Source organism: Thermobia domestica, chromosome 18, assembly GCF_964235325.1.
Source record: "Thermobia domestica chromosome 18, izTheDome1.hap1.1, whole genome shotgun sequence".
Classification (NCBI taxonomy): domain Eukaryota; kingdom Metazoa; phylum Arthropoda; class Insecta; order Zygentoma; family Lepismatidae; genus Thermobia; species Thermobia domestica.
In genome coordinates this window covers 23,918,106-24,040,001 of record NC_137471.1, presented here as the reverse complement: position 1 = coordinate 24,040,001, position 121,896 = coordinate 23,918,106, and the positions used below count along the sequence as shown (strand labels likewise).

Sequence of the window (121,896 nt, the reverse complement as noted above, 5' to 3'; positions counted from 1 at the left end):
CTAAAGAAATAAATTAGAAATTCTCACAAAAATCTACAGTGACTGAAGTCAGGGTGTCGACTAAAATTCCAAAATGAAATTTCGTGACCTTTTCTTTACCAAATCATAAAATTTCCTAACATTTTCAAAAGCGAATTTGGGTGCGAGTTAGGTCGAATTTTCATCCATACGATAGACACGTACTTTGCTTGCGATTTGGTAGCTTCTAAAACCCGATCACAGACATTTTTGGTGGTGAATTTTGACGTTTTATAGGACAAAATTTTCCAATCTGTACTTACATTTGTACAGTTAAAAAAATAGTGACCCAAAAGCTAAATTTCGTGACTTTTATAACTGTTTTCTGATTTCGTGACCGATAGACACCCTGGAAGTGAACAGTACACGGGATAAAACTTAACAGCTATATATTATGCTGCCATCTAGGAGTGGATATTCTAAATGTTATGTCCAACCAACGGGAAGTTACTTTGTGCCCACCAACTTAAAATAGCAAATTTATGAGGCACACTAATGTTCAATTTGTACCTCCGTAAGATATACGCTTTAGCTAAACATGTTGATCTTTTTTTTTTTTTTTTTTTTTTAAATTTTGAAGAAACGATTAGAAAAGTAACTACAAAAAACATATTGTGGTAGCCACAAAGTAACACCCCCCCCCCCCCAATGTTGGTAGTGCGAGGGTTAATATGAAATTATTGTATGAATACAGTATACATCAATTCAATGTCATTATTGCTTCGACTATCAAAAAAAAAAAAAAAAAAAAAAAAAAAAAAAAAAAAAAAACTACAGTTGTTCATTTAAATTTAGTATTATACAAAAAGAAGTGCTACTTATCTCAGCAACACTTATCAGATAAATATAATTGCTTTAAAATATGCAGTGAAAGGTATAATTATTTTTAAAAATATATTCTATACCACGAGTGCAGAAATTCATTGAGGAAAGTGGAACGCCAAAATTCACGTTTATCAAACCAAATGCGTGAGCGTGGTGGGAAGAAAACTTGGTTTGGTTCTTTATCAGCTTATCTGGAATTAACCTTAGAAAGTGTCCAGAATGAAAAAATAGCGGAATGAAACACGTCGTTGTTGAACCCTTGTACACTCATGCCCAAAATTATTGTCGCATATCTATAACTATCTTCTTGTAAGAATAGAATCTGATGATTATATTGCAGGGTAATTTAATACTGATACCATGTGTATAATCGGGAAATGTATATTTGTTGTAAATTTCATAGGAAAAGAATTATAAATACAAAAATTAGAATGAGTAAAACAAAATGTTGCTAAATAGACAAGAAAATTTTATTTTTGTTTTATTGTTCTTATTTACTACTCTTTTGACATGAAATTTGCCACATACATGTCTTTGCTGGTTATACACATACTAACATTATAAGAAATACCGGGCGAATTCGTTATCAAATTATATTCCTACAACATATTTATAGACATGCGACAATAATTTTGGACATGAGTGTACATACCTAGACACGGCAGGGTGCTGGAATCGGGGGAATTCTGATGATGAACAATATTTCACACCATCATGGATCAATTCATACAAAAGGAAAAAATAAGGACGTTAATAAGTTACAACTAATTATTAACATAAATAATTTATTCAGATCACGACCTATTAAAAGAGTTCTTTCTTTTACAATTCAAAAACATTCGAAACAACAATTTCAAAAATTGCAAGCAATCTTCAAATTATATTTTATAATTACTTTTCTTTTCACAAAGAAAATAAACTTTACGAATCTTTTGACGATTAAAAAATCCACCAAATCTCATACCACTGAAATTTTTATCATCAACAAGCAAACAGAAAGGAAATAAGCGAATTACTTAATACTGTACTGTATAACCACTCCAATCGGTACGACAAAGTATGAAGAAAAAAAAAAAAAAAAAAAAAAAAAAAAAAAAAAAAAAAAAAAAAAAACACGAAATAAAAATTAACCATTTTGTTTTCTTTGAACATGAAGAATGAAATATTTATTTTTGTTTTCCTTCTTTTAATCGCTAATTATGCAATAAACAATAGTAAGTAATCACCAAACGCAAGAACTTGCTTTATACAGAGTCAAAAATTACGCCGCATTACAATACGTGTTTCTATACGCTTTTGTTTGTTTATGTTGCACTAAAAAAGATAATCTGCGAGAACAGTCTTTATACTAATAATAGAACTGATGTTTTATTAATGGTTTTATCACAATTTCTTTGTGGTTCACGCACTCAAAATTCTAAAACATACAATATTTATATACACAAAAAAAATCCATATGAGAAATTGTAATTTTATACATAGGTAATTTGAACGGTATTAGGAATTAAAGAACAAGAAAAGTATAAAGAAACAACATGTGATCAAATAAACGAAGTGAAATTTATACTTACATACACATATATATATATTAAAATTTCTTCTCGAGTGAGCAATATGACAAACTTTATCAAACTTCCTTTCTTTATCCCTCTTATTCTGTTGAAATTCGAACTATTTTCTGTTTTACACACACACACACACAAATATTACCAAACATGTTATTTTTGCAGGTGCATCAAATAATGGTAAAAGAGTTACTAGTGTTTCATTGTGAAAGATAACACAAAGCAGAATTTCACAATATAACACAAAGCATATGTACATAAAATAAAGTTTATTATTTAAATATGCTAAAGACAAATATTAATCAATAAAAAATAACGAAACATGACGGTTTAAACTCCAGGAATAAGGTACGATACAAAATAATGTATTACTTCAAGGTACTTCGAAAACAAATGTAAGCATTGTTACCCTTGTTTTCATGAATCATGCATTTATTCCTTCGACTTATGTATATAATTTCGGATCTTAAATTGTACGTATTAGCACATTTATTGTTCTTAAATGAAATTACAAAATAAAATTAAAACTAGAAATCTCTAAGCAAGCAAGGAAAAAAAAGGTCACATCTTTCAACTGCCTCAGTCATTTATTGAAATAAATTGAAGACGCAAATATTTTATTCAAACATATATATTAAATACTTTTTTTTACAAAGTACTAATTTATGGAATGTTGTTAGGGTAAATTTGGTAAGTATACACTCTAAGAAGGACGTATTAACAAAAGAAGTGACAAGTTTATGTAAGAAACAACGTTACCGCTAACTTCTTTTTAAAACAATTACGAATGCAACAATATTGGTTTACGGGAACACATTCTGATAACAAGCCGTTTCACTCTTTACAAACGTTCAAAATAGAAAAGAACCCCATAAAGAAGAATCAAGTTCAAGCAGTTTATATCGTACTGATGGATGTTAAAAAGTAGTTTTTTTTTTTTTTTTTTAAATATACTTTAAAAAAATTTGGTGTAATACGTCTTGAAGTTGTTTATATATGATTTCAAAATATTAATAGTGAAACTATTAAATTGGCGATTTTCCTGAATTGGCCATTTGCTTAACAAACATGCTGCCAACACTTGATCGACGGAGATTGTTTTTTAAGTATAATTTTCATTTAGTACAACGAATGTTGTATACGCGCAAGGACACTGTATGGAAAGATCGAAGAAAAAATAGAAAAAAATTCAAGTACATACACTCATCCTCTCGTTTTAACAGATAAAAGAATAAAATGGTAGAATGAAGAAAGTGGAAGAATACGGGAGAACACCGAGAAAACCCACGCACACGATATTTGTCCACCACAAAGTCCATTTGGCACAAGCTGGTATCGAACCAGGGACTCCATGCAGTAGAGATGAACGCTCCATCACTGAGTTGCCAGGACCCCATTTTTAACAGATAAAAAGAGAAAAAAACAGCGACGCGATCTTGCGGATTGTCCGTTAAGTTCCAACATTTGTAATGGCTAATAAGCACATTTCCATTACGAAACAAATAATATTAATATGGTATTGTACATTTAATCCTTTGAGTACCAAGACTGGGTCAATTTGACCCAGATGATCTTTTATAAAGAAATGCTATAATTTCAAAGAGCCGTAGTGGGCTAATATTTTAGGTATTCCTTCATTAACAACCATTTTTACTTTTGGAAACCATTTCAGTAGAATTCATATATAAAATAAACACAAAATACCCAAAAATATGGTAGAAAGTGTAATTGGGTCAATTTGACCCAGCCTTGGTACTCCGCGGCACGGCACTCAAAAATAACGTTTTATTATTATTATTTTGCTGATTGAAACGGTAATTTCTTCTTTTACCTGCAACAATCACTTCCCCGTTCTACTGAGCTTTGATTGGGGTGAGAGTAATAGAAAGTTTTGTTTTAGCAAACTTTTTCCCCACCCTTTCCCCCCTCCACACTTACCGCTGTACATTTCTTTCTCACCAATTGCTACATTGTTGTTCAATTCCCTACAATATCTGTTTTTATTGTTAGCAAGCCACGTGATTCTTCACCCCTCAAAATTGTGCAATGTGCCACAAGTTTGCTTGCAAAGTACACTGCACCAGCGAAGAGCTCTGCAAGGACTGTCAGATGTAATCAAAGTACCATATGTGACAGGAATTACTCCTAACAAAGACAGCACATTTCTATGTATAAATTTCTAATGTTACAGTACTATAATTCAAGAATTGTTTGAAAGCGTCACGAGCCGCCACTGACAATGTATACAGCGTATAAAATTTACTGTAATATAAAGAACGATCAGGCACATTGCCCATTTTATTGTACGTAGGAAAGTTTAACTACCTGAATCAATCTTGATATATTTAACAAAAAACACGCCTGAGTCAAAATGACCCAGGCTTAGTACTTTACGTAACATTTTATGCTTAGCATTCTAAACGTTAATTAAGTACACTATCCAATCTGGTAGTGTAAAATATCTGTACATTGTAAATATGCTCTATAATACACTAAAGTCAACATCTTTAGTTTCAAATTAGGAATTTCAAACCATATCCATTGCTTTCGATTTCTTGTTAAATGGAAATTCGTAAAACCGAGAGATGAGTGTATATAGCTTAAAACTGGAAATGAGTAGAACAATAATAAGAAAAATATTACATTTTATCCAGATTAGGTATGACAACACTACTATAATTTTTAAGCTTTGCAGCAAAGGATAAATTTTAATTTATCTGTAAAACTAACAGACAGCAGCCACTGTGTATGTACAATGTATTCTCAATTATGTATTACCAAACATTTTAGAACAAAAAACTATAGCAAATCTAGTAACCAGCACTTGATTAGAAAAACAAATCTCAATAGTGCAAGTACAGGATATGAACATTTCCTTTTTTGTAATTTTCCATTCACGATATCATTTCATGTCTCGAGCAGTGACTTCCAACTGGGCAATGACGTTAGAATACTTTTAAGCACGAAGAATAGAGAAGTAAAACCACAACGGTAATTACAGTCTATGAACAATCAACGGCTTCCACAATGGATGTGTGTCTACAAGACGACTAACACTGCATTTGATATTCTTGTCTCCCTGCCAACATTGCTTCCACAAGTTTACGTAACTGTTTCCTGTATAACGTCATAAATAGCCAAGTCCGGAATGACCGACCCACAGGCGAGTCGTAAGGGGAAGTTACATTGGTAGAAACTGAAATTTTTCGCTTGAAACTACAAGAAAACTTTCTTAATGTATTAATTGTTGTATACAACAATGAATGCATTAAATAACCTTTATTCCATTGGTTTTACGAGTGTGACTTCTCTCACGAGCCGCTTCCGAACTGATCTAAAGTTGACGAATTTTTCTAAAGTAATATTATCTCAAAAATGCTCATCACGCTACAAGAATGTAAACTTCATTTTAAAAAAAATCTGAAGTACAACCTTACACAATAAAACTTAAAGAGGCCCAATTCCGTAACTTGGCCACCTGCTTCAACCTCATCCACTTCCCCTTTCCTCATAGTGTTTCTCTTTTTCTCAATCTTAAAAGCGTCTTCTACATCATATCCTCCCCTTCTCATTGTGTTTCTGCTTTTTTTTTTTTTGAGATTATAAAAGCGGTCTCCTAGGTCATCCCCTCCCCCTTTCTCATTTTGTTTCTCTGCTTTTCTCAGATTGTAAAACCACTCTCCTACGCCATCCCTTCCTTCCTTCACTGTATTTCTCTGATTTTCTCAGGTTCTACAACCGCGCTTCTACGTCACATACCGGCCCGTTGGAAATGACTGGTGTAAATATTACTTTGACAGTTCAGCCACTAGTACTTACCATCCGTCTGTTCAAAAATCTAGTAAATTAAGTTCCAAATTGAATATCTTAAAAGTTTTTATTTTATTTTGTACTATACGCTCTTATGCATAAATAACAGCAAAATGATGTATGTATCTTTCGTTGCGTATACATACTTATTATATGCTATATATATATATATATATATATATATATATATATATATATATAATCCCCATAGCAGAACATGCCGCGATCTGCGATGTGATCGCAGAAAATTTCCCGCGCCTATGCAGAAAAATTGCCAGAGGAGAATGGACAGACTACTCGCATAAATATAGTTTGAACTGTTTTTTACGTAGCGTAATTTTAAGAATCACATGTGTTTCTTCTGCTGAAAATTTCTGCAGAAAACTTTTGACTTACAAAAACTCATCGCAGAAAGACAAAGTTCTGCTGTCAGGTATACTATATATTCCCTTCTAAGACTATACCTTCGGCATCTGCAAGGATTCCTGGTACCCTTTTCAAGTAATTTTACCTACTGTCACTTCAATTTAGCATTGCTTCCAGTTTTCTCCCTTACAGGAGATTTATAAAGGAAGTCCCGGCCTTCGAGCCCTGTGGGCTGCTTCACTAAATTTGTTTTAAATATAAATTGTTTGAAATAAGAATATGTACTAAAATGGCACGAGCCAAGATGGCCAAATTTGTCTGTTTTAAATATATAATTGTTCATCACACTATTAAAGTAATAAAGAAGGATAAGCGGCGCATGAACATATTGAAAATGAAAAATAGTATATGAAGATTGTAACAAATAACAAAATTGTCCAAAGTAATGAATTGTAAATAGTAAAAATTGAATAAAAAATGAACGCAAAGCTCCCCAATACTTAGTGTTTACAGCGTCATCTGTCTTATTTCCTTAGCATTGCTTTCCCACCTATCCTGAATTCTTCTGCACTAAGTTACACTGTAACAATGTCACACTGAATTATTGTTTGAATTTCACAGTTTTTAAAGGAATCAGCGCAAGAACCAGTATATAACCCACTAATAATTTAGTGTGACATTATTACAGTGAAAATTAGTTCAAGTTAATGGAGAATTATTCAGAATAAGTGGAAGAGCAACGCAAAATGTTGGCGACAACTAGGATCTTCCTCTTTGAGGTAAAGTGACTTGAAAAAATGCACCAGAAATTGTCACAGTTGCCGAAATATATATTCGCAAGACAAGATACGTACATCAATTTTACTGTAAAGTTCCAAATTCTTGCTGAACTTTTCTTCTGGTATGTTTAATAGTAAACACACACCCAGTTTTATGTATAAAAACTCACTGAAATGTAGTACAATACTTGCACATTCTTACATGAATAGCAAAAAGTAATAATATAATATTTGAAGGACAGTTCAAGAAGAACTTGATACGCAGAATTGGATTTTGAACAGATGGCTCGATTTTGAAAAGTTTAACATTCGTTTTCAGCTTGATGTTATGGGTTTAGCATCCATTTCAGCAATGAGGCTGCTGGATGTGGGATCCGAAAGGTGCTTAAGTATTCGGGTTTCTGTCCGAGAATAGAACTCGGGTACAGATGCGTTAGCCGTTTGCCCACGAAAAAGCATATGGTGATTTTTTTTTTTTTTTTTAATTGAGATTATAAAGTCATCCGTTCTAAATAATCTAAATGGTTCCATCGTATTTATCACATTTCACATATAGTGTCCAAATTAAGCACGTGCATTAAAATTAAAAAAAAAAAAAAAAAAAAGTCTTACTAAAACAACTTTTACTGTCGGAAAAGCTCGCAAATTCTCACTATCTTTAAAAAGAGAAAAAGTGCTTTACATTTAAATTTACTCAACACACACAGTGAGTTGTAATTCAAAACATGAATAATAACCTTTAGAAAGTTTTTGATTCTGAATTATGCATAATTAATACCAGCTTAAGTAACAAAAGCTTGCATATTTCCTATTACTGAACACACAGTCCATTATTTAAAACTGCATAATCCTTATTTTATTTCGAAGCGTTGTACAAATATCAGTGAAGCTGTTGGAACAGTTCGGATCTACAGTACGAATAAAACCACCGGCCGAAAACTGTTTTCACCTATTATTGTAATTTAAGACCAAACATATCCTTTACATGCTAAATTGCAGAGAAATATACGCTTGGCACGAAAAGAAACATAATCATTAAATCATTTGTATGATTGGCAGCATCATTTCCAGTTCGCTTAGTTTTCTTTCTAGTTGTAACATGCATTATTATGTTGTCACCACGAGACACGTCCACAAAATAAGTGTGCTAGGGCCCTCGCGAGCAGAGAGAAATTAATATTGCTATGTTGGTCACACTGCCGTGTAGCTTAGCTCCTACCCTTTCCAGCGAGTCCAATCACGCGTCAGTACGACCAAAACTGTGGCCATGGTAACCTGTTCCCTGAAAGATATCGATATCTCCCACCAATTGCGAGATTCGCAGCATTATTCCGTACCCTATTGTGAACGGAAAATCTTCATCTGAAGTTTTTAACGAGATCAAAACAATTGAAAAGGGCAAAATTCAGAACAAGAGGAGGGGACTGCTGACGAAGGGACTTTGCTTTCTGCACGACAATGTCAGACCGAATACGGCCAATACAACAAAGCAAATTTTTGGAGACATTCGGGTGGGATATTTTGAACCACCCCGCGCATTTCCCAGACCTGGCGCCTTCAGACTATCATCTGTTCAATCCCCCCTTTACCCCGTGAAAATACCATTGGGTGGGGAAAAAAATCAACTAACGAGAAAGTGAAAGTGGAGGTGAAGAATTGAGCAAAAGAGGTGGGGGCAAACTTCTTTGACCAAAGCACACACACACACACACACACACACACACAAAAAAAAAAAAAAAAAAAAAAAAAAAAAAATCCCTCGTCTCACTAAGCGCATCGAGAGGGATGGCGACTAAGTGGAAAAATAGTTTACATATGTACTGATATAACAATGTAAGAGTTTTGTTTTAAATATTTTTTTTAACTACAAAAATCTAGTACACTTATTTTCTGGACGTGGCTCGTACATTGCACATAAACATTATGATTGTAAACTACATGAACACAAAATGATTTATTAAAAGGAACTTTCTGAAATAGTTACACAACGCACGAGAAGCATTTCTGCATACTAAAATATCGTTGAGTAAACTTAGACGGAGGCAGAAGCCGAAAATTTAAACTGACAAAGTCAAGCAAGTGGACGCTTGAAACGTGAGATTTCTCAGGGTATCTTTTTGTAACATGTAACACAATGGTCCGCGTATATTTCAAGACATATTTAAACTGATATATTAAGCTGTTTACCAATACGTAAGACATTTTCATTACTTGCTCCCGCGGCTTAGGAAAGGTCAAAAACTAACCTTTCACATGTAATGGCTTCAATAATCCGTTTTTAAAATTAGTTTCATTATTACGTTATAATTTAAACAATCTTCACAATCAGAATGCTAGCGTTTGCAATGAAAAACACCATCATATATTTGAAATATTGGGTATACAGAACGAAAATTATATATGTTACATTTTCGGAATCATAGCAAACATATGATCGTGACTGAAATATTTAGATCAAAATTTTGCATTAGAATAATAAGTAAATCTCACTTCTTTCTCCCTTATACTGACTCAAAGAATTGGTATCTTTACTAGAAAAAAAAAGTCGCTACTGTTTTTCATCACAGGCACGTTTTGAGTACCATCAATTTCCCATCTTCACACAATGCAATTACCACCATTTACAGAACAGTTCACAAAAGAAACAACAAAGAAAAAGCTTTTATATACACACAGAATGCTATCCAGGCTGTACACAATTACTAAATATTATTATTTAAATTTATAGTGCAAAGAAAAAAAAAGTTTTGGTTCCGTAAAACAGGCACAGAAGGTGCGTATTAAAATTTTCTCCCCCATTTGCACAGTACAAAAAGATCATTCAAACCTTCAAGATTTCGATTCCCATTATCTAGAGAGAGAGAAAAAAAAGCAACAGCTAGAAACTAGAAAATACAACCATTATTCACACTGCTTGAACCCAGAGTAAAATCCTTTACCTGTTTCCGCCATCACTGCAACCTTATCATCAACAATGTGTAAAAAGATGGAATGCGAGTAAAAGCAATCACATTACCAAGACTCATTGACAAATATAATCATTATATCGTTATTATGATGATTTGTGTTTTTGCACATTTTAAGAATCCCAGCCACCACCAACAAAAAAAGATTTATTCAGTTTATCATTTTTTTTTTTACTTTCCTGCAACATTAAAAAAATCACACGTTGATTTTATCCCCCCTATTATTATTATTTGCAGGAAGTTATTTCCGCTCAGGAGTTCGCACAGCGAAGTGTACAGTGATGTCCACACACTATGAAAATCTTCAATCACTGACTCATATTTTCATTAAGTTTTGTACAAACTTTCTTTTTTTTTCTATATCGCTCTCCCCCTCTTTCATTAAAGCTTCACAAAAGAAATGTCTTATTCCAATTCAACTAAAACTTTTTTTTTTTTTTTTTACCTGCTCACAAAAAATCCGTCATTAGAGCTCATCTTTTAACAAGGTATATCTGTTTTTCGAAGGGGCTAGTTTTTTAAATGTCGATTCGGGAGGTGTTGTGGGCACCTTTCTCACCTCTTGCGTCGACGGCACTGTGTTGTCACCTGTTTGATGTTCAATTTGTTTCGGAGGATCTGTCACTGGATCGGGTCCATAATGGAATTCCCTATGTAATTTCCCCGAATACAAATCCTGTAGGAACTGTTTAAGCTTGCCGGGAACTTCCATTTCCTTAATATCCGGGAAAAGGTACATATGTCTGAAACTATCAATTGCAATGACTGGTAAATCCTTCTGCGTCTTGCCCAGGTGATGGAGAGGATGAGCAAATTTTTCACCGTCCGCCGTCAGGAAATTTACATTCTCTGGAATCAGAAAATATGGTTAATAGTTTCAAGAGCATCACAACTGAACTCGTGCCATTATAAACTCTACTCTCCTAGTGATGTCCCTCGACTTAATCCAATTAATAGGTAAGAAGAAAGTAAAACTGTACAGTATTTTTTTGTACTAAGCAATACACAGTGTATATTCATACAATGTGAGAATTTTATTTCCTGTTTTGATGTCGCAAATATGTAAAAATAAAATCGAACTACACAATTTTGTGCTATTTTCTTTTATTTTAAATATTACGACTTCAAACTATATGGAATGGAAACCAACGTCGAAAAGTCGAATATCCCGTAGAAACGCGCCCTTATGGATCCGAGTAGAATAAAGAGAACTCGAAGAGATCGATAATTTCAAGTATCTGGGAAGTATTTTGACAAGAGCCAAAGAGATCAGGTCAAGAATTACCATAGCCAAAGAAGCATTCAAGAAAAGATCACTCTTAACTAGCAGGCTCAATATTGGACTTAGGAACAAGTTGGTCAAATGCTGTATATGGAGCATGGAGCATTAGACTGTATGGTTCAGAAAATTGAACATTATGGAAGTAAGAGGAGAAATAATCAGAGAGCTTCGAAATATGGTGTTGGAGGAAAATGGAGAAGATTAAATGGACAGAGAGAGTATCAAACGAAGATGTTTAAAAACGGATAGGAGAGAAGAGGACAATTCTAGCCACCATCCTTCGTAGGAAGGCCAATTGGGTTGGACACATCTTCCGAAGAAAATGTCTTCTTCATACCTCAATAGAAGCAAAGATAGAAGGAAAGAGAGGAAAAGGAAGAAGAAGAATCCAACTGATCGATTATTTGAAAACAATAGAAGAAAATATTGGGAGTTAAGAGAGATAACCGAAGATCGAGAAATCTGGAAGAAACATTTTCAGGCCGAAACCTAAAATTCAAAGTAACTCATTAGCCCCAGGACCCGCCAAAAGGCAAAATACTTAATAAAAATAATAATTAAATATTAACAAATCAAAATCTGTAAAAACGCAAAACGCTTTATGAATAATTTGGAATGTGTAATTAACAGTTGAATTTGGAATCGATTGCAACACGTTTCGTAACATTCAATCAGAGATTTCACCAGGATTTCAATTTTGAGTGGCTGTAGACAGGTATTGAGTGAATGTAAAGGGAGGGCAAGGTAACTTTTTTTCCGTTGTTCTCATAAACTTTATTTCCTCATCATGGGGGGTTTTGATAAAAATCAAAACTGGAGTTGTGCAAGGGGAATGTACGGGAGAATCGGGAGTACTGGCACAATTTCTGCATTCATATTTCCTTAGCAACATGTGGAGACTGCGCCATAACCGAAAGCAGAAAAAAAAAATAGCTATTATTTTTTTATAAATTATCAAAAAATATTAAGTCTGCTTTAAGTAAATTCAATAAGATGTTTCATTGTGTCATAAGATTTGTCTAATCATAAGCAGGCATAAAGTAAGCGAACTCAAACATTACATTATATTTCAGTTATGGACTTCGCAAGTAACTTTAACAAGTTCTGCAATCCCTCGGTGAAGCGAAATTTTACAACTAACTAACTAACTCTATGGCCTATGGAACCCGGAGGTTCAATGCCGCGTTCACAAAAGCTCTCCACTGACTTCTATCCTTAGCTAACTGCATCCAGTTTCTACTTTGTATTCCAATCTCTGCGAGATCCATCTTAATATTGTCCTCCCATCTGAGCCTAGGTCTTCCTAATGGTCGTTTTCCGATGGGTCTTCCAGTCAAGACTTTGAAAGCGTTTCTACTTTCTTCCATTCTAGCTACATGACCCGCCCACCTAAGCCTCCTAGACTTGACGACCCTAACAATGTTGGGTGAACCATATAAATTATGTTCCTCGTTATGAAGTTTCCGCCATTCCCCATTCCAGTTCCTCTTGGGTCCGAATATTCGTCTCAGGATCTTGTTCTCAAATACTTTCAGTCTATGTTCTTCCCTCAGAGTAAGTGACCATGTTTCGCAGCCATACAGAACAACAGGCATGATTATCGTTTTGTATATTTTAAGCTTCAAATTCCTCGACAGAATTTAAATCCAAGTATCCTCAACACTAGTGAACTCCGAATCTTCTAGAGCCGAGAATCTATTCGAAACTTCAATCTGGTATTCCTTTCTTACATGGCTCTCTTCTAATTTCTTTAAATTAAATCTCTCCGTTTTCGGACAATGAATATTACCTTTATTCAACGATAACCTCTCTCGTATTATCGCTGCTACCAGGTAGTGGTCAGTGTCACAATCAGCCCCTCTAAACGATCGGACATCAATTATGCTAGATTGCCTTCTTCTATCTACTAAAACGTGATCAATTTGATTATGTGTTTTCCCGTCTGGTGATGTCCAAGTGTATTTATGAATGTCGCGATGTGGGAATTTTGTACTCTTTACGATTAGGTTTTTGGATGTTGCAAAGTTCACGAGTCTAACACCGTTGTCATTACTTTCCTTATGGAGACTTTCGTTCCCTATAATCGGTTTGAAAATATCCTCTCGTCCTACCTTCGCATTGAAATCCCCTAATAGAATTTTCATATGGTATCGCGGGAGTTGGTCAAATATCCGTTCCACTTCTTCGTAAATCTGTCTTTTATATTATCATCCTTATCTTCAGTTGGGCCATATGTACATTTAAAACAATAATATCACACCACCGTCCTTTAAGAGTAATAAAAGAAAGTCTGTCAGTAACAAATTCAACCCGTTTAATTGCTGGTAATATACGTTTATGAACGAAAAACCCTGTTCCTAACTGGTGATTTTTATTTCCTTCCCCGTAAAAGAACGTAAAATTTCCGGAATTCACAGATCGATTTCCTTCCCACCTAACTTCCTGAACTCCTACTACATCCATCCTGCATTTCTCTAATTCACTCGTTACGGATTTTAACGCGCCTTCTCTATAAAGACTCCTAATATTCCATGTTCCAAATCTCATATCCATTTTCTTTTGCTGAGGTCGTGCCAAGTTATCAGTCCTTGTCCGAGGCTTTTGTGAACACTTCTGAACAGTTTTTATTATTATTATTATTATTATTATTATTATTATTATTATTATTATTATTATTATTATTATTACAGGATGAGGTTGTTAGCCCTACCCAAACCCCCAAGCGGGAGGACCACTCCTAGTCGGCTGTCCTCGACTGCTTATTCAGTATATTCGCAGCTAACCTCTATATCTAGAGGCCTTCTACTCGATCCGCAACCTGAGGACGCGCCACGCCGTGGTGACAGCTACAAATATTTATAGCGAAATGTAGAATAGTATCAACTAATAACCAATCAAACGACGGAAGTTCACAAAATTTTTAAATAATGTGAAGACATTTCACTAAATGATACATCTGCATCTAAGGATGTGAACGTGTGTCATTCGTCATGCAGTAACTATTATAGAACGTGATTAGGATTAGAAATTAAGATTTCTGGGTTTTCGGCATCTATGGCCCTGTTAGCCTGTCATGTATCAGGGATGAGGTCCGTCGGTGATTGCAATGTCCGGCAAATTGGGAAGGAACAAAAGGATGGGAAAGGAAGGAAGCGACCTAGGACAATTATGTTAGGTACCATTCCGACATTTGCCTAGTGTGAATGAGAAAACCCAGCAAAACCTCACTCAGAATCGTCAGCCTGTACAAGCTTTTTACACTTTTCCAACCAAGTGCCCCACCGGAAATCTAACTCGGGACCGCTCGCACCGAAGGCGAGAGCGCTAGCGATTACGCTATGCGAGGTCATTATACGACGTGATATTTAGAGCTGCTGCTACGCACTTTTCAGTCAACAATAAATAAACAGACATTTGTTTATGATTGAAGAAGTGTGCAGGAGGGACTATAAAACTTTTCAAATTGTTAAATATTACAGTATATTATGCTTACTTGTTCTATTAACAAAAAATATGTCAAGACACTTTCTTTACCACATTTAAATTGTTTCATTATCTTTTTTCTGAGTCAAATAAGGACATTTCAAGGCTTCTTCTACATTATCTGGTAAGTTTATTTTTTTCAAATTACCTCGGCTTTCATTGATGATAGAACTAAAACCTCCCTCTAAAAATGAAATTAAATCTTTCAGTGTAACGTCCCACGATTATGCCCTTTAAGCTAAGGAAAACGACGATTAAAGCAAGTGAATGATGATGGAAGAATTGGTGGAGTCATAAAGTGGAGTACTCCGAAACAATCCACCGACACGACGTTGTCTACCCAAACTTATTTCCTCGGGGATTGAAGAAGTGACTCCACGCACCAGAGGTAAGCACTCTACCACTGAACGGATCCCCTAAACCGCAAAAAAAGCTATAGTTAGCAATAATAATAATAATAATAATAATAATAATAATAACAATAATAATAATAAAGTCCAGTAAAAACTTACGTTTCTCCGAGACAAGTTCTCTGTTCACCAAATCATTAAATTTTTTGACAATCTCGTTATCGTTTGGATGATGAAACAGAATAAGAAACGGCAGTCCTTCCTCTGTGAGTTCTTCGGCGTTTTCAAACGTTATTTCTCGTACTAAGGGCACACACTTCTCAGACGCCCAAATATTGAGGGCGTCGTAATTACTAAGATCTCCCGTGAATGTTTCATCTTGTTCGTTGGACCTCGCTTTGTCTGGTCGGAATACAATGATGGGTTGTCCAGGTGGATGCATCTGTGCAGTCACAGTCCTGGAAAGAATAAGAAATGATTTTATTAATTCACGCATTCATCTACATACGAGGGATGATCCGAAAGTAAGGTTACAAAGCCTGCAGTGAAACGTGTATGTATATTATTTCACACAACCAATACAGGCAACAGATAGTACATACATAAGGTTATTTTTCGACATGGTCTCCATATCAGTTGACGCTCTTGTCGCATCGTGGGATGAGTTTGAAGATTCCCTCCTGGTAAAAATCCTGTGCTTGTATGTTCAGCCACGTTGTCACGAATAGGGATGGCCACAAAGTTTCGGTTCCGCAAGGAACCGGTTCTTGGAAAGCCGGTTTTCAAATCGGTTTCGGAGCCGGTTCCAGACCTGGATCCGAAAACCCAGTTCCAGAACCGGATCTTAGGAACCGGTTCCAAACCTTATCCGAAAACCTGGTTCCAGAACCGGATCTTAGGAACTCGTTCCAAACCTGGATCCGAAAACCCGGTTCCGGAACCGGATCCGTTCAGAGCCGAAAACCGGTTCTGGCCATCCCTAGTCACAAAGTTTTTAACTTTGTCTGAAGCGAAGCAACGGCCTCCTATGTGCTTCCGAACGACATTCCCAATTCTGTCATCAGATGCCGTAACGTGATCCTTCTGTTGTCCTGAACCAGCTGTTTTTTTACATGAGCTGTGTTCAAACCTGTTGATGCCGTGTTGGATCGGCCATTGCGCTCCTCGTCGGTGACGTTTGCCCTACCAGTCGTAAACTTTCGACATCATTCTGTGACATGCTGATCGAGACATTACAGTCTCTCCGTAAACGTCTACCAGTTGCCGGTGAATTTCAGCCGCGATTACACGTTTCACACATAGAAATCGAATAACTGAGCGGATTTCTTTGCGAGACCAGTTTTCCAAACGAGCTGCCATTTGTGAAATGAAATCTTTCAGTTTTACGTCCCACGTTTATGCCAGTTAGGCTAAAGGAGACGGTGATGATGAGTAGTGAATGAAATGGTGGAATAAAGAAAGTGGTAGGAAATTGGAGACCCCCGAGGAAACACACGCACACGGTGTTTGTCCACCACAAAATTCACTTGGCGAGGGCTGGGATCGAACCCGCGACCCCAAGCACCAGAGGTGAACGCTCTACCACTGAGCCACCGCAACCCCCGAGCTGCCATTTGTGTTTACCTACAACTAGAGCAGTAGTGGCGGGTGGCTGAAACTTTGCACAGTTGCCAACTCCATATATTACGGTTACCGCACACACTTCATTCCTCTATAACAAACGAAACTTAAGAAATATCGGTTTTGTAACCTTAGTTTTTGATCCTCCCCCGTACATCAAAACTCTCAACGAGTAAATTTATACAAAGTGTAACCAAAAAGTTATATCTAGACTTCCAAACTACGCACAGAATAAGAATGGACTACCATCTTCTCTCTTAACATCTATCCAAATCAAGAGTAACAGAAATTAACCACTTTCGGTTTTAACGGTAATCACTATAGAGTTAAAAAAAAAAAAAAAAAAAAAAAAAAAAAAAAAAAAAAAAGATAGCGAAATTTTTTTTTTCTCAGATCAATTAAGCATCCTGAAAACATATCCCATCTTCACTTTAATCTCTCTACTAAAGCCGGAAGTGATAGAAACCTACTGCAAGTTTCAATTTCAATATTTTTCTATGAATTTTTTAGTGATAGAAGTAAAAGTTGCTTTCTTAAACGATTACTCATAGTACAAATACAGTTTGCCTATGTACACTCATGTCCAAAATTATTGTCGCATGTCTATAAATATGTTGTTCTAGGAATATAATTTGATAACGAATTCGCTCGGTATTTCTTATAATGTTAGTATATGCATAATCGGCAAAGACATGTATGTGGCAAATTTCATATCAAAAGAGCAATAAATAAAAACAATAAAACGAAAATAAAACTTTCTTGTCCATTTACCAACATTTTGTTTTGCTCATTCTAATTTTCATATTTATAATTCTTTTTCCATGAAATTTACTACAAATATACATTTCCCGATTATACACATAGTATCAGTATTAAAAGAACCCTGCAAAATCATTATCAAATGATATTCTTACAAGAACACAGTTATAGATATGCGACAATCATTTTGGACATGAGTGTACATGTTATATAAACACAACAGTTCGGGTACAAAACCTTGCAGGTCGCAATCTCACCTGACTAGAACAATGTGGAACAAAAATTTTGGCTACGGGTTCGATTCCCGGCGGGAGCTCATGTGGTTCGGATTCCACGTTAATCAGTAGGTCCACGTCTCATATAGCCTCGCTGCTAAACGGGACGTTAAACTCAACAGCAACAAAATTTCTCTAGAACACAACCTCGCCATGAAGACGATTTCTGTGCAGAATGTTCAGAGTATTCTGTATGTAGACACATTAAAAATAACATAGTTAAATTAAATGATAGTAAAAGATAATTTCCAACAAATGATTGGACAATGATAATTATTATAATAAAGGGCCACACACACAAAATATAATAAGCAATTTCATTAGACAAAAAAAGATTAGCAGTTACTTAGCGTAAATTAATATATAACACTTTGCTCGAGAGAGAGAGAAAAAAAAAAACCTTCGCAGTTCACGCTCATCATATAATTTAGCTGAAATAGATTCGACGAATAAAATTTTCTTCAATTTGCGTTTATTTTACAATTATATGTCCATTTATTTTCAACCCGTCAAATGTGTACGCTCCTAGTGTCTAAAATAAGCATTTCTGGTACCATGTTCATTAGGTCTCCCTAAACCAGTGGTGGCCAAACTTATGAAGCTTCACAGTTACCGAACCGTACCGTTTTTAAATCCAACTGTGAGCTACCAACCAAAACAAAAAACAACTTTTTTTTTAAAAAAAAAAAAAATCTTACATTTCTTTATTGCCTATACAGTTATACTAGTAGTAAATATGAAATAAACTATCCAAGTGAGCAAATGTCTAATATACACAAGAAAAACAAGACGTTTAGTAAATGTCTAATATCACACGAAAAACATAACGTTTAGCAAATGTCTAATATACACACGAAAACATAACGTTTAGCAAATGTCTAATATACACATGAAAACATAACGTTTAGCAAATGTCTAATATACACACGAAAAACATAACGTTTAGCAAATGTCTAATATACACATAGCAAATGTCTAATATACACACGAAAAACAACGTTTAGCAAATGTCTAATATACACACGAAAAACATAATATGCACAACCCCACGCGTATACAATCAACTGAGACATGAGGCTGACAATGGTAGTTGCGCGAGGAAAATAAGTTGTTGTCGTCAGCGCCCCCTGTCGTTAGCGTCAGCTCAGTGGAGGAATCAAGGTTAGCCAACCGGAGCGTTAAATCGATCTATCGAAAATGTTTCCACGAGCTACTAGTAGCTCGCGAACGACGGTTTAGCGATCACTGGTCTAAACATTCAGTAATGAATAAATTGTTATGGTGAGGTTTTGTCCTGCCGTGATTTTGTGGCCGTGGGAATTTGTCCGTATACTAAAATCAACTTTGCTACGTTAGGTGTTTTCCAGTGGTACACGTATCCGTAATTTCGTTCTGGAATGAATTTCTCTGTGCAAGTGTGACCACATGTTCGTGTATTGTATTAATTAAAGACAAAATTAATATGTCTTTAATTAACACAAACATTTTCATTTTAAGGACTGAACAAGGTAAATACTTTCGTCTGTATATATATATATTTCTCCATCATCTAGTAGTTGAAGGTAACTATGCAACGTGACTGAATAGGCAGCTCTCGTTTTTCAGTCACTCTGAAAAGAAAGTCGACAGTAGTCCGACGACATTTTGGGTTTCTACATTTCTTTTAAGGATGATTACAGGTAAATTTTCAGTTTCCTTGAGAGAAGGTCACGTGTCGTGTAAATTCATCGATATATATTTCTAACTTTGACCTCTGACTGAGGAAGGGAGTTGCAGACTCCTGAAATGCCTCTAGAATAGATTTTAAAAGTACATCATCGTTAACTACGTTATTTATATTTAAAGGTCAACAGAAAGTGAAAAAAGTATTTTCTAAGGGACATTACTTTGAACCTATTTAAGTCATATAGTGCGATATCACCAAACTAACACAAAAATGAAGGGCATTCAGCACGTTAACTAAAGTCTTTCCAGCCTTAGAACAAAGTAGATGTAAACAAAGCGAAATGTATTTCTCCGCGGCTCACACGTGTTTCGGCAGTGAGAGACGTGAACAGCAAAATCGTCTGCTAGCTTAATGTTGTCGCATAATTTCCAAAGTGAAAGGCTCCGTTGGTTGTTAAATAATAAACGCACTGACACTGACTACTGCTATGTTGGAAACAGCATTTTCTTAAAACGTTATATAAACGAGATTGTCTCTGTCCCTGTTGTCCTCTTTTGTGGTTTACAGCATAACACGAAGATGAATTATTGTCACTCATCGTCACCAAGAAACTTTATATTCTACAATTTCAAATGAACGGAGTCGGCGCGCGAACGTATATGCATGCGCAGTAAATACTATATGTCCAAGTTGGTTGAGCTTGAAATAAAGCTACATTTGTTGTTAAATATTACATTTACTGCGTTTCTTATCACAAAATAAAGGATAAAGTCAGATATTTTTATTCAAATTAATATTTTAGTAGGGATTATATTGCGGTAGGATACTAGTGCAGTGAGATCAACAACCAATCACTGGTCATCGATCCATTGGTAGTCAGGTGGATTTGTTTACATCTACTTTTTTCTAAGGCTGGAAAGAGAATACATAAGTATGACTGTACTGACTGACACAAACGAGGAACACTCAGCAAGTTAACTACATCAGACTTCACTGCCTGACACAGAAACAAGCACTCAGTAAGTTAACTGTATCAGTATGACTAAACTGACTGACACAGAAACGAGGAGTACTCAGTAAATTAACATCAGTATGACAACATTGACTGATATGCAATAATTTTTTTCACGCTTGTGTGGATAAATCTTGTCTTGTAGCACATCCTGTTTACAGATCGGTTTGTTGAAGGAAAAAAAAAAAAAACTGAAAAATGAAAAGGAAGAATTTGTAGCACGACAATAAAGAAGAAAAAAATGGTCGCAATATATGGTAATAATACGTCTCTATTATCAACTAAATTTCAATAAATTTTAAATGGGAAAGGGAAGTCTTTCAAACTTATTCTTGCTAGGCAATCAACTGCAAACATTCACACAGGAAACGAGTCAAATAGTGGAGGACCTGATTAGGAAGGTCGTCATGCAAACATATATGCTAAAGCCTATGAACCTGACATATAAGTTGGTACATTTCTCTTGATCATTCATGAACGTTTGGTAGTGTCGACAAGAAGTACCTAGTAAGTGTTTCGAGTGTTGAGAGCAGATCAGAAGCTTTTTAACTGCAATATCAGTAAGAAGAAACAATCTGTTTCCAGAAAATCCACACGGATTTTTCTTAAGAACAATGACGGGAGATGAGATGAATCCATTACTCTGACTTAAACGTTAAATAGGAATATATGTATTGGAAACAATGAATCTTCTGACCCCAAGATGTCGAACGGAAAGATCACAACAACAATTTTTGCCATCATCAAGAAATAATGTCGTTAAAATTGTCGGCAGGTTGTTGCTTCATGATAAACACCTATGCACATGAAGCGCAAGATGGATTCTACTAATCCAGCCTCTAACAAACTATCTATCCTAAAGTCCAACCTTACACCCGCGACTTCATGCTGCTTTGAAACCTGAATTAGTAAGTTCCCTATAGCGGAAAAAAAAAATTCTCTCTCATTGATTTCACGTGATTGATGAAACTCATGCAATCTTCATTAAACTTGACACGGTGAAAGACCTGTACGCTTAGTATATGGATGAAATAGTATAGTGTGCTTATCGTGGACTCCGTTAATTTTATATATATATATATATATATATATATACAGGGTGGTCCGGAAGTGGCCGTACCCCCTCCTCCCTTTAGTTTCAACACTATAGTGTTAGTTATAGTAGAATGTCTGTACACAGTTACCTTGAAGTCTTAAGAGTCTTAAGAGTCATAAACATCGGTATGATCACTACCCATGTTGTAACAGCTGAATTCTGCGCCAAGTTCTCGCTGATATTTTGCGGAGATACTCGGAGTCACGAGGATGAAAGCGTGTTACCCAGCTGCTCATAATTCCTGCTTGTGTGATACTGAGTGTTTCTTATTTGTTGCTTTATGAAACACCAGAGAGCATTGTCTGGTGTCTTCACATCGGGATTTCTTGGAGGCCAGGCAAAGGGAGCTGGTGGAGATGCACAACCTCTTCCAATCCAGCGGCCAGGAAACGCCTGTTTCAGGTAATTGTGCACGTGAATCGCGAAGTGCGCTGGTGCACCATCCTGCTGTATCACAACCGTGTCTTTGATACAATTTTCGTTACCATACAATGCCAAGCAATGTTAGCAAACAAATGTGGTTAAAACCTAAAACCGTTAGAAAATACCAATTAGGGGTGCGCCCACTTCCGGGCCACGCTGTATATAAATGTAGATTGGGTGTTCTAAAAATGGCACCCACGGACAACAGAGTGTTATTCCGCAGGTCAAAAAAAAAAAACCGAAAAATATATGTAATTCTATATTTTTCAGGTACTCCCCTGGGGATGAGAATTGCATTATGTGGCAACGTCGCAGCTAAAGAACCACAGAATAGATCTACTGATCCATCAATTAGATACGTCGATTTTTTTCCCGATGACAGTTAAGCCGATAGGCGTTAACACTAGCATCACTTATTAAAGTAACAATCACTGTAACTGCTTGATGGATTCGTGGAGCAATGCTAATGGCTTCAAGTTATCTGCAACGTTGCCATATTGTGAAATTCTCATGCCCCATAGCGACTGAAGGAAGCACCGGATATATATGAGTTGGACAAAAAAAAATCTAAAACGTTTGTAAAAGTGTGAAAATCATACCTAGTATAGTGTGGGGCCTCCTTTTGCGTCTAAAACAGCTTGTAGCCGACGTGGAATGGGAATATACCACCCTGAATCGTGGTGTGTGGAATTTTGTACCATTGTTCCTCCAAAACATGCTCCAGTTCCTTAAGGGACGCTGGTGGAGAGAAATGAGACCGAACACGCCTTTCTAACTCAGAACACAATGGATCAATGATGTTCAGATCTGGTGATTGTGGGACCCAGGGGAGGTGTGATAGCTCCTGGTCATGGTCCTCAAACCATGATTTCACAGTTTTTGCAGCGTGACAGGATGTCAAATCATCTTGGTAGATGCCATCACAATCAGGGAACAATATTTGGGCCATGGGTAGAACCTGGTCCCCCAAAATGGCCTCATACACCTTAGCATTCATCATTCCATGCAGGACTATGGTGGGACCTGCGGAAAACCACAATATCACTGCCCATATTGTAACAGAATCATCCCCATGCTTTGCAGTTGGGAGCAGACAGTCTGTATCCTAGGCCTGCGACGGTGTTCTCCATACGTAAACACGACCGGTTGTTGGAAACAAGGTGAAGGTCGATTCATCGGACCACATTACGTGTTTCCACTGCTCATGAGTCCACGCCTTGTGGTCCTTGCACTACTGGATACGCCTCTTCGCATTTACTGCTGTAACCAGGGGTTTGGCCATACCGACCCTGCCATGAATTTTCATTTTACAAAGTTCCCGTCGCACTGTTTTCGATGAAACCGGGTTCTTAGGCCGGAATTGAGTTCAGACGTAATTTTCATTGCAGTGGTTTTCTTTTTAGCTGCTACAATCCGCTTTAATGCCCCCCGGTCCCTATCTGACAGGACTGTCTTTCGACCACTGTTGTGCTTTGCAGACGTCGTTTGTCCATGAATTGTGTATGCCCTCGTGACATTGGACACAGTGCCTTTCGATACCCCCACAATGTTCGCCACTATTGCCACTGAAGCTCCAACCAGACGGACACCAACGATCATGCCTCTTCGGAAGTCTGTCAAGTCACTCATTTTACCGCACCACTTTCGCACCACGACACTCACAGGTGAACGGGTTACTGCTGACGGAAGAGAAAGCTCAACATGACACATTGAAAAAACAATTTGCAACCGCAACACGCGTTGTACAGTGGAGGGCCAAACTTGTGTGTCCTGTATGAAGTGTTTTTACATTTTTTTGTCGACACCTATATATATATATATATATATATATACAAAGCCTAACTGAGAACCAAAGGCCTGTATGTATACCATGATCTTTCATATGCTTACCAATACAAAATTTGGTTAAAGGCAAATCTTTAGTTCAGTTATTGGCCAGTAAACTTGGGCTTTTGGACTTAGTCAATAGGTCCAAGCTTAAATTTTATGGACAATATCCCGAGAACCAAAGGTGAGTTCACCATAGTATTTCAGACTAAGCTCTCCATGGTCTACCAACACGTTAAGCTTGGTCAACACCGAATGAATTGCATCGATCGCATACGACATGTACCCTTTATTTTTTAGTAAAAAGCCTATGTATTTACACTGTTGAACATCTCAAGCCAATGATGATCAACTAACTTAAACACACAAAAACGGTGCATTCCATTATTTTGAGGGGATCTGAACCCTCTAATCAAATGAAAGTAATACGATGAGGTCGATAGACGTTGTAACGAAAAGAAATAGTCAAAGTTTCGTTGTTGGATTTGATTTCCTTGTTTAGTTAGAAAACTCACTGAACGTCCCTCACAGTTCGATACTTGACTTACCCAAACCCAACATAGAACTGACAGTCATCTTTCAAATTCGTTGCTACTCGACGGAAATTATTGTACTCTGGAACGTCCTTCGTTTCAAAGTAACCAATGATTGTTCTCTTCTTGTCCTAGAGAAAATAAAAGAAAAATGTATTGACTATTTGCTATCACAATTAGAAGGAATAACAAAATGACATTGCTTTGTTTTGATTATACAATAGGGTAATCGGGTTTAGAAATTAAGAAAATAGGAAACTCAGTAAACTGACATGATTTGACAACCCACCTAGGTACAATCACGGCATAATTTAACAATCTACCTAGGTACAATCATGGCATAATTTAATAATTCACCTAGGTACAATTACGGCGTAATTCGACAATCTACCTAGGCACAAACATTATTATGTCTCTACCTTTTTCAACATAACCAGTTTTTATTTATCCAACCTTGTTCCAATTTTAATTTTTACATTACGTTCTAACATTTACTAGAAGTCAGGATTAATGACCGATTGTCTTTTGAACGTTTTTTAAAGACTGAATTTGTTGGAAAAAGGTTATTTTTTTCCTTCAAACAATGTAGAAATTCATGCAAGGATACTAGTATGTTACGTAACTATCAGCCAAAAAGGGACGCTTTACTTGTTTACGATTTTCTGGAGAGACCGGAGGATTTTCTATTATTTATAAAGTCAATTTCGTTAAAAAATGGGACACCCATCACCCTACTGTACAATCACAGCCAACACGAATGCATAATTTTAGAAGAAAATCTAAGGTTTAGTATCTTACTAATTGAGAATAGTAATCACCATCAGAGGTATTCTGCCATTATTGGTAGGTCGTTTGCTGCAATTGAAAAGCTTCCATGCTCCACTGTCTTCAAATAACCTCTTCAAGTACAATTTTGCTATTTATTCTTATTATTGTATTGGCTTGATTACTAATTATTAATGCAAATAAAACATGTGCCTTAAATTTTCATAATGTTAAACGTAATCAGGCCAATACAATAATAAAGAATAAATAATAAAACAGTTAAATATGTAGAAACTGTTACCTTTCTCAAAGTTAAAATATCTTATAATTTCACCTGGGAACCACATATAGAACATGTAAGAAGTAAGTTAAGTAAATTATGTTATGTGATTAGATATAAAAGACGTAAGATTAATGTAAAAACAGCTAAGTGTAAAATATTACTCAAATTTTCATTCTGTAATAATATATGGATTGATCTTCTGGGGATATACACCTAAAAGTCTTGTCATCTTAGGCTACAGAAGAAAGTGGTAAGGATACTAGCAAAAGTAGAATGGAACTCCCCTTCCATAAATGTTTTAAGGAACTTGAAATAATGATTCTTCCCTCAATGTATTTGTTCGAAATATTAATATATATATAAAAAAAAATAGTAGTGAATTTATTGTGAACAAAGACATTCAGTGATACAGCACAAGAAGTAAAGAAGACATTCACTTGCATACACATAGAACAAACATATACAATAAATCAGTTACTCACAAAGGTACTCTATTATAACAATCTACTTCCATCATGTTAAAAAAAAAAAAAAAAAAATCAGATCTCCGTTAACAGCTTTAGAATCTTACTTAAAAGGTACTTGATAGAACAATGCTTTTACTCTGTTGAAGAATATGTGCATCCTTGTAGTTCGCATTCCACGTTAATTACTAGGTCCCGTCTCACGTAGCCTGGTTGCTGAAAGGGACGTTGAACTTAAACTCAACTCAACTCAACTCAACTCGATTCGTATGCGTAAAATTAAATGTATATTAAGTAAATTAGTGAATCTATGAGAATCCACATGTAACAGTAGTATATATGTTTATGTACACCAGTATATATATATATATATATATATATCTGACATGTCTAATTTCGTTGTATGATGATGAAAGGATCAATAAATTGTGATTATGATTACTGTTTTGATACCGTCTATCAACTGTAGTCTTCACCCCCTCCCTCTCTTCCCTGCCACAATACCCTCTAAAACGTCCCTCCTGATACAGTTCCATTTTCGCCGATCTCCCAACCAGTTTCTCTTCCTCTTTTCAGTAATATCTACAAATTGTTCTTTTCTTTACCACCATTTCTAACACCATCTCATTCGTTTTCCGCTTGACCCACTAATTTTCTTCATTCTTGTTCACACCTACATTTCGAAAGCATCCAGCCATTTCTCATCACTTTAGCGTAATGTCCATATTTCTGCCACATACAGTACTATATTTTAGAGTTCAGAATAGGGTTGTGTTAAAAATTTATTAAGTTTCTGAAGATTTTAATACACATAATGAGAAAAACACGGTTGTTAATAGTAATAGAACTGAAAATGTATTAAATAAACGTTTAAATTCAGTGCTTCCGGAAAAGAACTGAAATACATTTTGATATCATTTGCGCACATAGTTAACCAAATATCGTTACAAGATGCAAATGACGTTAAGCAATTGTAAAATGATAACTTAAAGGTACTAAGCTGCAAACGATGTTAAGTAACTGTGTAAAGATAACTTAACGGTACTAAGTTGAAACGATGTTAACTGTGAAATGGTAACTTGTCGGTACTAAGTTGCAAACGATGTTAATTGTGAAATGGTAACTTGACGGTACTAAGTTGAAACGATGTTAACTGTGAAATAGAAACTTGACGGTACTAAGCTGAAACGATGTTAACTGTGAAATGATAACGGTACTAAGTTGAAACGATGTTAACTGTTAAATGATAACTTAACGGTACTAAGTTGAAACGATGTTAACTGTGAAATGGGAACTTGACGGTACTAAGTTGAAACGATGTTAACTGTGAAATGGGAACTTGACGGTACTTGACGGGAACTTTACGGTAGAGGAATCGAGTTGCGGGTAGAGACAGTGTGCTTGATAGAGGATGTGAAAATATGTGTATATGAAAAGTTATAGCGACTGAGCGCCATAAGAAACGGACGGGGAACAAAGTTGATGGGAGAAGGGCTATGCCATGTTATAGAAATACATCAAACTGTTGAATCGTAAAAATAGTGAAAGACAGACAATGCAAACAGTGTTAGTTTCACATATTAGCAAAAGAAGAATGGGACAGTAGATCACGAACCTCCGCCGCCATCTTGAAATCTGTGATATTTTTTGAAATGGAAAGATATTGTCATGTGATGTATCAGTTAGGGCCAGAATGTTCTTAAAAGGTCAATTATGAACTTTACTGATCGTTATCTGTACGTATTTGGAACATTTAGGATTATCTTTATAGTTGTTTTCGAAACTGATAACTCGGCTGTTGAAAGTTTGTAGACGAAACTAGCACGAAAACACATGTAGACCTAAGCTAGACATATTTACAAGCCAAGAAAACTAACAGTGAAATTTGATATCCAAGTTGTAAATTATTACATAATTATTTATGACTTTCAATTATCTTCATATAGTGCCGAAGAGAGCTGTTCCGGTCTGGAAAAAAAAACAGTTTTTTCCCCCTCCACAGGGCAGTCATTTCGAGCATGTGTTGCAATGGTATCCACAGGGATAAAACAGGCTATAATTCATCAGTAATTAGTGATATGACAAAACAGACAGCAGTATTGTATTACTGATCAAAACACAGTCTTAACACATGTGCCGCATGACTATCTTTCCATTTCAAAAATTATAACAGATTTCAAAATGGCGGATTTCCAGATGGCGGCGGCAGTTCATGATCTACTCTCCCATTCTTCTTTTGCCAATATGTGAAACTACCACCATTTGCATTGTCGGTCTTTCAGTATTTTTATAATTGAACAGTTTATTTGATGTACTTCTACAACATGGCATAACCCTTCTCTCACCAACTATGACCCGCTCCGTTTCTTATGGCGCTCAGCCGCTAAAACTTTGCACATACACATATTTTTACATCCTCTATCAGGTGCACTATGTCTCATCCCGCAACTCTATTCATCCATTTGGACCCTTCCCTTGTGAGATTCTGAACACTAACGCCATTTCATACGCACGAAAGTTACTACTTTTCAGACTACCTAATTATTATTATTAAATAGATTCTCTCATACTTCACCCTGAAGACAAGAACAATGCTGTCGGTTCTAGAAACGTTGAACGACGCAGAATTCACTTGGATAATTGCCTGAGAACAACTATATTCAGAAATGTACCCAGCTGGAATCTCATTTTTTCGTTGAAGCTTCATCCCTAGACAAAAGTTACAGTCAAGAGTTGCTGAAATATTACGTAAATAAATAAATAAAAAGAGTACAAAGGTAAACATTTTACTTCATTATAAATATATTATTTATTTATGTATTTCCAGCCTGAACCCATAGCATATTTAAAATAAGGCTGTATGGTCTTTCAAAATAAAACAGCATGCGACACTTTAGAAGCTTCTATCAGAACTTACATCAAGCTCTTCCAGTTCCTTCAGAGCAGAAAATTCTTTGATGGGATCCACCATCTGCTTCCTAATGAACTGTACAAAGGCTTCTGTTGATCTTTGTCCCCTGTACTCTCTTTTCGCTGGCTGGCCATTCCGAATTACTTTCAGAGTTGGATACTTCGTTATGTGAAATCTTGTCGCCACAGAACCTGAAAACAAATTTCAGCGTTTATACATCGTACTGTAACAAATCAGCAAAAAATCAGAAAACAAGGACAGTTTAAAAAAAAAAAAAAAAAGTATACACAAGCTAACAAATGGTATCTGTGTATTGCTGTCTCCGATAAACTGAATTATCATCACCGCGTGTCTACACCGCGGTGCCTATATAAATTAGTTATCCAAAGTACGCACTGATTGTGAAGAAACTCTATTTGTAACAGTACCGTTTTATACCTCCATAAATACAGGATATCTTCAAATTTATTGCTGCACATCATTTATTTCCAGCTGTTAATTTCAGATCCTGGTACTAGTGGTGCCACTGTTTCTTTATTTTCCCTAGTATTGTACCAGTCATTATGGAGTCATATACGGGTGCAGGGCGTGCACAGTGTTGCTTATGGTTTCAGGAATCCCAATCGCTTATAACCGTGCAACGTAACTTCAGGAGACGTTACTACAAAGAGCCATCACAATCAAGGACTGTCATTGCATGGTACAGTCCACAGCAAAAAGCTTGCAACATAAGCATTACGCCTAACAGCGCAGGGAATCAACATAGCGTCTAAGTAGCACGAATCACGCCAGGAGAAACCTCGACGTCCTCCACTGCACATTTATTTTGGAGCAAAAGACTTCGTCGTTTCACAATAAACTTACACGCTCATGCTGCAGGTTTTTTGCTGCGGACTGTACAATCGTCCTATTGATACCAGCTGTGTAGTAAACAGGACGGTGGGTCAAGATAGGCCGCCACTTTCTGAAGAGACGGTCGAACAAGCGAGGCAGAGGCAGACATTTTTGTGTAGTCCACATAAATCAACTAGGAGTGTCAGCTTAGAATTGGGTGTTCCTAGATCTATAATATGGAAAGTACTGTGTAAGCGACCATACAAATCACAACTTTTGCAAACTTTAACCGATAGTAACAAAGTTCAAGCGAAATTTTATGAAGATATGTTGTACAGGTGTGAAACTCAGGATACTTTTATGAACATGATTGTGTTTAGTGACGAGGTCATATTCCACATCAGCGGTTAAGGTCCATAGACATAACGTTCGGATATAAGGTGAGAAAAATCTTAATGAAGTGATCGAACATGCACGGGACTCGAAGGTAAATGTGTTTTGTGTTGAAAGCGCGAGGAAATTGTACGACCTTTTCATTTTCGCTGAACCCACCGTCACAGGCATATCATTCCTGGATATGTTTGAGAACTACCTAATGCCATAGCTGGGGTAAAGAAGGGTGCTTTCATTTTCCAGCTAGAAGGAGCAACCCCCAAACATCCGATTTATCATGAAGTTACCACCTATCTTAATCGTGAAGTACCGACTTGGATTGGTCGTAGTGGAACGATTCCGTGGCCTTCTCGTTTGATAATTTGACCTCTGGATTTCTCTATCTAGGGTTACATTAAAGAACGTGTGTTTGTTGCCTCTCTTCCAAGCAACGTTGAATTACATTTATGAACATATTAACTTCCGTAACTTGGATTTGATTTCAATACCCCTTTGCTGATAGATTAAGTGCTTAATACCGTGGTCCAGTTCGACGATGGGTGTCGTGGGTGCAAGGGGGAGCTAACCCCCTTACCATATAGTCGTGGCAATGATCATGGAGCTAGAAAGATGGAGCAAAGGCCACTCACAAGCTTTTGCATAACTGAACACAAACAAATGCGGACCTAATTGCTGCACCATGCATAGTTTTTGAGATCTAGCATGAAACCTATCCAAATATTTAAATTTTTGCGAGCTACGACCATCGTCACGCAGGTGCTTTTTTTTTTTTTTTTTTGGCGTTTTTTACCATGTCCTCTCTTGTCACTCCATGTAATATCAGTTATGATTTTTTTTTTTGCAATAGTTTATTAACATACAGAATTACTTTGTGGCATAAGCAGCAATTTTTAGCACTTTGCCCTCCTGAGATATTACGCCCCAAAAATGACATCAAAATCATAAACTTTAACTTTCGGACCTCCATAAATCTACGGTGCCAGTAGTATCATAGCTGTGGATATTCCTACAGAATCTTTACATGCAATAGTATTCAGCACAAAACTTATGAACTGCCCACTTTATGCCATTCCAAAATACAGCCCCTTTAAAAGTGTAATTTTCTGTACTTTTTCTAGTGATTTCATTTATTGGTTTGCAACCCTGCATATTTATTCAGACGCAAAAGTTCCATGATCATATTCACCGTGTACCTTAGTCTCTATTGTAAAGATTCGTTTTTGTTTGGTGTTCGTCTGATTCGTATGTCCTGAGCAACTGTAGTTTTTGTAAACGCTTGCAAATGCAAAAATTGGCACTCCACCGACAACAAAGATGGCCGCCATTCAGGAACACTCGTACATACAACAACGTGAATCATGTTACTGACCTTCTCATACACAAGATTCGTCACACTCAAATTTTTAGAATTTTCGAAGATGGTCGAGCAACCATTTTCAGAATTTCTGGACCACTTCAGATGAATTGACCCTATGGCAATTCTCGACCTGATCTCTTTGGTGCAGTACGCGTCTTGCGTCAAAATACTTCCAAAATATTTGAAATGGTCAACCTCTTCAAGCATTCCTGTACCCTGTTCTACTGTACCCTGTAAGGGCGCATTTCCACGGGATATTCTCATGACTCGATTTTTCGATGTTGATTTCCATTCCAAATAGTTTCCAATGTCAACAATTTTGTCAATCATCTCCTGTAGCCCTTCTTCGATTCTAACTATAATAATCGTATCATCTGTATACCTGGTCTTGTTAATGATCTGTCCTCTAATCTTGAAATCTACCATTCCCATTTATGCTTCCTTCATTAACCATTCACTGTATATGTTGAATAATTGTGGTGACATAGTACATTCTTGTCTGGCTCCTCTTCCACCTCCACACTATTGGTTTCTCTTTCATTCAAGTGTATATTGACTCGCTGTCCTATGTACAGGTTGCGAATGAACTGTCGGTCTCTCCAGTTGACCCCAATTTCTTGAAGTATTTGCAAAAATTTCGTCCAATTGACCCTGTTGAAAGCTTTTTGCCAGCTCATGAAGCACAAACACAACTCTTCCTTTACGCCCAGAACTCGTTCTGAGGTAATTCTTATCAAGCCAATGGTATCTTTGATGCCTTTTCCTTGCCGGTAATTGATCTTCGTCCAACATTTCTTCTATCTTGTTTTCCAGCCGTCTGTTCAGTATGCGCGCAATTATCTTTCCAGTGTGGGAGAATTAATCCTAGAAGCGACAGTCCTATTAGCGATAGGAACTGTTATCTGTCCTATGAGCGACCGATTCATTTACATTGCGATGATGGAAGACGATATGATTCCATCTCGAAATATGTTTGCCTCTGGCGTTGTTAGCGTCTGAACAACCTTGGTATGAAATATGTACGTGCCAGTGATACTGTTCGTCAAATATATTTTTCCTCTAATGTGAGTGCAAATGAAATATTTTAATTTTGAGTTAGATTTGACATAAAACATATGAAATAACTTAACGAGACAACAGGGATATTTTCATGAAAAGTATATTCCTATGTAATTATTGAAAATCCAGTTGTAACATCCCCTTTCTTCAAAAGCTCTGCTTTTTGTACTTAATTTGATTCAAATCTAATTACTCACTAATCACAGTAATATGCCAGACGTGATACAGTAACCATGGAGATGCCCCTCCCCAAAATGTTTTCTTCTGGCGTCCCTACCTCTTTCTGATTTCTCTCTTATGCCATAAACATATTCAAGCTAAACTTCTGCTCCGTATCATTTTAACATGAAATGTTTAATTATATTAGAATCATAGACAAAAGCGGAACTACTCTAAATATTTAGTTAGTTTTCCCCTTGATATAGTCAGTGTATTCATAGAAATTAATTCAAAAATATATTAGGCAAAACGTATAAAAGATTGTTAATGTAATGAGAAAATTCTCACATATTAAATTCAGGTAGAGTGAAATTTTTCATAGTACATTTTGTTAGGTTCTAAATCACATTAAACATGCAACAAGTTAAAGAGAGAGAACTTTATCTTCTTCCATTATCTTAGTATGAACGAATCGGTGACTCATAGGGCAGTTAACAGATCGAATTAGTCGCTCATAGGACAGTTAACAGTTCCTGTAGCTAATACAGGGTGTCTACTAAAATTTCAAAATGAAATTTCGTGACTTTTTCGTGACCTTTTCTTTACTAAACCATAAAATTTTGTAACATTCTCAATAGCGAATTTGGGTGCGAAGTAGACTGAATTTTCATGCATGTGATAGAAAAGTGCTTGGCTTGTGATTAGGTAGGATTTAAAGCTGACCATCGACATTTTTGATGATGAATTTTGACGTTTTATACAACAAAATTTTCTAGTCTGTACTTATATTTGGACAGATTAAGAAAAAATCGTGACCCAAAAGCTAACTTTCGTGACTTTATCTTGACTTTCGTGACCGTTTTCTGATTTCGTGACTTTTTCATGACTTTCGTGACCGATAGACACTCTGTAATAGGACTGTCGCAAGTGGGACGACACCGTGTGGGAAATAGGGCTAATGGTTCTGTGATCGCTGCACTTCTTTGTTTCCTTTTTCTTGGGTAATGCTATCATTGTAACATCAAGAAAATACTTTGACCATTCGCCACTCAGACCAATCCATCAAATAGTAACATAGATTCTTTCCATATAGCAGTAGTTAAAAGTCGATCGACGTTGACACTTGCACCATTTATTACCGTAACAATCAATGTAACTCTCTGATGGATTGGTAGACCAATGCTAAAGGTTCTAAGTTAATATACGACGTTGCAACATAGTGAAACTTTTGATTCCCTATAGTCCCTATAGCTGCTGAAAGAGCCCCCCCCCCCCCGGAGGCTGAAGGATTTCATTATATATATTTTCGCTTTATTTTGACCTAAAGAATAGAGCTCTGTTGACCGTGGGCGCAATTTTTAGAAGACCCAATATTCCTATTTATAGGTGATGATGTCTAGATGTCATTAGGTCTAACCACTAAGCCTAATACATATTATGAAGTGATACCGGTTTTCGATTAGATATTTCCGTAACGAAGATTTACGAACGTTTTATTTATTTAAGATGTTGATACAGTGAAACCTGTCAACTTGGCCACCTCTCTAAGTTGGCCACCTGCTTATCTTGGCCTGGTTAGTCTTGAACCTGCATTTTCCCATAAGACATTCGTTACTTTATACTCTATAAGTTGGCCACCTGTCTATCTTAGAAGTTGGCCACACTGAAGCAATGTTTACCCTATGATGATAATGATAAATTTACCTGCGTATCTTGGCCACGAAAAATATAGTTTTGTTATTTTTCTTAGCTCTTTCGAATTCCCATATGAGAGGCAGATGTTCTGTATTTGTGACTGGACATAAAGAAGCATAGATTCGCAAGATTTGTTTTTAGAGGTCAATGGCCAGAACACTACCCCCATAAAAGGGTGGTGAAGGAAGGTGTGAATAAGAAAAAGCACGTACAGGAATTCAGGAAATGGTTGTACGTATTTGATTATCCTGTCTGTTTTGGTAAAACCATTAGCTATATCAGTGGGAAGCTTTAGTAATTCCGGAAAATTCTCAAGGTTAAAGCTCAATTGTCATTTATTGGCACCTGACTGCATGTCAAAAGGTAGCGGAGGTTTTGAGACATGAATTCCCTCAAGATTTTCTCAAAACATCTTTTGCTCCGAGGGAAACACTTCTAGCTTATTAACAGAAGGTAGTTAACTACAATATTAGAATGTGCATATCTGCCAAAAAGAATAAAACAAATACGTCTAGAATGAACCACCATTCAGTAACAACTGAAAAGAAGTCATGTAAATTGCATACGAATTTCTCAATTTTTAACTTAGCTTTTTGTTTTCAATCTGAATAACTCAGTGTGCTATAATATCAATTTCAATAAACTGCGTACATACGCTTCTATTTCATGGTTGTTTGTGTTATTGTGTTTTCAATCCGAATAATCCAATATACCAAACTAGTTTTCAGGAAGAGAAAAGTATGCATATATATTAAACATACTATCAAGAGTGCCGATCCTGGGGGGACCGAGGGGGCCCGGGCCCCCAAAGCTCATGTGGCCCCTATTTTATTTATGAATATACAATATTTGGTATAATTTGAGTGCAATTTGTCTTAAAATCTTCATATATATATACCTTTTGCATCTGAATGCCCCCCCCCCCAAATTTACAGAGAAATAGGCGCTCTTGCATACTATAGTAATATTTTCTAGTACTGTATATTTTTATGATTACTCTATATACATTATTTATAAGTAGCTGTCGTGCCACTGCTTACTAAAATTTTACAATCGAGTAATACTAGAAATCCTATTCTAAAAATACACAAATCACACTTATTTTCTGTAAGTTGGCCACCTGTCTAAGTTGGCCACTTTTCGATGGAACCGATGGTGGCCAACATAGACAGGTTTCACTGTACTATACTCAACAGAATATACATAAAGAAATATACCTACACAATCCACGTGAAATTTATAGATGTAGCAAAATATATTTATTTTGTATTGGGAATTGGTAGTTATTCACTTTCGAATAGAACTGATGGTGGCCAAATGTTTCACTGTATTTTCAGTAGTTTTCGTAAATTTCCAGTACATTCTCAAAAGTCTAAATTTCCAATACTTTTCCAAGCCTGTGAACTTCTCTTTCAGAGCGCTGTAAAATGAGAAACTCAACAACAACAACAAAAAAGTGTGACAGTTTCCTACCTTCTTTATCACAATCCACTTTACCCATGACTACTTGTCCTGCGGTGGGGAATTCCGAGGAGATTTTATCAGCAGCTTCGTCGAAGATTGGAGCAAGCATATTACTAAACCGACACCACTCAGCATAAAAATTTATAAATACAAGTTCATTGGAAGCTGAAATGAAACAAACAAATATATTAGTCTATATTTTACAAAATAATAATAATAATAATAATTCATGCATAACTAACTCACTCACTCTATGGCCTATGGAGTCCGGAGGTTCAATGTCGCGTTCACAGAAGCCCTCCACTGACTTCTGTCCTTAGTCAACTGAATCCAGTTTCTACTTTGTATTCCTATTTCTACGAGATTCACCTTAATATTGTCCACCCATCTGTGCTTAAGTCTTCCTAACGCTCTTTTCCTGATTGGATTTCCAGTTAAAACTTTGAAAGCGTTTCTACTTAATTCCATTTTGGCTACACGACCTGCCCACCTGAGCCTCCTAGACTTGATGGCCCTAACAATGTTTGGTAAACGATACATATTGTGAAGTTTCTCGTTACCAAAGTTTCTGCTATTCCTCATTCCAATCCCTCTTGGGTCCGAATATTCATGCAAACATACGTATTATACAAAGATGCTCACCCTCAAGCTTCATTACGCATCTCCCCACATATACTTCCGACATATGTCCTAGCAAAAGTGGTATCTACTTTTGTACTTAAATTACACACTTTCTATACATAAATTTTTAATCGTTCATTAATACAAATGTCTAATTCTCCTTAAACTGTCAACAACGCATTTTGAGGCACGAAAATTAAATGAAATAAAATCTTTAACATTCCAAGGTTATGCCCTTTAGGCTAAGGGAGACGGATGATTAAGGCAAGAAAATAATGATGGAAGAATTGGTGGAATGAGAAAGTGGAAGGAAACGGGAGTACCCCCGAGAAAACCCACGGACACGATGTACTCCACCACAAATTGACTTGGCCAGGGATCAAATCTGGGACCCCACGCACCAGAGGTAAGCGCTATACCACTGAGCCTCCATGCTTTTTTTTTTTTTTTTTTTTTTTTTTTTTTTGGCATGTCTAAGGCTACAATACCGTCTCGATTTGGTCGGAACAGTCCTTGTTTTTAGTCTTAGTCCCTACTTTTTTTTTTTTTTTTTTTTTTTTAATTCTCAACTGAAGTTGGGATGTGAAAATTCACCCTTTTTTCCTTAAATAATAATCATCAGTTATTTTATCTTACAAAGCCTTTGTTATTTTCTTTTCTTACAAAATTTGTAAGGCTGATTGCCAACACGTTTAATTTAATAGATAAATTACCAATAATTAGGTTCTTAATTTAATATCATTCAGTTGAAAAGTTTCGGAAAAATGTCCCGATTTTACGCTCTGGAAATATGGTAGCCTTATATTATACAAGGTGTTTTAAAACAACACCGACAACATTTGGGAGGCGATTCCTGACAACAAGATAAGACAACAAGTATAGACCAACTTGGGTGCACAAGTGCTTCCTTTCGGAGTTTTAGGATGCCGAAAACAAAAAAAAATGAACTTGGATGGTCCATAGCTCCAAAACTATATAGGGTCTACCGTAGTCGGGTCAAGACTAGAATGGGCACTATCAAAACCTGCAGGTTTCAGAATTCTGTGGTACTTCTGCAACAATTTTTACAGAGGTAGTTGGTAAGTACTTCAAATTATATACACGTAGCCAGACTCCCTCTATAAAAATTATTGCGTGAGTACTTTTGAAATCTGAAACACGTATTTTTGGATAGAGCATATACTTGTTCCCAAGTGAAGTCTTGACCCGAGTACGGTAGGTCCCATAGTTTTGGAGCTATAGACCTTTAAAGTTCAATTTTTCATGTTTTCGGCAGCCTATATCTCCGAAAGGATGCATTTGTGTACCCAGATTGGTCTATACATTTTGTTTTATGTTGGTGTCAGGAATCACCTCCCAAATACTGTCGGTGTTGTTTTGAAACACCCTGTATAATCATTAATGCTCCATAGTCATTTTCAATTGACTGATTTATGTGTAGGGGTACGCTTTTACGATTGGTGAACGGTTGTACTTTGTCGAACTTATCACCGAATATCAAGAAACTTGTGAAGGAAAAGCAATGTCAACAATCACGCTTCTTCCTCTGCCTTTGCTTGGTAAGTTTTTGACTTTACCTTATACACTGAAATAACATTTTGTACTCATTTTTTGTAGTTTTGTAAAGAAAGTAATTTACATAATTATTTAGTTTTTAATAACGTAGAAATTTTGAATAGAAATACAAAAGACAAAATGTCAAACAGGCAGCGTTTTGAAGTTTGCTACAGCTACAGTGTAAACGGTGTCATTCTCACCTAGGGTGTCATCTTCCTTCACGACAACGCGTGCCCCCATACAGCCCAGAAGACCACTACGCTGTTGAAGCAGTTTCGCTGGGATATCATTGCCCATCCTCCTTACAGTCCGAACCTCGTTCGAAGCGACTTTCACCTGTTTCCGCATTTGAAGGAGCACTAGGAGTCCGTCGCTTCACTTCAGACGTGGAGATGAAACACACTGTTACAACGTGGCTGAACACGCACGGACAGGATTTTTTTTTTTTTTTTTTTTTTTACCTAGAGGGAATCTTCAAACTCATCCCACGATGCGACAAGAACCCCAACCGATATGAAGACTATATCGAAAAATAACTAATGTATGTAGTATCTGTTGGCTGTATTGGTTGTATGAAATAATATATATATACACGTTTCACTGCAGGGTTTGTAACCTTACTTTCTGGTCACCCCTCGTAGGTCTGTCAGAGGAACTGGAATGATTGACGAAGTTCGAGATATCATTTTCAATGACTAAAATATAAGTCTCAGAATAATAAACTGGGGTATGAATAAGGAGACTGTTCAGCAAATAATAACAGAGGATTTATGAACCAAAAGCTGTGCTCACACTTCATGCTGCATTCTTTGCATGGGGAGCCAAATTTCATCCCGAACTTCACTGCAGACAACAAAGCATAGGTTCTCCGATCCGGAAACTAGCAGTAAAGGGCTTTCTGACGATGTTTTTATTATCCAGAAAGCAATGACAAGGATCTTGAACGCCACTGCAGCCCAGGACTTTTAGGACTTACTAGATCACGCAAAATTATGTTGGACAAGGAGGTTCCTACTTTGAATAAACCGAAGAAAGTTGATCCCACTTCTTATTCATTTTTTTTTACCGAGCTAGTCTCATTTATTAATTGCCACACTATACATATAACTAAAATAGGGTAATAATTTGTCTTTGAAAATTTAATGAGTTAAAAAATCTTATGAGAAAAGTAATCATTAAAGTGAAAGACATTTGAGAAGAAAATCATTTACTTTATTAGTCACACTAATAATAATCAGCTCTTGATTATTCTTACAGTTAGAAATGAAAAGCAACCGTGAAAAAGGAAACAAAAGAAATAATACATAGTGTATATATATTATATGAAATTAGATACAGTAGATCATAATGGCATTTTATTTTATGTTCTTACGATGTGACCAAATACATAAAAGCAACAATACACTGCTTAACAAGTAACTTAAAATCATATAATGTACAAGAGACTTTCAGAAATTAAAACTCATTTTAAAACTTAAAAAAAAAAAAAAAAAAATGCCTTTTATCAAAGCTTTTTAATTTGAATCTTAAATAGTTTAGGCTATTTTCTCATAAAGCCATCCTGAATATATAGGGAAATATGCATTTTATGACAGATTTCTGATTTCTAGAAATTCCTGTTCCAACTAGTATTATCTGGTTCCATCATTCTTCGTCAATTATATCGCCAAGCCTAACCTGTATAAGGTATGCTTAAGAGTCTTTATCCCGACGAAATTAAAATACCGCTAATTTTACAGTAATTATGTGATATCTTCAAATAGATCAAAGATAACCGAAATGTGGAACAAGAGCGCCCTAGACAATATTATTTTACATAAGAAACCGTTATCACGACTCACTTATCTGCTTTCGATTTTGAGCCATTTTGAAAATCGGCACTTACTTTCGCGTTTCTAAACGGCTGAAAACGAAAAGCCACTAGGTGACTTGTGATAACGGTTTCCACGCAAAATAATATGGTCTAGGGCGCTCTTGTTCCATATTTTGATTATCTTTGATCTATTTGAAGATATCTCATAATTACTGTAAAATTAGCGGTATTTTAATTTCGTCGGGATGAAGACTCTTAATTACAGAACAAAGACCTTACACAGAGTCAGTGATATATATATATATATATATAAGGTCATTTGGCCTGCAATATCAGTTCATAAGCCTATATCTAAATAGAAAAAGATCTTCAGGCAATTGTGGATATTGATATTTGTAAATGTTATAATAGCAATAAGTCTTACTATTTGACTTTCGAGAGACAGTCGAATTTTATACTTTTTTTTTTTTTTTTTTTTTTTTTTTTTTTTTTTTTTTATCTTTACGTTGACCTACTTTGCTTTGATTTGGGAATAAAATTTTATCCTATTTTTCCACTGAAAAGTATCTGTAATTCAACAAGAAAATAATGATTGAAATTCATTGTAATTTGGCCAATGACAAAAACTTTACCATTTCATATCGTAAAGGTCAGATCATTTGTATTATAACAGCGGTGCTTGAGCGATTGACCGTAGAAATTCAAATTCCGATTAGTGATAATTTCATAGCTAGAGTGGCCAGATGTCCTGCTTTTGGCCGGACAGTCCGGCTTTTGGAAGTCCTGTCCTGAGTCCGGCTTACAAGTCGAGCCGGACGCTCATTTGTCCTGCTTTTCAGTTGTTTCATTATAAATGTTTGACTTTTCGTTATTCTAATGGGTCGATGGTTTCCGTCTCAGGCAGTTCAGAATTTGCAAATTATCATCAGTACATTTTTGTAAGTTACGAATTTACTCGCGAAAGTGATACTTGTACTATTACAACACTATTCAGTGTTGAAAGATCAAGGTAAAAAGCTTACAGATAGAATAACAGACATTTTCTTTAAATATGTTGTTAATTCTAAGATAAAATTATTAGTTCCTTGTGATAAAATGCAAATTTGATTTTTTGAACTTTTATAAATGGGTTCATTAATACATTCGCGAACGGTATGATTTCAGTAAAACACGTTTACATAAGAGAGACTTTGTTGCATTAGCTTGAAAATCCCGAGTGTTCGTTTGAAGATTTTGTTAGTTCGTTGAGGCGTGTAATATTAAATCCATTGACATGCATGGATTTTTACGAAGAATTCATCAAGATGTTTCAAGAAGCAGCAGCCTAAGATACGTTCAAGAACTATACAACTGTTGAAGAAAGGTATTTAAAACTTTTCGAACGTGCTAAAACACTAAGCGAAAAAGGTTTTGAGAATTTGAAGAAAGTCCATTTATATATTCTTTCCATATAAAGTAATAATGCTTTCTGCGAATGGGTATTTTCATTAATGAATGCTGTTTGGATAAAAGAAAGAAACAACTTAATATCTCCACATTTAAGCCTGTTTCAGCTTTGAAGGAAAACAGTGACAATGGAACGTGCAGAGACATATTTAATGCATTTTGCAGGACAAACGTCTATTGAAAGCCGTTCGAGGAGCAGAGAAATATCAATGAGGTAAGAATTTTAACATGTAAATGTAGCTTTCCCAGCTTGCTTGAGCTAAAGATGCCTAAACACAGTTAATGAACTCAATTGTCATATGTGGGGAAAAGGTTTACAAATTCATAAAGTCCGGCTTTCTAAGTCAATGTGTCCGGCTTTTTAATCATTGCCTTCTGGCCACCCTATTCATAGCCTAGTGTAAACTCTTTAGTAAGTGGAGAGGAAAATGAAATGAAATGAAATCTTCGAGTTTTACGTCCCACAGTTATGCCGGCTAGGCTAAAGGAGACGGTGATGATGAGTGATGGATGAAATGGTGGAATGAAGAAAGTGGGAGGGAACGGGAGAACCCCGAGAAAACCCACGCACACGGTGTTTGTCCACCACAAAGTTCACTTGGCGGGGACTGGGATCGAACCCGGGACCCCAAGCACCAGAGGTGAACGCTCTACCACTGAGCCATCGCAGCCCCTTAAGTGGAGAGGAGGTCGTGGATCATGGGTCAGAGTTGATGACGATGGGTTTTGGTGATGGTAGTTCAGAGTGCGTCATGATGGGTCAAGTTTTCATTGAGCCATACCATTTCTGATGGTTTCAGTATTGAATCCGCATAGTTAGAAAGTCTACTGTAATTTCGCAATGTAAGACGAAATTCATTTGGTTCAGTCCTTAAGAGTCTTCATTCCGGCGAAATTAAAATACCGCTAATTTTACAGTAATTATGTGATAATCTTCAAATAGATAAAAGATAATCGAAATGTGGAACAAGAGCGCCCTAGACAATATTATTTTACATGAGAAACCGTTATCACGACTCACTTATCTGCTTTCGAGTTCAAGCCATTTTGAGAATCGGCATTTATTTTCGCGTTTCTAAACGGCTGAAAACGGAAAGCCACTAGGTGACTTGTGGTAACGGTACCTCATGCAAACTAATATTGTCTAGGGCGCTCTTGTTCCATATTTCAATTATCTTTTATCTATTTGAAGATATCACATAATTACTGTAAAATTAGCGGTATTTTAATTTCGCCGGGATGAAGACTCTTAATGGCCAGCTGCCAGTACAGCTCACAGATGACGAGAAGAACCCTAAAACAGGGGAAGCGGGAAAAGGTCAACGACACGGTCAAGTCCATTTTGGGTTTTTGAGGTGTGGTCTATACTTAGATGTCGTCTGCCACTCCGGATAAAGTTATATGTGTGCTATTCCGTGGTGTCATTTGAAACCCCCGTGCGAAAAGTGGGCGAGCCCATACCTACGTCACACTACTTCTGCTAGGGTTCTTATCGTTATCTGTGAGCTGTACTGGAAGTGGTAAAATTTACCACTTTATATATTCTAACCAAAATCCTTCACGTGATGTACACATGACACTCTAACCAAAATCCTTCACGTGATGTACACATGACACTGCTACTTGTTCAAACATAAAATTGGGCGATATACATATGGAGCAGTCTTTGCCATTCTCATCTACCCAAATCTACAGTTTAAATCTCAAATATTATTCTAAGTTCCCCATATAACTCCTCCAAGGATAAAAACAAAACACTAGTCTACGATTTAAAGATTCTTATCTTAGATGTCAAATAAAGCCTCGAAATTACTCAGCACTTTACTTACCTAACGTTGTATCCAAATTACTTTGCGTTAATTGGACTGCTCCACTATCTGTCGGATTGTTAAAAAAATACGAGACCTGTGAATTAAAAAAAAAAAATAGAAGAAAATTAAATTGTGTTAACGAATATACTCGAATCAAGAAGGCATAAACAACATATTTTAGATCTCCTACACTAATCTAACAACTCCAGTCCAAATGTTTCTGTAATATTTACATCGACATAAAGAGATTACTGTTATTATATCTTGTATTATATTCCAGTAACACGAGACATAAGACGCGGATAAGAAGAAATATGTCTGCCCTTTTGGGAATTCATTGTTGTTCCGAAGAGGAGAGAAGAGAGGAACCTCAGCTCACATTAATATTAATCGTACTGAAATGGTCTTAAGCTAGGTTTGTACAGTATTTGCAGGCATATACGAACTAACACAATATTACGTTACTGAGTCCAATTGAAAGGAAATTCGAACACACTCTTGCCATACATCTAGAACAGTCATTTTCAACTGGATGATGTATGACGTGGTAGCGAAGTCTTGCAATTTGAGAAAAGCGGAGAAGAGAAATATGAAGAAAGAAAGCGACAAAATGACGTAGAAAAAAAAGTGTTGGCAATGCACACGCAGTCATAGATCCATAAGGAATGAAACTATTGAGTAAGGTTTCGTTGCAAATGTGGATCCACGAGTAGTAAAACCATTGGCTAAGCTTTCGGCGCAGTCGTAGATTCACTAGTAAAACCAGTGGCTAAGATTTCGATGCAGTTATGGATCCACGAGCAGTAAAACCACTATTTTTTCGATGCAGTCGTGGATCCACGAGTAGTAAAACCATTGACTAAGCTTTCGGCGCAGTCGTAGATTCACTAGTAAAACCAGTGACTAAGATTTCGATGCAGTTATGGATCCACGAGCAGTAAAACCACTATTTTTTCGATGCAGTCGTGGATCCACGAGTAGTAAAACCATTGGCTAAGCTTTCGGCGCAGTCGTAGATTCACTAGTAAAACCAGTGACTAAGATTTCGATGCAGTTATGGATCCACGAGCAGTAAAACCACTATTTTTTCGATGCAGTCGTGGATCCACGAGTAGTAAAACCATTGACTAAGCTTTCGATGCAGTCATAGATCCACGAGTAGTAAAACCACTGACTAAGCTTTCGATGCAGTCATGGATATACGAGTAGTAAAATCAGTCACTATACTTTCAATGCTGTTGCTTGTCTGTCACCATAGTTAACATTCAACATAGTTGTAGAAATATATATATTTTTTAAAAAAAGGCTAATCAAACTGTTAGTGTGCAGTACTGTTACTGTACTTTACAAAAGCAGAACATGAACATTACGAAAGGATGATGAAAAATGGAAGCTTAGGCATATGAACATGGAGAAGGAATGAAGAGACTTGACTAACAGGAATTCAAAACAAAAGACTGGAATCAAAAGAGCAATACTTGAGGTACTCACGAAAATAGTTATCAAACATTATTTAAAAAAAAAAAAAAAAAAAAGTATTCTGTGGAATATAATAGATCAGGCATAAGGTAAACGGAGGAGAGTAAGGATGTAGGATATAAAAATGAAACAAAATTTCTAGCTGTAAGCTAAAGGAGGCCAATTGGTGGAATGAGAATGTGTGAGGAAACGGAAGAACTTCGAGAAACTCCACAGATACGATGTTGTCCACCACAAACTCATATGGCCCTCGATCGAACCAATGACAGGAGCTGAGCGCTCTACCGCCAAGCCACCGTGTCATCGGGAAGGATGTTAGACAAATGATATTAAACAGGCTAAATGTTACATCAAAATGAATATATCTACGAAAGATTACTGTAGATGTTTATGTCTGTGTGTTCTCTCAGGTTCTAGCCCACTTACCATAATGTAAATATAAGTTCACTAAATCAACAGAAGTAGGGTGTCCAGTTCGTTTCCCATGGTACAGAAAAGGTTAAACTAAATTGGAAATTAAAGAGTTGGACTAAGGGATAAAAAGTAAGGATACCAAGAATACAGACGGTGACTCAATGATGGGGCGTTTATCTCAGATGCGTGAGGTCTCTGGTTCGATCCCAGCTCTTGACAAAGACTTGTGATGAACTAACATTGCGTGCGCTGGTTTTCTCGGGGTTCTCCCGTTTACTCCCACTTTATTCATTCCATCATTTCATTCGACATAATCATTAGCGCGTCCTCTATCTTCGGAACATAATCTGGGACATTTAACTAATTATTACAATAATATTAACTCTGTTATTACGTCTTCACTGCATAGGCTGTGTACAGAAGCTTTTAAATGTGTAACAAGTGACCATTAAATACTTACAATGGTATTTAAATACTCATTATTCCATACTGCAAAAATATTGATGTCATATGGAGAAAGATCGGCATTAAATCGTCATTTGATTGGCAATGCATGTGGCAATAAATCGGCTATAAACTAAAGCGCTTAATGGCTCCATCTATTGTCGCGACGAGCATCTCGGCTGGTTTATAGCCGTATACATTCTAACAATATTGCAACCAGAATGTAGCATTTCTCAGCACGTTATTTTCACGACACAGAAAATTCCCCATAAAAGAAACTGTAACTACATCTGGAGCAATTTGCTCGCTCACTGATATGCTACAATCATTCAATATAGAACTATCAATTTCGTTCTTGTAATTATAAATCTCTTATGGATTGTGGAGAGGTATTCTGTCATTTATTTAAATGCAACTCACAGATTCATTGTAACAGCACCGATACATCAAGCAGCGCAGGGAAACTGTTAAAAGCTGTAGTTTCGTACTCGGAATAGCCCGTGCGCCGAATAGTAAAAATAAGGGGCATCTCATAAAGAATACACCTTTTAAAATTACCGCCATTTTTGTTCTGGTAAGTTCGCAACACGGAACGTTACACGATTTTCATCTGTTGTCTTTGTGGGTAGTACCCGTTCAAAAGAAAGTGCGCTTTTATGTCCACTCATGAGATGAAACTGTTGTCCACTCATTGTTTTGCAAGCATTCAATCAGCAAATGCTCTGCGCTTTTCGTGATCGTTTGGCTTCAGTTATGCCATTAAATCTTTAAAACATCAAATAATAAAATATATTTAATTTACTTTTGTATTGAACGAATATACTCGGGATTTTAAAATAAGCTATTTTTGAATGTCTATATTCTGTATTATATATTATATAATATATTCACTTATATTTTCAATCTATTTAAAAAATTAAAAATCAAATAAAACCACTTCAGAATGCTCCAAGATCACTGCCAGATCGAACTCAAGAATGGAGATGGTGCGGGAAAGAACTGATTGTTCCTACATGTAAATCTTTTATTCCGCACCTCCTTCTGTTTCTCGCAAAAATTCGCAAAACATCATCTCTCTATGACTTACGGGTCCCGAGATATGGCTCCTTAAATCTCCGGAAATCGGCCATTTGTTGGCCAATATCACGGGAAAGGTAAGAGTAACGCGAAAAATTCCATCACTTTCTCACAATTTTTGATGGTCTGTCGAATGGAGGGATCAAAATTGAAAAAAAATCGCAAACAACAGAAAGAAAGACAGAGAGAGAGACAGACACACACACACACACAGAGGGGGAAGGAGAGTGTGTATGTGTTCAGTAACGAACGTTTTATGTCATACCTTATACAATCTTCATACCTTTCCAGCAAATATAGGCCTATATATATATATATATATATATATATATATATATATATATATATATATATATATATATATATACTAGCTGAACCTGTGCTCTCTACGATGCGCATATGAGTATAAATCTCCTTCTCATTCCTCACAACATATGTACTACCATGAGCAAAATAAATGACGCGTCTCTTTATTTTGAAGTTTTTTGAAAATATCTCCGTTTTCTTTATATGTTCGAAATTTCGGAAAGTTTCCCCAGCAGGAAACGTTAATAACAAGCCCGTTTTAAATATTTGTGTTAGATATTAGCTTAAAATAAATAAATTAGAAGCGAAAAACATTAAATCGACTGAAATTACGGGAATTACCAACTCTGCTAAAGTGGGAAATTTTCAAGAACGCGAGGGAATTCTGCAGTTCAACACGAAGCAGCGACATCTATGTCATTGAGAGAAATGTGGATTAATTCTACAAACGAAACTTTTAACGAAACATTTCTAATATGTCTTATTACGTGCATTATCTGCAAACTCCAAATATATGAATCTATACTAAGTATTAACGTATAGATAGAGCATATAGTTGAAATTGCCTATGGAAAAGGACGAATTGGTAGCACGATCGTAATGAAAAATCATCTTTACCGTATAACATGTTCAATTTACGTAAGAAAACAAATAGCTCAGTTAGTTAAAGCAACGAGTTTGTATGCCGAAGGTAGCTGGTTCGAATCCCCACAGAGGTGCAACTGTCATTTCTATTACTGTGGTTATTTTATTTACTTTTTATGTGGGAAAGAATCAAATTGTAACATATGTGTAAAACTCATGACGATACAAAAAAAAAAAAAAAAATGTTGTCGCACTTGCATTAGTGTCCCTAAGTTTTGTTTGTAAACAGTTACGTAATTATTTTCCCTGTGCTCACTGCTCACAATATGCTCGCTGGTGCATAATGAATGTTTCCCAGTAAAAGCTAATTCTAATTTGGAGATTTTTATAAAGTTTCACAAAGTTTATCATTAAATAGTCTTCTATCTACTTGTTTGGACACTTTGATACCAGATTTCCCTATTAAATGTTTAATTTTCAGTAGATGTTTCATTACGGAAAAGTTTTACAGTGTATTTGTCTTGAATTGAAATTGTTTTGAATTTACCCCACGAGGTAAGTAGCCCGGAGGAGGGGAACTGAAGTAGCTGATATTCTACGTAAAAGCAACCAATTTTAGATTGATGACGCTTCTTACCTTCAGCACATAATCTTTACGTTAGAGAGTCAGAGAGAAAAATCATTTTTTTTTCTCCCCTTTGACCACTCATCTTAAAGCTCTACATGTAATGATTCGTGTCACATAATTTCGTCTCTCCAAAGATATTCATATAATAATAATTATTATTATTATTATTATTATTATTATTGGCGTAAATGGCGCCCCCACAACCCTGTGGCGTGGGGACCGCACAAGCTGCAAAGTCAAAAAATATATAGAAAGTACGCAGGGACGGACCAGGCCAAATTTTCACCTGGGCAAAGTGACTTTATGGCGCCCTCCCCCCTAGTATTAGCCTATATTTTACATTTTATCCTAGTGTTTTTAATAGTTTAAACCCATTTTTTCAAAAAGACATTCATTACCTAGGAAAACTTCACAAAAAATATGGCCTGCTATAAACAATACGAACAACGCCCCCCCCCCTCCAGCTTGGTCTAGTGGCTAGCATGCCTGCCTTCTGTGGTCCCGGGTCCAATTCCCGGTGGGTTACTGTTGAACGATAAACGTGGTTCGGATTTCACTATAATCAGTATCCACATCTCCTTTGGCCATTAAGGCATAACTGTGGAACGCTAAACTCAAGCAAAGAAACAAACAATACTTACTACCCCTCCACTCTTTATTCTACATGCCATCTCTCAATTTGTCGATACAGTTCCCTTAGTGCTATGAAACTCTTCTTCCATGGTGAAATGGAAAAAGATTATGTAATTGCCGCTACTTTACAAGAATATAAACCAAAAAAGTCAGTAGGAAACACATTATAAAATTTACTTTTTGAGGCTCGTTTTGGCGTCCCTCTGACTCTTGCCCCGCCCAAGGTCCGGCCATGAAAGTATGGACGCATAACTAAGGGCTGCGGACGTGAGGTTAACCTTCATGTTATGCGACTGGTGTTTGAAATGTTCAGTAACTGATGGGTTAGTAAAATAATTTCGACAGTTACTGATATTTAAAGTTTAGCTAAGACAAAGTTACCTAACCAAATACATTTGATATCGCGATGTTACAATTTGATTTTTCCTCACATAAAAAAAGAGAAAAACAATAGTAAAAAAAACTCTTACTCGTATTAGGCTCCAACTAACAACCTAATTCGTACAGACTAGTTGCTCTGACCAACTGAGTTTCGATTTCTTACGCGAAAGAAGTCTGTTATATTACGAGGCATGCTTTCCATTATGATCGTGCTGTTAATTTATTCTTTCGATAGGTAATTTCCACTCTTTGCTTTACCTATATAAATAAATGTATGGATTCATATATTAAGTGTCTTTGGATAATGTGTGAAATAATTTCGCGACATATATACTTGCTTAAATGTATTGTATGCTATGATTTTCCCTGATTGTCTGTTGATATGCTGGTTGGAAAACACACGTCAAAACTATTCGAAGTAATACCAACACAGCTTAAGAATAGGGACTGAACTGAATCATCACTCGATTGACCTTGAGGGCAAAAAACACCAAAGGGTAGCTATAACGAAAGTTCAGCATGCATTTCTGTGGAGCTCTGTTCAGTATCACGGTTCTCTGGCAAACACGTTTGTTCTTAGGAGTATATATTACAAACCTAACCTTTCGATACAGCGCAATTGCAGAGAACCAAAGTAAAGGAATTCTTGCCCTTGTTAAGTTGGGGTACCACCATGTGCAATAAAAAATATCGCGTCTCCTTGAAGTGATACTTTATCGAAAATAACTCGTTTTCCTTTATATATTCGAAGTTTCTGAGGGTTTCAAAATGAGGAAACATTACTGAAAAACAAGGACGCATTTAGGGGTGGGTTCAGGGGGTCCAGACCCCCTCTGAAATTCCAACTTTTCTGTAAATTTAACCTAATTTTGGGGGTTATTTTTTTTTAAAAAAATATTATAATTTATCCTAATATTGAAGTCGGACCCCCAGATAACTTTGGACCCCTCCCGAAATAAATTCCTGCATACGTGCTTGCTGACAAAGATATTTTCAATATATTCGTTAAATAATAAAGTAAAATAACTAAATTAGGAGCAAAAAGCTTCAACACGGTCTAACTTTTGTCCACTGCCAATATTGTTAGAAGGTATATTAATAGCAAAAACTTATAGTCAATGCTTAACCTTGGAACTTCATCCCGAACACAAGCATATTTTCGAAACACACTAAGGCCTAGCCAGAAAGCATTGTAAGCGAGTTACGTTTGGCAACATCGCACGGAAACAAATGAATGCTGAATTGCATTGTAACCCGTTTCTACTACTACTATTTTTATTACTAACTTCGCTATGGATCTGTGGAACTGTATAGTACAACTTATTTTAACGAAAATAAAAAAATAAAAAATTGTTAAATCACTTTTTGAATATTATTTTAAATCTTTTTTTTTAACGAAAGAAGTGTTATAAACTTTTTTTAAAAATAATAAAAATAATCGTCCCTAGTCAGGATTTGAACCCACGCCAAAAGCAATCTTCCTTACTAGCATGCTGCGCTAGCTCACTCAGCTACGAGAGCCGACAGCGTTTATCGTTTATTTTGTGCTATATTCATGTCATGACTCGTGATGTCACCAACAGGATCACGATATAGACGTCATTATTTTTCCTACATTGCAGAGTCCCCCGAGAATTGATCATTGTCTACTCGGACTGGAATTGTCATTTGGAACAAACACTTGAATATGAAGCCGAAAGTTCCTTTCAAATAGACGAAAACTTCGAAAGTTTTAAGAATTTTAATATTTTTGCCTTTTCCCATAAGGGGGTCATAGCCTCTACACCGAAAAGCCCCCCAAGATTTGATCATTGACCACTCGGACTGAAATTCTCATTTGAAACCAAAACTTTAATATGAAGTAAAAAATTAAACTTTTACATCAATTTGAACTGACTGGATTCCGGTTAACCACACCATTATGTTTAGTTTAGTTAAGTGGTAATTTGTGACAGCTTCATATCAACAAAAGAATCCTTCACTTCACCGCTTCCCCCCCCACTCAGGAATCCGTGCTGGATCAGCCACTAGAATCAATAGACACTTTTCCTATTCTTTTTGTCACCCTTGGTTGTGTAGGAGCTCCCTCGAACAAATAAAGAAGCGGTAATATTACAATCAAGGGGAGCTATGTATTAGGTATCTCTTTAGTTACTTACCCCTAACCGCACAGGGTTATCTTCAGTAGAATTAAAAATGCTACGTGATATTCCAATCATGAACGGGGAGAGGGTGATATAAATATATTTTCTTATTCATTTTGTCTGCCCTGCTTATCAGAAATTACGTAACGTTGTCCCTGTTTGTCAGTAACGTTGTCCTTGTCTGTTGGGAGGAAATGAGAGGGGCAAAAAACCGTCGTGCCGCCTCCCACATGGTTGCTCAAATTATTACAAAAGAAAGCATTTTAAACTAAGATGTCTAAGGTTACTATATTAGGTAAGTATGGTATCATGGGCGGCATTAGGGGGGCAAAGGGGGCATTTGTCCCCCCACTTTTTTGAAGTAACCCATTAATGTATATAGTTTCATTTGGAAATGTAATGTTTTTGTATGTATTACGGTCTCATAGAAAAAATGGTGCCATATAATATTTGTCATTGCGTGAGTATATATTGGTTGTTTTCCCGTGAAGTTAAGAAAGCAACAGGAATTGCGTTTTAATTGCCACGGAAAACAGCCCCAAAATTAACCTATTGAAGCACAATAATTCCAGCATACTTTCAATTCAGTGGTATAGAAGCAAAACCTGATAAATCCATTATTCAATTTTGTCAGGAAACGAAGAAGTGACGCCCTTATGCTTCAGAATTGTTGAACATTTTTTTGTTTAGTGATCAATAATACAAATGAGTGAAATCAACAACTAAAGAAAAAAGTTGTTAAGAAATTCTGAAAACATGAGGGCGTAACTTTTTCTTCGTTCCCAGCCAAAATTCAAAAACGAATTTAGAAGGTTTTGCTTCTATACAACCTTCTTACAACGGCTCGATATGTTAGTCAGCCGCTTTGAAACTAATTGAGAGAACATTTGCAAAAAAAAAAAAAAAGTATTTCACAAGGAATTCTTTAATTGCACAAAAATTGACAGTTCCTAAAATGTCTTTTCTTCTTTCTAAAGTAAGGAATATTGATTAAAAAGAGCGTAATAAGAAACAACTTCTACCTTTTCCATTGTTTTGTAGTGTAATATACGAGTGAAGTGGTGTGTTTAGGGGTGTACGAGTTTATACACAATTAGATTTAGTAAATTCAACATAATTCTAGGTTTTAGAATTATTTTGTATAACTGGAGTGTGAAATGATTCTAAGTGTGGTTGTGTTTTGATGTATTCCAAGTGAGTTAAAACTGCACCTAATGGCAACGAACATGTTTCGAGAAGCTGCACAAGCAAATACATGTATTGCTTTAAATGTTGTAGCAAATGTTTGTTGTATTTACTGGCTTTCATTTTCCAAGAGTAATAACATTCATTTAAAAGCATATGTGGAATCAAAAATTAAGTTGTTCATTAATCCCCAGTTTCAATATTACTTCTACATAGCATACCTCATTATTCATTACTATGATTAATATTATCCTTTCTATTCATTTGTTTTGTAAATTTGTTATTAAATAATCTGATTACACAATTTTCTAGACAGAATGTTAAGAGAAAGAAATGAAATGAAAGTTTTGAGTTTTATGTCCCACGCTTATGCCGGCTAGGCTAAAGGAGACGGTGAAGATGATAAATACTGTAAATGAAATGGTGGAATGAAGAAAGTGGGAGGAAACGGGAGAACCCGAGAAAACCTTACCGACAAGGTGTTTGTCCGCCACAAGATCCACTTGGCGGGAGCAGGGTTTGGACCAGGAACCCCATGCACCAGAGGTGAACGATCTACCACTGAGCCACCGCGACCCCCAGAATTTTAAGATGTTCATGAGCAAGTAATCAAATCTCTTCTTACACCTTTGTTGTTTAAGAATACAAAGGGCTAGTGCCTACTTCTGTTGCTCTTGTCAATTTATTTAATAAAATATAAAAATACGATATACGGTATTTTAACTGAAAAAGATAGTATCCTATTAGTTATACAACCTTTCGTCAAACAAAGTGTTGGAAACAACCAGGGAAACTAACAGTGATATAAAAATATTCAGATCATGTCTTGCCCCCCCCCCCACTTTTAACTTCCAATCGCCGCCACTGTATGGCATATTCAGGATTATTATTATTATTATTATTATTATTATATGAATGTCTTTGGAGCACCGAAATTGTGTAAGACGAACCATGGTATGTAGAGGTGGTTTAAGATGGGTGGTCATAGGAGAGGAAAAAACAGGATTTTTCTCTCTGACTCTCTAATGTAAAGATTATGTGCTGAAGGTAAGAAGCGTCATCATTCTACAATAGGTTGCTTTTACGTAGAATATCAGCTACTTCAGTTCTCCTCCTTCGGGCTACTTACCTCATGGGGTAAATTCAAAACAATTTCAATTTAAAACAAATACATTGTAAAACTTTTCCGTAATGAAACATCTAGGGAAAATTAAACATTTAATAGGGAAATCTGGTATCAAAATGTCCAAACAAGTAGATAGAAGATTATTTAATGATAAACATTGTGAAACTTTATAAAAATTTCCAAATTAGAATTAACGTTTACTGGAAAGCATTCGTTATACACCAGCGAGCATATTGTGAGCAGTGAGCACAGGGAAAATAATTACCAAACTGTTTGCAAACAAAAATTAGAGACACTAATGCAAGTGCGACAACATTTTTTTTTTTTTTTTTTTTTGGTATCATGAGTTTTACACATATGTTACAATTTGATTCTTTCCCACATAAAAAATAAATAAAATAACCACAGTAATAGAAATGACAGTTGCACCTCTGTGGGGGTTCGAACCAGCTACCTTCGGCATACAGACTCGTTGCTTTAACTAACTGAGCTATTTGTTTTCTTACGCAAACTGAACATGTTATACGGTAAAGATGATTTTTCATTACGATCGTGCTACCAATTCGTCCTTTTCCATAGGTAATTTCAACTATTTGCTCTATCTAAACGCTAATACTTGGCATAGATTCATATATTTGAAGTTTGCAGATAATGCATGTAATAAGACATATTAGAAATGTTTCGTTAAAAGTTTCGTTTGTAGATTTAATCCGCATTTCTCTCAATGACATAGATGTCGTTGCTTCGTGTTGAACTGTAGAATTCCCTCGAGTTCTTGAAAATTTCCCACTTTAGCAGAGTTGGTAATTCTCGTAATTTCGGTCGATTTAATGTTTTTTGCTTCTAATTTCTTTATTTTAAGCTAATATCTAACACAAATATTTAAAACGGGCTTGTTATTAACGTTTCCTGCTGGGGAAACCTTCCGAAATTTCGAACATATAAAGAAAACGGAGATATTTTCAAAAAACTTCAAAATAAAGAGACGCGTCATTTATTTTGCTCATGGTAGTACATGTCCCTTTACAGACACAAGTGAAAGACGTCTTGATTTTTTTTAAAAAAAATCGGCAAGGGGTATCATAAAGGGGAGATTTTTTCGATTATTTTTTCTCAATATTTCGCACCGTTTGCAAGATTTGAGCCTACTTCCGGTTAGAGTTTCTAATTGATGTATGACCAGTGTTTTCTTTCTTCTTGCATGCAGTATGTAATAAGCAGATACATTACATATACAATTAATTATAATGTCAGTTATATATGGTGTTCATTGGACAAACTACTCAAAAAATAAAGATTTACCTTAAGACTCGAGAAACGGTTATCCTTCCTTTTTCACTATTATTTGGCCATGGAACAAACGCCTGAGACATATACAACCCCAATATACAATATTATGGTGTTGGAATGTATAACACATAGGATATGATATTTTTTTTTTTTAATTTCAACGCTTCCAGCGTACCCTTAAAAATAATGGCCATGCTTTTTTAAATATTCAATTAGAATTGGACAATCTACGCAAAATTTCCAATCGATCAGTGAAAACGTCATCTTTCTAGAGCCTGTAGTTTCCGAGATCTCATTGTCGAAAGGAAGGCCACAAACATATAAATATAGTTTAAAAGAACTCGGAAGATGGAAGCACAACTCACATGCATTGATTTTAGAGAAGGCTTATTAAAATACAAAGGCTTTGAACAATAATTTTATATCATAAACTTTATGAAAAAGATATAGTTAACTAATTTGGACTATTTAAAGTACAAATACTTAAAATGTTTGTCTTTGTTAAACGTGAAATCACACATAACCGTAAATGAAAGATTTGAAAGCCATAGTTATACGTTGGAGCACGGGCGCTTTTAATTGCTATTGTAGCATTTTAATAGATAGATAGGGTATGTATGTATACGAAACATGAAAATTTACTTTATAGCTTTTAATTATGTTGCGTTTTATACACTTTAAGGTGCCATAGTAGTAACAAATTACTTTGAAACGTGTCTGCCAGGTAGACTTTTAAAAAGTTCAAATCAAGTCGATTTCGCAAACTGTTCTTTTCTTTCTCCTGAGCGACAGTCGCTATCTGGTGAACTTTTTAAACTACGTGTCTAGATATTTTTAACTTCTTCCGTTTTTTTGACAATGCCGGCGTTTAAAGTGTGGAGTCAATTAGTTACTAAGGAGTGGTTCTTCGCTTAGACATCGTGCTTGTCTCTCTCTCTCTGTCTTTTACACCTGCCATGTCTGTACAGCGTGCTTGATCCATTCCTAAATTAAAACGATCGTATCAGAAGATACAGCAGAGACAAGAAACGAGGACAGTTCAATAACCTAACTGTTTCTAACAACAAAATAGTTCCTAAAGAGAAAGTCAGAATTGTAGATATATTTGAAATTAACCGTAAGATACTTTAGCAACAAAGTTGGCCCGTATCGAAGGGGGGGGGGTCGGTCCCCTTAAATTTTTGCTGTCCCCACTAAAATTTTCACGGTAGGCTTGCAAAGGAATTGTAATATAGTGATGAACTATAATATGGTTAGATCGGGACCCAACTAACTTCTACCGCCGCCCCCCCTACATTTTTGGACCGGCTACCGGCCTGCAACAAAGATATCTGAAGTAACTTAACTTTACTCAAGCGGAGCGTAAAAGGTGAAAAGTCAGGTTTTCTGTTTTAGTTTAACATCTCCCAAATATGCACCACGGCTAAGAGGGATGGTGACAATGAACGAAATTATGAATAGTTTAAGTGGGAGAACTCTGACAAAACTCATAAACACGGTTTGTCCACCACAAACCCGATTTGGCACGAGCTAGAATCGAACCAGGAATGTTTTCTCATGTTCAACTCCCGATAGGAACAGGTATAATTTACATTCGCCAGCTGAACAGAGAATTAAAGCTTGGTTCGGAGCAGTGGCGCAGCAAAAAATACCTATAGGAAGGGGTAGTAATAACAATTTAGAAGAATCGCGCTTACAAACACATACAGGAAATAAATCAATATACCGGGTGAACCTCAAAGATGTGCACAAACTCCGGAAGATGGTTCGTGACCTCAAAAGAAGATAAAAAGTCATCTTGCATGTTGTCGAATTCCACGTCGTGTAAGAGTGACAGGGGTGCCAACCTGGAACAGACAATCGAATCTTGACAATTAGAACGAAACAAAAAAAAAAAAAAAAAAAGCAATACTTTAAGAAACAAAATTTACAATATTTTTGACACAAAGACTGAATTTTGACACGATAAAAAAAAAAACGACTCATAAAAAGAATTTTTAACAAGTTCGGACATTTTTAACCCTCCCTTTCTGTACGAAGGGTTAACTCGTGTTATGGAAGGAATTAATACTGTTTACTGAACTTTCTTAATTTTATCTTATTACAATTCAAGAGACGAACGACAAAACTTAATTCTGGCCAAAGCAGGGTTGATTGGTATAAACGAAAAAACGAAAACTGTTCGTAAAAGTGTAAGTGTTCGTAAAATCTCGATGAACACACATTTGTGAGTTATCACATTTCACTTCCGTATATTATTCGTATTACATTCAGACCGACTTCTGGGGGGGGGGGGGGGACGGTGGGTTGTCATACTGCTACTTTTAAGGGCTCCAAATTTTAGGATGGGTTATATATATATATATATATATATATATATAGGGTGACCGCGTGACTATGTTACAAAATTTAAGGGATGATTCCTGACACGGAAACAAGAAAAAAAGTTCAAATAAACTTTTGTCCAACGTACATAATTTCGGAGCTACAAGGTGCCGAAAGCGTGGGAAACTGACATTCAAAGCTCTATAGCTCGACTATGGTGAATGATAGAGCTAATGCGGCATGGTCACGTCAAAGACACCGAAGCTGCTGTATTCAAAAATGCTTAGGTCGAGATCGTGCAATTCGTGCACAAGGCATTCCCCAAAGGAGCGTAGGGATTCCCGGATAATCTGTCAAGAAAGATGGGTCGAAAAGGATACGGGACGGATGAATAGCTGTCCCAACTGCTAGCAATAATGCGTCTGTATTAAGTCGATATCTCGCACAAGCACAAAATGGCGAACAGTTTTATACGTGCCATGTGTGGTTGCATAACGCGCACTAAATAAGAATGGGAAACATGAAATGAAAATGTGAATAATTTAGTACAAATGTTAAATACATGATATTACGCTGTCCTATCATTGAACATACGCATTTAATAAAAGGCAATAGTCATGAAACGTTCTAAAATGTTGTAAAAGGATCACACTATTAGTCTTTCTTCCATGTATTGTTGTCATTGAAAACAAATAAACAAAACTGAGCGAAACAACCATAATGCAAAAGAGGTTGTTTCCTAAAAACAAAAGTCACAAGAATGGGAATAATGTCTTCAATCAACATTTTACTGCAGGATTGAATGCAGCCAAGAACATCAATTACCTGTAAACGAGACAAATCTCCCAATTATCCTACAATAGGTGATGGACATGGCGTCCCTCTACTTCAACACAGGCGTTACAGCGTCGCAGTAAGATCTGACGCATCCGCTGTAACAACCCAGGATCTGTTCTTATAGTATCACAGACAGCGAGTATTCGTGCTAAGTTCTTCTGCGTTGTCTATAGACGTTTCATAGACAAGTGTTTTGACATGACCCCACAAGAAAAAATTAAGTGGATTCAAATCTGGGGAACGTGCATGCCAATTACAAGGACCGCCTCTTCCAATCCATCTATCACGAAACGTTTGATTCAAATACTCTCGAGCACTAGCTGAAAAGTGGGCTGGGGCGCCATCATGTTGAAACCACATCCGTTGACGAACACCGAGAGGGACATCCTCTAATAACTCTGGAAGTATGTCTCGCAGGAATCTCGTATACACTGGTGCAGTTAATCGTGGTGGTAGTAAATATGGACCTATTATCTGATCACTGATAATACCCGCCCACATATTTATGGCGAATCGGTCTTGGTGGCCCCTTTCCACAATTGCATAAGGATTTTCGTCTGCCCATACATGACTATTGTGACTATTAAATATCCCGTCTTTCGTAAAACAAGCTTCGTCGGTGAAAAGCAGGTAGGAAGCAAACTGTGGATCAATTACAGAGCGTTGGAGAAACCACTCTCAAAACCGAACGCGAGGTTGAAAGTCAGTTGGACGTAAGGCCTGAACCCTCTGCGGGTGATGGGGGTGTAACTGTTGCTCGTGTACTACTTTCCAAACAGTATCTTGTGCTACTCCCCTTTCACGTGCTACTTTCCGGGTACTTACTGTTGGGTCTTGGGTGAAACGGTCAAGCACTTGTTCTTCAAAGTTCGGAGTACTTGTGGTTCTTCGTCTTCCTTGGTCGTAGTATTGAGGTTGTAAATTCCCCGTGTCTCGTAAGCGTTGAAAAAGTCTGGCAAACATAGTATGGGCTGGATGTCTTCTTTCTGGATACTTCAGTCGATATAACCTATTAGCTTGTCGACTGTTGCCATTTGCTTGACCGTATACAAATATCATGTGCGCAAGTTCTGCTATCGAATACTCCATTTGATCTCACATTCGAACAAGCAATGCACAAACTGCACTAAGGAACTCGTACGCTACGAACAAAACCACATGAAGAATGACCTTCCACCTTCCACAACACCTTCTAGTAGGGTTGTCTTATACTTTCCTTACCTTCGATTGTTTTCTACGACAGAAGGAAGAACAAATGCTTGTGATCGAACCTGCAAACTGTGGTGTACTTCAGGTGATAGCACCGTCTGTGAAAACAAAATATCTTCTAAACAATAACAATACGACATGTTAAGCATTCTAGACAAAATCTCGGAATCAGTCCTGCAAAACATCGGAAGCAGCGACTAAAACAAACGTCCTGATAAATTGTTTTTCCTTGTTCTTTTTCAATGTTCGGGTAACGCACATTACGGCTAATGATAAGAAACGGATATTTTACTGTTGTTCTCTGGCAGTGGTCAAATTAACATGGGATGGCGGAAAAATCCCCCTCTCGTAAAAAGTATCCTCGGCTCGTATCATCAAATGAAATAAAGTTTCTGCCTGGAAGAAAGCACCCATATCCCCCGGTTTTTCCCCCTTAGTTTTACTTGCTTTCAATGACAAAACTACATGAAAGAAAACAATGATAGTGTGATGTTTGTACAACATTTTAGTACGTTTCATGATTATTCCCTTTATTAAACGCGTCTATACGTACAATGAACAGGATAGTGTACTATCATGTATTTACCATTTGTACTAAATTATTCACATTTTCCTTTCATATTTTCCCCACTCTTATTTAGTGCGCGTTATGCAACCACACATGGCACGTATAAAACTGTTCGCCATTTTGTGCTTGTGCGAGATATCGACTTAGTACAGACGCATTATTGCTAGCAGTTGGGACAGCTATTCATCCGTCCCGTATCCTTTTCGACCCATCTTTCTTGACAGATTATCCGGGAATCCCTACGCTCCTTTGGGGAATGCCTTGTGCACGAATCGCACGATCTCGACCTAAGCATTTTTGAATACAGCAGCTTCGGTGTCTTTGACGTGACCATGCCGCATTAGCTCTATCATTCACCATAGTCGAGCTATAGAGCTTTGAATGTCAGTTTCCCACGCTTTCGGCACCTTGTAGCTCCGAAATTATGTACGTTGGACAAAAGTTTATTTGAACTTTTTTTCTTGTTTCCGTGTCAGGAATCATCCCTTAAATTTTGTAACATAGTCACGCGGTCACCCTATATATATATTTGTATAAAATAAGAAAGCTTCCTCTTCTGGACAATCGCCCCCCCCCTGAATCCGCCCCTGTTCAGACCTAAATTCCCCATTCATTACTCAAGGAGATTATACTACAAAAGCAACTTGTGTTTTTCTTTTATAAGTTTATGAATGTTTCATTTGTGATTTTTTTTTTTTTTTTTTTTTTTGTAGTTTATTATTGTTATGCAATTGCAACCAAAGGAAAGTTCTAAATATTGTTTCGTTTTAATAAATGTTTACTATTGATAAAATACATCGAAGTGCCGTACTTTTTCTTTTTTTGGGGGGGGGGGTGGGGCATACAAACCCCATGAGAGGCGTTTATTGAAATCAGAAGTAACTTTGGTATCTATTTATGTATAAATGGATCAGAGCCAAAGTGGACTCAAATAATTCGTATCTTTATTCACTTTTCTTGCTGATATGCACATTAAGTCGTTCTACTTTAGTCGTCGTTGGACTAATAAAAGTCGTAGTAAACTAACTTAAAGCTAATTAGCTTTCTGTACTCTGCAGTACTTTGAAATTATCCATATATAATTCTGTACACTTGGTTTCACTTGTGCAATTGTTTATCTTTTTGTCCTTCTGATATGACTCTTGACAATTATATTAACAGGTATGTAAAGATCAGTACAACGCATTTTTATCAGGAGTCCTTCGTGAGTGAGTCGACAGACGTATCGCATTTGTGGCCAATTAGCCCCGGTTTCGAGTTCAAATGGTGGGCAATTTCTCTCGGATGTAAGCCGAGAAGCGGTTTGGATTCCGCTTTATGTTCACGGGACCCCTTCCAGCACAATCCGGTTGTTGCATAATAACACCAAGGCGAAACTTATTTCTGTCCATATGTGATATAAATACACAGAGCAAATTATTTAAACCAAAAAGAAAAAAAAAGACTGGTTTAAACCTAAAACACAGTTTTTTTTTCAATAAAAACCATGGTTTTTGCCAACCTTAGGCCAAGGCCTTACACCTGGCTTAATACAGAGTAATTCTTATATTATCATTGAATATAAAAGACACTAACATTATATTATAATCTCCATCAATTCATGTTACAATGAAAGGTATATATATATTCTTTTGTATTGTCTACATCTGCTCACAAACGTAACTGAAACACACACTAGCTATCTTTATCTTTTACTGATAATAAAACGGATACACTTGTTCATTACTATATTTAATCTTCCTAATACGTTATAATTTCAGTGGGAAAACTGAAGCAATGTTTAGAAATGAGCTTGTAATTTTTTTTTTCTCCTTGTGCAGAATGCTTCATAATTTGACGTGACTGATTGCTAAGTATACGTCATAACAGATGTTTTTTTTTTCTTTCTTTCAACTCAACTGTTTGGAAAGGGAATAATGAGTTGCTTATAATATTTGTTTTACTTGTGTGATAGAAAAGGTTGTCTTGTCTGAACATTCCATGGAAGAATCTAGATTTGTAGCTTTCAATACGGGCGGACCGGTTAAAAAAAGGGGGGAGCAGGTCCGTATGCAGGGGGTCTAGGGGGCCGGGCCCCCCTAAATTTTCGAGACCCCATAAAATTTTCACGGTAGGCTTGGAAATGAACTATAATATGGTGATGAACTATAATATAGTTAGATCGCCCCCCCCCCTAATTTTTGGGCTGGCTACCGGCCTGGGGGGGAAGCTGGAAACTATTCAATATTTAATTCTAGTATTTCTTATTAACATTATTACTTTTTATTAAAATAATAAATGCAAAAATTACTTTCATTTTGCATTCGGAATGTCACACATTAATGATAAAATGAAATGAAATCTTTGTTTTACGTCCATCGCTTATGTCGGTTAGGCTAACGGAGACGGTGATGATGAGAAATGAATGAAGTGATAGAAACGGGAGAACTCCGAGAAAATCCATGCGCACGGTGTTTTGAACTCCACAAAGCTCACTTGGCGCGAGTTGGATCGAACCAAGGACTCCATGCACCACAGGTGAACGCTCTACCACTGAGCCACCGCAGTCCCCCACACATGAATAATACTAACAGACCAAAATCATATCCACGGAGAAATAAAATATCAACTACAAGCAAGGAATTCGTATGACACTCTATCACTTGGAAACGTTTAGAAGGTGTGAATGGTCTATAGTAGGGTTTCTTAACCTGGGGGTATCCATATTAAAACTATTTTAAATTGAAAAATTGTAATGTATATTAACCATGTTAATAAATTATAAGTTTCAAAAAAAAAAAAAAAAAGGCATCTAATACCGAAAAAATATTTTGTTCTGATAGTTTTTTTTTTTAAACATACTGTTAAGAACAACAGAAAATAGGTCTACTAAATGCTTTCAACAGGTGTAGAGTTGTTTAAAAATTAATTTAAATGAAAGAGGTACGACATGAAACTAATGAGAACTGCATATTGAAATACCAGAAATATACAAATGCAACAAAACCTCCATGTTGAAATACTATTAAAATTAAAAGCTAATGAGATACCTAAGCATAGTGTGATTTCACGAGTACGGCAATATCCGGTTCAATCTTCATTATCAACTCACTCACAATACTCAAAAACCTTTTTTTTTTTTTTTTTACAACTGTCCAAGTTTTTTTTAAAAACCAAAATTAGAAATCACTTGTTTTTTATCATATGATCCAAAATTAAGGGAATTATGAAGTTTTAAAATTTTCAAACGGCCTCCATTTTGAAACAGCATGACGGATCGGATTCGACATTTGTAATATGAATGAACTGACGGAATTCAGTTTTAATCCATTCGCTTTTAGGGAAGTTCCTGTACCCACTATATACAAGAAATGGATTCTACTATTAATAGAAATAAATGGATAAGTGAGATATCCGCAATAGGCATATTAGAAATCTCACACAAGCTTATTACAAACCAGAAACTGTATAAGGGGGTCGCTGGCAAGAGGATCAGTGGTCGGAGTGAGACGGTATGCGGTGGTATGGTATACCGCCTCTGGTTTTTCAGTGATCAAGACATACCGTCACTGGAGAGTAGATGCTACATATCTTTAATAAATCCATTTTATACACAGGAATTGACAACATCGATATTTTTGTTATCTTTTTCCTATAGCCTATTTCTTCAAAGAAGTCCTAAGTCCTATATATCTATTATTATTGTTGTTGTTTTAGTATTGTTTCATCTCTTAGATTTGTTAGATATTCCAGTGTAAATTGGCGTTCAGCTGTATCTGGAATTGTGTTTGAAAATAAATAAATAAGTTCATCTAGTTTACATTTTGATGTCTCAATGCATATAAATATCATGTTTTGAGCATGGGCGGATTTAGGGGTTGTCTGCTGTGGAAGGAGGATCTTCCGGGGATTTAGAATATTCCTCAGTCGAGTGAGGGTGTCTGGGAGTTTTCTTACATGAAATTAAGTTAAAACCCCGGTTTTTGAACATTTTCGTGCATAATTCTCTCTAATACAACATAAAGGGATATATATTTTTTTTTCAGAAAGTTGTTGGGTGGGGATCAAAGTCTCTCCAATGATTTTCAGTTATTATGTAAATAGAAATGCAATTTTTAGACAACATACCCTCACTGTATTTCAACATTTAGATAGTTGGTATGTCGAGTCAAAATCTAAAACATACCGTCTCTACTTTTCCCCCCACTTCGAACACTGAAGAGGATCTGATAAAATGGGGGTCACAATAGGAATTAGGTTGAGAAACACTGGTCTACAGTATAAAATATATTGATGAAGGAAAAGCAAGATGATGAAGTGACATTTTTATTGAAATTAAATACGGTTGTGTAACACTTCTAGCGTTTTGAGGATTCATCTAACCATGTAAACCTAACTGAAGCTTAATGAAAATGTGTTAATAACTGCTTGAGATACCAGACCATAATAGCAGTGTGATATCCCCGACTGTAATATAAAGGTAACCATGAAAGTTCTGTTGCTTTTAGTGGAAATCTGTGTTTCACTTGCCCTTACACCGTGAGTTCCATGTGAATGGAGATAAGGCGAAGGTCAGTTGTTGGTGTGCCTATATCCAACATACAACCAGGTTATGGCAGTTCAGTTGGATCGTGAACTTAAGGACAGAATGAACATGGGTCAATCCATCTGAAGTGGTCCAAAGATGGGGAAAATGGTTGTTCGACCATCTCCGAAAATTATAAAACTTTGAATGTGATGAACCTTGTGTATGAGAAGGTCAATAACACTATTTACGTTGTTGTATGTTCGAGTGTTCCTGAATGGCGGCCATCTTTGTTGTCGGTGGAGTGCCATTGTTTTGTATTTGCAAGCGTTTACGAAAACTACAGTTGCTCAGGACGTACGTACCACACGAACTCCAAACAAAAACGAATATTTAGAGGAGAGACTGAGGTACACTGAGAATATATAATCTTGCTTCCAAATCAATATACAGGATTGCAAACTAATACATTAAATTACCAGAAAAGGTACAGAAAAGTGCTAGAAATTGCTGCTTAGGCCACAAAGTAATTCTGTATGTGAATAAGCTATTGCAAAAAAAAAAAAAAAAAAAATCATGACTGATATTACATAGAGAAAAAAGTGAAGACGGGAAAAAACGCGAAGAAAGTACACGTGTGATGATGATCGTAGCCCGGAAAATTTTAAAATATTTTGATATGTTTCATGCTAGATCTCAAAAACTATGCACGGTGAAGCAATTAGGCCTGCTTATGTTTGCGTTCAGTTGTGTAAAAGCTTGCGAGTGCTTGGTGTTTGTTCCATCTTTCTAGCTCCATGATTATTGCCACATCTATATGGTAAGGGGGTTAGCTCCCCCTTGCACCCACGATATCCATCCTCGAAATGGACCGCGGTATTAAGGCACTTAATATATCAGCAAAGTATCATTGAAATCCAATTCCAGTTATGGAAGTTACTGTGTCCACAAGGTTGCGTTACACATAACTATTCTATCCTGCTGAAAATGGAGTATTTGTGGAAAAAATGTAAAATGATTGTTGTTTCCCTTCTCTTCTATAGCATTACAGCAACAGTTTTAGTAGCTGTAATTACAACAAGTTCTTACAATTACACGATTTAAGCAGTGTTGCAAATTTCAGCAATGTTTATCATATCTCCGGAACGGTTTGAGATATTGAAGTGCTGTAAACGGCACAATAATTTACACATCCATTACAAACCACACAAGTAACTAGATGTGATACTTATCTCAGCATTTTTTAAAATAAATGCTTTCAAAAGAAATTAAAATTTTCAAGCCCAGGTAACTTCGTTCCTATTAATTTGAAACAAGTCACACCATGACCATGGTATTTAATACTGAAGTACTAGGTACTTTCGATTTGCATTGCGCTGTGCGTCTCCGTTATGCTGCATTTGCGATAGAGGCTTCCGAACTTTGGATGTTTGTGATATTATAACACCCTTAGTTTGCAACACTGAATAATATAAGTGGTATTTGAAGTTTACGTTTGACACGTTAATTTGAAATATGTAATAATCTGACGTAGTGCCATTTGAAAAATATATAACTATTGGGTTGGTAACACTGTATACTGAGTCTTTCTGTCTAATACATACAAAGATATACCACTTCTTATAGTTGCTTCGTGCAAAGTTTCGCTTTTCTCTCTCTTTTGGTTTGACCGTTATAGCAGATGGTCAAGATAAATTAACCACTCTGTAAACGTGGCAATGATCATGGAGCTACAAAGACGGAACAAACGCTATTCACAAGCTTTTGCACAACTGAACACAACCAAAAGCGGGCCTAATTGCTGAAAAATGCGTAGTTTTTGAGATCTAGCATGAAACATATCAAAATATTTAAATTTTTCCGGGCTACGACCATCGTTACGCGCGTGCTTTTTTCGCGTATTTACCATGTCCTCACTTTTTTCTCCATGTAATATCAGTCATGATTTTCTTGCAATAGTTTATTCACATACAGAATTATTTTGTGGCTTAAGCAGCAATTTTTAGCACTTTTTCCTCAGATATTTCGCCTCAAACATGGAATCAAAATAAACTTCAACTTTTGGACTCCCATAAATCTACGATACCAGTAGTATCATAGCTATCGATATTTGTGCAGATTCTTTATAAGCAATAGTATTCAGCACAAAACTTATGAACCCCTCAGTTTATGCCATTCTACAAGTAAAATACAGCCCCTTTAAAAGTGCAACTTTCTGTATTTTTTTCTTGTGATTTTATGCATTATTTTGCAACCCTGCATATTTATTTGGAAAAATGAAAGCGTTGAGTTTTACGTCCCACGGTTATGCCGTTTAGGCTAAAGGAGACGGTGATGATGAGTAATGAGTGAAATGGTGGAATGAAGAAAGTGGGAGGAAACGGGAGAACCCCGAGAAAACCCACGCACACGGTGTTTGTCCACCACAAAGTTCACTTGGCGGGGGCTGGGATCGAACCCGGGACCCCAAGCACCACATATTTATTTAGAAGCAAGATTATATATTCTCCGTGTACGTCAGTTTCTCCTCTAAATATGGTTTTTGTTTGGAGTTCGTGTGATACGTACGTCCTGAGCAACTGTAGTTTTCGTAAACGCTTGCAAATGCAAAAAATGACACTCCACCGATAATAAAGATGACCGTCATTCAGGAACACTTGTAGACACGTCAACGTGATTAGTGCTACAGACCTTCTCATACACAAGGTTCATCACACTCAAAGATTTATAGTTTTCGGAGATGTTCGAGCAACCACCTCTGGACCACTTCGTATGGATTAACCAAATGGGACCTCCACGTTTTCAAACTGGGGTCAAACGCCGCTGCAGCGGGGCGGAAGATATGCGGGTTTCGTGACTACTCGGACAGTGCAGCGGTGGTTTAAAAGAGTTTAAGGACGGTGATGAAACACTCGAAGACATGCCACATGCCGGAAAAACCAACACATGTACAAAATAAAGATCTTCAGGCAGCAATTGATGCGACTGTCAGCATTGAGCCAGACATGGGAGGAACTCGGACTACAATTCAGTGTGAATGGACAAACTACTCGGCAGCACCTCCATTAATTTGGGAAGCACTACAAGTTTGGTCGATGATTTGACTCCAGGCCAGAAGGCAACGCGAGCAGACATCTATGTTTCTTTGCTATCTCGTCTGAGGAAAGAGCCATTTCTGAACAAGGCGTTGATATGTGATGAGAAGTGGGTCCTGTACGAAGCTCCACGGCGCCGTCATCCTTAGTTAGCATCCCATGAACCGATTCGAAAACAACCGAAATCAGCATCCACCACAACGTCGTCCTCCTCGCCGCATCGTGAACTGCTATCAGCTGGTCAGAGCATCAATGTAACTGTGTACTGTCAGAAGTTGAGCCGTGACCAAGAAAAACTCTGGAGCCAGCACTTCTAAATCACAAGGGGATCCTCCTGTTACAGGACAACGCTAAGTCCCACGTGGCTAGGATGACCCGGGATACCATTTTACGCCTTGGGTGGGAAACACTATTGCATCCGCCACACTCACCGGTCATTGCACCGTCTGATTATCACATGTTACATTCCTTGGATAATAATCTTAGAGGACGCCAGTGCAAATCCCTAGTAGAGGAGCAAAATGTACTTGATACCTTCTTCGCTTCACGGCCCACCAAGTTCTACCGCGATGGAATCCATGGCCTTCTACAGAACGTTGATAGAAGGTCGTCTATGCTGATGGGGACTATTTTTAATCTTCCAGGTACGCCTTAGGTGACATATCGATGTTCGAAAGTGGTGGGTGAAAAAGCGATAGAACTTTCTTGGTTACATTTATACATTCATTTCCAGGTATTCTAGAGGGAAACAGTGTCGCACACCGCAACACAAGATCATTTAATGGGGAGGGGACATATATTTTTTTTTATGTTAAAAACGAAAGAAAATCTACAATCAAACAGTTAACAGAAAAATTCTGGCCCGCACTGGGAACTGGATCAGGATTCACTCACACTAATTATATACCGGTATTTTAACGGAAGCACTTAAATATAAGGAAAGTTATGGAAAAATAAACACGAGAACGAATCGAACAAGGATTTCATCATGATATTTTTCACAACGAACGAAGTAATTGCATATGGAACAGTCTTCCAAGCATACAATATTCAGCTACTTCACAAGCACAAATTTTGTTTTGTCTTCTGAATAACATTTAAAGAGTCTGGTGTTTGTATATGCTTACTAAACCTGAACTAGCGACAATTCATGGAAAGTGATTTTTGTTTGCCGTTGTTATTCCTTTAAAAGCTGAGGCTCTAACAAGGTTAACGTTGTTCAACCTCCTTGTAGGTTGTTTTTTTTTTTTTATTTATTTATTTATTTATTTGCTATAGAACCACTACACAAGATCAGTATTTTCGCGCGGTTCGGGTGAATTGTTCATGCACGAAAACTCAAAAATGGAGGTTTTATTAAAACATATTTACTTTCTTTCTTTACTTGATAACTCGTGTTTTGTTAATGAACTATGTCAAGAATTCATATATAAAAGAATGTATGTATGTGTTTGACTTACCAGACTTTCGTATAAAAAGCCACTATAGGCACCAACTTTTGTACACAGAAATTCACATAAAAATCACATAGAGACACCAACTTTGGTAGACAGACTTTCGTATAAAAAATCACATACAAACACAAACTTTGGTACACAGACATTTGCATAAAAAGTCACCTATAGCCACCAACTTTTGTACACAGACAGACTTACACTTAAAATGTCAGCTACAGCCACCAAATTTTGTACACTTTTGCATAAAAAGTCACCTATAACTTTTGAACACAGATATATTTGCATCAGATCTAATAGAATATGAAGCCTTTTTTTCGATTTCCTTCTTGAGAGGGGAGGGGAAGGTCACATGTTCTTTAGGCAGGGGTGCCAACAGAGGGGGACTGTGACGCAAACTGCGTCATTGAAATATTTGGAGGGGGGGTTAAAATCTATATAAATATGTTTGAGGGGGTGTAAAAATTAATCGAAAAGATTTTTTTTTTCATGGTAGAACACCTACGGATAGACAATTGGGGGGGGGGGGGTGCGTCATGGACATAAGGGGGTGGGCACCACTGCTTTAGGTGAGTATCTCTGAAGCTCCTCAAGAGAGAAACCACACTACTCGACGATCTTCCAGGTTGCATACTGTTTACTTTGTGGGAAGAGACGGACAATTCTGCTAGTGATGTAATCGAATTTGCTACGGACATGCACAACAAGCATGGTGGAATTACGAATTGGGTGACGAACTTATGGACACGGAATCAGTCAGACCCACCACAACTGGTCACCCAAACAGATCAGGAGACAAGTCACCATCTTAATACACGTGAAAAAAAAGCGAAATCTTTCAGTTTTACGTCCCACGCGAATGCCGGTTATGCTAAAGGAGATGGTGATGAGAAATGAATGAAATGCTGGAATAAAGAAAGTGGGAGGAAACGGGAGAACCCCGAGAAAACCCACGAGCACGGTATTTGTCCACCATAAAGTCCATACCGGCGCGAGCTGCGATCGAACCAGGGACCCCAAGCACCGGAGGTAAACGCTCTACCACTGAGCCACAGCGCCTCCACTTAATACACGTAATGAATAAGTATGAGGTTACTAAAGTACTTCCAGCAAACGCGATTCTCTTCTCTTCTGTGATCTGTATCTGTTAAAGCATTGCACTGAAAGATAAGTACAAGGTTTATCATCAGAGTATACGAACGTGAGAATCACAGAAAAGAGAAAACTGTGTGCTTGACATGAGGGATCATCCAAGTTTAATCGAGCAAACCTGTAAAACTTGTCGTGTACGAATAGAATATAAGAGATGCCGTTGAGCCCAAAACAGGGCTTTGTTAAATCTTTTACTATAGTCTGCAGGGCTCATAGTGGTCTGGTCTCTTGTAAATAGTTGAAAAGTGATCAAAAGCATACGAAAAAGTGGCCAAAATCTCATCATGCCCCTTTTTTCCTTTGTCATTTCTCCATTACCTCTGTTTGTTGTTTTGTTTCATCTTTTCTTCTTTACTTCTTCTTTTTGAGCTTCCTCCTTTCATAGGTTTTCTAAGTATGCTTTGCAGTTACGGTAAGCAGACTTAGCATATGTACGAGGCTTTTAAGTAAGTGGAACCAGTTCTGGCCTATTTCCGAATTTCTTTATCCCAGACATTATATTTAACTTAGCATTGAGAGTTCTCAAACCCGTGAAATATTCAAATTCATCACCTACTGTTAAGAACATACAAGAAGCATAACACAAGACGAACATGGAGAACCACACAAACACTCACACACAACGTTGAGCGAAGCGTTAACTATTACGAGAGGAAACAAAGACTATTATGATAGAAGAAAGAATAGACACAGAATGGTTCTCAACCCCACCTTGAGAGCTTAAGCATCCACCAACCATCTACTGTGCTTCAGAAAGAATAAAAGCTGAAGTGAGAATAAAGCTGACTGTTTCACATGTGGCAGCAAGTACTAAAGCTTTCAGAAGAGTAATGAGTAGCAAGTTTCTGCCTTTTTCCATTTATTTTTATATTTTTCTTAGAAAACTGCCAATGCAAGATAAATCACACGAAAAAGTTATTTTACCTCCCCAAAAAGTAACTTTTAGTGACAAGTTTGAAAAAAAAAAGTAACTTTTAGTGACCAACTTCAAAAAAAGTAACTTAGTTTTAAAAAAAAGTGACTCGCTATGAGCCCTGTAGTCTGTGATCAAAATCACTGTTATTTTTAAAGTATGGGATGATGAATAAACATGAAATTATATTTGACATATTCCAGACAAAGTACTTGATTAAGAAACGTCAAACCGGGAATCAAACAAATGATTACTCGACCTCGAGTAATGGACATAATTAATTAGGCATAAAATCATCCATTATCTACTAAGGCATAAAATCATCCATCATCTCCATTAGCTGGGGTTGGCTTTTCTGATCGCTGTCCAAAACTTGTTTCTATCTTGTTGGAACAGGGGAGTTATAATAGCCATTGTTTTGATACACTTCTTCAAATTTTATATTCGTTCCATATATATATATATATAAGTATGCTGCCATAATTGCCCCATAGCATCCATAACAAAATAGGAAAATTATAGCACCCTTGATAAATTGTGTCAACTATTGTAATACCTTGTGTGATTTTTTTTTTTTTTTTTTTTTTTTTAGTCCTTTACAATATGGCAAAATAAACATCTCGTATATAATGGTCAGTTCAAAAATTAACGCCAAAATCTTATGAAATCTCCGTGCGGTTGTGATTTGATTTGATTTTGTGTTTAGCGTCTCTTTCAGCAGTGAGGCCATATTAAACGTGGACCTATAGCTTAACGTGGGGTCCGTAATATAATCTCCCGGTGAGAATCGAACCTGGTTCTCCCATGCTAAAGGCGTATATGCTAACCGCTTATCCACGATGCAGCTTGTGCGGTGGATGGAAGCAGTTTTTTTATTATTATGATTCTTGTTTCTTGTACGTGTTATGCTAAACAACACATAGCCCTATTATACTGAATTGAGCTATAAAACTTAGATACACTGAAATAGTATTGCCCCACACACCCCTAACAATAGCTCTTTTGACTTTGTAAGGAGGTTGCAGATAACACCATCTCCAATGACGGTACTCTGCTTCTCATACACCAAGATTTGTCCTAGCAAATTTCATTATATTTGGTCTAGGAATTAATTCGTGCGGGTGGACAAGAGATGGCGCAACGAACGGAGCATCCCAGAGTTCCGTGTATCCACACATGTGTTGCAAACCCCTGTCATCGCGTATCGTTCGTAGTATAGGGCAGTGGATTAAAGCGTCAACAACACCAGTTTGTAGTTAAGTGAACATGGCGCAATTTGTGCCTGATAAAGTGTTTTTGCGGGGTGTCCTGCTGCATTACTTTAACATGCAGGAAAGTGCGACTGAAAGTCATCGTATTTTGGTGGAAGTGTATGGTGACCATGCTCTAGCTGAGCGAACGTGTCAGAAGTGGTTTGCACGGTTTAGAAGTGGTGATTTCGGCTTGGCAGACCAAGAGCGAGCTGGACAGCCAAAAAAATTTCAAGAAGAAGAATTGACAGCATTGCTCGAGCAGGATTCGTGTCAAACGCAGGAACAACTTGCAGCAGCATTAGGCGTTGATCAAACAACAGTCTCCAAACGCTTGAAAGCCATGGGAATGATTCAAAAGATGTCACATTAGGTTCCACATGAATTGAAAGACAGAGACGTTGAAAGACGAAAAACCATTTGCGAATTGCTGCTTCAACGACAGAGCAGAAAGGGGTTTCTGCATCGAATTATTACGGGTGATGAGAAGTGGATCCATTACGAGAACCCTAAACGAAAAAAGGCCTGGGTGAAACCAGGTGAACCAGGTCCATCACAACCAAAACGAGATATTCACTGTGCAAAGGTTATGCTGTGCATACGGTGGGATATGAAAGGTGTGGTGTACTATGAGCTGCTGCAACCGGGTGAAACTATGAATGGAGAACGTTATCGACGACAATTAATGCGTTTGAAGCAAGCTCTGGCCAGAACACGACCAGAATGGGAGAACGGACATGATAAACTTATTGTTCAACATGATAACGCTCGCCCACATGTCGCAAAACCGGTCAAAACCTATTTAGAAAATGTCGGATGGGAAGTTTTACCCCACCCGCCGTATTCACCAGACGTTGCTCCTTCGGACTACTACTTGTTCGATTGCATGAACAACGATTTGATTGGACAGCGGTTTACTTCTTCAGAAGATATCGAAACATGGGTCTCTGACTGGATTGCTTCCAAGGATGAGGACTTCTTTCGCCACGGAATCCGTACATTGCCTGACAGATGGGCGAAAGTGGTGGCTAGCGATGGACAATATTTTTCTTAAGGTATTTATGTATTTTGTGTTTGTACTACAGCTTCAATGTGTGCGTACCAACCGCACGAATTAATTCCTAGACCAAATATTATGACCAATAATTTCATTTTTCTAAGCGAATATCAAGGACCGAGAGCTAATGAAACATCCTGTATTATTCCCCTTGTTTCACACAATACCTGAACTCTATTAAAGTACACACTGATAAAATTGTTATCTAAAAAAAATACCTACTTCTGTTAAGCCTTAATTCATAACAACTCTGCAAAAGGAAATATATTTTCAGATAAAAACCAACAAGGAAAGCAAAGGAAACTATACCACAATAAATACGAATTGTAGCTGCGCAGGTGCTATTAGATGCAATGGTTGCGGTGTTGTCAAACTTAGCTTCCAGAGCAACCCTTCAACAAGATTTACTACAAATATCAGTTTACGCTTGTAAATGTGGAAGACTGGTTCATAGCGCTTTAGAAATGAATAACATGACGCAATGAATATGAGATGACAATATACGTTAGAAAGACAAAGGAATCGTGACTGGAACGAAGCAATCGAACGAACAGACCCCACGTTCGCGTACTCTTTATCTTAGGCTCATGATTAGTACATCATCGTTTTTACCATGAAGTAGCCTATCGAACGATACGATACGCATAGGGATCGTTCGATATGACACGTACGATACGATACATTACGATTCATAAGATCGTATGTCACAGAGTTGCATCCAATTTTGCCCATATTACAACCTGATTGGATAGCGCGCACATAACTATTCGCTGAAGTAGAGACAAGTACTGACAAGGGTTATACACACATCACTAGGAGTCGTTCAAACGATGCATCATCAATCAAAGCGTGACGTTACGGTTAGTGTAAAGGGACAAGTTTTGTCGATAGATGTCACTACAGTCTTCGTATCTCTCCCATGTATTTTTTACCTTTCACGAAAATTTACGATTTCTCCTACAAAATATCAACCTAGAGACTTCAAACTTTTAGAGAAGGAACTTCATAACCTATTAAAGGAAACCATCCGTGCCGTTTTTTATTATTATTATTTAGAATTTTCTTCATTGTTGGAACAGTTCCATTGTTAAAGGTTTGGATATCTATTTCAACAATGAAGAAAATTCTAAATAAAAAATCGGCACGGATTATTAAATTCGATAGATTATGAAGTTCCTTCTCTAAAACTTTGAAGTCTGTAGGCTGAATTTTGTAAGAGAAATCGTGAATTTTCATGAACGGTAAAAAAAAAAAAAAAAAAAAAAATCATGGGATAGATACGAAGACAGTAGTGCCATCTATCGGCAAAACTTGTCCCTTTAAACCAACCTTAATTGTCTGTTCATTAGTTGCCTGTTTATTACCAAGGAGCTTTCCTCAATAAATTTGTCTCGATGTCAACAAGACCATAAATTTTCGTGTCCTTAGATGAATAAATTTGTTTATATTCAAAACCGAGTGTAATGAACATGGGTTCGATGGCCAATGAGTCTTTTATTTGAAAAAATCAGAAAAATAAAATCAATATTGCGCTCAGATTTTTGACCATGACCGTATATTGCCAAGTTCCATTAAAATATTATTAGTAGGTTTCGGATCAAAGACAACTTCTTGTAGCTGACTTCAAGAGGGAGGGAGAAAGGACGATGTGGTATCCGTAGAGAATGTTTTCATAGGTAAACGGTAGCATGTATTTTCATGAGTAAAACCTGTGGCAGAAAAAGAACTTACAAAGTAAGTGCCCAATAACTGAAGACTCGCTGTAGAAAACAATGTAAGTGCCAAAACCAATAGTTGCTCTAACAGTAGAGACAAAAGATTGTAAATTGTGCTCAAGCGTCATAAAATAGAAAATACTATTGCTTAGAAATACAACCTAGCACATAACGAAGTATGAACATCTAACTAAGGCATAAACGTACTGAAAAAATAAGCAATTTCAAGGTGGCTCGTACATGGTTTTCTACAACGAGTCTTCAATTGTTAATAATAATCTTAACCACTATTTGATAAACAGATTTTAAAAGTGAAATCATTCCAGTTTAAGCTGCTCTAGCAGCCTGTACATGGAGGTTTTAAAAATAAATAAACCTCTACTAAATACAGTAAAAAAAAGGACCACGCCTAGAACATTCAATTTTGTTCGGTAGATGTCAGCCGCAAAAGGATGTTTGCTGCCATCTAGTGGGGAGATGTCTAACTCCTACTATTCTGCAGTTGTACGCCTTTGACTAAATAGTAAAAAATGAAACATGCATAGTCGCTATTATCCGTGAAGATGTTAACAGTTTTCCAACCTGGGGGTCGCAAGAGGGTTTCATGGGGTCGCGAAGTGGAACCGATAACTATAATCAGAATCTAATACTGGAAAATATTTTTAAATATTATTTTCAATTTTGTTCTGGTAGGCTTATTTTTTTATTTTTGTGCATACTGTTAAAAACAAAAAAAAAAGGTCTATTAAACATTTTCAATAGATACAGAGTTGTTTAAAAATCAATTTAAATGAAAAAGGTACGATATGAAACTAATGAGAACTACATACTGAAATACCAGAAATATACAAATGCAACAGAAACGTGCATATTGAAATACAATTAAAATTGAAAGCTAACGAAATACCCGAGCATGGTGTATTTTCACTAGTGCGGCAATGTCCGGTTCAATCTTCCTGACGCACATTGTTAGGTCATTTAAAATACTCACTAACTTTTTTCAAACAACTGTCCAAGTTTATTTTACTAAAATTAGAGATAATTTTATTTCTTTATTATATGACTCCAAATTATGAAGTTTTAAAATTTTCAAACGGCCTCCATTTTGAAACAGTATGACGGATCGGATTCGATATTTGTAATATAAATGAACTGACCGAATTCAGTTTTAATCCATTCGCTTTTAGAGAAGTTACTGTATCCACTATATACAAGAAATGGATTCTACTGTTATAGAAATAGATGGATATCATGTGAGATCTCCGCAATAAGTATATGAAAAATCCCACACAAGGTTATTACAAATCAGAAATTATAAGGGGGTCGCTGGCAAGAGGATTTGAGAAAATGTGGGTCGTAGTAGGAATTAGTTAGGTTGCGTTAACAGATTGACACCATTAACAAACTAGGCCGGGATAATCGCTGTAGCTATTACCAAAATAAAATACAATTTAAAATTCGCTTTTATTTGTTATCGTGTGAAGTAACGGACGTACGAACATTACCATCTTATATAAAATCCAGTAGCATGCTCCTAATAAATGAAAGAGATTATGTTTCGGCGTTTGTTTGTTTCCACACTTAATTATAAATCCAGTCTGCTTACGTGAACAAAATTCACTATATTTTCTTTTCGTAACGTACATAGTGTTGGATTAGTCAAACCAAACGTGGGATAAACGCCATTTCAAATATCACATGAAAGACTGGTGCTTTCATAACAGTCTGGTTGTAACTTTATGATGTTTTGTGTTCATTATATTCGTAGCGCATACGACTGAAATAAAAATTGTAATAAATGAAAGATTAAAAAACAAACAAAAGTAAAAGAGAAGCATAAATAATAACTTTCAAAACTTGTTCAGTGTAGTTAACAACTACATATTCACGCCAAAATATACACCGTTACCGTATTCTAGCATAAAAAAAAAAAAAGAAGCAGGAGATTCGGAATGTCAATGGTGTTTCCGAACGTTTTTAAGTTTAACGTCTTATCATATATGTTCCGAGGCTAAGGGAAACAAGTCATGATGGTTGTAATTGACGGAATGGTGAAATAATGAAACTAGGCGGACGCGGAAAACCCTGAGAAAACCTACGCATACGGTGTTTGTCCACCAAAAAGCCCACTTGGATCGAGCTGAGATCGAAGCAGGAAACGCACCGGAGGTGAGCGCGCTCTCACCGAGTCACCGTGACCCCGTCGTTTTCTTCTTGACATAGACGTTAATTTTATAGGATTAATTAATTATAGCTTTTTCTACTTTGTCTTTCTTTTTTCCTTTGGCCATATAGTGGCAGGAAAGAGAGGGAGAGGGCGAAGGAGGTTACAATTCATGGACGATATCAAAATAGAAAAATCCTACGTGAAGACGAAGAGGTTAGAGGAAGCTTCTCATGTGCGACAAGTGACTAGTGATGTCAATCGGCTCCGCTTGGCTCGGTTCAACTGAGCCATCGGATCGAACCGGCTCGCTTGCGATGAGCCACCGGCTTGGTTCGGCTCGGATTAGGTGAGCCATCGGTTGGGTGAGTTGTTGGCTCAGCTCACTTCGGCTTAGTGATGACTGAGCCGTGAGCCGAGCCACTTGAGCCGTTGACAACACTATAAGTGACCTGCCAATAATGGTAGAAACTCTATGATGATAGTGATTATGTATTTTCCATCATATCTCCTTCAAAACAATTGTTACTTCCTATTTATATGATCCACCACTTGTTTTCTTGATAAAACTTAAGAACACTGCACTGAAACCAGAATGAAAATAAAATATATACTTTGGAGAAACGTTTTTATGCAGGACATGTTCAATGTGGCTGTCCTTTTGATTTTAAATCTTCATTTAAGCGAACCTGTTGCTCATGCGTGGAATGAAATTACAAGAAATTTTTGCCGTGTTTGCTCATCAACACACAGTGGTTCATGAAAGATAGTGCAAGTCTCCACACTGCAAACACTGTGTTGAATTCTTACACGAAATTTTCAACATTCAGATCATCTCAGTCGGTTTACAGCCTGGTCTAGTAGTGGACAATCTTGGTTCCTTCAGAGCCTGGATCTAATCCATATGACTATTTCCTGCTGGGGGAGGGAGGATACCTTAAAGAAAAGATTTTTACCAAACATCCCAAAACATTTGATAGAGCTCAGAGGACTTATTGTTCAGGCGTGACGTGAAATTACGGAAAATATATGCCGTCGAGTGATTAATAACGTCCAAATTAGCTTCAACTCAGAGTGGCGGCCATACTAAACATGTTCTGCATTAAAACATTTCTCTACAGTGTATTCTTTCTTCAGATAGTTTCAATCCACTAGTTTTACTACACGGCTTGACAAACATCTTGACATTTGAAGGCGGCACTCCCCGTTCCCTTTAAATGCTGCTAGCAAATGAGAGGCCAGCGGTATTGCCACGTTTATTTTGTACATATCCACGTCTATCCGCTGCCACCTGATCACGCTGTAGTTCGTCTGCTTAGCCATAACCACACCCCTTAGCACTCGGCAACATCGCGTCAAAGCTTGCGTTTTATTCGTTTAGCTGAAATGCCAAGATGTTTGTCACAGGCTTTAATAAAAGTTACATTTAAAAAAAAAAAAAATGCTGGATTGTTTCATGCGTTACCCTATCCTGGATATTGCAAGGTTCTACACGCGCTCCCATCACCACAACCCTTTCAGTGTTTTTTGATAACTGGCCTACAAGAGAACAAAAGGGAGTAAGAGGTAAAAGGGGTCGGAGGTACAATTATTATAGGAACCACAGACGCACACATTTGCATGACCAACATGCATGAAAGATATGTTTCATCATGCATGTTGGAAGATTTTTCCCCCCTACACATGTACCAACTTGCTGTCCAACTTACTAGAAGAATGAATCGGAGGGAAGAGTCACATGATTTCTTCTGCTATCGTGATTGGTGGACCTAAATAGATAACTACCAACTTGTATGAACGAGCACATACACGATAAACATGCATGAAGAACGGCCAAACCATCATGCATGTTTACAGATTTTGAAAACTTTCAACATGTATGAACGAGGCCATACACGATCAACTCGCCTGTGGTTTTATCATTTTTCATGCATGTTGGTAGATTTCATGATGCACGTGTCTGCGTGTATGGGTCCCTTTAAACTAAGATATCCATATCGCGGAATTTCATAAGGTTAGAAACATGAATTTCCGTATTTGGATTATCCATTTTAAATAGATATTTGTTCAACCATTTATTGATATTTGCTCTAGAAAAGAAGAAAAAAGCGGGTAGGAAAAAAGGAGTGGGGGTTACCAACCACTGTTAAAATGACATAGCCATATCATGAAATTCCTTAAGAGTAGAGACATGCTAATTGAACAACTGTTTCAATGTTTTTTGAGGTTTCCTTTTGAAGGGAAGAAATAAGGTAGGGGTTACAACTGTTATAAGATAATCGTATTTTGAAATCTCTTAAACATACATAAACCTATTACTATACAAATTTCTTTTGTGAAGTACCATTGCATTTTACTATTGTTTGTGTATATATAATGTGTGTTAGTTTAAATGAATGTATTGGTTTTTAAAACTGAATAAAGATAAGAGGGGGTCAAAGTGGTTCCTAAGATGCTTAAATTTTTACCAGCTCTGGGAATACCCCTTTGGGCCTTTATGTTAGAGGTATATTGAAGATATAAGAAATGCGAGCCCACGGGGCCAAGCAAATTAGAGCTAATGTATATATATATCGCACATAAACTTTTATCTTCTATTAAGGTCCTGAACATGTATGCAAAGTTTGTCGGTTAGTTACGGAAAACCCTGTACATAAAGTTTTATTATTGTACAACATATTTTATTATCATTTTCATATTCTATAGCGGTCTCAGTTGCTTCCTTTCAATCTTCACTGTTTTTGTCTTATCAAAGCAACGAACGAAAAACAATTGATAACTAAATGTCTGACGCATTACGATGTGTCTACGTTTTTATTAACGACCATTATAATTTACTATTGAATACTGTAGTTCCACTTTTAAACACGTTTTACACGTGAAACTCTTTATCGATTGATCTAAATGTTTGAAATGAAGTAACGGGAAATGAAGGTCGTGTCAAGTTAATTATAGGACAGGGTTTTTCCTCGTTTCTGGTGTCCCTTCACAGCGGTATTTTACTCGTGCAAATCATAGAAGACTTTCTAACTTGTTTTGAATAAATGAACAAAACCTTCCGCACTCCGAGTATGGTATATTAATACCAAGGATATTATAAAATAGAGGATCTGCCAATACGTATTTTCACCCTATGAACTGAGTGAAGCCAAGAAACAATCGAACATCGTCTGAACCAGTACGTATGATTGGCTACTCTAGTTTCCGCCATGATTTGTTTGCTCGAAACATTGCGTTCTTAGTAGCGCGGAGCGGGCAGAGTAGGCATGGTGAAACTGTGACGTATGGCTTCACAATTTTGCTGTATGGGCAGATCCTCTATTTTATAACATCCTTGATTAATACATACATTCGCCGCCATTTATTATTATCAAAGATAATAAATAGAAATTCGACAAATATTAATTTAGCATAAAATATAGTATTCATTTTGTTTCTAAATATGTACAAGATAAGAACCGTTTCTAGGGAGTTTAGGCAACTCAGATCCGAAACGCTACTATCACTGTATTTCCGAATTTCATTCAAATAAATACGTAAGACACATTTTTTTCATATAGTACGATCTAGACATTCGACGTTCTCTGTTCCTAAGTTATACAACAAAATGTCACATACACCTGTAGATATATTTAATTCTGAAGCTGCATATAACTGCAGTAGGATGTCATTTTAATGGATAGACTTTAATCAGTTATTGTCAACCTTCCTTCCTTATTATTTAGATATTATTATTATTGCATTGTTATCATCTCTTCGATATGTTACATACTCCAAGTGTAACTAGCTGTATCTTAAAATTAGTGATGAATTGCACAGCAGAAGCATGCGAACATTTTTCTTCTTACCCTTTTGGATATTTTACACGCACTGATGCTTTCAGAATATTTATCCCGAGGTAAGGGGATATTAATAAGTAGGAAGCGAAAGTATTGATAGTACTGCGAAAATATTGGTAACGCAAGTTGCTAACGACTGGAAAGGGTTCGGGACGAATTCCGGGCTGCTCCTTGTAATAATCACCGTTTATACCTTAGCTTTGACCGAATTCAGCTTCAGCCAATAGGTATAATTCATAAAACTGAAAGAACAACACAATGTGTCATGAATATATAGGCAGGCATGGATCCAACAGAAGAGCTACAGGGGCTATAGTCCCCCCTTGGCACTCAGGTATATACTGGATAAAATGGGCTTCAATTATATTTTCTTTGCACTGGATAAAGCGGCAAACTAGGGTTTAGCCCTTCCCTTGATCATATCCGCGACTGTATATATATACCGTATTTCTGAGGTAAAATATGCAATGCTTATAAATCACAGTGATTGGAGGTAAGAAAAATGAAAAGAAATTGAGTTTTACGTCCCACGATTATGCCAGTTAAGCTAAAGGAGACAGTACAGTGATGATGAGAAACGAGAGAAATGGTGGAATGAAGAAAATGACAGGAAACGGGAGAACCCCGAGAAAACCCACGCACACGCTGTTTGTCCACCACAAAGTGATTAGAGGTAAGAGAATAAAACAAGACGGCATATTGAATAAAGCGCTGTGATTGTTTATCGTGGACCCCCGGGGGAGAGGGGTGTCATCTAAACATTTCCAATAACAAGCAATGTTTTCTCTACATCATTGAAAACATATTGTAAAGAAAAACTTTTGAAGGAAAAGTTTTTCATATGGGTACAGTTTACGAAATGACCACCATTTGATTTTCAGCACTCGCACATTCAGATAAAACATGCAATGGTTACGATGAATCACGCACTGGTGGAGTTAAACCAAGAAAAAAGAATAAGATAGAGAAATGCCAGAATGAAGTGATCAGCTTGCCTTGGGAGACCACTCGTATTATCATTGGGCTCTGGGGAACTTAAGAAAATTTTTAATGTAAGGTATATAATTTGAAACTATTCAAGGGATCATGGAGAAACAACTAACTTTTGCAGGAAGAAGTCTTTCGTGTGAAGCACCGTTCATGAAATGGACTATGTAACTGAGACTGCGCAAGAATTCCCAACTAAATGGTGGCCATTTCAGTTCGCCCCAAAATATGCGTTTGCAGAAATGCATTATTATTATTATTATTATGTATTCTGCTTTTTAGCGTGTCCTGGGTCTATTGAGGGTTTTTTCTTCTTCTTCTTCTTAGTTTTCAGTTTGGGTCTGGAAATGTTTCTTACATATTTCTCGGTTTCTACATTCCACTTTTAAATCAAACTATTTTCTATTTTTCAAATCATCGATCACCTGTGTTCTTCTTCTCCCTATTCCTCGCTTTCCTTCCATCTTTCCTTCTACGGCGGTATGAAGAAGATAATTTCTTCGCAAGATATGTCCAATCCAATTAGCCCTTTTACGAAGGATGGTAGCTATAAGTGTCCTCTTTTCTCCTACCCGTTTTAAAACACCTTCGTTTGTTACTCTTTCTGTCCATTTTATTTTCTCCATCTTCCCCCCAACATCATATTTCGAAGCTCTCTAAATATTTCTTCTCTAACTTTCGTAATATCCAAGTCTCGGAATTATAAAGTCCAATATTCCATATATAACACTTGACCAATTTCTTCCTTAGTCCAATATTAAGGCTGCTAGTTAAGAGTGACCTTTCCTTGTTGAATGCTTCTTTGGCTGTGACAATTCTCGTCCTGATAACCATGGGAGGCGATTATTTTGAAGGACAATAAGGTGTATTCATGCATACATGTACTGCTTTTCCACCAAATAAATCATTCACCCTGTTTATCGATTACAGGTCATATATTTAATATGTCTGTCTTAAAGGTAATAATTCCTTTACGATTCATACAATTTAGTTCCTAAAATAGTAAATATAATTTCTTTTCATTTCCAAATTAGCTCCTTTCCAAAATTAATTCGACTATCTATACTCGAAAATCACAAGCTCTAGAAACGTGTCATTTTCGCTGGTCGATTCCAAATTTTGTGTAGAGTTGGCAGCTCTCATTCAAATAATAATGATTAAAAACTGCTTATTTTTCTATTAAACGGGTGGTTTACAGCCCTAGATTTACAAAATATTTGTCCTAAAATATTACGCAACCAAACTTACAAAACTGATGAATGGATTGCATAACCCACGAAGTCTATCCAAGTCCTTAGGACGTCGTTAAGGTAAACAAGTACTGAGGCGGAAAATTCAGTTTTAATTTCTAAATGATCGTTTTTCCCGTTTAAAAATACCAATTTTTAGCCATTATTGGTATAGCTAATTTTTACAAATGAGGTTAATGCTCGTATTAGAATGATGCGCTGTGTAAGCAATGAAGGTGCAGTTAGTTATTATTTGACAATTTAACTTATCCTTCAGGCTGCTCGACTGTCATCATTAACATGTCAGTGTTTTAAAACGTATTTTTAAATATATATTTAAATTTCTGATAACCTGAACTAGAACTCAATAGATATAATTAATCTATATTTCACAGGCATGCAAACAACAGCACTAATGTATGTTATCAAAATGTTCAACCAACCTATATATATATATATATATATATATATATATATATATATATATATATATATATATATATATATATATATATGTGTGTGTGTGTGTGTGTGTGCGAAGCATAGGACAACTCGTGCTTAATAACGACGACAAAGGGAGGAGGGGGAGCCAGGAAAAAAAAGAAACTTAAGTTTTACGTCTTACAATTATGTCGGCTAGGCTAAAGAAGACGACGATGATGAGAAATGAATGAAATGGTGGAATGAAGAAAGTAGGGGCAAACGGGAGAACTCCGAGAAAACCTAAGCACACGATGTTTGTCCACTACAAACTCCAGTTAGCGCGAGCTGGGATCGAACCAGGGGCCCCATGTACCAAAGGTGAACGCTCTACCACTGAGGTACTGCGGTCCCTGTAGATCAGCATGAATTATATATGCGTATAAATATTCTATTTTAAGTTACACGCACTCAGGTGTTTCTAATTAAGAGTGACTTTGATGTTGTTTTAAATTCATTATTCTTTTTTATTTATTAAGAACGAGTTGAAATGTCTGTTCTTAGCTCAGGAACAACAGGTTTATGTTAAATAACTGAAAGGTATATTTGAACTCCCTTTCCTACTCCTTCCCTCCTGGGAAATGAACTGAAAATATTTTAAAGCCCTATGATTATGCCCTTCAGGCTAAGGGACATGGATGATCAAGGCAAGTGAATACTGATGGAAGAATCGGCGTAATTAGAATGTTGGACGAAACGGGAGTACCCCGGAAAAAAAAAAAAAAAAAACACGAATGCGATGTTGTCCACCAAACTTAACCATAGATCGAACCAGGGACCCCACGCACCAGAGGTAAGTGCTTAATCACTGAGGCACCGTGCCCCCCACCAAGGCCATATGAGGGGTGGACAAAGTTTAAGGTGGAATCCGAATCACTAGTGGCCGTGTGCACCAACGAAGTTAGACTGTTGAACGAGGATCATAGCCAAGTTCAGTGAAAAAGTCTGTTGCACCAACAACGTTCAAGGTTATGTCTTGGTCAAATGGTGGATGAACTTGGTTTTAGCTTGAACGGTCGAATTTGGGGGTTTAAACTTCGTTGATCCAAGTCAGCCTGTTTACATTCAATAATGTCTTTGTATTTTTCCACTAATGAAATTACAATTCTCGTGCTCGTGGTTTCATTATTTTTTCCTTGATATAATGTATATCAATAAAATGAAATAAATGTTCTGAAGTTTTAGGAATACAGTTCTTTTTAATTTTCATGTAAAGTCTGTTAACTAGCAGAAGGAAATAAGGAAGATATGTAGCTAGAAAACCTGCGAGGCTGTAGCTTTACAATAGAGAAACGAACAGAAATAAACTACTATGCGGTTTTTTTTATTATTATTATTATTTACAAAATCAGCTCAGCATTTTTGTATTTTCTAAACAATTTTCCAGTAAAGATTGACGTTACGAGGGCATACAAGTTATGTCTATAAATACAGTATTTTCTTGTCAAAATTCCATGCAAACAGCGTAAAACTTATCCAGCTATTCCTCGTAAAACTCATTATCCAGTTATTCCTAGAGTGTTATCAACCAATTGCGTACAACTGTATAAGACACATAGAAACTTAGCTACTATAGTGAAACCCACACGTCTCAAAACCACGTACCAAACTTCGCAAGCTACTCATTACAAGCTATTTTTGAACCTATTACGGTTTACGCCAAGGTGAAACTGATGGGCTATATTCGAGGTGCGTCCATAGTGAACAGGCAAATTTGCGATGGTAGGTATACGTGTAAGCAAATTAATGGTTCACTTCAGCAGGCAGTTTTACCAAATAGAAAATTTATAGGTAAAAAAAAAAAAAAAAAAACGACGTTAAATATTTTTCATGAAGGAGAGAAAGTGTGAATATAAGTAATTACCATCTATCACAGCATATTGAAGTTAATTGTTAGTGATAAAGAAATTATAGTATGTGTAAGTGTGCTCTTCCACTGTCCTCGTTTATGTATATACCCCGTCGCTGACGCGCCTGCTCCCTATGGACGCAAACGCTCGGGTCTCCCTACTGCGCTCCTACTCTAACTAGGTTAGATAGCATTCGTGCTTTTTAGTGGCCACCTAGCTAACTTGGTTTGTGTTTTATACACAGTAGTTTTTATGCTCTACGTGCACACTTTATTTATACGTCACTGAGCAATCCTAAAGTAATGGAGCTCTTCATTTAGTGCATGCTCTGGTAAAATAAAGCTCTAATCTAACCTGAAACTGTAAAAAAAATGCGTCAAAATTCGGTAGAACCATCTGCTGGAGTGATGAGCAAATTAGTACAAAAATACGTACCAATCTGTAGTATGTGATCACTACAAGCTAGTTTTGCATTATAATTGCATAATTATGAACAATACATTTTAACGCTGTTTCTATAATCACAGATTACTTACATGTGTAACGAATGTATTTTGAGAAATTGCACCGCAAAACAGGAGGATGATATTTTCAACAGTGGTCTTTTCTTAAGCACACACCACCATCGCTAATGTGCCTGCTTTCGCGGACAAAATCACGAGCGATCCCTCAAATTGTGCCCTGCTTCGAATCGGAATAGATACAAACTTCGGTTGTTTTGACCATTTAGCACAGATTCGTACGTGGTTTTTGCACTTACTGTATTTATAACATATAAGTTTGCAAGCATATTATAAATGTGTGGACAGATGAGAAACTAAAAATGCAGAAGTCGTTAGACCATAAATGGAAAGAATAAATGGTAGCGCTCCTCAACTTTACCTACGCTAACTAGGAATTGTAGGCAAACACCGACAGGGAGAAGGATGTAAAAGGCATTAGAATAACATTTTCACGATGAAATATGAATAACTGTTGAAACAATTTTCCCCATCAGTGGATTCCAGAAGTTTTTTCTTTTATTATTTTTTTACTTTCTAGTGGTGGCGAATTTTAATATACTGGGGATGGAATGTATTAGTAACGAAAATACTAGGAATCCACATTGAGGATGATAGGATATATGGTCGATATCGAGATGATAGGATATCGAGAACAGCGTGCAGTTTTACTCTACGTATACCTAGTATAAGTAGTAGTAATAGTAGGAACGGGTTAGAAGCCTCGCAGGGGTTAGTTAGGTTCTGTTCTTGACATAAAATGAGCAAATTAAAGACCTGCCCACATTTCTCTATACATTTTACAATCTGTGTATTCGTATAGTAAAACTGCACCGAGAACAAAACCTAACAAACCCCTGCGGGACTTCTAACCCTTTCCTACTACTACTAGTACTACTACTTATACTATGGATCCGTATAGTGAAACTACACAATCTAATCTAAAATCTACTACCAATATTGCAACACCAAGTATCACTCGTTTATTTCAGGGGGGCGCGGTGGCTCAGTGGTAGAGCGTTCACCTCCGGTGCTTGGGGTCCCTGGTTCGATCCCAGCTCGCGCAGCGTGGACTTTGTGGTGGACAAACACCGTGCTCGTGGGTTTTCTCGGGGTTCTCCCGTTTCCCCCCACGTTCTTCATTTCACCATTTCACTCATTTCTCATTATCACCGTCTCCTTTAGCCTAACCGGCATAATCGTGGGACGTAAAACTACAGATTTCATTTCTTTTATTTCATTACAGGTATAATTTATTAGTTCACTCCAGATGCACACAATCTCGAAAGTCGAAAACCCCGGCACGCGGTATGCTTTCTTCAATTGTCACTTTGTTAAACGAAGGTTAGAGACAAAAGACGACAACCAATCAGAATCGATTTTACAAATTGATCGAAGTTTACTTAAACGAGGTTTAATGAACTTCGATTTTCAATGGTGCAACAAAAGTCCGGGAACCACGTTTAAACTTGAAAGTTTAATTTTGAACGCGTTTAAGTGAACGCTCGTTTAAACTTCGCTGGTGCACACGGCTGCATAACGCATTCAACGTTCTCACACCGAGAATTGAACCAAGGACCATGTGGATCCAAATGTGAGCGCGCTAGCCATTAGACCAAGAATAAGAACAGATGGTAAGGAAGAAAGTATTAAAATGATAATCACATCTCAGGTCGAGAGCAGGTCTAGAAATTGATCGCGAAGTGCTAAAAATAACTGCGATTTTCTTGTGGGAAAGTAGTCTTTTTTTTTTTTTTCCCTTCGCCAGAACCGGTGGTTAAAATACAGTGAAACCTCTCTAAAGCGGACAGCCGTGGGGAATCAAAAATTGTCCGCTATAGAGAGGTGTCCGCCTTAAAGAGGTTTCAATATTTTCTTATGTAAATTAGTAAACAAGGTAATATGCAATTAGAAAAAAATATTTTTGCACGAATCATGTATCTATTTACGAATATTACAAAAATGTTACTATACCTGTATTATTCTCCGCCATCTATGTTCGAGGCACAACATGGAAATAAGATTTTATAGTTTTCTGCACTTTACACTTATCACTACTTATTACATTTTCGGTATGTTGTTTTAATTTGTATATTAATTCCAGTCCACTAGCGTCTTTCTTATACAAATAGAAATTTTCCAAAATCGACAGATGGCTTAGTGTATCAGAGTAATTTTTCACATCGCACGGTTTTTCTTCTTCCTTATCCTCCTCGATGCCTTCCACTTCCGAGTTCTCCTGTAGTTCTTTCACTATAGCACTCACATCAGTACTCGTAGTTTCCGTCGAAATCTGATCGTCGATAAAACCATAATCAGTTGCAGCAACATTGGTGCTCCCAACAATCGTAAGCAAGCTAGCAACATCTTTTACTGCGTCATCAGTTGATGTATCTTCGATTAAATCATTATCTGAAGGAAAGCCTGCTTTGCGGAAACACTTCTGAATTGTTACGTGGTTGACTTGATCCCAGGCGGCTTGGATCCACATTATTGCTTGCAGTGCGTCAATTTTCTTGCTTAATAACTCACTTGACGTCTTTTCAATTTCCGCATTCGTAATCAAACTTTTCAAGACAAGCTTGCGATAGTTCAGTTTGAAATTTTGAATGACACCTTGGTCAAGCGGTTGTGAAGTAGACGTAACATTCGGAGGGAAGAAAACAATTTCAACATTTTGAAGTTCAATATTCGGATGTGATGTTGCATTGTCTACAAATAAGAGCACCTTTTTGTTTTGACGAATCATTTTCCTATCAAACTGCAACAGCCATTCGGTCATAATGTCTTTAGTCATCCAAGCCTTCTTATTTGCTTTCCATTCTACTTGGAGATTGTTCAAATTCAGACCTTTGAAACATCGGGGTTTTGCAGCTTTACCAATAACAATTGGTTTCTCTTTATCGCCAGCCATATTAGAACACAAAAGAATTGTCAACCGCTCCTTTGCAATTTTACCACCGGAACACGTTTCTCCTTTCAAGCACATTGTTTTTCTGGAAGCGCACGAAAAAATAGCCCCGTTTCATCTGCGTTAAAAATGTTTTCCGGACGGTAATTACGAACTATCGAAGGTAATTTATCCAACCATTCTGTGACTGTGGGGATGTCGACATCTGCGGATTCTCCACAAATCGCTTTAAAAGAAATTTTGTGTCTAATCCGAAACTTCCCTAACCACCCGTTCGAGGCTTTGAAATCTGTAACACCCATTTCTGCTGCTACCTCCAAAGCCCTAGCTTGTAGCATCGGCCCTGACACAGGAATTTTTTGATTTCGCACTCTACAGAACCATTCAAAAACTACTTTATCCACTTGCACACCAACACTGTTCAAAGCACTGCGACACTGTTTTTCATTGCCATTTTCACACCACAACTTCACTAACTTGTCTTGGTTTTTTATTATCTCAGCTGCTTGTGTTTTACCGATACGAAAATGTTCAGCAATTCTTCGCACACCACAGTTTTCTTTCTTCGAAAATTCAATCACTTCGATTTTTTCTTTTAACGTTAGCGCTTTTCGTGGCATTTTGAAAGCCTACAACAACTGAATACACCTTATTGCTTATTTGATGCCGAATGACAAAAAGATTTCTTTCTACAAACAGATGCAGTGAGACAATATGCGTAACCGCGGGCAAAAATTACAAAACTTGTCTTCTGCTTGGTTAGAGATTCCAGCGGGACAGTACAATGACGTGTAATCCCAAACAGCGGGCAACTGTCAATCACTTTTGTTTCTGAAACAGGTTGGGTGGGAGTAGAAAGCAAAGAAAGAACATGAGGGTGTTGTAAAACAGAGACGCTTCGTCTGGGTTGTTGAGCAGCCAGTCGAGGAGGCAAAATGTTATCACAATGCTTCCTTGGTAACATATGTATGTATTAAAAAAATGAATTCTAAAATATACTTTTAATGTACTTTTCAACTTGTTTCTAGAAAAAGTGTCCGTAATACGGAGGTAAATAATACCTATAAAATACAAGAAAGACTGTCCGTGTCCGTACTAGAGAGAGTCCGCTTTAGAGAGGTTTGCCAATATGGTTTTTCCTATTATAGTGTACGGGGATTACAAAATATGTCCGTTATGGGAGGTGTCCGCTTTATAGAGGTGTCCGTTAGTAGAGGTTTCACTGTATATCGAGATTGCACAACCATTTGTTAAAGCAAGACATAACAGTAAATTTTACTCAGTTATGCCCTGGAACAGTAAATTTTACTTTAAGTATTTTTGTTTTTAGAAATTCTTACAGGTACAGGCAGTGTTCGAAGTGGAGAAAAAGCAGAGGCGGTATGTTTTATTACAATTTTGACTTGACATACCGGCTATCTAAATGTTGAAATTCAGTGGGGGTATGTTGCCTAAAAGATTGCATTTCTATTTGCATAATAACTCAAAACCATGGGAGGGCTTCTCCGTAGTTACGGGAAAGGGAGCATGGAAATACTTCCTCCTCCCCGCCCCCAATTTTCTCAGAAAAATAAAAAATATATCCTCTTATATTGTATCATAGAGAATTGTAATTCTCTATAATACACGAAAACGTTCAAAAACCCAGTTTTTATTTTCACAATTTCTCATGGGACAACTCCCGGACCCTCATTCGACTCAAGGGTATTCGAGACATCCGGGAAGTCAGCCTTCTTTACAGCAGACAATCCCTAAATACGCCCCTGCTCAAGTTTTCAGATTTGAATGCACTCAGTTTCCTCGTACCTGTACATATAGAAAAAAAAAAATCCACCACGCCCCGTATATTCTTTAAATTTGGCCGTCTCCTTTAGCCTAACCGGCATAACGTGGGACGTAAAACTCAAAAATTTCATTTCATTTTTCTTTAAATTTGAACTCCCATTGTGCTTTAGTAAGATAATGAAGAAATGCAGCGAAATTCATCTCATGAGGATTAACTTCCTGGTAAATGAATATATTGGGGAAGCATGTAGAGTTGCTTTTTATTTTTACTAAAAACTTCTCCATATTGAAAATGTTTAACTTCTACTAACGAACAACACCAGATGCAATTAAAAGCAATCGCCACTAAGATATTAATTTTAGGGATACGCTGCACAAACTAAACCGCGCAAGTACTCACAATGTTATCTAATTATTAGAAAGATGCAAATATATTTTTTAATGAAAGCAACAGATTTTTTTGATTTCATAAGCTTAATTCTGTCTCTTGGATTCAGTTACATATTTCTTTCTTATTGTCGGTACAAAACAAGTCCCGACGAATTCACAACAATACTTTCCGATTTCAGTTTAAACGAGTAGCCTCAATACACTACTTTGGGTAGGAGCAAGGGCTGAACTTTTTTGTAGACGCCTCATTTTAAAAACAAAAAATAAGAAAAATAACAAAAATGTTGGTGTTGGCAACTTAGAAATTATTTCTAATAAGAAATTAAATTTTTGACGTGCAAAGCTATTCGTCAATTACAGTGTACAAAAACTGATTTATTAAAGGTATATTAGAATCTACTTTCCAATACTGTTCGTAGTTTGAGGGAAATTTTATTGGTAAATTTGGCAAAAAGGGAATTTTTTGATAAAAGGTGAAAAATCCAGGGAAATTCTCTAGCCGAGTGATTGATTTAAGAGGCCTCATCCCGGCGAAATTAAAATACCGCTAATTTTACAGTAATTATATGGTATCTTCAAATAGATAAAAAAAAAAATAATGGAAATATGGAACAAGAGCACCCTAGACAATATTATTTTGCGTGAGGTACCGTTATCACAAGTCACCTAGTGGCTTTGTGTGTTCAGCCATTTACAAACGCGAAAATAAATGCCGATTTTCAAAATAGCTGGAAATCGAAAGCCACTAGGTGACTTGTGATAACGGTAGCTCATGTAAAATAATATTGTCTAGGGCGCTCTTGTTCCACATTTCGATTATCTTTTATCTCTTGGAAGATATCACATAATTACTGTAAAATTAGCGGTATTTTAATTTCGCCGGGATGAGGTTTCTTAGTATCAATGCTTAAATTGTTTCTTTGTTGTTCAAAAGTAAACCAATACAACAGGAATAGTTTGTGTGTGTTGAAAGTAGCATAAATTTCAACCATTGTTGGTTGGATGGAGGTCACGGTGGCTCAGTGGTAGAGCACTTGCCTCTGGTGCGTGGGGTCCCTGGTTCGATCCCAGTCAAGTAAGCTCCATGGATTTTCTCGAAGTACTCCCGTTTCCTCCCACTTTCTCATTCCACCAAGTCTTCTATCATCCACTTGCTTTAATCATAGTCTCCCTTAACCTAAAGGCATAAACCTGGGACGTTAAACCGAAAGATTTCACTTCATTTTGTTGGCTGGGTGTATTTGATACTTTTGTAACAAAAAAGTGAATGAGAATAAACGAAAAAATAGAAGCAAAAAGCAAACGAATAAAACAAATGTAGTTGGTACTTCCTTTAATACAGCTAAGTTCATCTTATCACTAACTAAGTTCATAACTTCTGTCATAGGAATTGAACACACAACAAACTAGCGAAAATTTGATAAGGAAAGTAAACATTTTGTGTCGGTCGAGGGAAATCTGCTTAAAGAAACCTACGAACACTGCTTTCAGTGATAGTATGTCTTTATTACTGAGAAAAGAGACGGCATGTCTTCATCACTGAAAAACTAGAGGCGGTATGGCATACGACCCCATATCGTCTCACTTCGACCACTGGTTACAGGGTTAAACATGTGATCTCTCAGGACAAGGTATAACAGCGTGTCTACTAAAATTTCAAAATGAAATTTCGTGACCTTTTCTTTACCAAACCATACAATTTCGTAACATTCTCAAGTGATAATTAGGCCGAATTTTATACATATGATAGAAGCATACTTTGGTTGTAATTCGGTAGCATCTAAAGCCGACCACAGACATTTTTGTGGTGAATTTTGACGTTTTATAGAACAAAATTTTCCGGTCTGTATTTCTACAGATTAAAAAAAATCGTGACTCAAAAGCTAAATTTCGTGACTTTTTCATGACTTTCACGACCGTTTTCTAATTTCATGACTTTCGTGAGCGATAGACACCCTGTATAAGCGTTTATTTCTTAACCTCAAATGCTCAGATATCAAGAATGAGAACTAGGATCACATGAGTGTAGTGGTGAGGGTTATTTACATTTGAAACGGGTACATACCATTATTAACAATAGTCGATCCAGTGCTGGATGAAGTTGTTTTAAATAGTTTTTGACAACCATCTATCTTGGATAATTCATTTCCAAGACATTCACAGTGCTACCTAATTTCGTCACACCACCTTGTTCTAGGGTGCTGTGTAGATCTCTTATTTGTCAGTTGTGGTATCCAGTAAAAGATTTGTCCTTGTATGGTTTTCTCTCTCTCTCTCTCTCTCTCTCTCTCTAGAGAGAGAGAGAGATCCAAGTGTTTCAAAACAACACCGACAACTTTTGGGAGGTCATTCCCGACACCATTTCCTTTCGAACTTATAAGTGCCAAAAACATGAAAAACAAATTTTAAAGGACCATAGCTCCAATATTATGGGAGCTACCGTAGGCGGGTCGACTTCACTTAGGAACTAGCATGCACCCTATCCAAATATTCATGTTTCAGAATCCTGGGGTATTTTTGCAACAATTTTTATAGAGGTAGTTGGTGAGTACTTCAATTTATATTCCCGTAGCCAAATTCCCTCTGCAAAAATTACTGCGTGAGTACCTTAGGATTCTGAAACGTGTATTTTTAGATAGTACACATATTAGTTCCAAAGTGAAGTCTTGACCCGAGTGCGATAGGTCCAATAGTTTTGGAGGTATGGACCTTTAAAGTTCAATTTTCCATGTTTTCGGCAGCCTGTAAATCCGAAAGAATGCATTTGTGCAGCCAGGTTGGTCTATACTTTTTGTCATATCTTGGTGTCAGGAATCATCTCCCGAACGTTGTCGGTGTTGTTTTGAAACACCACATATAACGGAAATAAACAAATTTTATTATGCAAGTGGCCAATGATGAATGTAGGACACTGAACCGATCAATACAACCTACTCAATATTCTTTCATATTTATTTATAGGATTTCTTTTAAAATGTGCAAATAAATCGGTTTCTATTTTGACTAAGATTTTTTACATAGTTTCCAGTCGCCAAGTGAAAAAAAAAAAAAAAAAAGAATGCTAAATTACGGTTTACCAGAAGTCAGAGAGATAACACATTCGTTACAAGACAAGCTGGTCAGCAGGTTATCAACCAAGATAACGGTTTGACTTATATTTGCTAAAGGACTTGTCTACTACTTTTCCATCTGTACACTTGAAATGTTGACATTCAAAAATTTACCAGGTGCAACAATATCTCACAGACTAATGTTACTGCCATTTCTCTCAAGAATTTCTGAAATTGAAGAAAGAAATCCTTTCCTTCATCTAAGCCCTTTTTTTTTTTTTTTTTTTTCAGTTAACTGGGGTCGATTTTTCGGATCGTTGTTCTTCACCTGTTTCTATCTTGTGTCTTGTGAGTGCTGGCAATTGTTGTTACAACCGGCTGCCTACCCGTCGTTAACTCCCACCCTAGAGGACCAGGATTTTCTGACGACGTTTCCTTCCCTAATTCGAAAGTACTACTACTACTACTAAAACTTACTAACATACTGTACTAAAAGTTACAGAGCTACTACTAAATTTACTGATCCACTACTGAAAGTTAGTGGGTAAAAAAGGCTTAAAAGATGATGATGATGCCGCCGAAAGGTAATTTTTTTTATTCCAGAAATACAAAAAAAAAAAGGAGGACGGAATATTTGGAAGGGGATATGGAAAGCCCTGTAATAATATATGAAGGTACGATCAAGAGGAAAATGCTGGCACACTTCAATCCGAATAGCCGGATTCGTGATTCACAGCCGAGACCTCCCGATTGCGAAGCATGAAGATTTAAGCACTAAAGTAAAATCTATGCTTATTGAAAGAATTGGTAGACTTAAAATGTGATGGAATGGAACAACTCCGAGCAAACCCATGGACACGAGGCTCTCCACCATTAACATAGTCTGAGATTGAACCAGGGACACTACACTAGAATTGAAACTGAAATCTTTCAGTTTAACGTCCCCGGCAAGTGAATGATGATGGAAGAATTGGTGGAATGAGAATATGGGAGGAAACGGGAGTACCTCGAAAAAATCCACGGGCACGATCTTGTCCATCACGAACTTACCTGGCCTGAGATCGAACCAGGGACCCCACGTGTACCTGATAAGAGGCAGCAGAACAAATTTAAATTACGCGCAGTCGCCAGTTTCTTCTCAACAATGTAGTTTCCTTCACCCACCATTCACGACTCAAAAACTTTAGTTTTGCCATGGAAATAGACTTTCATTGTACTTAACACTTACTAATGGCGTGATATTTTTTACATTATTATTAAAGCGATGGACTATTATACTCATGGGACTTTAAGAGGCCTAATCAATGCGAAATTAAAAATCCGCCAATTTTACAGTAATTATCTGGTATCTTCAAATAGATAAAAGCTAATCAAAATGTGGAACAAGAGCGCCCTACACAATATTATTTTGCATGAGTTACTGTTATCACGAGTCACTTAGTAGCTTTCCGTTTGCATCCCTTTATAAACGTGAAAATAAATACCGATCTTCTAAATCGTTGGAAATCGGTATCTCATGTAAAATAATATTGTGTAGCGAGCTCTTGTTCCACTTTTCGATTATCTTCTATTTAAAGATACGTGGGTCACTACGAAAGTTCTGAGATACGCATTGTTGTGGCACACTATTTGAATTCCAACAATTGCGTTTGGTAGTGGTATCCAGAGCGAAGAAGCGAAGCAAGTTTCAACTCGCCTCGCTTATCGGCGTGGTGTATCGCCTTCATTTGTTTGTTGATGTGAGCAGTATTCGGCTGTCTAGAGTGGAGCTCGAAAGGGAACATTTTCGGGCAATGATCCTTTACGATTTCAAAAGTGGTTTGAACGAGACAAAGCCTTGACCGTTTGCAGGGGGCATTTGGGGACCTTGCTCCTACCCATGCTACAATTTTTCGGTGGTTTGGTGAATTCAGAAGAGGCCGGACATCGCTTAAAGATGAAGAGAGCTGGACGTCCGGCAACAGCCGTGTCAGATGAAAACATTGCCGCTGTGGAACAAATGATTCGAGAAAATCGTCGAGCAACTTTCACGGACATTGAATTTACAGTGAACATTGGATCGCCAGCAGTAACAAAAATTCTTCATGACCATCTTCGGCTCAGAAAGGTTTCATCTCGTTGGGTGCCTCACACTTTGACTGAACAGCAGAAGCGCATGCATGTTGAATGGTGTGAAGAAATGCTTCCAAGATTTGATGGAGGCAATTCTCGACACATCTCTGACATTGTTACTGGTGATGAGACCTGAATCTATCAATTTGACCCTGAAAATAAACGCAGTCTACAGTTTGGATCTTTCCAGACGAAAATCCACCCACGAAAGTGAAGCGACCGCGAAGTGTGGGGAAGAAGATGGTCGCAACTTTCTTCTCCAAATCTGGCCATGTTGCAACTGCTCCACATGAAGAACAAAGGACTGTTAGTGCTCAGTGGTACACCGCTGTTTGCCTAACAAAAGTGTTCCAGAAGCTTCGCGAACGGCGTCCAAGAACTGGATTGCGTGGGATCCTGCTTCATCATGACAACGCGTCCGCACACACGGCCAACATCACAATTCAGTTTTTAGAATCTACGGAGGTCAAACTTGACTCATCAGCCGTATAGCCCTGACCTGGCACCGTGTGATTTTTTTCTGTTCCCCAGGATCAAAGATCGCATGCGTGGGAAGAGATTTTGCAGCCCTGAAGAAGCTGTAGTGGCTTACGAGAATGAACGTTCAACACTTGAAGAAAAAGATTGGCAACACTGCTTCCAAAGTGGTTTTCGAGAATGCAAAAGTGTGTACAGTGTAATGGTGAATACTTTGAGAAAATGTAAGTGTTAAATTGATTTTAGGTATGTAAGTTATTTCACATCTCAAAACTTTCGTAGTGACCCTCGTATCACATAATTACTGTAAAATTCACGGTATTTTCATTTCGCCGTGATGAGGCCTCTTAATTCATAGCAGGAAACAGCTTCTTGCTATCTATTACTGATCAATATAAAAACAGAAAAGAATTTATGTCTACCACGTCCGGTTCGAATATCGCCATCAGCAATCTATTCCTAGTTTTTCACCCTCTACACCCCGACCACGGGATACAATAGCCTAGTGCTTAGAGAGCTGCACTCATGTCCACGTGGTTCCGGGATCAATTCCCGGCCGGCACTTCCCAATTTCCGGCACCACCCAGCGTCGTGAGGTACACTGAGAAGTCAAGTGAATAAAAGATGTAACGGCCACTAGGTCTAGAAGGCTCCTGATATGCCTGTTAAGAGTAGGGATGGGCAAAACTTTTTTTTTAAATAAAAATCGGAAATCGGTTTCTAGAAAAACCGACATTTCGGTTTCTCGAAAACCTGTTCGGTTTTTCACCGAAACTACTTTCGGTGAAAACTTTTGGAAAACACACAAAACTATCTGTGGAAACGGATTCGGTTTCCGGAGAACAACGAAACACTATTCTGGTCAAATAGAACAAATTAAGAAAAACGGAACCGGTTTGAAGAAAACCGAACCGGTTTTGGAGAAAACATAACCTGTTCCGGTGAAAACCGAAAACCGGTTTTGTGCCCACCACTAGTTAAGAGACAGGGCGACGCAACGCGCTTGACCACGTGTTCGTCGTTAGACGCCTTAATAATTCAGCCGGTCACTAACAAGATGGCGCGACTCAGGCCCCATAAGGCCTGTCATGCTAGTAGTTAGTTAGTTACACCCTTATCAAATATGGTAGTGATTCACGCAGCTCTTGAGATTTCTTGTCTACGAAACGGAAGGACACAACGGGGTAAAAATGGGAAGGAGTTTTGGTAAACCAAACTTCTAAAAAATAGGAGAAACAAGTGTTATTTTATTCCCTCAAAACAATAAAGAAGACAGTCTTCTCTTTTCCCAATCGAAATTATGTTTCATATATTTTAACATTACGTGTTTCAGCAATGAATACAAGATCACTAATAAGAATACTGTTTTATAGCAGGTCGTCACGCAATAAACGACGGTTCGATAATGTTCATTACGAGAGAGCGTCATGTGTGTGTAATCTCACACATTGCGCAAGAAATAAAAGGTATAGTAATAAGAAAGCTATTACATATGCCAACTCTTTGCAAGAGCTTAGGAAGTAATTGTAGTTGTAATTTACGCAATAGTCCTTGGTGAATAATACATGCAGGGCCAGTAACGTAGCCAGGATGTGTATTTGGGGGGGGGGGGGCAAGTGCTGTTACAGGTACATATAGAAAAATTAAACAAAAAATATATAAAAATTACAAACATCAAAGTACATTGTCGGACCTCTTCGGGGGGGGCGGCCCCTCCGGCCCCCCCTTCCCTACGCCACTGTGCAGGGCTCATAATGGTCTGGTCTCTTGTAAATAGTTGAAAAGTGACCAAAATCTCATCAAAAAGTAACTTTAAAAACTTGATGCCAAACTTGGGCATAAATTGAATTTTACATTTTTTTTTTTTAAACCAAAATAGGGCCGGTTGGATCATAGCTGAAATACGCATTATTTTAATAAATTAAAATTTAAAATTATTTTACTTAAGTTTGTCAGTTAATAAAATTGCATTACTTGTGTTTAGAAGTTTATTATTAATTACATACTTCCCACGGTTTTGTATTTCAACATTGATCTGGATAGGGTAAGGCCAAAGTTCTATATTTTCTAGATTACCATTAACTGGTAATAACATTTTATCTTATATAATTGGTTTGATACAAATTCTGGCTTGGTACCACATGATTGGTAAACATTGGTATGGCTTCTACCAACATTCCGCATACAATGAAAAGTAAAATATAAACAGATAATATATATGTCATTCTCCTTTAAGATAATAAGATCAAAGCAAATAATGTCAATTATGTTTATCTCCCTTATTATGAACTTTTAAAATAAATTACAAATGTTAACTAAAAATGCGGTTGCATACAAAATGCTTACAAGGGCTCTCAAACCCACCTTGAGAGCTTACGCACCCACCAACCATCCACTGTGGTTTAGAAAGAATAAATGCTGAAGTAAGAATAAAGCTGATTTGGTTCACATGTGATGTGACGGCAAGTATTGAAGTTTTCAGAAGAGTATTAAGAGACAAGTTTCTGCCTTTCCCCATTTATTTTTATCACATTTTTTCTTAGCAAACTGCCAATGCAAAACATAAATCACACGAAAAAATGACTTTACCCCCAAAAAAGTAACTTTCAGTGACCAACTTGAAAAAAAAAGTAAGTTAAAAAGTGACTCGCTATGTGCTCTGTACATGTCTTACCACTCTACGAACTAGGCCACTTAGGATACAAACTGATCACAAATTACACCCTCCATTCCAAAAGAAACCGAACTTTTGAAAACAAATAGTACCACTAGCGCCATCTGTTGTAATATTTTACCGGTAGATGGCGTAGTCCCTCATTGACAACTGGTATAAATGTCATGACATTTGGATGCACGGCAACAAAGTTATTGCGTTTCAACTGTCAGTGTGTTGTGTACATCGGTCGGAAAATGAGTTTCAAACAACGAGCTGCAATTGAGTTTTGTGTTAAACTGGGTAAAACTTCTAGTGAAACGCACCAAATGCTACAAACTGCATATGGTGATGAGTGTCTATCCCGTACGCAAGTTTACGAGTGGTTCAGGCGATTTAAATCGGGTAGAGAGACGCTGGATGATGATGAAAGATCAGGCCGTCCCAGAACCGGATTATCGGAAGAAAACATCGAAAAAGTGCGTGAATTCATCAAACATAACAAAAAATCGTCGGTGAAAGTTATTGAAATGGAATTAAGAATTCCTCAAACAACCGCATACCGCATTTTGACCGAAGTTTTGGGCCTTAAGAAGATTAATTCGCGGTTTGTACCACACAAACTCACCGAAGACCAAAAAGTTGATCGAACTGCGCATTGCAAAGACATCGTTAAAAGTGCTCGGCAGGATCGAAACTTCTTGAAATCGATTGTAACTGGTGACGAGACGTGGTGTTTTGACTATGAGCCCGAAACAAAGGGGCAAAGTGCTGAATGGAGAGCGCCGGATGAAGGAACACCCAAAAAAGTCGCTTGGTGAAGTCAAAAGTTAAGGTGATGCTGATTTGTTTTTACGATTCAAAAGGAATTATCCACAAAGAATTTTGTTCAGCCCGGCCAGACAGTCACTGGAGAGTTTTACTTGGGCGTCATGAAGCGTTTGCTGGCAAGAATTCGTCGTATTCGGCCCGAATATCGCGAAATTGGCAGTTGGACTCTTTTGGACGATAATGCACCATCACATCGTTCGCGACTTGTAACTGAATTTTTGGTCAAAAATCACATTATTCGGTTGCATCATCCGCCCTATTCACCAGATCTCGTTCCGTGCGATTTCTATCTGTTCCCGAAACTGCATTTGGCGATGAAAGGAAAGTGGCACGCATCGATTGATGCCATTGAGAAGGCGACGACCGCCGTCCTAAAGACCATTCCAATAAAGGACATGGCGAAGTCGTTTGACAACTTGTTGGAGCGTGCAAATATGTGTATCGATGCAGAAGGGGAATACATTGATTAATAAAAATGATTTGTTCCAAAATGTACATTGCTTTTTTTTTAAAAAAACGTTCGGTTTCTTTTGGAATGGAGGGTGTATTTCGCTCTCTTTTGGTCTAAGTTGATACAAAAACAAAGCGAAGGCCACGGTAGCTCAGTGACAGAGCGTCCTCTTCTGGCGCGTGGGTTCCTGGTTGGACTCCATCTCCCGCCAAGTAACTTTGTAGTGGACAACCACTATGTATGTACGTGGATTCTTCCCTTTCATCTCACTTTCTTCATTCTACTATTTCATTCATTATCATAATCACAGTCTCCCTTAGCCTCAGTGCATAATCGTGGGACGTTAAACTCCAGAAAGAAAACGAAAAGGCAGTACTGCTGAGATCAGTAACGTGATTCTGTAACGTGGCTCCAGGCCCGTAGCCAGCCCCAAAATGTACGAGGGCTCGGTAGAAGTTAGGGGGGAGGAGCGTTCCAACCATATTACAGTTCATTTGCATGCCTACCGTCAAAATTATAGAGCGGGCAGTACAAATTTAGGGGGGGACCCGGCCTCCTAGCCCCTCGTGGATACTGGCCTGCGTGGCTCTCTTGGAGGCAAGATTATAGAGTTGGAAACAGCTAATATTTTGAGAGTTGATCTCACATGATGGTTTTTGCACGAGATAATACCGGATTTAAAACTTCCAGCTTAATATCCCATGTATACGCCCTTCAGGCTAAAGGGAGATGGATGAGTACGGCAAATGAATGACAGAAATAATAGTGGAATGAGAATGTGAAAGGAAACGAGAGTACCCCCATGAGATCCCACGAACACGTTGTCCACCACAAACTTACTTGGTCTCCACGCACCAGAGGTAAGCGTTCTAACTGAGCCACCGTGCCAATATCAGGTTCAAGCCGCAGTCATTGGTTCGCAGCAGGGTTGGCAAAAACCATGGTTTTTATTGAAAAAAAAATGTTTTTTTTTTTTTTTGGTTTAAACTTTTTTTGTTTGTTTGTTTAAACCAGATTTTTATCGATTAAATAATTTGATCTAAGTATTTATATCAGATATGGATAGAAACAAGTTTGTTTCGCCCTGGTGTTATTATGCAACAATCGGGTTGTGCTGGAAGGCTTCAGATAAGCTTAAAGCGGAATCCAAACTGCTTCTCGGCTTACATCCGAGAGAAATTGTCCTCCATTTGAACTCGAAGCCAGGACTAATTGGCTGCAAATGCGATACGTCTGCCGACTCACTCACGAAGGACTCCTGACAAAAATACGTTGTACTAATCTTTACATACTTGCTAATATAACTGTCAAGAGTCATTTCAGAAGGACAAAAAGATAAACAGTTGCACAGGTGAAACCATTATACAGAATTACATATGGACAATTTCAAAATACTGCAAAGTACAGAAGAACTAATTTAGTCCAAGTTAGTTCACTACGACTTTTATTAGACCAAGTTAAAGAAATACAACCACGTAATTTGCATATCAGTAAGAAAAAAGAATAAAGATACGAATTATTTTAGTCCATTTTGGCTCTGACCAATTTATACATAATATATGACTGGCTCTGACTTATTTATTTATACATAGATACCAAAGATACTTCTGATTTCAATAAATGCCTCTTGTGGGATTTGTATGACCCCCCCCCAAAAAAAAGTACGGCAATTCGATTTAATCAATAGTAAACAATATTTAGAATAGTAAACAATATTAAAAAAGGAAACAATATTTAGAATTTTTATTTGATTGCAATTGCATAACAATAATAAACTATTAAAAAAATCACAAAAGAAACATTCATAAACTTATTTTAAAAAGTTGTTTTTGTAGTATAATCTCTGAGTAATGAATAGTGAATTTAGGTCTGAATATAATACGAATAATATACGGGAGTGAAACTGATAACCCATAAATGTGTGTTCATCAAGATTTTACAAACACTTACACTTTTACTAACATTTTTCGTTTTTTTTGTTTAAACCATTTTTTTTTTAACCAAGCTGGTTTAAACCAACCAACCCTGGTTCGCAGACTACGTTAACAGATGGTGCCGTCCTTCTTAACTGCTACTACCTAAGGGCATAAAACCCACATAAAATAAATAAATAAAAACTCTCAGAAAGATGTCTTGTTAGATAACTATGTTGTGTTGTACAGATGCAAAAGTTGGTTGCTTGTGTGTTTGGAACACAGACAAGAATTCAAAAAGTGAAACATTTAGAAGAAGATTTGTCGCGTAAAGAGATGGACTAACGGGAAAATTTAGAAAATGAAATGAAATCTTTCAGTTTAACGTCCCACGATTATGTCCTTTTAGGCTAAGGGAAACGGATAATTAAGGCAAGTGAATAATGGAAGAATCTGTGAAATGAAAATATGGCAGGAAACAGGAGTACCCAGAGAAAACCCACGGACACGGTATTGTCCACCACAAATTTAACCTGCCTGCGGTCGAACCACAGACCCCACGCACCACAGATATGCGCTCTACTACTGAGTTACCGTGTCTCCAACGGGTTAATTTAGAAAGCTACACACGTCACACCACCGATAAACGCCTTCCCGATAAACTCCAGGTTTACGATGTCACTTTAAGTGCCAAGTGGGGAGAATTGCATGCTACAGTACAATTTAGAATTATGTCGATGATAGTTCACTACCAGAAAGGCCACTCCTACCGAATTGATGTAAATAAGAGTAGACAGACGAAAAGGTACCGGGAGAAGAAAGCATCTCTGCAGTAGCCGAGTTGGCGGAAATCATAGTAATTGGTATGGCAACTTGAACATTAGTATCAGGCGTGGTCCGAGTGATTTTAACGGCTAGGATACTGTGGGGTGAAAGGCAACGGGAAACCACCACTATTTCTCCCTAGTTTACTGACAGCAGAAAGAGAACATATGTATAATGGTCTTTCGAAGGTTAGAATATAGCTCCGGAGGTAAAATACCTCCCTCCGATTCAAACCTGTGGGAGGGGGCTGTCTTGGGAAGGACTTGGACGAAAGAATAAAAGTGTGGGGAAGATCGCTTAAAAAAAGAAAAGAAAGAAAAGAAAAAAGATTTAGGACAGACATGGAAAGTACGTACCATGTTACAGAGAGGGAAGTTACAAAATCTTAAAGAAGAAATTAAACAAAATTTAGATCTGGTACGAAATTGTGAAGTTTGATGGGAAGGTAATGGAATGTCAAACAGCGAAGGATATAGAATGTTGTACTCAGGTAACGAAAATGCACAAAATACACTGAGTGAAATTCACAGGGACATTCGTGGTCTGTATGGGAACGATTGTATAGACCGCAGTATGTCTCTAGGTGGTGTGCATTCTTAGAAGAGGGCCGTGACAACTTTAGTGATGCGCCACGCTCCGGGTGGCCGGTAACAGCTTCAACACCGCAGAATATCAGCGCCATCGAGGCCGCAATTCTGGCAACGTCGGACTTTGATCTCTTTGGTCTCATTAAGAAATTCCTGGCCGGCCAACACTTTGCGATAGATGAGGAAGTGAGATCAGCAGTCCGCAGATGGCTCTACTCCAACCAAAAGGACTCCTACGAATAGGGCATCTTGAAACTGGTACCACGCTGAGAGAAATTGGGTGACTATGTAGAAAAGTAGATCAAGGATGTAACCATTTATACTTTGTTTGGGTTTGGTACATATTAAACTTCTTTTGAAATATTAAATATATATATATATATATATATATATATATATATATATATATACACAGTGAGTTACTTTCCGATCTGCTCTCGTATTTCTAATGCTATCGTTATTCTGCATCATGACATTTCTATACTGATTTCTCTTCTAAATAAATCAATCATCTGTTATACAATATACCGGTCAATCTGGGAATTCAACACAGCAAAAAAAAAAAGTTTATATTTTTATTTATCAAAATGTACGGCTACTTTCCATTATTGAAGTACAAATGTATGTTTCTTTAAGTCTGAAGTTTCCCACACCGGCTTTGAAAATACGGTGCAGATTAAGATTTTTTTTTTTTTTTAAGGGAACTTTTCTTGCCTTAAAATAAGGTTATGTGCAACAGCCGGCCCTCCTGTTGGTTTCGGCCCACTGAACCCCTTCACCTGGCCTGTCTGATCCGTTATCGGAAATGTATACCCCTCTTAACCTGAATTGAATTTCTTTTTCATAGATAACTTATATCCAGCTTAAGAATATTCTTCGCGTTCGAACATTCAATGTACCAAGAACAAAGAGACTTGTTCAAAACGTGAAGGATCCAATTTCCCACTATAAAATATTTTTCTCTGCGTTTCTTTGTTAAGTAAATATTTTGTTTAACAGTTTTCTTCCATTTTGGCTATTCAATTCTTGTAAAAATGTTATACATTGTCTTGTACGGCCCTGGACATTAGTAAAGCCTTTGTGATTGGTCCACCTTCTGTTCTAACTTGCACATGCCTACCTTAAATGATTCCATCAGACGTAATGGACTCTCAATACCTTGGCGCATGCCCAACTAACTGCGTACAGATTGCTGATATATGTGCACAAGCCCTGAAAATGATTAACTGTTGCTATATTATGTGTATTTCTTTCACCACAAAATTCACTCCTAGCGCTTAACACATAGTTCCTTACAGTAGGAGTTGCATTCACGGGTGCACATTTACTTTACGAAAAATTCCTCGTAAAATACAAATCCATATATATGCCATACACACAACTATGGAAAAACATAAACCAAACTATCCTAAATGGTCACGTAAAGCAAGAATTCTATCTTACCGAATCTGGACACGAGCACAACAAGAACCTCGCGAGGAGGGCGAGTCCGTAGGGAGCACGCGCGTCGGCGACGGACAGTATGCGTATAAACTAGGATAGTGTTAACACCTGATATCGCACTCACTCATTTTACCCCTACTATAGCCTTGTAACGGTTTAATATTACACTTGTAAACATAAAGTGTAAACATTACACTTGTAAATATGTACACATTGGTTTCCTACATTGTGGAGCAATGCTCCGACAGTGGAAATTAATATCCTAGACAATCCTTTAATATGCACTCGCCCAATTTTAACCGTAAAGGTATCATTTTTGAGACAGATCATCCTTAACCAGTACCGAAAATTGTGCAAATGCGGGTCCATAGATTTGTAAAATGTACAGAAGAAATTTCTAGTAGTGTTTTAATAGAGTAGTGTCTAGATAATGGATATACGGTGTGCACTTACCTCAAGAGATCCGTATTTACGTCAAAATATACAAATGAAAGTCAAAGGTGATACAATGTTTTCTCTCATTAGGTAGTTACAGATAAATGTGTAATTTGTGAAATGTTTGTGATAAATTACAACTAATATTATATTAAAGTAGGGTAAATGTTTAGTAATGGGGGGGGGAGCAACACTAACGAAGAAAGAAAACGTGCCCTAGGGAACTCTAACCCGACTTCACTCGCTAACGCTCGCTCGCTAATACTGTCTGAATTAAATACTATTAACCTAACCTAACCGAATGTGAACAAATATTGCAAAAAAAAGTAAAAAAAAGTATGTTAAAAACCTAGCCACCCAAAAGCTAAACAATAGCCTGAAGCAGTTTTTGAGCATTCGAAATAGTTTGTGGTTTTACGTCCGACACGCATTGCTACCTAAAAGGAGTGAAACTGAAGTATAACATTTTAGACAGGCACTCACGTTCAGGCAGTCATTATGCACAGTATATAACTTGATTGAAGGTGAATCAGGTATACGAAAGTGAAGAATTAAGAAGCTGAACCATTGAAATCTTGATGTAGTACGTACATGGAAGAATCTTGTGTCCATTTCGGGAATTGTAAGTAATTTTGGTGATGAGTGATCTAGTGCATGAAAAAATTGGAGCTCCGCGATATTGCGAGAGATAAAACATGGTCTAAATTAAGATAGGAAACAACAGAACCCTGCGGGGCTTTTAATCCTCCTCGCTCGCTAGGCTATCTTTTGTTAAGACAGCATTCGTGCTTTTTAGTACCACTTAGCACAGGGTGGTTCGTGTTTTTCAGAAGACCTCGAAACGTGAATCTGCAGAGGAGAATGCAAGTGCAGACCTCAGAAGTGATTCCTCAAGGTACAGAAAGTAAATGCAGAGAGAAAGAAGTATGTCTTTCATGAATTTGAAAATTAAATGAAATCTTTGAGTTTTACGTCCCACGCTTATGCCGGCTAGGCTAAAGGAGACGGTGATGAAGAGAAATGAATGAAATGGTGAAATGAAGAAAGTGGGAGGAAACGAAAGAACCCAAGAAAACCCATAAGCACGATATTTGTCCACCACAAAATTCACAAAGCGCAAGCTGGGATCGAACCAGGGACCCCAAGCACCGGAGGTGAACGCTCTACCACTGAGCCACGGTGTTCATGCATTTTTGTATGGATCCGTAAAATAAATTAAATCGCACGCCGAAAATAACTTAAATCGGGGAAAGCAATGGTTTTATCAGTTAAGTGCAAGGATACATAGTTAATTTGAACATGTTCTACGCTAGATTGTCAACATGAAAGTATGTTACAAATCATTTCTAAACTGATGTGTTGCATAACATAAACGTCAAAATACACTTCTGCCAGTAAAATCGGTGAAACGAATCTAAAAACTACTATGAAAAGAAACAAATTTTCACGCACTTTGAACACCAACAATTATATTTTAATATTTTGTGTATCAGATCTCAGAGTACGCACAATATGAAATACTAAAATAATATTACATTAAAATTAAATGGTACAACTACATTTACTGCATGAAAATTATCGTCATATGTTAGTGCAGTACCTGTTTGTGCCAAATGCTTCCCATTGGATAGTACAACCCTTCAATCCCGAGCCGCAACGTTTCACGAATATCATAATGTAATAAACTATTAAAACAGGAATACTCACCAATATTAGAAACACTAATAGTATCCTATTATGTTTATAACTATATACAGAGTTCATTGTGCCTAGTTAAAGATATTTTGCCCGGTATTCAGCTTCGTATCATCAAAACCATACACACTTCCTACGTCCAGGTGGAAATTCTCGCAAAAATTTTATCGAAACATGAGCAGTACGCGAGAGATCGATATATTTCAACCTTGGGGTACTTTCTAAATGCACCAATTTTTCGCTCCGTTCTGCACTCAGCTAACTCGCAATTATTTTATTTATTTATTTATTTTTTTAAGGTTATGGTAAACTATTAAGTACTTTAGCGTAGATCAGACGGAAATTAAATAAAAATGAATGATTTTGATGTTAATTTTCTGAGTTCTCCCACCGGGACCATGTATACCAAAAGCACACACAGTACTCCACTAGACCACAGTGGGGGGCTCAGTTATCTCAGGTTTATCCTTGGGGTTAAAAATGAATGATTTTGATATTAATTTTCTGAGTTCTCCCACCGGGACCATGTATACCAAAAGCACACACAGTAGTCCACTAGACTACAGTGGGGGGCTCAGTTATCTCAGGTTTATCCTTGGGGTTAGATAATGATATACCGGATTCCAGAGACCCCATTTTCTATCGGTCTTTGCAAATTTTGTAGTTCGCATTGCAACGTTTAAAAAAAATGAAATAAGCAGTTGTGAGTAATATGCCAATTATCGCAAATTACAATGCAAATGTTGCATTAGGTTGACATAAACACCTATTGAATGAGTCTCTGGTGAGATCGTGGCACCAGGAGCCTGATTCCGCATCAACCAAAGCAACTTATAGTGGCGGTTAGTATACTTAGGTACATGTGTTTGGCATGGAAGACCCGGGTTCGATTCGCAGTGGAACTTATATTGTTCAGATACAACATTAAACTGTAGGTCCAAGTCTCATATAGCCTCGCTGCAGGCAGAATGGAAAGTTTAATCAACTAATCAACTTCCCAGTATATTTTGGAAACCGTTTAAAGCAAATTCGACGAAGTAATGTCGGTTGCGACACTTTATATAGTCGTTCTTTCAGAAAAGCTGTTCCGGGCGGCACTGCTGGTACTATTCTATTTATTTTTATAGTATGAGACGTATTATTTCGGTCTCCTCCGGGGAGGGCAGTGTCCCCAAACAACATGTCTCGAAGAGACACTGACTTTATATTCCACAGAACATATCAGTTTCATTGATGATTTAAAGTTGGTTTTGAACATTATCTTGCAGTATATACGAAAATGATATGATTTCAAGGGGGATGGAAAATCCCCTGGAACTATGAAAGAATTTCTCGGTTCGAGAGCTCAACTTCAGTTATCAGTATTTTGGCAGTACAACTTTCCCTGTTAAATGAAAGTTCTTCATTGAAGGAAATCTTCTTAAATCATCGCTAACAGGCTACACTATGCGTAAGTTGTCAACTGTTTATATTTTATAATGGAAAATACATATAGACAGCTGTTACTATATCTATATGATATCACTACAAAGATCAGATTTCGAATGAATAAAGCCAAATAATAAAATAAATAACATGTATTTGAAGTTTGCTCTTTGAGTGCCTTTACCATTGAGTTCATGGGTTTTGTCAGGGTTCCCCCTTTCCTCCCAAATTATCAATGCACCAATTATTCGCAATCACTGTCTTCCATTAATTATCCGTCTTCTTTAGACTAAAGGACAGAATCGTTTGTTTGAATTAAACTAGAAATTTCATTTCATTTGAGCATATTGTACTTCCTTTTACTGCAGTGTAGCAACAATTCGTATTTCGTGCGAAGAATTCTACAACCATGAAAACATTCACAGGTGGCAAATTTCTAGAATCCACTTTTACAAATCTGTCTCCCATAATTTTATAGATAGCTTTTTTTTTTTTTTTTTTTTTAGCATTTACACTATCTATCCCTACTAGATATAGGTAGATAAAATCTGCTCTAGACACTTCTTACGTATACCAGTAAAATTACCTTTTTTCGCGGTACAAATCTCGAAACATTGAAAAGTATTGTAATTAATATTTTACGGAGCATTGCTACCCATTCAGCATGATCGGAGATATTTTCCAAGAAACCACAGCTCGCATACTCACTTTTGTTCCCATACTGTTTGGCAGTTAATACTAAATCTTTTGCTTTCTGAGGAGAGATAAATCTTAAATATCTTTTTAAAATTATTTTAATAAACATTTCTTTGATTTGGTTGATTTTGGTCATATTGCGTTTTCTAAGATTTAATGGTTGAAAGCTGTGGTTACACCTACCGACGACATGAATAAAAGAAGAGGAAATGCATTCCGAAGAGAAGAATGTGTGACATGAGAGGTAAATGTAAACAAAACAGGAATTGATTTAAAAAAGAGATTGAATTTTCATGTGGTAGTGATGATTAAAGACTGTGAACAATGTATTACAGAATACCAGAAATGAATATTTTATTTCCTTCATTCAAAAGAATATGAAGCAAAGTCTTATGATTTTAAATATACTTTGATAATATGACTGCATTTGATACCAGGTAACATTTCTGTGATTTTAGTTGATAAGAAAATCAGTAAAATTTCAGTGATTATATTTTATGTTGATGATGTAAAAGTCTTAAACAAAGTGAAATATCCATTTTAACGTTTAAGGACAATGCATTTAAGAGAGGCAAATTATTAAAGTGAATGTTTGTGAAACACTTGGGACTTGCAGAATAGTCGATGAATATATATATATATATATATATATATATATATATATATATATATATATATATATATATATATATATATATATATTTAATATCTTTTCTTCTTTCAAATGATCTCCTAAGACGTTATGGATTTATTACCTTGGCATATTCCCAAATAGCTGCGTATAGATTGATAATATGTTTGCAAACTAATTTGCTTCCCCTTACCGGTATAAATACACGTCCCGGCATACGCCATAACAAAAGGACTGTTCAAATAAAAACAAACCAACTTAAAATAGATGGCTACTAAAAGTGAGAATGCTGTCTAGCCCAGTTAGGGCAGGAGCGCAGCAGCAGGGATCCATCCGTAGGTAATAGGCGCTTCAGCAATGGAAGGAATGTGGATAGACGACAATAATACAAAAAAAAAAAAAAAAAAAACTTGATATCGAATAAAATCGCATAGGTTAGAGAGCTTGGGTTAAGTTTAGAGTTACCCCTCCGCTTTTTATAAAAATCAGGAAAATCTACAGGAGAAATGAGGTAAGAAATGATAATTTGACGTTTTTATTTGATGTTTAGGAACGTAAGTTCGGCAGGAGAGTTATGTTTAATACGAGAAAAGATATATGGAAGTTAGTACTATTTGCCGGATGCGGAAGCATTGCGGAAGGTTTCAGCAGCATGGTAGTTGTAAAATATGGCGAATGTGGCGAACAGGTGTAACGGATGCGCAAAAATAATGAAGAAAACCTTTTAAATTTTTGTGAAGCACACGAAGTACTGAAGTTAAGTGAAATGTAACAGTTTTTAATACTTTAAGCACTGTTTTTGTATGTTACAAAGTCCAAGGGCACCTTCAGACTGCAGGGGCAACTCTAAACTTAAGCCGAGAGCTAACAAGCTTTCATACTATTAACTCTGTACTTGTAAATATCAAGTACAGGTTTCCTACATCGTGCGGAAATACTCCGCCGGTGAAAAATTCGTAAGTTACACAGTTGTCTTTCATATGCATTCACTCATATTAGCTTAAGTATTGCCCACGGTAAAAGATTGGGTGTGCCGTCGTGAACCACGTAATCTGGTCACACTTTGGAGTAAGATTCAAATGATGTGCGCAGAAATCCCAGTAGATACTTTGCTGCGAAATATGAAAGCAGTCGTGAGTCGTACTCAGAAATGTATCGATGCTGAAGGCTACTAGCTTGAACATTTACTTAACCAACTATTTGGAACATTAAGTTTGGCCAGAAAGTAGCTTACACTTATTGTCCAAATTGGACTGTAGACTTACTTCTTCCAGAAATTTAACCGGTAAATGTTTAGCAAACGGGGTCCAGAAGTTCTACGAGAGAAATGGAAGATGCAAGATACTTAGACCTAACCAAATCTAACCTAAACTAAACTAAACATACTTATACTAACCTGAACTAACCTAATATTAATAGAAATAAGCGAAATTCTTATCATTTTTTCGAAAATTATGCTGGATCCCTACACTACTATAATCTAACATAAAGTAACCTAACCTAACCGAAACTAGCCTATGTGAACAGAAACTACCGAAATTGTAACATTTTTAGAAAAAATAGCTGGACCCCTTTTGCTGAACATTGTCCATTTACCCTTGTAATAAATTTTTCTATGACAGTAAGCTTTTTTTTTTTTTTCTTTCTTTGTTTTGATGCACTTTGTGTTCAAAGAGTGTAAATTGTACGACTATGTCGGTAACTAAACCGGCTAAGGCACTAGGACAAACCGGAGGCAGAGTTCGTTCATGCATTTATTACTTTTTAATATCATTGAATTACATATTATGTGACCACCTAATCCGTGTCTACTTGATTCGTCACACCTCATATAGCAAGCATATTTTTTTCTTTTCATACTATCAGAAAGTTTGAGTTAGAAATGGATCGGTTTTATATGGGTAGGAGGTTTAGGATCGTAGAATAATAAGTGCAAAGGTGTGGAGAGTTAAAACCAGGGGTGGCAAAAACCATGTTTTTTATTGAAAAAAACCAAAGAAACTGTTTTTTAAGCCGTTTTTTTTTTTTTGTTTAAAATAGGTTTTTTTTTGGTTTAAATAATTTGCTCTCTGTATTTATATAAGATATGGTCAGAAAGAAGTTTGTTTCGCCTTGGCGTTATTATGCAATAACCGGGTAATGCTGGAAGGGGTCACATAAGCTTAAAGCGGAATTCAAACCGCTTCTCGGCTTAGATCTGAGAGAAATTGTCCTCCATTTGAACCTGAAACCGGGACTAATTGGCCACAAATGTGATATGTCTGCCGACTCACTCACGAATTACACCTGATAAAAACACATTGTGCTGATCTTTACATACTAGATAATATAATTGTTAAGGATCATTTCAGAAGGACAAAAAGATAAACAATTGGACAAGTGAAACCATTATACAGAATTACATATGGACAATTTCAAAGTACTGCAGAGTACAGAAGAACTAATTAAGTCCAGGTTAGTTCACTACGACTTTTATTAGTCCAAGTTAAAGAAATACGACGACTTAATTTGCATATCAGTAAGAAAAGTGAATAAAGATACAAATTATTTGAATCCACTTTGGTTCTGACCAATTTATACATAAGTAGTTACCAAAGATACTTTTGATTTTAATAAATAAATAAGTGGATTTTGTATGACCCTCCCCCCCCAAAAAAAAAGTACGGCCTTTCGATATATTTTATCAATAGTAAACATTTTTAAAACGAAACAATATTTAGAATTTTTCTTTCATTGCATTTGCATAACAATAATAATAAACTATAAAAAAATCTCAAAAGAAACATTCATAAACTTAATTAAAAAAACACACAAGTTGTTTTTGTAGTATAATCTCTTTGAGTAATGAATGGGGAATTTAGGTCTGAATATAATACAAATAATATACGGGAGTGAAACGTGATAACCCACAAATGTGTGTTCATCAAAATTTTACGAACACTAACACTTTTACGAACATTTTTCATTTTTTGGTTTAAACCATTTTTTAAAAAAAAAAAAGCTGGCTTAAACCAGCCAACCCTGGTTAAAACTATTTAAAAATTTTAACGATGATTAAGGAGTTCCCTTTGCCAAAAATGTCTTTATATACAAGCACTCTATCTATTCGTTTGTCCGTCCGGGAGACACGAAATCTCATGTGTATTATTTGATGAATCACCCATTTTGGTTTAAATGTAGAGGATGTAAAGTTGCCAATCAACTTTGTTGGCGGATGTTATCTCTCTAGCTGCTCAGCTTTCCTTAGATATTCATCCCTGAAGACGATTTTTCTGAAATATTTGAAGAACAGAGGATCATCCGAGGAACATTTAAATGTATAATATCACTTGTTGATCCTCACTTATACAGGGTGGCCCAAAAGTAGGTATACAGTCCCGTACTGATCAGCTCACTGTATTTCATATCATATCTTATTGTTATCAAACAGGTAGACCAAGTTTCTTTATTATTTGTTCTTAACGTGTTTTTACTTATAACTTAAGCCCGAAACACTCGAAGCAGATAAATCCATAAACAAGAATGTTGTACCTGATCAATGCAGGGGTGTATACCTACTTTTGGGCCACCCTGTAGAGATCAGTTCTTAAGTATTAAACTTTAAAAAATGTTTATGCCAATGATAGAATATAGAAAACTATTTTACAAACGGTTGAAGACATTATGTTCTTCGGTAACTGTTTAGTAACGGGGGACCAACACTAACGAAGACAGTAAACAACGTGCCCTACAGGGCTCTAACCTGCCTTCACTCGATAACGCTTACTCGGCAATACTGTCTGAGTTAAATGTTATTAACCTAACCTAACGGAATGTGAATAGAATATCGAAAAAAAAAAAAAAAAAAAAAAAGTCTGGAACCCCAAAGCTAAACAATAGCCTGTTCTTCTGTCTCTGCAGCGCGTCGTGAGTCTTGGTATGTAGTTTTCTCAGTTTTCTCAAGGCACATATTATTTTATTTTTTACTGAGTAGCGTAGTGGTTCTGGCATTTTAAACCGGAGATCCTAATTTAATATCGACCCAGTCGCTTATTTTTTACCTTAAATACATGCTTCGGCTATATGAGGGATTTTTCCAAATTTCAGAGACTTTGTAAATTACAGAATGTAAGATCATTAGTAAAGGTTATTCACATTAAAAAGTTCTGACAAGTTGCTTCAGTGATAAGAAAACCTCGTAGTATGATGCAACCGCATCTCAAGTAGAAACGTGTTTGTAAGGTTCATTCTGTTGTTAACGTGTTCTGGCCATGTGTTGAGACTGGTGAAATCATAAAAGTTTTCTGACAGCCGTTTCTGAATCTTTTCAGCGATATGGCAGGAAACTGAATAATCTTGCTGTCACATGTAGGGTCTTCCAGCTGCCATACGCTCTACTAGGAATGGTCAGAAAGTTCCGGTTCCGGCGGAACCGATTCTTGGAGATCCAGTTTTCAGAACCGGTTTTAGACCTGGATCCGAAAAATGGTTCCGGAACCGAATCCGTTCAGAGACGAAAACCGGTTCCATCCAGAACCGGTTCTGGCCATCCCTACGCTCTATCCAAGACATGACCCGCACAGCCACTCAAATTGAGTCTGCCTGCGTTTTCCGTCACTTTCTTCGCCAATTGTTGAATCATTCTGGTGTTCGTTGTCAAGTCCCTGGAACGCCGTGTGTGTGTTTTCCTACCAGCCACGGCTTCCTAGTCTCTGTTGCACTCTTGCATTTCGCGTGATATCGCTTTTACAGTGTTCACGTAGCATTGAGCAGCTCTCTTGATTATCGAATTTAGATACTTGCACGAACGGAACTGTCATGGTGCAGGGATTTCTTTTTTTTTAATGTTTCGATGGCTTCCAATAATCCATTGCAGTTCCTTTTGATATCGCTAGTGTATCCGAAAGGACGGAGTAAAACCATATTTAGACTCGGGCAAATATATCCCGACACCGCTTATGTACTACATATAAGGTGTGAAATTTAACCCAAACACCCTGTGTTTAGTCTCTTCAGTGATGTATATGCAAAGTTGAAAAAGTAACGATGTTATGGAAACTGGTACCTTAAGTAATAAGAAATTACTCCATAAGCGTTAAAACGATTAAAGTTGTATTGAAATACTTGCGAACACATCCCCGAGTTTTGTTTCGTACTGTCGTAGTAGGTCGAAATTCTGCCGCCAGGTGGCAGAATGACAAGTTGTAAGATGACTGCCTGTGATGTAGGCGAAGCATTCTGCGTCCTACAGTTTTACCTTAGTTGGTCTGTTGCGAATGTTCAACGTGAGTTTCGTGCAAAATTTCGTAAAGAACCACCGTCATGAAACTCCACTGCATCACAGGCAGCAAGAGTGCATTACTGCTGCAGTGCAAATTGTTGATGAAAACATGTTAAACTGAGTCTAGGAGGAATTGGATTACCGAATTTCTGTAAGCAGGGTAACAAAGTTGGCTCACATTGAGTATTTGTGAGTTACTGTATTACAATTTTTACCATTAAAATTTGGATAGTTATAGTACATAAGTGTAAAATCTTAAGTAATTTCCTCAATTAATTAAAAGAAATAAATGTAGGGAGTTGAAATTATTCAAATAACTTCGAAATTTCCGTAACAATTTCAGGTTTCCATTATTTTCCAGGCATAATTCCTTCCTCCAAAGAAGAATGGATAGAAAGTCTTACCCGTTGTATAACGTGCTTTGATAATTTAATTTAGAAAAAATTAAGAAATCTTAAAAATATCTATATAGCCAGTGTTACTGTTCTTAATTTTATTTATTTATTTTCTCATTCATGCCGTATAGGTAATGCATTGTAGGTAACATACCGTAAATTTCGGAAATGTCCCTATTCAAAGCTCGTGATTGGTGGTCAACTCAATGCGGAACAGATGAAGAGTTTGACCAGGGATGTTTGCTGTTGTCCAACATAGACGATGAACCCAGTATTACAGACAAGATAATAGTTGGAAGTCACAGTGGCTATTTACGCATCTATCGACCGTCCTCGGAGAAACGAGAGGAAGATGAGGAGGCTTCTACTGCATTTAAACCAACAGACTTACTGATAGAAAAGCAATTTAATCAACCTATTTTACAGTTAGGTGTTGGAAGGCTTGTATCGTAAGTATTTCATTGTAGTATTTGTATATTGTATAAATGTACAAAGATTGTCGCAGAGAAGGTGAGACCAATTCCTGTATAGGAAAACAGTGACCTCTAATGGGTAGCAAGGTACCGCAGTGGCTCAGTGGTAGAGCGTTCACCTCTGGTGCATGCGATCCTTGGTTCGATCTCTGCTCGCGCCAAGTGGGCTTTGTGATGGACAAATACCGTGTTCGTAGGTTTTCTCGGGGTTTTTCAACTTTCGTCATTCCACTATGTCCTTCATTTCTCATCATCATCGTCTCTTTTAGTCTACCCCGGCGTAAGTATGGGACGTAAAACTTTAAAGATTTCATTTCATTGGATAGCAAATGTACTAGGATGAAAATTTGGTTCATTAAGTTCGCAAAATGGGTGCAGTAAGTCAAACAGTCGTGACTGTGCAGCAGTGAAAAAGACAAGAATGTACATGGACCCTTCCAAGAATCATTAAAAAAAAAAAAAAAAAAAAAAAAAAAAAAAAAAAAAAAAGATCGCGCAAAACTCGGTAGACGGTGTCCTTCGATATGCCTGAATATACACAGCGCTCTCACAGACATATGCTTATCATCAGGAATAATTTCTGCAACAGTATTCACTTGCGTCTCATTAATCACGGACAGCCTTTGTACATGATGCGGAAGCAAACCGCCTGATTCACGCCCATCTTCGAACAACTTACGTCATCGGTACACTGTGGTTCTACTCTGTCTTGATCAGCGTATGCTTGTTGAAACATTGTATACATTTCCGGAGCACGTTTCCCTAAACACCAACAAAATTTTATGTCGTGCCTTTGTCGTGTCCTTGAATATTCATTGCGAAAAGCAGTCTCATACACAAAATCCTGGAGAGGTAAAGGAAGCACGTCCACATTGATCAACAGTTGCTTACTAACGTGGTTTAGAAACATGTGACAACTTTCTACGATTATAGAATTAGTTGTCCTACACGACGAAATTAGTCCCGAGACTATAGGTAGCGTTGCCAAGCCAGTTAAAAATCTGTTTCACTTTCTTTGCGACAACCTTTGTGTAAGTAAGTGTGTAAGTTCTAGCGTAACTCTGGAACGCTTCGAGCAATTGCAACCAAACTTAATACACATATGGCTTACAAACAAAAAGAGAAAATAAAAACTGGTGGTAGGACATCTCTAGTACCTTTAGAGGTGGAATTTGGAAGGAGTGACATGTAGAAATAATCGAAAATGACTGATAGTATCTTCAGATTCATAGTTTTCAGGGTTACTGAAATGAATAATGATATTCTCAATGTCATCTAAGTCCAAGTTTAGCCCTATTGACAAGGAGTGCAAAATCAAATGTCCAGAATGACTGGAGATTAGTGTTGAATCTCTAGTTTTACGGGTCGATAAGCTGATTAGTGACAACCCTGATGACATTTGAGCCCAACTTTAGTCAAGAATGTGCGTGTCAGTTGACTGGGACAACGCCGAAGGCGTTGCTTGTCTTTTTTTTTTTAAATTCTGTTCACATCTTCATTTTCTCACATGGGCAATGCCTCTGCGTTTCTATCCTACTCAATTCCTTATTTTCAAATATTGTTCATGAACATTCTTCTTCCCGTGCGAAGCCAGATGCTTGTGCTAATCTTTTACATACAAAGGTGAATGTTTGCTTTTTCCCCGTATACATGTCAACATAGTTGAACCAACTTATGAATTGTGGAACATTCATACATTGTACTTACCTGGAGTCAGGCGATTTAGAATCTTTTAATGCTTATCCTAAGAAGGGAGGATATGGTTCACATGTACAGTATTTGCCTTCTGAATCGGAATGCTCCACAATTAGAACAACTTGAAATCCAACGAACCGGAATCGGAACGCCCAGTACGTTGGTGTATATTTTTGTGGGTACGTTTATTCAGCGTTGCGGTTATCCTTTACGCTGTGTCGTTCAGTTCAATTTGTGACCGGAAAGCTTTAATGAAAGCATCTTGTGTGATGTATCGGGTCATGCCATCGTATTTTTACACTGTGAGGAAAAGAACGCTAACTTACCTGAAACACTACCGTTAGTCAGGAAAATAGTCTGTATCGAACTTCACAACACTCGACCAATGTCAACCAGTTGTTGAATCTCCCGCAGAAAGAAGTCACCGGTTTCGGAGGCAAAGAATTGTGTTACTGTTCGTCGCACTTCACTCTCATCTTGGAGTGTTATCCCGGAAAGGTGCTTTTGCAGTCAACGAAAAAAGACAGTAATCTGTTAGTGTAAGATCTGGTGAAAACGCCGGATGAACGATTTTCTTCCAGCCGTATTCCTCGGCCGGGTCTTTCTTGCGGTGTGTAGGCGCACGTTATCACCGTGGAGTATACCATTACAGAGCAGGACGTTTCTTTAACAATCCAATCTGGAGGCGTTTATGCCTCTAACAGTAGATATCTACATTGGTTGTCTGGTTACGTTGCAAGAGTTCAAAATGGATTACCCCATGGATATCCCATCAAACACACAACATCACTTTGCAGGGGTTCAGGCCCAGTTTTGGCACAATTCCCGTCCCCCTTTAGGTACCCACTAACATTTGCGTGTAATATTGTGGTAGAGGACTCACCTTTTATACCCATGCCTCTTTAAAAATGACTCACGTCTGTGACGAGTGAGCAGGGAACTGAAGATATCCACTCACTTCTGCTTCTGTTTAGGCGTTGATCCATGGAGAGTACCCATTTACCGAGTTTTGACACATACCCAAGGCCCTACAGATTGCGATGAACGGTTGAATGGGTGACATGGAGTTCGCTGGCCAGTTCTTCAACAATTTGCATTGGATTTGCCTCCATCGCAGTTCCCAGAGCATCGTTTTCCATTTGCATATATCTTCCTTCTCGTGGCTTATCGTTCAGTCTACTGTCCCTAGACCGAAACCTGGGAACCATCTCTGGCACTTCCGTACATCCACAGCATCCTGACCAATAGCCATTATTAAACACACACACACAATTCGAAAATGTGGAATAGACTGTTCTCCTTGTACACACTGCTGTACATTGAAGTTTTTTTTTTATGTGCCACAGCTATGGTACATATCGTCTGCTTCAATATTCTGGTTAGATGGCGTCATCGGAGCAGTCATCGAAAAAAAACTACTTTGCTTATGGGATGAGCAGATACGATGCTAATGTTATGCTTTTCTGCTTGTTTTAGCTTATTTTACCTTAAAATCCAGTGTATTTGCTGTTAAAATTATTGTGAAAATTCGAGTTTGCGGGACCAAGGAGTGGATTAATCAAGTTTCTGTTGTTGTAAAGGGGAAAACTTGTCTTGCAACTTGACGGTATTCTAGAATGGATTAAGGTCGGATTCCAAAGTATCAATATGCCTTTGAAAAATTTTACCATAAACCTTGGGCTTCCCGTCCGAGGAACGGGCATTCTGCTACATCATTATGGAAAAATGAATGAACCATAAATCAACATAAGAACTAACTCAAACTGATTTTGCATCAGGGCTGTGCTCCTAGTAGAGCGTTCACCTCTGGTGCTCGGGGTCCTTGGTTCTATCCCAGCTCGCGCCATGTAAACTTTGTGGTGGACAAACACTGTGCAGGGGTTTCTCTCGTTTTCTACCACTTTCTTCATTCCACCATTTCATTTATTTCTCATCATCACCGTCTCCTTTAGCCTAGCCGGCATGTCCGTAAGATGCGAAACTTTACGACTTGAATTTTTAACATGTTATTTTAATTCAAATGTTTATCTTAAGGTTGGGAGTCGAGGGGTTTCAGAATTTAGGCCAAAAAAGAGAACATCAGCAAAGCAGAGAGGTAAGCATGGGGTTGCCATACTTCTGCTACTACAAATCAGAATACCTGGACGGGAAGTTTACTTTCACTTCTTTCATCAGTAGGAAGTACCTAACCAGTATAGGATTAATTCTTATTTCATTCCTGTAGGTTGTATCAGTCATGGTGGTTAGGAAAGTGATACGCATCTTAGATTTAAATATTTTAAATTAAGTGTATGTCGTGACGTAACGGGCTTTACTGATATTCAACCGTACATATAGAGCTGTGAGTGTAAAAGTATGTTGTAATGTTCGGTACAGTAACGGTACACGAGTTCTTTCGCCTCACCTTTTATTATAACAGATGTGTTCCTTCTACTAGAATACTTGATAATTTCGATGCCTGTTGCAGCAATCTGGCAACTTCTAAAAACGTAACCCTGAAGTGTTTAAGTCGAGTCTTCACATGATGGTTTTCTCCATTAGTTAACAGATAGAACTTCAGGGTCACGTCCTAGAAGAAGATATCAGTTTGCTATAACGGATATCGAAATTGCACAGTTCAAATAAAAGGAACATATGCTAGGTACTCTCATGTCCAAAATGATTGTTGCATATCTATAATTTCTTGTAAGAATATAATTTAATCGGGAAATGTATATTTGTGGTAAATTTCATAGGAAAAGAATTATAAATACGAAAATTAGAATGATTAAAACAGAATGTTGCTAAATGGACAAGAAAGTTTATTTTCGTTTTATTGTTCTTATTTACTGCTCTTTTGACATGAAATTTGCCAGATACATGTCTTAGCCGATTATACACATACTAACATTATAAGAAATACCGGGCGAATTCGTTATCAAATTATTTTCCTACAACATCATCTTTATAGACATGCGACAATAATTTTAGACATGGTATTTATTTTCCTATTTATAAAAATTAATGTATTTTACAGGGGCTCGCAGAAGATACAGCTGGCAATTCTCCATCCACGTAGTGTGGGCGTTTATAATTTTATAACTAAAGGTGGGAAAGCCGAGCATGGAACACAAGGCCAACTAAATCTCGCCTACGAACACAGCCTAAGACGCAGTGCGTTTTCTCTGGTGATTGGACCTTTTGGTGGAGTACAAGGACGGGATTTTATGTGTATTCAGTCTCTCGATGGAACGCTTTCCTTTTTTGAACAAGAAAGCTTTGCATTTAGTCGTTTCTTGCCCAATTTTTTGTTACCAGGACCACTTCAGTTTATAGAGAAGACAGATTCATTTGTTACAGTGACTTCGAACTGGCATGTTGAATCTTACAGGTAATACACGAGTTTTCGCTTTTTTCTCTCTCTCTCTTTTTTCAGTCTGATTTAAATCAAGATTTATATCACTTGATTTTTTTAAATAAAAATTGTTAATTTAAGTCAAATTTCGAAATAAATTAATTTAACATGAAAATAAGTAAAATCCCGTTTCTCTTCTGTTATTTCGATTATGAGAGATAATAATCATAATACAATGGGACTCAAATGTATGTACAGCACAGTATGAAAACTAGTGTCATCCAGAGGGTGATTAGAGAAAAACCCATTTTGAACGGGTAAC

The 121,896-nt window shown here is 37.0% G+C and overlaps 2 protein-coding genes across 3 annotated transcripts in view; one reads left to right on the top strand and one right to left on the bottom strand.

Annotated features, from left to right (window-relative positions):
• Nucleotides 1–1,611: 1,611 nt before the first annotated feature.
• Nucleotides 1,612–107,833, bottom strand: ERp44 (Endoplasmic reticulum protein 44). Its single transcript, XM_081745394.1, has 7 exons — nt 107,678–107,833; nt 43,306–43,381; nt 36,049–36,204; nt 29,085–29,269; nt 24,671–24,786; nt 15,607–15,902; nt 1,612–11,178 (listed from the first exon to the last, which is right to left on the bottom strand). Exons 1-7 carry the CDS (start codon nt 107,732–107,734, stop codon nt 10,796–10,798), a joined length of 1,269 nt encoding a protein of 422 aa, XP_081601520.1. The 5' UTR covers nt 107,735–107,833; the 3' UTR covers nt 1,612–10,795.
• Nucleotides 107,834–109,928: 2,095 nt separating this feature from the next.
• BBS9 (Bardet-Biedl syndrome 9) overlaps nt 109,929–121,896 on the top strand; it is a 68,282-nt gene continuing 56,314 nt past the window's right edge. Inside the window, exons 1-3 of one of the 2 annotated variants that reach the window (XM_081746254.1) lie at nt 109,929–110,030; nt 116,204–116,521; nt 121,257–121,610. In XM_081746254.1, the coding sequence (XP_081602380.1) occupies nt 116,241–116,521; nt 121,257–121,610 (635 nt within the window). In that variant the 5' untranslated portion in view covers nt 109,929–110,030; nt 116,204–116,240. Of the gene's footprint in view, nt 110,224–116,203; nt 116,522–121,256; nt 121,611–121,896 lie in introns of both variants that reach the window. The other variant, XM_081746253.1, reaches the window with a different exon arrangement.

Coding starts and splice junctions, on each gene's coding strand:
- ERp44 (XM_081745394.1), bottom strand. CDS start 107,734: ATGAACTCTGTATATAGTTATAAACATAATAGGATACTATTAGTGTTT. Junction 29,270..36,048: donor AGTGGATTGTGATAAAGAAG/GTAGGAAACTGT, acceptor ATTTGTTTTCAG/GTTCTGTGGCGACAAGATTT. Junction 11,179..15,606: donor AGAACTTGTCTCGGAGAAAC/GTAAGTTTTTAC, acceptor TTCTGATTCCAG/AGAATGTAAATTTCCTGACG.